Here is a 121,551-nt window from a genome sequence, read left to right as displayed (position 1 = left end):
CCATACTTTGGCTATTGTGAATTATGCTGCTATGAACATGGATATGCATATATTACTGTAATACTCTAGCTGGATTAGATGGTAAATCCATTTCCAATTTTCTTTTTTTTTTTTTTTCAGAACTGGGAGTTGAATCCAGGGGCATTCTACCTACAAGCTACACTCCCAGCCCTATTTTTTTATTCTTTATTTTGAAGCAGGGTCTCACTAAATTGCAGAGGGCCTCACTAAATAGCTGAGATTGACCACAAACCTGTGATCCTCCTGTCTCAACCCCACAAGTACTGGGATGACAAGCATGTGCCACCACACCCGGATCCATTCCCAATTTTCGGAGGAATCTATCTCCACACTGATATTTACAGCAACTGGATCAATTTGCAATCTCCCAACAATGTAAACAAGTTCCAATTTCCCACACCCTCACAAGTACTGGGAGTACAGCCCAGAGGTAGAAGGGTTTCCAGTAACCCCAGTACAACTAAAAAAAAAAAATTCTCCTTTCTCAAACTCCCAAGTAGTAGGGTTAAAAGCACGCACCTCCATGCCCAGTTTCGTGTGTTGTTTAGTAAGGTCAATATTTGTTCTCATTAGAATCATTAGGACTCCAGTTTTTTTTTTTTTTAATTTGTCCTTTTCCTTGGAAGGGGTGCATTTCAATTGTGCAGGAAGGTGTTGTGATGAGGTGTATTCATACACACATACAGACACAATTCAGTCTGTTTCACCCCCCCCCAATACTTCCCTACCTCTCTGCTTCCCCAGCTCTAAGGGAAACTCTTCCCCTTTCATGACACCCCACTTTTCTCCTAATTCCCTCCTCGCCTTTACATATGTGGGAAAACACTTGCTAGTATTCTCTGACTCTGGGTTATTTCACTAAATATTAAGGAACCCAGATCCATCAATTTCCTGCAAATAGCAATTTTATTCTACTTCGTGGTGTTATAAAGCTTCACTGCATATACACACCATGTTTTCTTTATCCATCTATCTTTTGCTGGACACCAAGGCTGACACGAGAATTCTTTCTCTATTCTGAGTACAAATCCTTTGAAGGAAAAAAAAAAGATTTGCATTATTTTCTTCCCAAACCACAGGTTATTTCTTCTTTCAATGGCATCTATGGCTGAACAAAGGTCTGGCTGGGATCACGCAGCGTGTCCTCACACTTCGAAACCTCTGCAACATCCCCGTCCCACCAAACACCACGGGATCTGCTTAGAGGAGACATCTCAAGAGGGCTGATGACCAATTAGGAGCTAAGAATCTCTGCTTGCCAAGGGCATGAGGGCTACTGTATATCATGCAGGAAGAGACATCTTTGGGCCTTGCTGGCTGACCCACCAGGACCCCCATGACACATTCTGATCTGGACTGGAGAGGGAGACAGAGTGCTGAGAGCAGAGCCAGGCAGGGGCCTCAGGTCTTGGAAATCCAGGGGAAATCCAGCCTGCAGAGGGTGTGTCCCTGGCCCAGGCAGCCCATCCTGCCCTGTTTCCTCTGGACCAGATGACTCACCTGGCTTTGTCCTCCCTTTCTTGTTACGCTTTTAGGATTTTACCTCTTTTGTTTAAGATATTTTCGGAATGGAAGATCTCAACTTTATATTTTTATATGTCCATATTCAGATTTTCTGACATTTGTTGAACAGATTGACTATTCTCCATCCAAAAATCTTGGCACAGTTATTAAATGTCATTTAACCATATTGGAGATTATTTTTTCTTGACTTCTTTTTCTATTCCATCGGTCAATGTGTCCAATTCTAACAGCACTGAGCCAGGTGTGAGGATCCAGAAGAGAAGGGTGGAGACCTCCACACTGGCGACATTCAGGGAAGAAAATGGAGCTGTGTTCTGTGTGGCTTATCCTGACACCAACTTCAGTGTCCAATTTCAACAGGAGGGTCAAAGCTCAGCGTGTGGTTGACACCTAGAGAGGAGAGCACACACTCCTGCTTCATTCTGGCCTGAGTGCACTTTTGGTATCCACGAGGAGGTGGCTCCAAGAGGAAACAGCCAGGAAGTGTCTGCGCACCTGAGTGTCCATCCTCGAGAAGCATCGTGGGTCAGCAGTGTCCACCCAGGGACAGAAGCTAGGGTGTCCTTAGTGGACCTCACAATGACTGAGACTCCAGGAGGCGGAGCCCACTGCTTGGCAAAGTCACCCACGTGACCTTGGCAACTGGGCTCAGAACAGGGGGTGGAGCCTAGTGAACTGTCCAATTAGAAGCCGCCGCCACTGTGAAGCCCCTCCCCCAGACATTGTGCGCTCAAAGCAGCTTTGCACGTGATCTTCAGCCCAGAAGTGGGTGGGACGGTAGCCATGTAACCTGCAGAGGCTCCCGGTGACCAGAAGTGGTGAGGAGGGCGCTGGAAGCGGAAATGGTGAGTATGGGGACCGCAGCTGGGGAACAGGTGGTAAGCAAAGGTCTGGGGTCAAAAGCTGGGCGTGGTGGCACACACTTGTAATCCCAGTCCTTGGGAGGCTGAGTCAGGAGGATCACACAGGTTCAAATCCAGCTTCAGCTATTTGGTGAGGCTCTCAGCAACTTAGACCCTGTTTCCAAATCAAGTATAAGTCTGGGAGTATAGCCTGGAGGTAGAAAGCCCCTGGGTTCCAACCCCAGTACCACCAAAAAAAAAAAAGAAAAAAAATCTGGGCTTCTGGATTCCCGGCCTGCAGCCTAGGCTGCACCGCCTCTCCACTTCAGTTCCAGGGATCTGGGAAGGAACAGGACCCCAGTGTCCTGCCCCATCCTGTCCCTGCCTGTGACCCAAGCACCCTGAAGTCATCTCCCGGCATTTCAGCCTCAACCCTTAGGTCCCTGACTGTGTGGAGGCGGTGCAGGGTGGTAGAAACCCCAACTTAGAGGTGGGGTTCCCACTCCTCAGACTCCACAGTGTGAGGAGGTCAGTTTCTGGTCCGGCTGTTTCCCTTGATTTTTCAGCTGTGTAAGAACAGCTGGGACCCTGATCCCAGAGCCACCCTGTTCCCGTGGCAGGAAATAAGTTCATGAACTTGTGGAACCCGGCCCTGCCCAGGCCCCCCTCAAAGGCTCTCCTCCCTGCTCCTCTTCCACCCACCAGCATCTGCTATTTGTCCTTCATTCTACATTTAAAACTCTCAGCACACTCATAATTGCAAATATTTTTTTCTCTAGAGGAGTGGATGGCATTTTTTATTTTTGTTTTCAGGGTGTGCGTGTGCATCCGCGCGCACACTACTAAAAATGAAACAAATGGGCAGTCTTCCTCATATGCAGCACTTTCTAGTTTTTATTTTGAGACAGAATTTCAAGAGGCCGAGAGAGGAGTATCACAGGTTCTGGGCCAGCCTCAGCTACTTAGTGAGACCCTCCACCACTAAGCGAGACTCTGTTTCAACATGAAAAGTAAAATAGGGATAAGGTCAGTGCTCAGAAGAAGAATGCCCCTGAATTCAATCCCAGGCACCATCACACACACACACACACACACACACACACACACACACACACACCCCTCAAAAAACAAAACAAGAGCTGGATGTGGTGGCACATACTTGTAATCCCAGCACTTGGGAGGCTGAGATAGGAGGATCGCGTGGGTTCGAAGCCAGCCTCAGCTACTTAGTGAGGCTCTCAGCAACTTAGTGAGACCCTGTTTCCAAATAAAGTATAAAAAATAGGTCTGGGATTATAGCCTGGAGGTAGAAAAGCCCCTGGGTTCCACACCTAGTACCACAAAAAAAAAAAAGAACACACTCTTGCTAAATTGCTGAGGGACTCAAAAAATCATGTACTATTACAGGATTGAAACAGTGTGTGTGTGTGTGTGTGTGTGTGTGTGTGTGTGTGTGTTTTAAAAGGAACCATCCCAAATGAAGATATGACCATCATATATATTTACGCCCATATGTAAATTATTATTAGTGCAACTTACATAAAAGAAACACTAATTGCATGGCTTCAGGGCCTTGCATGTTAACAACTAAACTCAAGTCTATGAGTTTGCAAGCCATCTCTTCAAAGATAGGGGTAGAGGCTACAGTCAAATACAGTGGAAACAAATGTGCATTAGCACACAGTCGGTAAGGACGCTTAGGTGGGGACCTAGAGTCAGTAGCTCACCCCAACCCAGTGAGATCTTCAGCCATCACAACAGAATCATCAGCAGGGATGTCCTTGGGGAGAAATAACTCATCCAACCATGCCACAGTCTCAGAACACTTTAAATTATCATGTCAGGCCGAGCATCGTGGCACACGCTTGTAATCCCAGCCTTCGGGAGGCTGAGACAGGAGGATCGCAGTTCGCGGCCAGCCTCAGCTACTTAGTGAGGCCCTTTGCAACTCAGTGAGACCCTGTTTCAAAATAAAGAATAAATTATCACGTGTCAGGCTGGAGGCCGATGGAAACAAATAAAGTTGTGCGTGTATGTTCGCACGAGCCTCAATATGCTGTATAATTGTGAAGCATGGATATAATAATTCTTCAAAAGAGGAGTTTTCTGCTAATAAGTAAGGCATTTATTTTCTTTATATAATATCCAAATAATTTGAAATTGGATTGTTATTTTCCCAAACATTAAAAACAAGAGGGAGCCAGGCGTGGTGGCGCATGCTTGTAATCCCAGAATTTGGGAGGCTGAGACTGGAGGATCATGGTCGCAGACAGCCTCAGCTACTTAGGCTCTCAGCAACTTTTAGTGAGACCCTATTTCAAAATTAAGAATAAAAAACAGGGCAGGGGGTGTAGCTCAAAGATAGACTGCCCTTGGGTTCCATTCCCAGTACCACAAAAAACTTTAAAAAAAAATGAGAGAGAGATTAGGTAAACCCTCAGAATGCCTATTCCTCTAGGAACTTATTTTATTCTTCAAACCTGTAAAATAATTTTTATCAGGTCTTATGAGAATGATGTAGCACTTGGGGGCAAAGATGCAGCCCAGGAGCCCTGCACTGGAGGCCAAGATGGAGAAGACCTCCACGGCCACCATGGCCTTCCCCATGCTGCTGTGGTAGACAGGGAGGAAGGTGACCCAGGCACTGTAGAACAACAGGGTGCTGAAGGTCAGGAACTTAGCTTCGTTGAAGGTGTCAGGCAGGTTCCTGGCCAGGAAAGCCACCGTGAAGCTCCCCAGGGCCAGGGAGCCCAGGTATCCCAGGACACAGTAGAAGGCGGTGACTGAGCCCTTGTTGCACACGATGAAGATGTGGCCATGTGGAAGATGGCGACCGAGAAAAGCGCTAACAACAAATCTCCATTACCACAAAATCAGCACCTTTCATAGCCAGAAAACACCATCACCAGTGAAACAAATAATCACCAGGCTCCAGAGAGAAAGCGGACTGAGAACAGAGCCACAGAGGAGATACACCGGCCTCACGCCCGAGGACGCGGCAGACGCGGCAGCAGCACCATACTGCCGGCGGCACCGGCAAATGCACGGGACGGCTACAGTAAGCTGAGGTGAGCCGCTGCGGAACAGCCAGGCGGGATTTCTCTGTGCAGAGAGCATCTAAAGCTCCCAGTGGCCGAGCTCAGCACACGCTGCAGGGATTCAGAGTGGAAATCAAAACCAAGAAGAAAAACTTCAGCCCCACAGCCGAGGGCGTAGCAGCGGCGCCATATTGCCACCGGCGGCAACAGCACCGAATTCACCGAATTCAGTACAGCTACATCTGCATACTCAAGAACAGTGAGTCAAATTGCGGGCCACAGCGGAGAAATCCCAGTACTGTACTCCCTGGGACTTGACCCAGTGGGGGAGGGGCGGTGGCAAAGATACCACACCATAGGAGAACGTGCAACCTGGCACCCCCCACAGTCTAAAGCAGCCTCTATCAACTCTCTGGGTCGGAGACTCTGTGATAAAACCCAGTAAAGGAGTAGTGGGGTCTGAGATACTACTGACTCGAGATCCAGAACACCTTAAGTGAAGTCATAGTGACCCAAGGGAAGAACCCAGAGAAGGCACAAACTTCCGAAATCATGGGAAAGAGGAATAATACTGGAGCAATGAATGCCTACAACCCCACAACATCAGAACCCGATAAAACAGAAAATCAGAGATTTCTAGATCAAATCAGGAAAATAACTGTAGAAATAATAGAGGTGCTTCGAAAAAGAACTCAGAGAGAGCCAAAAAGAGATAAAGGATGCAATTAATGAAGTAAAGGCCTCAATTCAAAGCACAAACAACCGATTAGAACACATGGAGAACAGAATCTCGCTCTTAGAAGATGAGCAATCCAAAAATGAACGCATAGTTTCTAATCTAGAAAAAAATATCCGACAGCAGGAATCTGATATTGAAGAAATATGGGCCCATTTTAAGAGAGCTAACCTAAGAATAATTGGAATAGAGGAGGGAAAAGAAAGTGAAACCAAAGGGATCAACAATCTCTTCAAGGAAGTAATAGCAGAAAATTTTCCAGACATAGAGCAAGAGGTCGATACGCAGGTCCAGGAAACTTATAGAACTCCCTTTAGACAGGATCAGAGAAGAGGATCCCCACGCCACATAATTGTCAAAATGACCAATGTGGAAGCCAAGCAGAGAATCTTAAAGGCAACAAAAGCAAAGGGCCAAGTGACATTCAGCGGCAAACCAATTAGAATCACTCCAGACTCCCCAAACCAAGTTATGAGAGCCAGAAGGGCTTGGAGTAACATATTCCAAACTCTGAAAGAAAACAAATTTTAGACAAAAATTTCCTACCCAGCAAAACTTTCTATCAAATTAGATGGAGAAATAAGAAGCTTCCATGACAAAAAGAAATTGAAGGAATTTATGTCTTCAAAACCAGCACTAGAGAAAATGCTCAAAGAGATTAACTACAAAGAAGAAATAGGTAACACACTCCAGAACTAGAGAAACAAGATTTTCCATCCAACAGACAACTAAGATTGGTTATCTGTGGATATTCATTATTTATGTTAGTCTGTTACCTATCTCTAAAGGGTATTGTTTGCCTTTATTGTTGTTAATTTTTAGGATTTCTAGTTGGAATATCCATATACCTTCAGATATAGCATTTGGAAATATTTTATCCCATTCTATTAGTAACTATTAACTCTGTTTACATTGTCTTTGGATATACAATATGTTTTTTATTTTTTAGGGAGTTTGTATACTCTTCTGTTGCCTGTGCCATTGAAATCATATCCAAGAAATCACTGCCAATTTCAATGTTGTGAGGTTTAATGACCCAGATTTTCTCCTAAAAGTTTATAGTCTTAAGATTTATATTTAGGTCTTTTATCTATTTTGAGTTAATATTTGTATATGGAATTAGGTAAGGGTCCAATTTTATTCTTTTCCATGTAATTATTATTTTTTAACAATATTTAGTTAAAAGATTATTATTTCCACCACCAAATGTTCGTGGAAACCTTGTCAAAAATAACTTGACAATATAGGGAAGAATTTAGCTCTAGGCTTTTATTTAACTCCAATGGTTTATATATCTGCCTTTAGAATAGTACTACACTGTTTCAATTATTGTAGCTTTATATGGTTTGAAATCAGAAAATATATATCTTCTAGCTTTGTTCTTTTTCAAGATCGTTTTGGGTACCTAGAGTCCATATTCCATATTAGGATAGATTTTTTTCTGAAAAATAAATATATAAATATATGATAGTTTCACCTAAAAATAGAAAAAAAATATTCTCTGGTAAGAAAGAAGGCAAAAAAAATATTGAAATGTTATCTTTAAGTCATCAAAAGCTTGGTATCAGACAAATGAAACTGTTATGTGAGATTATCATTTTTAATTTTAGATAAATTGCCATAATACTAGATGTCAACTACTAAGCCAAGCATGGGAGGGAGGGATAGGGAGAGAATGGGGTGGGGATTGGGTGGGGGCTGACTGGGAAAAGTGTGCATGTATGTCTACAGAAGTATGTATCCTACTATGATGTATGAATACAGTGCACCAATAAAAAAAAATTTTTAAAAAAGATTTAAGAATATCTTATTAGAAACCCCAGACCTCTGATTGCCAGTGATGTTGAGCATTTTTTCATGTATTTGTTGGCCATTTGAATTTCTTCTTTCATGAAGTGTCTATTTAGTTCGCTTGCCCATTTTGATACTGGAGGCTTTGTTTTCCTAGTGTTGAGTTTCTTGGGTTCTCTGTATATTCTAGATAATAGTCCTCTATTGGAGAGGTAGGTGGCAAAAATCTTCTCCCATCTTGCCAGGCATGGTGGCACACACTTTTAATCCCCGTGCTTGGGAGGCGGAGACAGGAGGATCACACAGGTTCAAAGCCAGCCATGCGGGCTGACTTAAGAGACCCTGTTTCCAAATAAAAATATAAAAAATAGGTCTGGGAGTATAGCCCGGAGGTAGAAGGGCTTCCAGGAACCCCAGTACCAACAAAAAAAAAAATCTTCTCCCATTCTGTTGGCTCTCGATTGAGGTTCTTGACAGTTTCCTTTGCTGAATAGAAGCTCTTCAGTTTTGTGCAATCCCACGTATTGATTTCTCCTTTAATTTGTTGTGCCTTTGGGGTCTTGTTGAAAAATTGTTTATCTGTGCCTATGTGTTGCAGTGTTGGACCTATAAAACTAACCTGAGATTTCACCTAACTCCAACTAGAATTACAATCATTCAAAATACAAACAACAGATGCTGGTGAGGATGTTAAGAAGTGGGAACTCTAAAACATTGTTGGTGGGATTGCAAATTAGTGCAACCCCATTGAAAACTAAAACACACAATGTAGTTAAACATATCGAAGTCAACCTCTAAGCCAAGAAAGGGAAGGAGGGATGGAGAGGAAATGTGGTGGGAATTGGGTAGGGATTAAAACAGTGATGTGTACATGTATGTAAACACAAGTTTTTTACCCCAATATGATGTATGAATATAAAGCACCAATAAAAAATTTAAAAAAAGAAACCCCAGACCTTCAGAGTCTGTGAGGTAGTATGCCTCAACCCTCATCATGCATAAATCCTACTCCTCCAGAGTTGATACGGCCCGTCTCCTTGGTGTGCTTCCCAGTGTCCGTTGGTCCAGTGATACACTTCTGACACACCATGTGTCTCAGGGCAGAGTGGTTTGCATCTGTAAATTGTCTCATTCTTCTAGATTCTTCTCCTAGTTCCAGTGCTTATACAAGAATAACATTATTATTAGAAAAAAACGGCCAGAAGAGATGTATCTGATTCAGGGAAGTTATTCTGAAGTGGATCTTGGTGGATACCATCATAAATAAGCAGAATCCATTTGGTATATTCTGCATCTTCCCCAAAATGATCGATTCTTACTGTATCTCTACTACACATATTTCACATTGATAAAACTTAGACAAAATCAAGATCTTTAATTGCCTCCCCAAGCACCATCCCTTTTGATTCAGTCACAGTACTCTTGGTAAGTTTTTTCCAGTATTGCATCACTACAGAGGTCTGGATCACTTGCTGCAATTTGTGCTGTGAGGCATCTCATCTAGAGCACAAGCTGGATTCCAGACTCCTCCTTCAATGACACAGAACACACTGGAAAAGAGGCAAGAGCTGTCTGATGGGACCATGGTTCTGGTAAGCAGAGGCAACATTTCCCTGACATAACTTGGAGCACCATGTCTTGTAAATGCAGGTGAAGTTTTGGTCTGGTTTTTTCAGACCAAAAGTTTTGGTTTTGGTTTTTTCAAACATCAGCATGTCACCTTGTTAAAAATAAAGCAAATCTAGAATTGATTGTAGAGGCAAGTCCCCAGAAGAGTATACCCATTGCTGAGATACAGGCATTCGGGCAGGAATTCAACCAGGATTCGCTGACTGCTAGGAGAGATCCCAGTGATGGCGGCAATTTGGCCCTGGAGTTTCCACAACCAGGTCCAGCTGGGCACACCCTGTGACACATGGGTGCCATCTTGGGCCGTGAGTGGAGTCGCCGCGTCATGTCCATGTGGTAGCCGCCAGCCAGACACCTGCGAGGCCAGCTTTGGTCCCAGCAGCAAGTTGGGAGATGCTGCAGGGCAGCCAGCTGTGGAGTGGACTCCAAAATGGCCCTTATTTTTATTTATTTTTATTTTGCTAATTTGCTAAGGGCTTCACTAAGCTGCTGACGCTGGCCTCATATCTGTGATCCTCCTGTCTCAGCTTCCCATGTACCAGTATGACAGGCACATACCACAACACTGGGAAGAATTTGGATATTTAAAAATTAATGAGCTAAATGTTCAACAGCCTAACCCCTCGGCAGGCTCCGATCCCAGCCTTGGAGGCCTCAGTAGCAGCCTTGCCTCACAGAAGGCTCTGAATTCGGCCGCTGGCCCCAGCACCGGCCTAACCCCTTGGCAAGCTCCCATCCCAGCCTCGGAGGCCCCAGCACCAGCCTTTCCTCATGGTAAGCTCCGATCCTGGCCTTGCTAGCCTCGGCACCGGCCTAACCCCTCAGCAGGCTCCTATCCCAGCCTCAAAGGCCCCAGCACCAGCCTTGCCTCACGGCAGGCTCTGATCCCAGCCTCACTGGCCCCAGCATCGGCTTAACCCCTCAGCAGGCTCCGATCCCAGACTTGGAGGCCCTCACAGCAGGCTCCAATGTCAGCCATTGGCCCCAGCACCAGTGTAACCCCTTGGCAGGCTCTGGTCCCGGCCTCAGAGGCCCCAGTAGTGGCCTTGCCTCATGGCAGGCTCCGATCCTGGCCTCACTGGCCCCAGCACCGGCCTAACCCCTTGGCAGGCTCCAATCCCAGCCTCGGAGGCTCCAGCACCGGCCTTGCCTCATGGCAGGCTCCAATCCCAGCTTTTCTGTGTCCGTCGCCAGCCTCACCCCTCGGCAGGCTTCAATCCGAGCACCCTCTTTGCCCAACCATTTGCCCCACATTCTCAAGGGTGCGTGGTGGTAGCATTCTGCCTCTGGGGTTATTACTTCAAAGGTTCCAGGTGTAATGCATCAGATCTCTGCCTCCCCTGAGTACTGGCCACTGCATTGCCACTGCCTCCACCATTTCAAATCTTTCCCAAGCTCTTTTTCCACTCTGAATGTTGTCCAGTGTTCCTAAGCATGTGTGACAGTAGCATTCAACATTTGGTATAATTTCTCCAAAAAAAATAAGGTTGGTAGGATCTGATTTTTGCCTCTCCTGTATACAAGTCTCCACCGCCATCATGGAGACCACTTTCAACACCGCCTTTCTCCTTGGTCTCCGCTAAACTCTCTCCTTACAGGTGATGTCCAAGATTCTTAACAATGTAGAGAAGAAGCAGTCCTCCTTCACGGGGAATTATTCCAAAAGTTCCAGTTCATTTGGATAAGTTTTGTCTGCATCTTCAGTATCCTTCTTGACCCCTCTCCGATATTTTTCTTTTTCTTTTCCTTTTTTTTAATTTTAATAAGAGAAGACAGTATGTGTGGTTTGAGGAGGTAGTGGTATCAGGCACTCAGTAGCACTGTGACCCGGCCCGGTTTCCCCATGTGTCCAGCGTGCTCCACACTACTCCACCTGGGGCCCCAGAGTCCTGCGACCTGGGCCCTGGCTCTTCTTGGGTCCGGTGTGCCCCGCCTGACTCCCGCCCGGGACCTAGGGTCTTACGACCAGGCCCAGTTTCTCCAGGGATCTGGCATGCTCTGCGCAGTCCAGCCCAGGGCCCAGAGTCCTGAGACCCGGGCCCTGGCTGTTCCGAGGTCTGCCGTGCCCTGCCCGACCCCTGCCCGGGATCCAGGGGTCTGGCATGCTGCACGTGGTCCGGCCCGGGGCCCAGAGTCCTTAGTTGTTCTGCTTTTAATTAGGGGAACCCTGACAGTATCCACAGATCCTCAACTCCAACCCAAAAGAAATGCGTGTACAATTTGAAAACAAAATGCTACATTCCAGAGATGAATAGAATGTAGTTATTTCCCTCATTACTGACCCATTTCCTCCCTTTCCACCTGATACCCAGTGTGTTGGCCCCTGAACTCCTTTCTCTAATAAGCCTGGCACCAAGATTGCATCAATATGTGGTCCTTACTATGCATGTTAACTGGAGTCCTACTTGTCCCCACCTCTTTCTGTCTTGTGCTCTCAGGAAGCTGCCTGCAGTCCTGGGGGGCAGGGGATGCTAATCTGCCTATGAAAGTCTCACCCTGGCCACTAACAATGGAACTTGCCACTTCCTGCCTTTTCCAACCATGTCTAAAAGAAACACCCACAAAGGGCATTGCAAAATGGATGGAAATTATGGTTCTTTCACATTTTTATTTAACCCAAGAATTATGGTTGCTATTAATCCAGACAATGTATATGACAATATGAAATAACATAATTATGTCCTTTACCCTGTTCTGAATTTGATACACAACCTGAGCTCCAGGTTTACAGTCCTTTCCTTGATTCCCCACATCCAACTTGTCCAAATAGACATCAAAAGCATTTCAAGAATTTCATCAAGTCTACAATTTCAATAATTAAAATTACAGCAAATAAAACAGAATCAAATATAACAACTCAACCAGGCATGGTAGTAAACACCTGTAATCCCAACACTTGGGAGGCTGAGACAGGAGGATTGCAGATCCAAGACCAGACTCAGCAACTTGCCAATACTAGAAATAAATTTCCATGGCTTCATAAGAAAAGACACGTCTATGAAAATGGCTCAGTAAGGCAATTTTACTTTTTTCTAAAAAGGATCCTGGCACTAATAAGTTAGGTGGGCAAAGACAACATGGCAGAAAACTTCTGAGTATTTTATTTCAGGGCAGGACTCCGGTGTTGAACACTGATTGGTGGGAGCCTTAGTTGCACAATCTTTATGCCATTGGCTCAGGGGGATTCTAGGGAAGGGGTTGGCACGTTCAACTTCCAGGAACCACTATCTTTACATAAACACACACACAGAGAGAGAGCACACAAAAGGCTGAAATTGGTGTATTTACAAATGGAGCTCATGTCAAAATATACTTTTGGGCCGGGCGCCAAGGGACCTGGGTGGGCCCGGCTGAGCCAGCCGGGAGCGGGGACCGCGCAGCCCGGTGGCTCCGCGACGCCCACCGCCGAGAACACTCCAGAACCCAAGCTGCTTTCAGGAACATCTCTGTGGATTCCCAGGATTTATTCCACTAGAAGCAAGATGGCTGAACTCAATACTCCTGTGAATGTCAAAGAAAAGATCTATGCAGTTAGATCAGTCGTTCCCAACAAAAGCAATAATGAAATAGTCCTGGTGCTACAACAGTTTGGTTTTAATGTGGATAAAGCTGTGCAAGCCTTTGTGGATGGCAGTGCAATTCAAGTACTAAAAGAATGGAATATGACAGGAAAAAGGAAGAAAAACAAAAGAAAAAGAAGCAAATCTAAGCAGCAGCAAGGCAACAAAGATGCTAAAGACAAGACGGAGAGGCCTGAAGCAGGGGCCCTGCAGCCACAGGCACCACCCATGCAAAACGACCATGTCAATGGCGGTGAGAAGGACAGCTTGCCCACAGATTCTGCCAGCAAAAAGCCAGCCCTCACCCCTCGAGAGAAAAAAATCTCAACACTGGAGGAACCTTCAAAGGCTTTTGGCAGAATAACAGAAGGCAACAGACTACTGCAACAGAAACTGGCATTAGATGGGAACCCCAAAGCTATACATGGAACAACAGAGAGGTCAGATGGCCTACAGTGGTCAGCTGAGCAGCCTTGTAACCCAAGCAAGCCTAAGACAAAAATATCTCCTGTTAAGTCCAATTTCCCTGCAGCTCATCTTGAAATAAAGCCAGATGAGTTGGCAAAGAAAAGAGGCCCAAATATTGAGAATGCAGTGAAGGATTTGCAACGGTTGCACTGTTTCTCTAACTAGATATCGTGTCATGATCAAGGAAGAAGTGGATAGTTCTGTTAAGAAGATCAAAGCGGCCTTTGCTGAATTACACAACTGCATCATTGACAGAGAAGTTTCATTAATGGCAGAAATGGATAAAGTTAAAGAAGCAGCCATGGAAATCCTGACTGCTCGTCAGAAGAACTAAAGAGACTTACTGATCTAGCTAGTCAGATGGCAGAGATGCAGCTGACCGAACTCAGGGCGGAAATCAAGCACTTTGTTCGTGAGCATAAATATGATGAAGAGCTCAGGAAGGCTGCCAGATTCTCCTGTGACATCGAGCAGCTGAAGGCCCAAGTCATGCTTTGCGGAGAAATCACACATCCAAAGAACAATTATTCCTCAAGAACTCCCTGCAGCTCCCTGCTGCCTCTACTGAATGCTCACACAGCATCCTCTGGGAAACATAGTAATTTCACCCGGAAATCATCCAATCACAACAAGCCCTCTGAGGGCAAAGCAACAAACCCAAAAATGGTGAGCAGTCTTCCCAGCACCACAGACCCCTCTAACCAGGCCATGCCAACTAACAAGCAGAATGGGCCTTCTAGCCAAAGATGAAGATTTAATCCACAGTATCATAAGAGGTTAAATGGGCCTGCCAAGTCCCAGGGCAGTGGGAATGAAGCTGATCTGATGGCAAAAGGGACCAACTGACATGAACATAGAAGACAGCCACACAATGGCTTCCATCTCAAAAACAAAGGTGGCACCAAAAATCAAGAGGCTCCCTTGGGGACAAACACCCCAGAGGCCCCAGCCCATTCTGAAAAACCCCAGCAAAGGCAGCACACTTCAGACAACTCAGAGGCCAGGCCTTTCCGGGGTAATGTCGGTAGGGTTTCACAGTGCAATCTCTGTCCCACGAGAGTAGAAGTTTCCACAGATGCTTCGGTCCTCTCCGTCCCGGCTGTAACACTGGTGGCCTGAGCCAGGAGAAAAAGAGCAGTTTTCACTCAGTTTCGGTTCCCTGCCTGAGGTGCTGACCCAGTTCTCTGCCAAAAGAGAGTGAATCAGAATATACAAACCCTGTATAGTGATGTGATCCTCTCATAATTGTTTTTACTAATTCTAATGCTCAGCTCTATCTTGCTTCATAAGGTTCATGGCTTTGCTTGATCTGTTGACGCTTTTTCTCATCAAGACTTTGCAGCATTTTAGCCAGGCAGTATTAACTCATTTGTTAGGAGAATCAAGATGTGGCTGGAGATCAGAGGCTCAGTTAGCAACCTGTGTTGTAGCAGTGATGTCAATCCATTGATTGTCTTTAGAGAGTTAATGTTGAAAAAAATTCTTAATGATCAGACAAACATGATCTGCTGAAGACACATGCGCTTTTGTAGAATTTAACATCTGGTGTTTTTCTGATATATATATATATATATATAGCTTTATTTGAAACAAATTAAAATATGCTGCATTTGAAAATATATATATACTTTTGATTAAAAATGTCTGATTATATTCTCACAGTGAGTCTCTGTTTGAAAGTAATAATAATAATAATAATAATAATAATAATAATAATAATAATAAAGAAGGGCTGTGGTTCTACCTAAAAGGTAGAATTCCCCTGGATAAAGTCTCCAGTACGAAACTAACAAAAATGACTGCATCCTTTACAGTACCATCAAATTGTGGTGAAGTCACAGTCTACAATCTACACATCAGGATATTTCACACCCATCCATTTTGGGGGGATTGTGACTAGAGCTAAAATAAAGCAGACTCTCTAGTTTGGGTAAATAGAAGTCTAGCTTTTCTAGACCAAATCGTCAGAGCGTGAAGACTAGGTGCAGTGTGAAGACTGGGTGCAGTGTCGACTGCATGATACCTTATAACTAACAGACAGTAGGAGCACCGTTTTCTTTTCCATGGAAAGTATTGGGATTCCTAAGTGCTTTGAGTGTCAGCGGCCCTTAGAAGTAGGGTCAGGAATGCTCACTGTAGTCCTCCTAATGACCACTGTCCTGTTTCAGGGTCATTGTGATCAGATTCCCATCAGGGTTGTGATACTATCACAAACCCAGGATCAGAATCTTCTTCCACATGCCAGGCGTGGTGGTGCACGCTTGTATTCCCACACTTGGAAGGCTGATACAGGAGGATCGTGCAGGTTCGAAGCCAGCCACGCTGGCTTAAGAGACCCTGTTTCCAAATTTTTAAAAAATATAAAAAATAGGTCTGGGAGTGTAGCCCGGAGGAAAAAGGGCTTCCAGGAACCCCAGTACTACGAGAAAAAAAAAAAAAAAGAATCTCTTTCCACAGAAAAACGAATATCCCATATGTTATGATGGCTCTGTGGGCTCTTTTTCTGTATTCAAGTAGAATTTGTTGAATATGGATATTAAAACTAATAGGCAGCTCAGTTGTAGAAAACTCTTTTATTACAAAGTCATTAGGAAATAGAGAAGAGAAGAAAAGCAGCATACCTGACAGGCACACTGGACAGCCTAAAAGTGGGACTCTCCCTCCGCTCAGACCCCGGCCCTTAAGTTTTCCCATTGGTGTGTTCTTATCAGTGTTCCCAAGACAGCAGGGCTAGCAACTCACTTTAGGCAGGTGATATTATCCTGTTGCTGGTCAGTGTCTTGTTAAGTATAAATATATATTTTTCTGTCTCTGCTATATCCATTGCCCATTAAGTGGTGGCTCTCTGAATTAACATGTTGAGCTTACATCCTGGATATCAAGGCCAGGTCACAGAGAAAAAGAGAAAAGCAGAGGCACCGGTTATAACCTGCATCTTGCATGTCAAGGCTGGGTCATTGAGGAAAAAGAAGAAACAGACCCTAATCACAGCCAATGCAGCAGTGTTTAATCTCTCAGAGCAGAGCACAGGATCTTGCTTTCTCTACAGCTTTTAAGAGGTACCAGGCAGAACTTCTTGTTCTCTTAGGACTTTTAGTTTTACTGGGTATTGAACTCAGGGGCATCTACCTCCAGGCTACAACCCCAACCCTCCTTTGTTTTGTTTGGTTCCGTGTGTGTGTGTGTGTGTGTGTGTGTGTGTGTGTGTGTGTGTGTAGGTGTCTTTGAAACCAGTTCAGCTATGTTGCTGAAAGTCTTTCTGAGGTGGCAAGGCTGGTCCAGAACCTTTGACCCTCCTGACTCAGCCTCCCCAGTATTGGAATCTAGGAATGTACCATCATGCCAGACTGACCTTCATTTATTTTTTAGTACATCTGAATTATACAGTAGGGTTGGTTCCATTGTGACATATTCACACATATATAAAACCACAGTGAGTTAAGTTTCACTCTCCAATACCCTCTACCTCTTCCCCTCCCTTCTTCTATCAGAATGGTCATTCCTCCATTCTCATGACATCACCTTCACTTTTATTTCTGTAGTTTTTCCTGTAGTTTCCACATAAGAGGGGAAACCCATGACACTTCCCTCTCTGAGTTTGAGTTATTTTGCTTTAAATTATGGTCTCTTATTCTATTTTCCTGAAAATGACTGTTTCATTCTTCTTTAGGGCTGAAGAAAACTCTATTTTGTATCTCTACCATATTTCCTTTATAAAAAAAAGTTCTTTTATAAGTGCATTGCAATTATACATCATAGTGTGGTTCAATGTGGTTCAAGGTCCATGCCCAGAGCATGTGTGGGTCTTCCTCTGCATCTCTCCCACCCCCACACCCTCCCAACTCATATACTTAGATGAACTGGTAGCAGCACCTTCACATACAGCATAGTACTGAATGAGAAAAATGTGGTGTGTGCATGCATTCATGAGACAGAGAGAGAGCTGTAGAGGGGATGAAGAGTGTGGTGACAGAGTGAGGGAGGAAAAGTGGGATCACTGAAGAAGGAAAGAGTTCTAATGATACTATGGAGATAGGTGAAGGTGTTACTACCAACTTTACCAACTCACCTGGAGAGGGCAGAGGGGGTATGGGCAGTAGGCCTAGGGAAATAAACCCAGGGCTTTGTGCATATATGTTTGCAGGAGCCTCACTAAGGTGTATAATTGTAAAGCACTGATGAAATTATGTTCAAAACCAGAAGTTTCCTGCTAATAAATAAGGCAGTTGTTTTTCTTATATAATAACCAACTAATGAAATTGGAGTGTCATTTTTCCACCACTAAAAAAAAACAGGAAGATTTTTTAGGTAGCCCCTCAGGAATACCTAATTCTCTAGAAACTTCTTTTATTCTTCAGACCTTGCAGAGAGTTCTTATCAGGTCTTATGAGAATAACGTAGCACTTGGGGGCAAAGATGCAGCCCAGCAGCCCCGCACTTGAGGCCAAGATGGAGAAGACCTCCACGGCCACCATGGCCTTCCCCTTGGTACTGTGGTAGACAGGGAGGAAGGTGACCCAGACACTGCAGAAGAGCAGCGTGCTGAAGGTCAGGAACTTGGCTTCGTTGAAGGTGTCAGGCAGGTTCCTGGCCAGGAAAGCCATAGTGAAGCTCCCCAGGGCCAGGGAGCCCAGGTATCCCAGGACACAGTAGAAGGCGGTGACTGAGCCCTTGTTGCACAGGATGAAGATGTGGCCGTGTTCAGAGTATGCATCAGTGTCAATAAAGGGAGGAGAGGTTCCCAGCCAGATGGCACAGAGCATCACTTGGATCAGGGAGCAGATGGGGATGATGAAATTAGGTGTCCCTGACACCAGGAGCTGCCTCATCCTCCTCCCAGGACCAGTGGCCTTGAAGGCCAGAACCACAGTGACAGTTTTGGCCAAGACAGTGGAAACAGCCACAGTGAACCCGACTCCAAAGGTAATCTGCTGGAGGATGCAGGTGGCCATGTTGGGACGACCAATGAAGAGCAAGGAGCAGAGAAAGCAGAAGGTAAGGGAGACGAGCAGGATGTAGCTGAGAGTGCGGTTGTTGGCCTTAACGATGGCAGAGTCTCTGTGCTTCACAAAGACCCCAAGAACCCCAGCTGTGAGCACAGAGAAGCCCAGAGCAGCAGAGGCCAGAGCAGTCCCCAAGGGGTCCTCATAAGCCAGGAAGCCCACCACCTTGGGGAGGCAGTGACTCCTCTCAGTGTTTGGGAACTCATGCGGGGGGCACTGGGTGCACTGCTCTGCATCTGGAGGGGAAACATCAGCATTTTATATTTACTGACTAATTCTCTTTGCCACATCAAAGTCCACGGTCACCTCTGCAATGTCACTGTGAGGAATGACTGCCTGTGACATCCAAATGAAGCCCCTGGGCAGGTTGTGGCATTGCTGAGCTAGAGAATTCTGAACCCACCTCCCAGGGACACGGAAAATACTGTGGGTCTAGATGGCTTAATTTAAGTTGCTGAGGCCGGCTTCAAACTTACAATCCTCTTGTCTCAGCCTCCCAAGTACTAGAATGAGAGGCATGAGGCACCATGTCTAGCTCATGCCTTCATATGTTAACTTTTTTACTATCATATAATACTGAAAAAGTCAGTGTCCAGCAATAAGAATGTGTCCTCAGGCCTTCCGTGATGTTTTTGTTTTTGTTTTTGTTTTTGTTTTTGTTTTTGTTTGGTTTTTGTTGTTGTTGTTGTTGTTGTTGTTTGGTGGTACTGTGGTTACTGGAAGCCCTTCTACCTCCGGGCTATACTCCCAGACCTATTTTATATTTTGGGGTTTATTTGGGTTTTTTTTTGGGGGGGGGGTTGGGTTTTGGTTTTTTTTTTTTTTTTTGGTGGTGGTACTGGGGATGGAACCCAGAGGCTTTCTACCTCTGGGCTACACTCCCAGACCTTTTTTTATATTTTATTTGGAAACAGGGTCTCACTAAGTTGCTGAAAGCCTTACTAAGTAGCTGAGGCTGGCTTCGAACTCGTGTGATCCTCCTGCCTCAGCTTCCCAAGTGCGGGGATTACAAGCATTCACTGCCACACCCGGCACTATATTTTTGAAACAGGGTCTCTTACTCCAGGGCAGCTAGCTTCAAACCTGTGCGATCCTCCTATCTCCACTTCCCAAGCGCGGGGATTACAAGTGTGTGCCACCACGCCCAGCTTTCCATGGTGTTTAACATGGTTCATTGCACTAAAACCCTCCTATAACAATTCCTGTACACTTGCTCTGTGTGTATCTCCTGCTTATGAAGAGCCCCAGTCTTTCTATTGGTGTTGCACCTTCAGGGAACCCACAGGTACCTTGAGGATGGCTCATCTTGCATTTCATGGGTGGACTTTAGCCTGACCCACCATGAGGTCTCAGGAGACTGTCTGGGGCAGCAGTGGAGGCTAACAAAGGCAGACTGGACTGTCCACCACAGCTGACCTCATAGGCTGAGCTGTGCTGGGACACAGAGCACATAAGTGGCAGACAGTAACCTCAGCAGGCGTCTATAGACAGGATGATGGATGGTGAACAGTGGCCTCTGTGGCCCACAGCCAATATCCTTGGCTCCTATCGTGAGAAACTGTTACAGAGAAAATTATTGTAGGGTGGCTGTGAACTTTTACCTGTTTTATTGGAAAAGTGTCCCTCTGGACATGGAACACAAGTAAAGCAGCAGACTGGTCTTCCTTCCTGGGGGATTCTCCTGAATCCTGGGCCACAGCTCTGGCTACACACAGACTGAGGAGTCTGAGGGAAACGAGGTGATGGTTAGAATGTGCTGTGCTATTATCTACTTTAACAGTGAGTCAGAATCTTTTTCCTCATAAGAAAGAACTCTGGACTTGAGAAGAAGGTCATCGCTTCATAACACCAAAGGTCACCATGGGGATCATACATGGACACCAGTTTCTGGGCTCTAAGCTGAGCTGCCATCTCTCCATCTCAAGTGATCGCCAAATATCATGATAGCACAGGATCATGTTGGGTTCACACATCACCAGCCACTCACCCAGGCTTCTCTCTCTTCTTATGTAACCTCATCACCCAACTCCTTTCTGGATGAAATTCTGTGTGGTTCTGTCAACTGCTATGCCTGAGAATACTTTAGGGTTGCATCTTTGAGGGGGATTTTTTGTTTTGTTTTGTTTTGTTTTTCTATTTCTTTCTGGTGGTACTGGGGGTGGAACCCTTCTACCTCCAGGCTATACTCTCAGATATATTTTATATTTTATTTGGAAATGTGGTGTCTTAAGCCAGTGAGGCTGGCTTCAAACCTGCGTGATCCTCCTGTCTCCACCTCCCAAGAGCGGCGATTACAAGCGTGTAACACCATGACTGGTTTAAAGGGGATTTTTGGATTCCTCTATATCTATCTATCATTTATCTATCTCTACTTCATATCTACTTAGAAACTCAGAGAGTGTGTGAAACACCACATACTGTGGGCCGCTGAGGCCAAGTGAGGCCTCAAAATATAATTGAGAATATAATATTTGAGAATTGTGTGTAGAGTGAATAAAATTACTTGTGCGAAATTGATTGTTATATAAATAAACTGCAGACTTCAGGGAAGATGGAGACTGAGAAAAGCAGTGTTTACAAGTCCCACTAACACTCGATCTCTATTGCCACAAAATCAGTGCTTTTCATAGCCAGAAAACACTATCAGCAGAGAAATGAAAACTGTAAATACAAGGTACAGAGAAAAAGAAGACTAGAAGAACAACCAGAGGCCAGAAAAGAAAACAGCCTGCACTGTGGCAGTAGAAGCCATGCTGGCGCCATCTTCCCTCACAGCACCAGGCTCCAGAGAAGAAAGGTAAACAAGGAGCTGAAGTGAGCAGATGCAGATCATTCAGGTGTAATTCAACAGTTTTTTCAGGGCAAAGAACGTCTAAAACTCCCAGTGGCCAAGCTCATCACACCCTCCAGGGACTCAGAACAGAGATGAAAACCAGAAAAGAAATATGCCAGCCTCACAGCCGAGGGCGTGGCAGTGACACCATACTGCCAGTGGAGGCAGCGAGTTCACCACAATGCGACAGCACCATCTCAGTGCACACAACAACCGTAAGTGAAATTGCAGCCCCTAAAGGAGAAATCCCATGGAGAATAGAATCTAGCTCCTAGAAGATGATCACTCCAAAAACAAATGCATAGTTTATAACTTAGAAAAAAATCCGGACTTCCAGGAAGATGGCGACAGAGAAAAGTGGCGCTTACGAGTCCCGATAACAGTCGATCTCTACTACCACAAATTCAGTGCCTTTCATAGCCAGAAAAGACCATAAGCAGAGAAACAAAAACTGTAAATACAAGGGACAGAGAAAAAGAGAGCTGGAAAAAAGAGACACCAGAAAGAAACCAGTCCACAGTGTTGCGGCCGGAGCCATGGTGTGGAGCCGCATGGGCGCCATCTTCACTCACAACACCAGGCTCCAGAGAGGAGGTGGACTCAGAATGGAGGTCAGAACCAGAGAGGAAATACGCCGGCCTCACAGCCGAGGATGCGGCAGCAGCGCCTTACCACCGGCGGCAACAGCGAGTTCACCAGATGGCTCCAGGCCAATGCACTCAACAACCCACCAGGCTCCAGAGAGGAGGGGCGGACAGCGAGCTGAGGTGAGTGGCTGCAGAACAGCCGGGCAGAATTCGGCAGTTTTTTCAGCACAGGGAGCGTCTAAAGCTCCCAGGTTCTGGGCTCACCACACACTGCAGAGACTCAGAGCAGAGCCCAAAACTAGAGAAGATATAGGCCAGCCTCACAGACAACGGTGTGACAATGGGGCCATATTGCCAGCAGCGGCAGCAGCGAATTCACCGAGTCCACTACAGCTCCATCAGCACACTCAACAACCATGAGTCAAACTGAGGACCCTAGAGGAGAAATCCCAGTACTGCACTCCCAGGGACTTGTACACATAGTCTCCCTGGGTCAAAGATTTTTGCAGTCCAAACCAGTGGGGGAGTGGTGGTGACAGAGATATCACACCATAGTCACAACTCCCCATGGGAGAATGCCCAACCTGGCAAGCCTCATGGTCTAAAGCAGCCTTGATTGACTCCCTGGGTCTGAGACTTTGCGATACAACCCAGTAAAGGAGTAGTGGTGACTGAGATACCATAGACTCGAGATCCAGAGCACCCTAAATGAAGACATAGTGACCCAGGAAAGAACAGAGTGAAGGCACAAACTTCCGAAATCATGGGAAAGAGGAATAACAATGGAGCAATGAATGCCCACAACCCCACAACATCAGAACCTGATAACACAAAAATTCATAGATCTCTAGAAGATTAAATCAGGAAAATAACTTTAGAAATAATAGAGGACATTTGAAAAGAATTCAGAGAGCGTCAAAAGAGATAAAGGATGCAATCAGTGAAGTAAAGGCCTCAATTCAAAGTATAAACAACTGATTAGACCACATGGAGAATAGAATCTCGCTCCTAGAAGATGAGCACTCCAAAAATGAACACATAGTTTTTAATTTAGAAAAAAATATCTGACAGCAGGAATCGGACATTGAAGAAATATGGGCCCATTTTAAGAGAGCTAACCTAAGAATCATTGGCATAGAGGAGGGAAAACAAGGTGAAATGAAAGGGATCAACAATCTCTTCAAGGAAGTAATAGCAGAAAATTTTCCAAACATAGAACAGGAGGTAGATACACAGGTCCAGGAAACTTATGGAACTCCCTTTAAACAGGATCAGAGAAGAGGATCCCCATGCCACATAATTGTCAAAATGACCAATGTGGAAGCCAAGCAGAGAATCTTAAAGGCAACAAAAACAAAAGGCCAAGTGACATTCAGAGGCAAACCAATTAGAATCACTCCAGATTTCCCACACCAAGTCATGAGAGCCAGAAGGGCTTGGAGTAACATATTCCAAACTCTGAAAGAAAAACAACTTCCAGCCAAAAATTTCCTACACAGCAAAACTACCTATCAAATTAGATGGGGAAATAAGAAGCTTTCATGACAAACAGAAACTGAAGGAATTTATGTCTTCAAAACCAGCCCTAGAGAAAATACTCAAGGAGATTAACTGCAAAGAAGAAATAGGTAATACATACCAGAACCAAAGAAACAAGATTTCCCATTCAGCAGACAACTAAGCAAAGAAGAATAAACAGTATCTCAAACAGAAATAAAATCTTAACATATTAAGAATGAAAAATTATTGCTCTATAATAACACTGAATGTAAATGACCTCAACTCCGAAATAAAAAGACATAAACTGGAAAAATGGATTAAACAGAATCCATCCATCTGCTGCTTACAAGAAATACACCTTACAAGTAAAGATAGGAACAAACTCAAGGTAAAGGGCTAGAGCAAGGTAATCCATGCCAATGGAACTCGAAGACAAGAAGGAGTAGCAACTATGATATCAGACAAGTTAGACTTCAAACCCAAACTTATTAGAAGAGACAAAGAAGGTCACATTTTACTGATAGAAGGAATAGTCCAGCAAGAAGAAATAACAATAATCAACATCTATGCCCCAAACATAGAAGCAGCTGCTTTCATAAATCAAACTCTTTGTGACATGAAGTCACACATAAATCCCAACACAATAATACTGGGAGACTTCAACACACCTCTCACAATACTAGACCAATCTTCCAGACAAAGGGTCAGTAAAGATGTCTCAGAACTAAAGAACACCATTAACCAAATGGACCTGTTGAACATATATAGAATATTTCACCCAACTACAGTGGAGTTTACATTTTTCTCAGCTGCTCACAGAACCTTCTCTAAAATAGATCACATCCTGGGACACAAAATGAGCACTAGCAAATTTTAAAAATGTTACATACTTCCCTGTGTCATTTCAGACCATAATGAAATTAAACTAGAAATCAACTATAAGAAGACCCAGAGAAACAACATAAACATGTGGAGACTGAACACCACACTTCTGAATGAAGAATGGGTCATAGAAGATGTAAGAGGTGAAATCAAGAAGTTTCTAGAAACAAATGAAAATAAAGATACAACATATCAAAACCTCTGGGACACTTTGAAGGCAGTATTAAGAGGAAAATTTATAGCACTGAGTACTCACATAAGAAAAACAGAAAATCTTCAAATAAATAGCCTAATGACACACCTCAAAGCCCTTTCAAAGCAGGAACAATTGAACCCCAAAGCCAGCAGAAGACAGGAAATTATTAAAATTAGAGCAGAAATTTACAAAATAGAGAATAAAAAAAACAGTACAGATAATCAACAAAACCAAAAGCTGGTTTCTTGAAAAAATTAACAAGATTGATAAACCACTAGCCAACCTAACTAAAAAAGAGAGAGAATCAACCCAAATTATGAAGATAAGAGATGAAAAAGGAGACATTCCTACTGACAGTGTAGAAATCCAGAGGATTATCAGAAACTACTTTGAAAAACTATACTCCAACAAAATGGAAAATCTGGAGGAAATTGACAACTTCCTAGATAAATACAACCTTCCTAAACTGAGTCAAGAAGATATAGAACACTTAAACCAACTATAGCAATCAGAGATTGAAAGAGCAATAAAGAGCTTACCATCAAAGAAAAGCCCAGGACCAGATGGTTTCCCAAGTGAATTCTATAAAACCTTTATAGAAGAGCTAACTCCAATAATCCTCAAACTATTTCGGAAAATAGAAAAAAAGTGGGACTCTCTCAAATACATTCTATGGAGCAAACATCACACTAATACCCAAACTGAATAAAGACAGTTCAAGGAAGGAAAACTACAGGCCTATATCTCTGTTGAACATGGGCACAAAACTATTAAAAAAATTCCTAGCAACACGCATTCAAAATTACATAAAGAAAATCATACACCATGACCAGGTAGGGTTCAGCCCAGGGATGCAAGGCTGGTTCAACATATGAAAATCAATTCATGTAATTCATCATATAAACAGAATCAAAGACAAAAATCACATGATCATTTCAATAGACACTGAAAAATCATCTGATAAAATTCAACATCCATTTATGATAAAAGCACTGCAGAGAATTGGAATAGAAGGAACATATCTCAACATCATCATAAAGGCAATATACAATAAGCCCACCGCGAACATCATATTAAATGGGGAAAAACTTCAAGAATTCCCCCTAAAAACAGGAATGAGACAAGGACGTCCATTATCACCACTTCTCTTCAATATAGTACTAGAGACTCTAGCCAGAGCAATAAGGAAAGAAAAAATCAACAGAGTACAAGTAGGAAAAGAAGAACTCAAACTCTTACTATTTGCAGATGACATGATACTATATTTATTTATTTATTTATTTATTTATTTATTTATTTATCTATGGTGGTACTGAGGTTCCTGGAAGCCCTTCTACCTTCGGGCTATACTCCCAGACTTATTTTTACATTTTTATTTGGAAACAGGGTCTCCTAAGCCAGCGCGTGTGGCTGGCTTCGAACCTGCGTGATCCTCTTGTCTCTGCCTCCCAAGTGCAGGTATTACAAGCATGTGCCACCATGCCTGGCAACATGATACTATATTTAGAAAACCCAACAAATTCCCAGGGATGCAAGGCTGGTTCAATATACAAAAATCAATCCATGTTATTCACTATATAAACAGAATCAAAGACAAAAATCACATGATCATTTCAATAGACATTGAAAAAGCATTTGATAAAATTCAACATCCATTTATGATAAAAACACTGCAGAGAATTGGAATAGAGGTACATACCTCAACATTATTAAGGCAATCTACAATAAGCCTACTGCCAACATCATATTAAATGGGGAAAAACTTCAAGAATTCCCCTAAAAACCGGAACGAGACAAGGATGTCCATTATCACCACTTCTCTTCAATATAGTACTAGAGACTCTAGCCAGAGCAATAAGGCAAGAAAAGGAAATCAAAAGACTACAAATAGGAAAAGAAGAACTCAAACTTTCACTATTTGCAGATGACATTATACTATATATAGAAAACCCAACAAACTCAACCAAAAGGTTTATAGAACTGATCAACAAATTCAGCAGTGTCTGGATACAAAATCAATCTTAAAAAATTAGAAGCTTTCCTGTACACCGAACATAAATCAACTGAAAAAGAAATTCAGAAAACACTTCCACTCAGGATCTCCCTCAAAAACATAAAATACTTAGAAATAAACTTAACCAAGGAGGTAAAAGAGCTCTACAAAGAAAATTATAAAACATTGAAAAAAGAAATCGAAGAAGATCTTAGAAGATGAAAGGATCTTCCATGTTCATGGACTGGCAGAATAAATATCATTAAAATGGCCATCATCCCAAAAGTGATCTACAGATTCAACACAATGCCCATTAAACTACCAAGATCATTCCTCACACACACAGAAAAATCAGTCCTTAAATTTATTTGGAATAACTAAAAGCCCAGAATAGCCGAAATAGTTCTCAGCAACAAAAACCATGCAGGAGGAATCACAATACCTGATTTTAAACTATACTACAAAACCATTGTAATAAAAACAGCAAGGTACTAGCACAAAAACAGATATATAGACCAATGTAGCAGAATAGAAGACCCAGGAACAAGTCCACACACTTTCAGCCAATTGATTTTTGACAAAGGGGCCAAAAACATACACTGGAAATAAGACAGCCTCTTCAACAAATGGTGTTGGCAAAACTGGTTAACCATATTCAGAAAATTGGAAATTAATACCATTTTCTCACCCTGCATAAAAGTCAACTCAAGATGGATCAAAGACTTGGAAATCAAGCCAGAGACCTTGAAGCTCCTTGAAGAGGGCATAGGTCCAACACTACAACACATAGGCACAGATAAACACTTTCTCAGCAAGACCCCAAAGGCAAAACAAATTAAAAGGAGAATCAATACCTGGGATTGCATGAAACTGAAGAGCTTCTGTTCAGCAAAGGAAACTATCACGAACCTCAATCGAGAGCCAACAGAATGGGAGAAGATTTTTTCCACCTACCCCTCCGATAGAGGACTAATATCTAGAATATACAGAGAACTCAAGAAACTCAACACTAAGAAAACAAAGCATCCAATAACAAAATGGGCAAATGAACTAAATAGACACTTCACAAAAGAAGAAATTCAAATGGCCAATAAATTCATGAAAAATTGCTCAACATCATTGGCAATCAGAAAAGCAAATCAAAACTACCCTGAGATTTCACCTAACTCCAACTAGAATGGCAATCATTCAAAAGACAAACAACACAATTGCTGGTGAGGATGTGGAGAAGTGGTAACTCTAAAACATTGTTGGTGGGGTTGCAAAATTAGTGCAACCACTTTGGAAAACAGTATGGAGAATCCTCAGAAGAATGGGAACAAATCTACCATTTGATCCAGCAATACCACTTCTGGGTATCTACTCAAAAGCAAAGAAACCAAACTACCAAACTATGCATGTGTATCTATGTTCATAGCTGCACAATTCACCATAGCCAAACTATGGAACCAGCCAAGATGTCCATCAACAGATGAATGGATTACAAAACTGTGGGATATGTACACAATGGAATTTTACTCAGCCATTAAAAAATCTCAATTACATCACTCTCAGGGAAATGGATGGAACTGGAGGACATTATGCTAAGTGAGATTAGTCAGTCACAAAAAATAAGAAATCAAATGCTTTCCCTAAATGTAAGGGCTAGGGAGACATGGGTCATAGGAGGAACTCTAGATGAAAAAGGAAATCCTATAGAGGAGCAAACAAGACAATCTAAAGGAGGAGAAAGGAGGGGGGAGAGAGGAAAATCTCTAAAACACACAAAGTACTTAAAAATATCAAAGTCAACCACTAAGCCAAGCAAGGGAAAGAGGAACGGGGAGGAAACGGGGTTGGAATTGGGTAGAAGTTAAATATGTGATGTGTACATGTATGTACACACAAGTTTTTTACCCCAATTCAATGTATAAATATAATACACCAATAAAAAATTTTTAAAAAGAAAAAAATAGCCTGGGAGTGTCCAGTTGTGGAAGGAGGACATGAACTCATCTTAGTGAATAAAGGTGCTTAGTAGAGCTGGGTGGGGTGGCACATGCCTGTAATTCCAGTACTTGGGGGGCTGACATAGAAGAACTGCAGGTTCAAGGGTAGTCTCTGCAACTTCGCAAGATACTATTTTCTATATTTTAAAAAGGGGGCTCAAGGTTTATCTCAGTGATAGAATGACCCTGGTCCAATCCCCAGTACCACAATTTTTTTAAAAAAAAAAGTAGAAAACATGCATAAAGGAAAAACATTTGAGGAGTGAATGACATCAAAAGTACCAAGAACAATGTAAAGAATACCTCCCAGGCCGGGCGTGGTGGCGCACGCTTGTAATCCCCGTGCTTGGGAGGCGGAGACAGGAGAATCGCGCAGGTTTGAAGCCAGCCGCGCTGGCGTAAGAGACCCTGTTTCAAAAATATAAAATAGGTCTGGGAGTGTAGCCCGGAGGTAGAAGGGCTTCCAGGAACCCCAGTACCACCAAAAAAAAAAAAAAAAAGAATACCTCCCAGGAGGGGAACGGTGTCCTACTCCATGACCCACTTGTGATTGTACTATACAGCAACAAATACCAAGGATTCTCACCAAATAGGATAAAGATTCTCAGAACATATGGACAGATATATTTGGTATTTATGCATCTGTACTGTCATTTCTGCTATTTGTTAACTTTGTTTAATTTTATTACTCCAAACATGAATCTTTTTACCAAAACCTTCAAAAGCAACTTCTTCAAACTTGCTCTTTTTATGAATTTTACCTCAGAATTTGTCCAGGCAAAATCTCATCATACAAAATCAGGGCACAATTGGTGAACTTGGTGCTGAGATAAAGGGCTCACACTGAGCCTCATGGCCTCATCTCTGGGCTCTTTTTACTTAATTACATTTGCAGTCGTTGGGATTGAACCCAGGGTCTTGAGCATGTAGGCAAGGGATCTACCCGTGAAGTGCACCCCACACCCTTCAAGACCCTGTTAGTTTGTTTGTTTATTTATTCATTTATTTATCAATTCATTTATTTACTGTGGTGCTAGTGATTGAACCCAGGGGCATTCTATCTCTGAGCTATACCCCTAGCCCTATTTTATTTTTATGTTTATGTTCACTGTTATTTTTATTTCTGAAACAGAGTCTTTCTAAGTTAATGAGGGTCTTGCTACTTGTTCAGTCTGTCCTCTAACCTGCCATCCTACTGTCTCAGCCTCCCAAATTACTAGGATTACAGATGTGTTCTACCACATCCACCCAGGAATCTATTTATGTTTTATTTTTTCAATAAAGAAAGAGAATCATACCTGTGTGAAGCCAATAGGCCACTCTGTGATCTCTTCAATGATGACCAAGCCTTGATGGAGTGGACTTCCAGAGGCAAACTCCCCTACTTTAACCAGCAACCCAAGGCTACCAGGGAAATTCACAATGTTCTGGATATCATATGTGACCCCGTGGTTTCCTCTCTTGTCTAAGGATATGAGCTGCCCAGCACTGTTGGTAAACTGGAGTTTCTTCAGGAGTGGATGGAGCTGGAGGAGAGGCATTGATTTGGCAATGAGGCATGCATACAAATGGAAGGTGTAAATCCCTTAATTCCTAGGCAGTCCTTCTTTCTCTCCTCTCTATGCTCAGATTACTGCCTGGGGAGAGGCTCTGGTCTGTTTGTTTTGATGGTCACCTTCTCATGGGCTCAAGGGAGGGGAAGAGTTCTCCCATGGGCACACTGGTGAAGCCATGGAGTCCAGGGTTCTAGGATGTGCCAAGAGGGTGGCACTGGCAGGGGTGCTACCACACCCTGACCAGAAAAGTCTATTTGGAGCAGCGTGGAAGCCAATCCTTGTACTTAGTGAGGCCACACACAACAGCGATGGACTTTTCAGAGCCTGCATCCTGGGGAGGGCAGCCTGGTTTGTGAATGTCACACCTCATCAAAACAGAAAGATTAAATATGTGCAATTGATTGTGCTTATCAGATTTATCTCAAGGTTTAAAGGAGGCAGAACATGGGTTCCTTTTTCTCTGCTGCTGGACCTTCTTAGTGACCAGCCTATTTCTTATGACAGGAAAGGGAGCTATTGGTATCCCCCAACTAAAAAACACTCTCAATTCTAAGGAGGTTTTGAATGGAGTGTGCTAATCTGTGAGTGTCTGGTGTCCAGAGCACTGTGATGAGGGAAATTACTAACTTCTGATTGCTTACACAGTTTTGTTGTTTTCCAAAAAAAATTGGCCCTTCCATATTTAGAATCTACCTGGACACAGTGACCTACTTTTCTAAGTGGCAACTTCTAATAAGAACCAAAGGGCATATCGAACATTATTATAGTAAAAATAGAAATTAGATAGTAGATGAGACTTTCTGGCATTCTTTTTACATATTCGCCTTTGCCTTCATATTAAATTTATTTTACATATTCTTATTAGTGATGTTCACTATTGTACATGAGCTGATAAATGTATTTAATACATAGACTTTGGATTCAGATCAGCCAGGATTAATATCCAGAAAAATCCATCTAAAATCGTAGGGCAGTCTGAGATGATCGGCACCATCCAAGGTCTCCTATTTAAAAGTGAAGCCATGGGCTATTTTCTGGTGGTTTTGATAGATTTTAGAAAAATAATGATATCTAACTGGATGCAATGGCACACTCCTGTCACCAAGTACCTGGAGGCTGAGACAGGAGTATCACAGGTTCATGGCCAACCTCAGCCTGAGTGAGGCTCTCAGAAACTTTTTAAACCATGTTTCAAAATTAAAATAAAAATGTAAAGCCAGGAGTGGTGGCTCACACTTGTAATCCTAGCGCTTGGGAGGCTTAGACAGGAGGATCACACAGATTCAAAGCCAGCCTCAGCTATGTAGTGAGGCTCTCAGCAACTTAGTGAGACCCTGTTTCCAAATCAAGTATAAAATAGTCTGAGAGTATAGCCTGGAGGTGGAAAAGCCCCTGGGTTCTATCTCCAGTACCACACAAAAAATAAAATAAAATAAAAATTTAGAGATGTTTAAATTTTTTAAATGAGTAGGGATGTCCCTTCTTCCAAAATAATAAGGAAAAAGAAGAAGGAAGCATCAGAGTCTTAAAAACAATTCATTTCCCAGAGTCATGTCTTATATATAATAGAGCTATGGAGTAATAGAGCCTAAATGGGGAGAGTCCACTTTGTTGTACCCAGAATTGGACGTAGGCACTCCATCCATGCCTCCTGGCATTGGAATCGTTCTGAGGAAAGTGCAGATTGGAGCAATTTTTAATCTCTCTGTCACACACTAGCTGTGTTCACATATTTGATAGCATTTGATCCTGCAATAGTAAATGCTATTCAGGTTCAGTTTTCTAATTAAATAGTCTAGATAGAAGCTCCCAGAAGCAGAATTCTCCCCACATGGATAACAGTTCCAGCTACACCTAGAGCCAGTGTGAAGGTGCCTATGTTCCTCATTAACAGATCCTGCTGGTCTAGAGATGAGAACACAGTTGGGATGCACCTCATGATGGTACCCGCAGGTGCCAGCAGGTGCTCAGCCATTGCCTGCTCCTGGGGAAGCCTTACCTGCCATGGAGGGGGCCGGGGCTGCTCCGCATCCTCTGGAGATCCCTGTGCTATTCTCTCCACAAGCACCTCATGGAGGACGTGGGCCACGGCATACACAGCATTATAAAGGAAATAGCTGGAGTCAGATAACATCATGATGTTGATATCTGTGGTCAAAGTATCTAAGGAGGCATTTTGTTCACAGTCTCCAATTTTTCCACACGATGACCCAGCAGGTGAGCAGTTAAAATGTAGAATCCAAATTTTACTGAAGTAAAAATCTTCAGGATAGCGGGAAGGATCAACATTCTTGAGAAAGTGTTGGAAGCCAGGGATTTCCCGCTTGTGTTGTGAAAAGGAGAAGCTTCCGTGGAAGGAATGCAGCATGTGGTATATTTCGATCCCAGTGATATCCCACATGTCTGCTATGAGCCACACCTTCCCTGTGGTTAGGAAGTAATATGCCATGAGGTCCACTATGATGAGACTCCCTGCTTCGCCATAGAGTATGTGCACGTTTGCAGATGAAATGCTGATTCTGTTCAGGGCAGTGGTGATACCTGGCCGATACATTGTCTTATAGGCAGGGAGCCTTTCTGTTAAGGCCACACAGATATCTTTCTTCACCATTTCCACATTCAGAGCCTGAAGGAACCGTTCTCCTTTCAAATCATCAGATATTAAGATGGCCACCCACGTCCAGCCAAAATGCAGCAGTAATGAGACCATTGCATGGATCAGAGAGCTGTCCTCAGGGGCCATTTGATAGAGTGATGGGAACTGGTCTTTGTCAGTTAGCATGGGATCAAAAGGTCCATATGTGATCTGAGTAAGCAAACAAAATATGATTCTGAGTTTTTAGGAAGTCTGGGTTTTCTCTCTAGAGAAAGGAATAAGAATACTCTGTATAAGACTGGGCTATTCAGTCGAGTGTCATGACGCACATCTAGATCTCTGTGCTTGGGAGGCTCAGTAGGGATCACAGATTGGAAGCCAGCATGAGCAACTTATCAAGGCCATGTTTTTAAAAAAATGAGCTGGGTGTGGTGGTGGATGCTTATAATCCCAGTACTTGGGAGGCTAAGACAGGAGGATCCAGGTTTGCGGCCAGACTCAGCTACTTAGTGAGGCCCTTTGCAACTCAGTGAGAACCTGTTTCAGTTAAAGAATAAAAATAGGGCTGGGGATATAGCTTGGAGGTAGAATTCCCCTGAGTTCTATCCCCAGTGCTGCAAAAAAAATGTTAAAAATTTAAAAATAAAAAGGCTGGTTCTATAGCTTGTAATAAAAGGTTCCTGGATTCACATCAGACAATGAGAGAGAGAGACAGAGACAGAGACAGACAGAGACAGACAGAGAGAGACAGATAGACAGAGAGCACACAACTGAATAAAATTGTTTTCAGCAGACAGTAAGAACAGGTTACCCTGTTCTCTCTTTGTGATCACACAGAACACTATTTTTCTGAGTGTCCTTAAAGTAAAAAGGATCCAGGCATGCTGACACACATCTGTAACCCCAGTACTTTGTTGACTGAGAAAGGAGGATCACAGGTTCCAGGCCATCCTCAGCAACTTAGTAAGGACTGTTTCAAAATAAAAATAAAATAGTTCTGAGTGCAACTTAGAAGGAGAATGCCCCTGGTTTTGATGCTCAGTACCAAAATAAAAAAGGCAATAAAATGGAAAGGTGAGATTGACAACTGCTTCCACCTCCTTCCTGGGAATAAGGAGGTTGATGTGGTGCAGTGTGGAGATAGCAGGTTGTATTTCATTCCTGTGAGGCAGAGCCAGCACCAGTGATCCATGCTGCCTGCGCACACTGATGATGAAGTGTCTTCTTACTACACTGACCTCCTGGTAGTCTGGACTTAATTTATGAACACAAGGACTGTGGTCATCTTAAGAATTACTTCCATTTACAATCTTTCATTCTCTAAAACATATTTGTCCCTGAACACAATGCTGCTAAGCCACTGCCTGTGTTTGGCAGTGATTCCATCCTGATTGTTACAAGAGTTTCCAGAGCTTCCTGCAAAGAACCAGTGACTTGGGGAGGTCTGATTCCTCAACTCTTTCATTGCTCTGACCAAAGTACCTGATGAGCACAGCTGAGATGAGGAAAGGTTTATTGGCCTCACAGATTTAGAAGTTCTGGAGTTTCAGTTCTCCTATTCATAGTCAGATGTCTCCAAAGCAGAGACTTTGGTGACAAGACATGGCAGAGGGACAGAGATCACAGTTCATGGCAAGGAGAAGCAGCAATTAGGACAGGGAGGACCAGGGACAGATACAGTTCCCAAGACCACACCCCAGGATCCCCTCATCCAGCCATATCCCACTTCTCCTGCTTCTATAACAATGAATTTCAAATCATTTAGGGGGAATGTCACTGGATGGGCTCTCAGAGATATGCTTGATGGACATGAGCAAGGCAGGCTGGGCAGAGGCTGAGGGTAAGCCCCAGGATGGTGTCTCTGAGCCTCAGCTCTCCTGGGATCCCTGGAGCCACAATGGACCTCATCATTGCCCCAGATGCCAGCAAGATGCCCAGGGGCTGCTCTCCCTACACCTGACAGTCATTGGAGACTGGAGACCTCTGAGGTGGTCAAGTCCTGTGGGCAGTCACTCTGCTGTGGACATGTCCTAGGAGGCTGACAGCTGTGAGCTATTGGAAGTCAATATTCCCAGTGAGTGGGAGATGAATATATTGTCAAGACAATTTTTTATTTGTTTGCCTTAGGGATTGAGCTCAGGGGCATTCAACCTCTGAACTATGGTCCCAACAATGACGTATTTTTCATTTGCAAACAGGTCTCACTGAGTTGCCTAGGGCCTCATTATGTTTCTGACCGTGGTCTGCAACCTCTGATCCTCCTGCCTCAACCTCTAAAGTACTGGGATCACAGGTGAGCTCCATGTCCTGCTTAGTTAGATGCTTACTCTCCAGAGCTCCTTCTCCTTCATCTTTTTCCTCATGCTGCTGATATTCTGAGTCTGGAAATTCACTGAGACCTGATCACCTGAGTCCTCATGATTGATAGACACTCAAATTCCACTTTGTCTTGATCACACATTAGGGTCCAGCATTAGGGGAAATCTGCACATTTCTCTACAGAATTATTGGTCATCTTACCTGAGGGGTTTTGTAGAGCTCCAACAGGGCTCCGATCTCAGCCAAAAATGCTGGCGAGGTCCCTGCAATGGTGGCAACAGGACTGTGCTTGTTCTTGCACTGGTAGTTAGGGAGAACCTCGTTGCCACCCGACAGCCACATCAGAGTGTTCTCAAGGGTTCTGCGTTCACCAGGGAAGATATTGTAGAGCTGGAACCCCACGGTCAGGTTGGGGAGCAGGTGGGGGTCCCTGTTGATCTCCTCGATGGTGAAGTAAAAGGCCAGCACGTGTTGGTAGTTCTTCCAAAACCACCTGGACAAAGGAGCAGCATCAGGGAAAAGGTGAGGTCAGGAGGCTCAGGGGTGAGTCCTGAGCAGTATCAGCACCAGACAGGCTAGATCCAGGATGCTCTTCACAGGTGCCTTGGACTGTGGATACTGTGTTAGTAAGGTTTCCAAGGCTCTGGTGACCTTGAACATACTCTTGGCCTCTTGGGAAGCAAACTTGTCCCAAACACTGAAAGATTTTTGGGGCATTTGGAGTGGGCTGAGGTGGAGATGTGCTAGATGCTATCACTGTTAACTGGACCAATTTTCTCAAGTTTCTAAAATTTGAGGTGCATTGATAGTTACAACAGGATTGGGAAGTTCTTAGGGAAATGAGTGAATGTGGCTCACACCCTTCTTCATAAACCCTCTTGTTTTATGATGCTGAGGATTGAACCCAGGGGCAGAACCCAGGCTTTCTACTGCTGAGCCAAATCCTCTCCACTTGTTTTTTTTTTTTTTAATGGGTCTCTCTAGGGTACCGAGAATTTCACCAAGTTGCTGAGACCTGCCTTGAACCTTCAATCTTCTTGTCTCTGTCTCCAAAATGCTGAAATTACAGCCATGAGCCAAGAGGCCAGCTCAGACAAACCTTGTCCTCCTTTTCCTCTTAGAACAGAACCAAGACACAGCATTGATGGTTCTCCCTGTGTTCAGGAATCCTTAGCCAGCCTCTGCCCTGCCTGCTGACCAAAGCTTTGGGAGCAGTTTCCCCTTTCTCCAGGTTTCCCAGAGGGATTCCCAGAGAAGCTCATCCTGTATGGAGCCATTACTACTCTACTCCATGGATACTTATGAGAGCCGGCCAGGCATCACGTTTTCCTTCAAACATGAACACTTAATTCAGGACCCCTAATTTATTTTCATAGGTTTCAACGTGTTCACTTTGTGTTCCTGGACTTTCTTTCTCTGTAGAGAATGCCCCTTGATCCTTCTTCCTCTCTTCTCTGCCCCTTCTCAGCTATTTTTGTAACTAAATTTACCAAAGTGAAGTCCTTGAATTTTAGAGCTAGTTGTCAAAGGCTTATGTTTCTGAAAGAATACATAAAATGATTGTTTTCACGGGTATTTGGGTATGTGTGTATTTTAATTGAACCCAAGGCCACTCTACCTCTAAGCTACACCCTCAACATTTTTTCTTTATTTTTCCAGGGGCTCTGGAGAACTAGCCTAGGGTCATTCTGCCTGTGAGCAACACCTCAGCCCTTTTCTTTTCATTTTATTTTTCATAAGGGCCTTCTCCAAGTTTCTGAGGCTTTTCTTTTTTGGCATGATGGTACACACTTGTAATCCCAGCTTTTGGGAGGCTGAGTTCACGGATAGCCTCAGCTACTTAGTGAGGCCCTTTGCAACTCACTGAGACCCTGTTCCAAAATAGAGAATAAAAGCTGGGCATGGTGGCACATGCTTGTAATCCCTGTGCTTGGGAGGCAGACAGGAGGATCATGAGGTTCAAAGCCAGTATTGCTGGCTTAAGAGACCCTGTTTCCAAATAAAAATATATATATAAAAAATAGGTCTGAGAAGTAGCCTGGAGGTAGAAGGGTTCCCAGGAACCCCAGTACTCCAAAAATAAAAGAGAGAATAAAAATAGGGCTGAGGGTTTAGCTGGGAAGTAGAATTCCCCTGAGTTACAACCTGGTACTACAATACATATATACATACATACATACATACATACATACATACATACATACTAAAGGGGCCTCAATGGAGTTGTGCTCCCTGGCTCAACCCCATACTGACAATCTGTGTTGGTCAGTGTGGTAAATCAGGCATTAGAGACCCATGCAGACCCCTTGCATAGATGCCAGATCCAATACACTTTCTGTAGAATGTGAAGGGCACTGTGGCTTGTTAAGGCTGTACATGATCTGTGAAAATGCTGTGCCAGACTGACTTGCCAGGTCATGGCAGTGGCCGTGGAAAACCAAGGGGCCTTCCTAAGGGCTTCGTGGGTCTGACACCATGAGCAGGGTCACAGAGGCTCAGACAACTGAGTGTCTCTGTAAGGGGCTTCTGCCACCAGGTGAGGCAGGTTTCACCAGACACATTCATTCCAAAACCCACACTGCTGGATCATGTAGATCAGGCTGGTGGAGCAGAAAAATTTGTTCCCTACTCTCCTCAGTACCTATGGAGCTGAGCTTAATCCACATGATTGTAGATTCACAAGGATGAGAGAGAACCTCTAAATATATTGCTTTGCATTTCTCTCATTGCTGTGCAGGCTCAAAGAGGATTAGACACTTGACAGGTAGAGACAGGAGGATCGCAGGTTGAAGGTAGACACAGGGGTAGATAGACCTTTGCTTTCATCCCCCATACCACAAGATAGATAAATAAAACCACATAAAATAAGAAAGGCTGAGGATGTATCTATGAGGTAGAATGTTCCTGGGGCCATCCACAGTGCAAAAAAAAAAAAACAGATTAAACACACAGAAAATCACACAGTCACAGCCACACATAACACTTGGACACAGAGAAACTTACATAAAAGGTTTGCTGTCCTCTGAGTTCATTAAAAAAGCTTGCCGGATCATGGGTGACTCCATAAGTGTATAGTAAAGAAGGAAAAAGGCTCCCAGCACCACGTCTCCTTCTTTCTGGATATTCGGCTTCAGGTAACTGACACAGACAAAGTTATCATCTTCCCAGGATGTGTGCAAGGGCTGCAGGAGCAGGAAGAAGAGAAACAGAGAGAAGAACATCTCAGGCTCTGCCCGACACAGAGACAGTCTGGCATTCAGGCTGAGCTGTGCAGGTGAGGAGCAGGATGCAGGTGTTATCTGTGCAGGCACAATGGCATCCCCCTGTTGCCAGGTGTCCTGGACTTGTGCAAAGTGTGCAGATGGACTTCCCAGGAACAAAAACAGGGAGAAGGAAAGGGGGCTCCAAGGGTCACGGAGCTGAGACCTGAGCCATCTGGCTATGGTTACAGCAGCTGGGGCGCCCGGTCATTTCATGGCTCTGCTGCCATCCATCCAGGAGCTCAGGGACACACTGCCCGGGGCTCTGCACCTGTCACCTCCATCCTGATGAAAACACTTTGCAAAAACATGTTTGTGCCTTGGCTTCTCAATGCCCATGGTCCAGCAGGGCTCTTGGGACCACAGAAGCCCTGAGTTGCTGAGAGCCCAGAAGTTTAGACTTGGCATCAGTCCACTGCCCTGAGGGAGAGGACAGAGTGAGCAGAAGTTGGTGTTGAAAAGAACTGAAGTTAGAATCTTGCAGTGAGTTATGCACACCCATGATTATCCAGTGATATATGCATACAGTGGAATTTTACCCAGCCATAAAGAATAGTTAGCTTATTTGCAAATAAATGGATGGAACTAGAGTACATTTGCTAAGTGAGATTGACCCATCTAATAAAGACAATGGACATTGGTTTCCTATCTTATATGAGAGAAAGAGAGAAAAGGGACTTCAGCTGAATGAGGAGAGAGATCAGGAGAGTAGTGGAAGGGATTGGGGAAGGAGAAGGGAAGAGGAGTATGGAAGAAGAAGAAAACAGACCACTTAATTCTCTGTCCATTGAAGAAGGATCCACCACCAGCCTCTCTGACATCTATGGGAGCAGGAAGGGCACTGGGGCTGGGTGTGTAAGGAGGAAGTACACCCAGTGATTTGTGCAGGTATGTAGGGATCACTCTGAATCTCACTATGATGTATAATTACACACCAATAAAAGTAAGCCAAAAAAACAAGATATTTCAAAAATTAGGTGGTGTAGGAGTCAACAAAATGTCCAGTAGCAACATTCCATCACATGGTAGCTTGACCAAAAATGTACAGAGTGAGGTCAGCCGTCACTGAAATCCCCTGTGCTGTTCAGGGAAGGCGTTTGGACCCTGTGCCCAGCGTCGCTCCCAGGGCTGCAGGATCCTCCTGAATGAGGTGGGCTTTGTGGTTTGCTAAGAAGGAGGCTGTGAGCCGGGCATGGTGCTTGTAATCCCAGCATTTGGGAAGCTCCAGTCCTATCCAGCACCACGTCCAACTTAAAAGTGTATTTTTAAATAAGTTTACTTCAAATGCCTTAAGCAAACACTAGAAGGTAATTATTTCTAAAATAAAAACGTAATGCCAGGCGTGGTGGCACATGCTTGTAATCCCCACGCTTGGGAGGCAGAGACAGGAGGATTGCACAGGTTCAAAGCCAACCACGCGTGCTGGCTTAGGAGACCCTGTTTCCAAATAAAAATATAAAATAGGTCTAAGAGTGTAGCCTGGAGGTAGAAGGGCTTCCAGGAACCCCAGTACCACCAAAAAAAACAAAGAAAGAAAATAAAAGCAACCTAGCCAGGTATGGTGGCTCATGCTTGTAATCCCAGCATCTGGAGGCTTAAACAGAAGGATCATGGTTCACAGACAACCTCAGCTCCTTAGTGAGGCCCTTTGAAACTCAGTGAGACCCAGTTTAAAATTAAAGAATAAAAATTAGTATTGGGGATATCACTCAGAGGTAGATGCCTCTGGATTCCATCCCCAGTACCGCAAAAAAAAAAAAAAAGAAAGAAAAGAAACCTGATAGATAATCTCTCTGAATTACTTCAGAATCTTATACTGCTATATGAGTCTTACCAATAACAGTTAAATGAACACTTTGAGGTGAGAGTAGACAAATTACTGCCTATTTCTATGAAAAAATTTAATTGAAGCACAGACATGCCCAGTAATAGCCTACAGTTCATGACTGCATTCATGCTGTAAATGTAGACATTACCTGTGGTAGATCATACCTAACTCAAAATTCTTATGACCTGCCACTTCACAGAAAAGGACTTGCAAAACCATGCTTTCAGTTGTAAGTGGAACAGATACAGTCTACTTTTTTAATTTTTTCTTGAAATATTTCCTATTCAAAAAGTTTATATCTTTTTTTATTTTTTATTGGTGCAACTTGTATTCATACATCATAGTGGGATAAAAAAAAACTTTTGTAGACATACATGCACACATCGCCCAATTAGCCCCAACCCGATCCCCACCCCGTTCCCTCCCCATACCTCCTTCCCATGCTTAGCTTAGTGGTTGACATCTAGTATTATAACAATTTATTAAAATAAAATAAAAATCCAAAATTAAAAATGATAATCTCACATAAGAGTTTCATTTGTCTGATACCAGGCTTTGATGACTTAAAGATAACACCTCAATATTTCTTTTTGCTTTCTTTCTTAACAGAGAATATTTTTTCTTTTTTTAGGTGAAACTATCATATACTTATTTATTTATTTTTCAGAAAAAATCTATCCTAATATAGAATATGGACTCTAGATACCCAAAACGATCTCGAAAAAGAACAAAGCTAGGAGATGTATATTTTCTGATTTCAAACCATATAAAGCTACAATAATTGAAACAGTCATAAAGGCAGTACTGTCATAAAGGCAGATATATAAGCCATTGGAGTTAAATAAAAGCCTAGAGATGAATCCTTCCATATATTGTCAAGTTATTTTTGACAAGGTTTCCACGAACATTTGGTGGAGGAAATAATAATCTTTTAACTAAATATTGTTGTAAAATAATAATTACATGAAAAAGAATAAAACTGGACCCTTACCTAACACCATATACAAATATTAACTCGGACTTCCGGGAAGATGGTGACGGAGGAAAGCGGCACTTACAAGTCCCACTAACAATCTATCTCTATTACCACAAAACCAGCACTTTTCAGAGCCAGAAAACGCCACCAGCAAAGAAATAAAAACTGTAAATACAAGGGACAGAGAAAAAGAGGGCTAGAAAAAGGAAACACCAGAAAAACCAGCCCGAAGTGCGGCGGCCGTCGCAGTGCGGAGCAGCCAGTGCCACGGCACGAAGCGGCTGGAGCGACCAGAGCCGCTGCCCGGAGCAGCCGAAGTGGCCAGAGTGTCCAGAGCCACGACGCGGAGCAGCAGAGCCGTATCGCGAAATGGCCGGAGCGGCCAGAGCTGCGGTGCAGAGCAGCCAGAGCAGCCGGAGCAGCCTACATCTTCCCTAGCAGCACCAGGCTCCAGAGAGGAGGGAAACTCAGAATGGAGCTCAAATCCAGACAGGAGGTACACAGGCCTCGCGGCCTAGGATGTAGCAGCAGCGCCTTACTGCTGGTGGCAGTGGTGAGTTCAATGGATGGCTCTAGACCAACAAACTCAACCAGCCACCAGGCACCAAAGAGGAGGGGTGGACAGCGAACTGAGGTGAGCAGCTGCTGAACAGCCGGGCGGCAGTCAGCAGTTTTTTTGGCACAAGGAGCGTCTAAAACTCCCAAGGGCCGGGATCAGCACACCCTGCATGGACTCAGCAGAGCTCAAAACCAGAGAAGAACTACGCCAAACTCACAGCTGAAGATGTGACAGCAGTGCCTTACTGCCAGCAGCAGCGGCGAGATCACCAGACGGCTGAAGACCAACGCACTCAATCAGCCACCAGACTCCAGAGAGGAGGGGTGGACAGCGAGCCGAGGTGAACAGTTGCTGAACAGCCGGGCGGCAGTCAGCAGTTTTTTCTGCCCAGGGAACATCTAAAGCTCCCAAGGGCCAGGCACAGCACACGTGGCAGGGACTCAGAGCGGAGCTCAAAACCAGAGAAGAAATACGCCAGCATCACGGCCGAGGGCATGGGAGTGGTGTTATATTGCCAGTGGCAGCAGCAGCGAATCCACCGAGTTCACTATAGATCCATCAGCGCACTCAACAACCGTGAGTCAAATTGCAGCCCTAGGGGAGAAATCCCAGTACTGCACTCCCAGGGACTTGTGCAAATAGTCTCCCTGGGTCAGAGATTTAAGAAGTGCAACCCAGTGGGGGAGTGGCGGTGGCAGAGATATCACACCATAGTCACAACTCCCCACTGGGGAATGCCCAACGTGGCACCCCCCACAGTCTAAGCAGGCTCGATTGACTCCCTGGGTCTGAGACTTTGTGATACAACCCAGTAAAGGAGTAGTGGTAACTGAGATACCACAGACTCGAGATCCAGAGCACCCTAAATGAAGCCATAGTGACCCAGGGAAGAACCCAAAGAAGGCACAAACGTCCAAAATCATGGGAAAGAGAAATAACAATGGAGCAGTGAATGCCCACAACCCCACATCAGAATCTGATAACACAGAAATCCAGAGATCTCTAGAAGATCAAATCAGGAAAATAACTTTAGAAATAATAGAGGACTTTCGAAAAGAATTCAGAGAGAGTCAAAAAGAGATAAAGGATGCAATCATTGAAATAAAGGCCTCAATTCAAAGTATAAACAACAGATTAGACCACATGGAGAATAGAATCTCGCTTCTTGAAGATGATCATTCCAAAAATGAACGCATAGTTTCTAATTTAGAAAAAAAAAAAAAAACCCGACAGCAGGAATCTGACATTGAAGAAATATGGGCCCATTTTAAGAGAGCTAACCTAAGAATCATTGGAATAGAGGAGGGAAAAGAAGGTGAAACCAAAGGGATCAATAATCTCCTTAAGGAAGTAATAGCAGAAATTTTTCCAAACATAGAAAAAGAGGTCGATACACAGGTCCAGGAAACTTACAGAACTCCCTTTAAACAGGATCAGAGAAGAGGTTCCCCATGCCACATAATTGTCAAAATGACTAAAATGGAAGCCAAGGAGAGAATCTTAAAGGCAACAAAAACAAAAGACCAAGTGACATTCAGAGGCAAACCAATTAGAATCACTCCAGACTTCCCAAACCAAGTCATGAGGGCCAGAAGGGCTTGGAGTAACATATTCCAAACTCTGAAAGAAAAACAACTTCCAGCCAAAAATTTCCTACCCAGCAAAACTATCCATCAAATTAGATGGGGAAATAAGAAGTTTCCATGACAAACAGAAACTGAAGGAATTTATGTCTTCAAAACCAGCGCTAGAGAAAATACTCAAGGAGATTAACTACAAAGAGGAAATGGGTAATACACACCAGAACCAAAGAAACAAGATTTCTCATCCAGCAGACAAGTAAGCAAAGAAGAATAAACAGTATCTCAAACAGAAACAAGATCTTAACATGTTGGGAATTTAAAATTATCTCTCTATAATCACACTGAATGTAAACGGCCTCAACTCCCCAATAAAAAGACATAAAGTGGCAAAATGGATTAAAAGCCAGAATCCATCCATCTGCTGCTTACAAGAAACACACCTTACAAGTAAAGATAGGAACAAACTAAAGGTAAAGGGCTGGAGCAAGGTAATCCATGCTAATGGTACTCGAAGACAAGCAGGAGTAGCAACTATGATATCAGACAAGTTAGACTTCAAACCCAAACTTATTAGAAGAGACAAAGAAGGTCACATTTTACTGATAGAAGGAATAGTCCAGCAAGAAGAAATAACAATAATCAACATCTATTCCCCAAACATAGGGGCAGCTACCTTCATAAATCAAACTCTTTGTGACATGAAGTCACACATAAATCCCAACACAATAATACTGGGAGACTGCAACACACATCTCACAATACTAGACCGATCTTCCAGACAAAGGGTCAGTTAAGATGTCTCAGAACTAAAGAACACCATTAACCAAATGGACACATGCAGAATATTTCACCCAACTACAGTGGTGTTTACATTTTTCTTAGCTGCTCACGGAAACTTCTCCAAATAGATCACATCCTGGGACACAAAGGAGCACTAGCAAATTCAAAAAATGTTACATACTTCCCTGTGTCATTTCAGACAATAATGGAATGAAACTAGAAATCAACTATAAGAAGACCCAGAGAAACAACATAAACATGTGGAGACTGAACACCACACTTCTGAATGAAGAATGGGTCATAGAAGATGTAAGAGGTGAAATCAAGAAGTTTCTAGAAACAAATGAAAATAAAGATACAACATATCAAAATCTCTGGGACACTTTGAAGGCAGTATTAAGAGGAAAATTTATAGCACTGAGTACTCACATAAGAAAAACAGAAAATCTTCAAATAAATAGCCTAACGACACACCTCAAAGTCCTTTCAAAGCAGGAACAATCAAACCCCAAAGCCAGCAGAAGACAGGAAATTATTAAAATTAGAGCAGAAATTTACAAAATAGAGAATAAAAAAACAGTACAGATAATCAACAAAACCAAAAGCTGGTTTCTTGAAAAAATTAACAAGATTGATAAACCACTAGCCAACCTAACTAAAAAAAAGAGAGAATCAACCCAAATTATGAAGATAAGAGATGAAAAAGGAGACATTACTACTGACAGTGTAGAAATCCAGAGGATTATCAGAAACTACTTTGAAAAACTATACTCCGAAAATAGACTTCCGGGAAGATGGCGACCGAGAAAAGCGGGGCTTAAGAGCCCCGCTAACAACAAACCTCCATTACCACAAAATCAGCGCCTTTCATAGCCAGAAAACACCATCACCAGTGAAACAAAAAATCACCAGGCTCCAGAGAGAAAGCGGACTGAGAACAGAGCCACAGAGGAGATACACCGGCCTCGCGCCCGAGGACGCGGCAGACGCGGCAGCAGCGCCATACTGCTGGAGGAACCGGCGAATTCACAGGACGGCTACAGCAAGCCGAGGTGAGCCACTGCGGAACAGCTAGGCGGGATTTCTCCGCGCAGAGAGCATCTAAAGCTCCCAGTGGCCGAGCTCAGCACACGCTGCAGGGATTCAGAGTAGAAATCAAAATCAAGAAGAAAAACGCCAGCCCCATAGCCGAGGGCGTAGCAGCGGCGCCATATTGCTACCGGCGGCAGCAGAGGCGAATTCAGCGAGGCCAGTACAGCTACATCTGCGTACTCAAGAACAGTGAGTCAAATTGCGGGCCCCAGACGAGAAGTCCCAGTACTGTACTCCCTGGGACTTGACCCAGTGGGGGAGGGGCGGTGGCAGAGATATCACACCATAGGAGAACGTGCAACCTGGCACCCCCCACAGTCTAAAGCAGCCTCTATCGACTCTCTGGGTCGAAGACTCTGTGATAAAACCCAGTAAAGGAGTAGTGGGGTCCGAGATACTACTGACTCGAGATCCAGAACACCTTAAGGGAAGTCATAGTGACCCAAGGGAAGAACCCAGAGAAGGCACAAACTTCCAAAATCATGGGAAAGAGGAATAATACTGGAGCAATGAATGCCCACAACCCCACAACATCAGAACCCGATAAAACAGAAAATCAGAGATTTCTAGAAGATCAAATCAGGAAAATAACTGTAGAAATAATAGAGGTGCTTCGAAAAGAACTCAGAGAGAGCCAAAAAGAGATAAAGGATGCAATTAATGAAGTAAAGGCCTCAATTCAAAGCACAAACAACCGATTAGAACACATGGAGAACAGAATCTCACTCTTAGAAGATGAGCAATCCAAAAATGAACTCATAGTTTCTAATCTAGAAAAAAATATCCAACAGCAGGAATCTGATATTGAAGAAATATGGGCCCATTTTAAGAGAGCTAACCTAAGAATAATTGGAATAGAGGAGGGAAAAGAAAGTGAAACCAAAGGGATCAACAATCTCTTCAAAGAAGTAATAGCAGAAAATTTTCCAGACATAGAGCAAGAGGTTGATACAAAGGTCCAGGAAACTTATAGAACTCCCTTTAGACAGGATCGGAGAAGAGGATCTCCACGCCACATAATTGTCAAAATGACCAATGTGGAAGCCAAGCAGAGAATCTTAAAGGCAACAAAAACAAAGGGCCAAGTGACATTCAGAGGCAAACCAATTAGAATCAGTCCAGACTTCCCAAACCAAGTCATGAGAGCCAGAAGGGCTTGGAGTAACATATTCCCAATTTTGAAAGAAAACAACTTCCAGCCAAAAATTTCCTACCCAGCTAAACTTTCTATCAAATTAGATGGAAAAATAAGAAGCTTCCATGACAAACAGAAACTGAAGGAATTTATGTCTTCAAAACCAGCGCTACAGAAAATACTCAAAGAGATTAACTACAAAGAAGAAATAGGTAACACACACCAGAACCAGAGAAACAAGAGTTTCCATCCAACAGACAATTAAGATTGGTTATCTGTGGAGATTCATTATTTATGTTAGTCTGTTACCTATCTCTAAATGGTATTGTTTGCCTTTATTGTTGTTAATTTTTAGGATTTCTAGTTGGAATATTAATATACCTTCAGATATAGCAATTGGAAATATTTTATCCCATTCTATTAGTAACTGTTAACTCTGTTTACATTGTCTTTGGATATACAATTTTTTTTATTTTTTTATTTTTTAGGGAGTCTGTATACTCCTCTGTTGCCTGTGTCATTGAAATCATAACCAAGAAATCACTGTCAATTTCAATGTCGTGAGGTTTTATGACCCAGATTTTCTCCTAAAAGTTTATAGTCTTAAGATTTGTATTTAGGTCTATTATCTATTTTGAGTTAATATTTGTATATGGGATTAGGTAAGGGTCCAATTTTATTCTTTTCCATGTAATTATTATTTTAACAATATTTAGTTAAAAGATTATCATTTCCACCACCAAATGTTCGTGGAAACCTTGTCAAAAATAACTTGACAATATAGGGAAGAATTTAGCTCTAGGCTTTTATTTAACTCCAAGGGTTTATATATCTGCCTTTAGAATAGTACTACACTGTTTCAATTATTGTAGCTTTATATGGTTTGAAATCAGAAAATATATATCTTCTAGCTTTGTTCTTTTTCAAGATCATTTTGGGTACCTAGAGTCTATATTCCATATTAGGATAGATTTTTTTCTGAAAAATAAATATATAAATATATGATATTTTCACCTAAAAAATAGAAAAAAATATTCTCTGGTAAGAAAGAAAGCAAAAAGAAATATTGAAATGTTACATTGTCTTTGGATATACAATATTTTTTATTTTTTTAGGGAGTTTGTATACTCTTCTGTTGCCTGTGCCATTGAAATCATATCCAAGAAATCACTGCCAATTTCAATGTTGTGAGGTTTTATGACCCAGATTTTCTTCTAAAAGTGTATAGTCTTAACATTTATATTTAGGTCTTTTATCTATTTTGAGTTAATATTTGTATATGGGATTAGGTAAGGGTCCAATTTTATTCTTTTCCATGTAATTATTATTTTTCAACAATATTTAGTTAAAAGATTATTATTTCCACCACCAAATGTTCATGGAAACCTTGTCAAAAATAACTTGACAATATAGGGAAGAATTTAGCTCTAGGCTTTTATTTAACTCCAATGGTTTATATATCTGCCTTTAGAACAGTACTACACTGTTTCAATTATTGTAGCTTTATATGGTTTGAAATCAGAAAATATATATCTTCTAGCTTTGTTCTTTTTCAAGATCGTTTTGGGTATCTAGAGTCCATATTCCATATTAGGATAGATTTTTTTCTGAAAATTAAATATATAAATATAGGATAGTTTCACCTAAAAAAAATAGAAAAGAAATATTCTCTGGTAAGAAAGAAAGCAAAAAGAAATATTGAAATGTTATCTTTAAGTCATCAAAAGCTTGGTATCAGACAAATGAAACTGTTATGTGAAATTATCATTTTTAATTTTGGATAAATTGCTATAATACTAGATGTCAACCACTAAGCCAAGCATGGGAAGGAGGGATGGGGAGGGAACGGGGTGGGGATCAGGTGGGGGCTGACTGGGCGATGTGTGCATGTATGTCTACAAAAATTTGTATCCCACTGTGATATATGAATACAGTGCACCAATAAAAATAAATAAATAAATTAAAAAAAAAAAAAAAAAAAAAAAAAAAAATAAATAAATAAATAAATAAATAAATAAATAAATAAATAAATAAAGTGTTAGAAAAGGAAAATTCTCTAGGACATTCTCTGCAAGTTAAAAAAAAAAAAAAAAAAAAAAAAAAAAAAAAAAAAAAAAAAAAGAAAAACTATACTCCAACAAAATGGAAAATCTGGAGGAAATCGACAACTTCCTAGATAAATACAACCTTCCTAAACTGAGTCAAGGAGATATAGAACCCTTAAACCAACCAATAACAATCAAAGGGATTGAAACAGAAATAAAGAGCTTACCATCAACGAAAAGCCCAGGACCAGATGGTTTCCCAAGTGAATTCTATAAAACCTTTATAGAAGAGCTAACTCCAATACTACTCAAACTATTTCAGGAAACAGAAAAAACCGGGACTCTCCCAAATACATTCTATGAAGCCAACATCACACTAATACCAAAACCAAATAAAGACAGTTCAAGGAAGGAAAACTACAGGCCTATATCTCTGATGAACTTGGATGCAAAACTATTAAACAAAATACTAGCAACACGCATTCAAAACCACATCAAAAAATCATACACCATGACCAGATAGGGTTCATCCCAGGGATGCAAGGCTGGTTCAATATACAAAAATCAATCCATGTAATTCGCTATATAAACAGAATCAAAGACAAAAATCACATGATCATCTCAATAGACACTGAAAAAGCATTTGATAAAATTCAACATCCATTTATGATAAAAAAAAAAAACACTGCAGAGAATTGGAATAGAAGGAACATATCTCAACATTATTAAGGCAATCTACAATAAGCCCACTGCCAGCATCATATTAAATGGGGAAAAACTTCAAGAATTCCCCCTAAAAACTGGAACGAGACAAGGATGTCCACTATCACCACTTCTCTTCAATATAGTACTAGAGACTCTAGCCAGAGCAATAAGGCAAGAAAAGGAAATCAAAAGACTACAAATAGGAAAAGAAGAACTCAAGCTTTCACTATTGCAGATGACATGATACTATATTTAGAAAACCCAACAAACTCAACCAAAAGGCTTATAGAACTAATCAACAAATTCAGCAAAGTATCTGGATACAAAACCCAATTGATTTTTCACAAGGGGGCCAAAAACATACCCTGGAAAAAAGATAGCCTCTTCAACAAATGGTGTTGGCAAAACTGGTTAACCATATGCAGAAAATTGATATTAATCCCACTTTTTCACCCTGTACAAAAGTCAACTCACGATGGATCAAAGACTTGGAAATTAAACCAGAGACCTTGAAGCTCCTTGAAGAGGGCATAGGTCCAACACTACAACACATAGGCACAGATAAACATTTCCTCAACAAGACCCCAAAGGCACAGCAAATTAAAAGGAGAATCAATAGCTGGGATTGCATGAAACTGAAGAGCTTCTGTTCAGCAAAGGAAACTATCACGAACCTCAATCGAGAGCCAACAGAATGGGAGAAGATTTTTGCCACCTACCCCTCCGATAGAGGACTAATATCTAGAATATACAGAGAACTCAAGAAACTCAACACTAAGAAAACAAAGCATCCAATAACAAAATGGGCAAATGAACTAAATAGACACTTCACAAAAGAAGAAATTCAAATGGCCAATAAATGCATGAAAAAATGCTCAACATCACTGGCAATCAGAGAGATGCAAATCAAAACTACCCTGAGATTTCACCTAACTCCAACTAGAATGGCAATCATTCAAAACACAAACAACAAAACACAAAGATGCTGGCAAGGATGTGGAGAAGTGGGAACTCTAAGACATTGTTGGTGGGATTGCAAATTAGTGCAACCACTTTGGAAAACAGTATGGAGAATCCTCAGAAGAATGGAAACAAATCTAACATTTGATCCAGCAATACCACTCCTGGGTATCTACCCAAAAGAAAAGAAACCAAACTACCAAACTAATGCATGTGTATCTATGTTCATAGCTGCACAATTCAACATAGCCAAACTATAAAACCAGGCAAGATGTCCATCAACAGATGAATAGATTACAAAACTGTGGGATATGTACACAATGGAATTTTACTCAGCCATCAAAAAACTCAATTACATTATTTTCAGGGAAATGGATGGAACTGGAGGACATTATGCTAAGTGAGATTAGTCAGTCACAAAAAATAAGAAATCAGATGATTTCCCTAATATGTGAGAGTTACAGAGAAATGGGTCATAGGAGGAACTCATTAAAGAGGAAATCCTATAGAGGAGCAAACAAGACAACCTAAAGGAGGAGAAAGGAGGGGGGAGAGGAAAATCTCTAAGACACTTAAACATATCAAAGTCAATCACTAAGCCAAGCAAGGGAGGGAGGGAATGCGGTGGGAATTGGGTAGGGGTTAAATCAGCGATGAGTACATGTTTGTACACACAAGTTTTTTACCCCAATATGTTGTATGAATACAATGCACCAATAAAAAAATTTAAAAGAAAAAAAAAACATAGCAGGTGCTGTAAGATATAGGTAATTTATTTTCTGGATTTGAATGGGCTTAAGGAACGCTGATTACCATAGTCAGCATTATAAGCATGGCCATAGAGAGCAGCTTATTAGGAGAAAGAATCAAGGGGTGATATAGAAGGGATGTGATGACCTCACTGAGCCACAGAGGGACCATCAAGATGCACCACACACTGAAGGCCTCATGACAGGTGTGTCTTCTGTGTAGCTGGAAGCATTCTCCAGTTCAAACATGACCCTGTTGGCTCTGTGTTTCTCTGGGACATCACAGGCAGTCTGTCCTCACAACGACATTGCAGAGGTGCCCACAGCCTTTAACCTAGCAGAAGAAGACCAATCATTAACTATAAACTGCCCCTCAGATAGAGCAGTGTACCCAGTGCCCCCTATATGAGTACCCAAACATTGTGCAGAGCCACTGCTTCCCAAGGTGATGGTCTTCTTGACTTATGTGGACCCATGGGGATGGCTCTGGCCTATACTGCTCTGGCTTCTCTGTGCTCAGAGCTGGGGTTCTTGGGGTCTTTGTGAAGCACAGACACTCTGCCATCGTCAAGGTCAACAACCGTGCTCTCAGCTATGTCCTGCTCGTCTCCCTCACCTTCTGCTTCCTCTGCTCCTTGCTCTTCATTGGCCACCCCAACATGGCCACCTGCATCCTCCAGCAGATTACCTTTGGAGTCGGGTTCACTGTGGCTGTTTCCACTGTCTTGGCCAAAACTGTCACGGTGGTTCTGGCCTTCAAGGCCACTGGTCCTGGGAGGAGGATGAGGCAGCTCCTGGTGTCAGGGGCACCTAATTTCATCATCCCCATCTGCTCCCTGATCCAAGTGATGCTCTGTGCCATCTGGCTGGGAACCTCTCCTCCCTTCATTGACACTGATGCATACTCTGAACATGGCCACATCTTCATCGTGTGCAACAAGGGCTCAGTCACCGCCTTCTACTGTGTCCTGGGATATCTGTGCTCCCTGGCCCTGGGGAGCTTCACGGTGGCTTTCCTGGCCAGGAACCTGCCTGACACCTTCAACCAAGCCAAGTTTCTGACCTTCAGCTCACTGCTGTTCTGCAGTGTCTGGGTCACCTTCCTCCCTGTCTACCACAGAAGCAAGGGGAAGGCCATGGTGGCCGTGGAGGTCTTCTCCATCTTGGCCTCCAGTGCGGGGCTGCTGGGCTGCATCTTTGCCCCCAAGTGCTACATCATTCTCATAAGACATGATAAAAATCCTCTGAAAGGTCTGAAGGACAAAAGTTCTTGGAGAAATAGACATTCTGAAGTCTTCTCTCATAAATCTCCCTCTCATTTTTAAAGGTTGAGATCAATAGCTATCCTGATTTTGAGTTTAATTATTGTTTGTCTTCCAAGTGCTACATAATTCTCCTAAGACCTGATGAGAACTCTCTGAAAGGGCTGAAAGACAGGAGTAGTTCTAAAAGAAATAGGCATTCTGAGGATTTATTTATTAAATCTACCTCCCATTTTTAAAGATAGAGACAAAAGTCCTCTCCAGTTATGAATTTCTATATTATGATCTCCTACTACTACTACTACTACTACTACTACTACTACTACTTGTCAGCTTCTTCCTCCTCCTTCTCCACTTCCTTTCTTCTACTTTGTTACTAGGCATTGAATCCAGGGGCATTCTACCTCTGAGCCACACCACCAAATTTGTTTCTTTTTTTTTTTTTTTGAGGGTCTTTTTTATTTTTATTGGTGCATTGTAGTCATACATTTTAATGGAGCACAAGATGGTAGAAGCATACATGCACACATCATCCATTTAACCCTTAACAAATTCCCACCACATTCCCTCTCACCTGCCTCCTTCTCATGTTTGGCTTAGTGATTGACTTTGATATGTCTGTGAATGTACATCATGTACATTAGGGAATTTTCCTTCCGCCCCATTCCCCTCAGTTGGATCAAGTTATTTGATCATCTATGGTTTCTCCTTCTTCGCCTAGAATTCCCATCATGACCCTTTTTCTCCCTAGCTTACACATAATAGAGAGAGCATCCAATTTCTTATTTTTTGTGACTGACTAATCTCACTTAGCATCATGTTCTCCAGTTCCATCCATCGAGTTCCATCCATTTTCCTGCAAATGACATAATTTTGTTCCTTATGGTACATTAAAATTCCATTGTGTATATATTCCATAGTTTTGTCATCCATTCAGCTGTTGATAGACATCTTGGCTTGTTCCATAGTTTGGTTCCAACGTTCCATAATTCACAATTGTGAATTGTACAGCCTTTAAGTCAGAGTTTCCCATTGGTGTGTTCTTATCAGTGTTACCAAGACAGCAGGGCTAGCAACTCACTTTAGGCAGGTGGTATTATCTTGTTGCTAGTCAGTGTCCTTGTTAAGTGGAAATATATTTTTTCTACCTCTGCTGTATCCATTGCCCATTAAGTGGTGGCACTTTGAAGTAACATGTTGAGCTTACATCCTGGATATCAAGGCCAGGTCACAGAGAAAAAGAGAAAAGCAGAGGCACCGGTTATAACTTGCATCTTGCATGTCAAGGATGGATCATGGAGGGAAAAGAAGAAACAGACCCTAATCACAGCCAATGTAACAGTATTTAATCTCTCAGAGGAGAGCACAAGGATCCTGCTATCTCTACAGCTTTTAAGACGTGCCAGGCAGAACTTCTTGTTCTCTTAGGGCTTTTAGTTTTACTGGGTATTGAACTCAGGGGCATTCTACCTCCAGGCTACAACCCCAACCCTCCTTTGTTTTGTTTGTGTGTGTGTGTGTGTGTGTGTGTGTGTGTGTGTGTGTGTGTAGGTGTCTTTGAAACCAGTTCAGCTATGTTGCTGAAGGTCTTTCTGAGGTGGCAAGGCTGGCCCAGAACCTGTGACCATTCTATCTCAGCCTCCCCAGTACTACAATTCTAGGAATGTACCATCATGCCAGGCTGACCTTCATTTATTTCTTAGTACATCGGAATTATACAGTAGGGTGGGTTCCATTGTGACATATTCACACATATATAAAACCACAGTGAGTTAAGTTTCACTCTCCAATACCCTCTACCTCTTCCCCTCCCTTCTTCTATCAGAATGGTCATTCTTCCAGTCTCATGACATCACCTCCACTTTTATTTCTGTAGTTTTTCCTGTAGTTTCCACATAAGAGGGGAAACCTATGACACTTGCCTCTCTGAGTTTGAGTTATTTTGCTTTAAATTATGGTCTCTTATTCTATTTTCCTAAAAATGACAATTCTGTTCTTCTTTAGGGCTGAAGAAAACTCTATTTTGTATCTCTACAATATTTAATGGGTTTTGGGGGGGGTGGGTGGTACTGGGTTCCTGGAAGCCCTTCTCCCTCTGAGCTACACTCCAAGACCTATTTTTATATTTTTTTTATTTGGAAACAGGGTTTCTTAAACCAGTGAGGCTGGTTTCGAACCTGTCTCTGCCTCCCAAGCACAGGGATTACAAGGGCTGCCACCACGCCCGGCAATATTTCCTGTTTTTAAAACAAGATCTTGCTGGGCGTGGTGACACAAGCTTGTAATCCACATGCTTGGGAGGCAGAGACAAGAGATTCATGCAGGTTCAAAGCCAGCCTCGCTGGCTTAAGAGACCCTGTTTCCAAATTTTAAAAAAATATAAAATAAGTCTAGGTGTATAGCCTGAGAAGGGTTCCATCACCAGTACCACCAAAAAAAAAAAAAAGATCTTTTATAAGTGCAGTGCATTTATACATCATAGTGAGGTTCAATGAGGTTCAAACATCCATGCCCAGAGCATGGGGTGGGTTTCCCTCAGCACGTCCCACAATCCCCACACCTCCCAACTCATATAGTGAGATAAATTGGTAGCAGCACCTTCACATATAGCATAGTATTGAATAAGAAAACTGTAGTGAGGGCACACATTTATAAAGCTGATAGAGAAACAGCTGTAGAGGTGTGGAAAGGTGCAAGGACAGAGTGAGGGAGGGAAAGTGGGATCATTGAAGAAGGAAAGAGTTCTAATGAAACTGTAGTGATAGGTGAAGGTGTTACTACCAACATTACCAACTCACCTGGGGAGGGCAGAGGTGGTATGGACTGGAAGCCTAGGGAAACAAACCCAGGGCTTTGTGCAGGTATATTTGCATGGGACTCAAGATGCTGTCTAATTGTAAAGCACTGATAAAATAATTTTTCAAAACAGAAGATTCCTGCCAATAAATAAGAAAGTTGTTTTTCTTATATAATAACCAAAAAATTGTAATTGGAGTGTCATTTTTCCATCACTAAAAATAATAAAGAGATTTAAGAGGTAAACCCTCAGAATACCTATATCTCTAGGAACTTCTTTTATTCTTCAGACCTTGCAGAGAGTTCTTATCAGGTCTTATGAGAATAACGTAGCACTTGGGGGCAAAGATGCAGCCCAGCAGCCCCGCACTGGAGGCCAAGATGGAGAAGACCTCCACGGCCACCATGGCCTTCCCCTTGCTGCTGTGGTAGACAGGGAGGAAGGTGACCCAGACACTGCAGAACAGCAGTGAGCTGAAGGTCAGGAACTTGGCTTCGTTGAAGGTGTCAGGCAGGTTCCTGGCCAGGAAAGCCATAGTGAAGCTCCCCAGGGCCAGGGAGCCCAGGTATCCCAGGACACAGTAGAAGGCGGTGACTGAGCCCTTGTTGCACACGATGAAGATATGGCCGTGTTCAGAGTGTGCATCAGTGTCAATAAAGGGAGGAGAGGTTCCCAGCCAGGTTGCACAGAGCACCACTTGGATCAGGGAGCAGATGGGGATGATGAAATTAGGTGCCCCTGACACCAGGAGCTGCCTCATCCTCCTCCCAGGACCCGTGGCCTTGAAGGCCAGAACCACCGTGACAGTTTTGGCCAAGACAGTGGAAACAGCCACAGTGAACCCGACTCCAAAGGTAATCTGCTGGAGGATGCAGGTGGCCATGTTGGGGTGGCCAATGAAGAGCAAGGAGCAGAGGAAACAGAAGGCGAGGGAGACGAGTAGGATATAGCTGAGAGCACGGTTGTTGGCCTTGACGATGGCAGAGTCTCTGTGCTTCACAAAGACCCCAAGAACCCCAGCTGTGAGCGCAGAGAAGCCCAGAGCAGCACAGGCCAGAGCCGTCCCCAAGGGCTCCTCATAAGCCAGGAAGGCCACCACCTTGGGGAGGCAGCGGCTCCTCTCAGTGTTTGGGTACTCATGCAGGGGGCACTGGGTGCACTGCTCTGCATCTGGAGGGGAAACATCAGCATTTCATATTTACTGATTAATCCACTTTACCACATAAAGTCCACTGTCACATCTGATATGTCACTGTGAGGAAAGACTGCCTGTGACATGCAAATGAAGCCCCTGGGCAGGCTGTGCCATCTCTGAGCTGGAGAATACTGAACCCATCTGCCAGGGACACTGAGTGCACTGTGGGTCTAGTTGGCTTAAGTTAAGTTGCTGAGGCTGGCCTCAAAATGCAGTCCTCCTGTCTCAGCCTCCCAAGTTCTAGGATGACAGGCATGAGGCACCGTGTTCAGCTCATGCCTTACATGGTAACTGGATCTTTTTCCCTACCATATAATAATATTACAAAAGTCAGGGTCTGGTGTAAAGAATGTGTCCTCAGGACTTGCATGGTGTTTAACATGGTTCACTGTACTAAAACCCTCCCATGACAATTTGTGCTCACTTGCTCTGTGTGTATCTCCTGCTTATGAAGAGCCCCAGTCTTTCTATTGGTGTTGCACCTTCAAGGGACCCACAGGTACCTTGAGGATGGCTCATCTTGCATTCCATGGGTGATTTTAGCCTGGACCACCATGAGGTCCCAGGAGACTTTGGGGCAGCACTGGAGGATAACAAAGCATACTGGACTGTCCACCACAGCTGACCTCATAGGCTGAGCTGTGCTGGGCCACAGAGGACATAAGTGGGCAGACAGTGACCAAAGCAGGCTTCTGTACACAGGATGCTGGATGGTGAACAGTGGCCTCTGTGGCCCACTGCCAATGTTTTTGGTTCCTATCCCTGAGAAACTATGACATACAAAATTACTGTAGGGTGGCTGTGAACTGTTACCTGTTTTATTGGAAATGTGTCCCTCTGGGCATGGAACACAAGTAAAACAGCAGACTGGTCTTCCTTCCTGGGGGATTCTCCTGAATCCTGGGCCACAGCTCTGGCTGCACACAGACTGAGGAGTCTGAGGGAAACAAGGTAATGGTTAGAGTGTGCTGCGTTATTATCTACTTTAACAGTAAGTCAGAATCTCTCTCCAAATGAGAAAGAACTTTGGCCTGGAAGAGAAGGTCATCTCTCATAACACCAAAGGTCACCATGGGATCCTTCGTGGACACCTGATTCTGGGCTCCTAAGCTGAGCTGCCGTCTCTCCATCTCAAGTGATCACCACATATCACCATGGTGCAGGATCACTTTGGGTTCAGACATCACCAGCCACTCACCCAGGCTTCTCTCTCTTCTTATGTAACCTCATCACCCAACTCCTTTCTGGATGAAATTCTGTGTGGTTCTGTCAACTGGTACACCTGAGAATACTTTAGGGTTGCATCTTTGAAGGGGATTTTTGGACTCCTCTCTATCTATCTATCTATCTATCTATCATTTATCTATCTCCACTTCATACCTACTTTGAAACTCAGAGAGTGTGTGACACACCACATATTGTGGGCCTCTGAGGCAAAGTGAGGCCTCAGATACAAATGAGAATATAATTCTCGAGAATTATGTATATAGTGAGAATATAATTATGTGTAGAAAATGTATTGTTATACAAATAAACTGCAGTAGAATAGCAGAAGCGGACTGGGGAGAGAATATAGGGAGGAGAAAGAAGAGGATAGAAGAGAGAAACAGTTCAAATAATACTATGGGGATAAATGAAGGGATTACTACCAATTTCAGGAGCTTGTAAGTAGAGGAGGAGAGAGGGTGCTAGGATGCTGAAGCGTATACACCTGGGCTGTGTGCATGTACACTTGTATCACACTGAATCTCACTGTGATGCATAATTGAAATTCACTGATAAAAGTATTAAAATAGCCTGGGAATGTCCCGTTGTGGAAGGAGGCCATGAACTCATCTTAGTGAATTAAGGTGCTTTGTAGAGCTAGGTGGGGTGGCACATGCCTGTAATTTCAGTACTTGGGGGGCTGACACAGGAGGACGGCAAGTTCAAGGGTAGTCTCTGCAACTTAGCAAGATACTGTTTTCAAAATTTTTCTAAAAGGGGCTCAAGATTTATCTCAGTGATAGAATGCCCCTGGTCCAATCCCCAGTACCACAATAAAATAAGAAGTAGAAAACATGCGGAAAGGAAAAACGTTTGAGGAGTGAATGGCATTGAAAGTACCAAAAACAATGTAAAGAATACCTCCCAGTAGGGGAACAGTGTCCTAATCCATGACCCACTTGTGATTGTACTATACAGCAACAAATATCAAGGATTCTCACCAGATAGGATAAAGATTCTCAGATCATATGGACAGATATATTTGGTATTTATGCATCTGTACTGTCATTTCTACTATTTGTTAACTTTCTTTAATTTTATTACTCCAAGCACGAAACTTTGTACCAAAACCTTCAAAAACAACTTCTTCAAACTTGCTCTTTTTATGGATTTTAGCTCAGATTTTGCCCAGGCAAAAATCTCATCATACAAAATCAGGGCACAATTGGTGAACTTGGTGCTGAGCTAGAGGGCTCACATTCAGCCTCATGGCCTCATCTAAGGACTCTTTTTACTTAGTTACATTTGCAGTCGTTGGGATTGAACCCAGGGTCTTGAGTATGAAGGCAAGGGATCCACCCATGAGCTGCACCCCTCACCCTTCAAGAACCAGTTGGTTTGTTCATTAATTCATTTATTTTTCAATTCATTTATTTACTGTGGTGCTAGTAATTGAACCCAGGGGCATTCTACCTCTGAGCTATACCCCTAGCCCTATTTTATTTTTATGTTTATGTTCACTGTTATTTTTATTCCTGAAACAGAGTCTTTCTAGGTAGATGAGGGTCTCACTACTTGTTCAGGATGTCCTCGAACCTGCAATCCTCCTGTCTCAGCAACCCAAGTTACTAGGATTACAGACGTGTTCCACCACACCCACCCAGCACTCTATTTATGTTCCTCTCTGTTTTTTCTAATGAGGAAACAGCATCATACCTGTGTGAAGCCAATAGGCCACTCTGTGATCTCTTCATTGATGACCAAACCTTGATGGAGTGGACTTCCAGAGGAAAACTCCCCTACTTTAACCAGCAACCCAAGGCCACCTGGGAAATTCACAGTGTTCTGGATATCATATGTGATCCCATGGTTTCCTCTCTTGTCTAAGGATATGAGCTGCCCAGCACTGTTGGTAAACTGGAGTTTCTTCAGGAGTGGATGGAGCTGGAAGAGAGGCATTGATTTGGCAATGAGGCATGCATACAGATGGAAGGTGGAAATCCTTTAATTCCTAGGCAGTCCTTCTTCCCACCTCCCTAGGCTCAGATTACCTCCTGGGGCAAGGGCTCAGATCAGTTTGTTTTGAAGGTCACCTTCTCGTGGGCTCAAGGGAGGGGAAGAGTTCTCCCATGGGCACAGTGGTGGAGCCATGGAGTCCAGGGATTCTAGGATGGGCCAAGAGGGTGGCGTTGGCGGAGGCTCTGGCACAACCCTGACCAGCAAAGTCTATTTGGAGCAGCTTGGAAGCCAATCCTTGTACTTAGTAAGGCCACACACAACAGTGGTAGGGCTTTTCAGAGCCTGCATCCTGGGGAGGGCAGCCTGGTGTGTGCACATCAGACCTCATCAAAACAGAAGATTAAATATGTGCAATTTATTGTGCTTATCAGTTTTATCTCAATGAAGGTTTAAGGGAGGCAGAACATGGGCTCCTTTGTCTCTGCTGCTGTACCTTCTTAATGAGCAGGCTATTGTCTTGTGACAGGGAAGGGAGCTATTGGTGTCCCCAACTAAAAAATAACTCTCAATTTTAAGGAGGTTTTGAATGGAGTGTGCTAATCTGTGAGTCTCTGGATGCAATGGCAAACTCCTGTCACCAAGTACTTGGAGATTCAAACAGGAAGATCACAGGTTCAAGGCCCATGTCAGCCTCTGAATGAGGATCTCAGAAACTTTTGAAACCATGTTTCAAAATTAAAGTAAAAATGTAAAGACATTTAAATGTTTTAAAAGAATAGGGGTATCCCCATTTCCAAAATTATAAGGAAGAATAAAGAGAAGGAGGGAGCAATGGAGGCTTAAAAACAATTCATTTCCCAGAGTCATATCTTATATATAATAGAGATATAGAGTAAGAGTAATAGAGCCTCAATGGGTTGAGTCCACTTTATCATACCCAGATTCAGACATGGGCATGCCATCCATGCTTTCTGGCATTGGAATCAATCTGAGAAAAGTGCAGATTGGAGCAATTTTTAATCTCTCTGTCATATACGAGTTTTGTTCGCATATATGATAGCATTTCATCCTGCAATAGAAAATGCTTTTCTGGGTCTGTTTTCTAATTAAATAGTCTGAGATGGAAGCTCCCAGAAGAAGAATTTTCCCCACATGGATAACAGTTCCAGCTACACCTAGAGCCAGTGTGAAGGTGCCCATGTTCCTTCTTGCCAGATCCTGATGATCTAGAGATGAGAACACAGTCCAGATGCACCTCATGATGGTACCCGCAAGTGCCAGCAGGTGCTTAGCCCTGGCCTGCTCCTGGAGAAGACTTACCTGCCATGGAGGGGGCCTGGGCTGCTCTGCATCCTCTGGAGATCCCTGTGCTATTCTCTCCACAAGCACCTCATGGAGAACGTGGGCCACGGCATACACAGCATTATAGAGGAAATAGCTGGAGTCAGATAACATCATCAGGTCCACAGATCGTGGCCTAGACTCTAAGGAGGCATTAGGTTCACACTCTCCGATTTTCCCACACCATGACCCAGCAGGTGAGCAGTTAAAATGTAGAATCCAATATTTACTGAAGTAAAAATCCTCTGGGTACTGGGAAGGGTCGACATTCTTGAGAAAGTGTTGGAAGCCAGGGATTTCCCGCTTGTGTTGTACTAACAAGAAGCTTCCATGGAAGGAATGCAACATTTGCATCATCTCCAATGCAGCGATATCCCACTTGTCTCCCATGATCCACACCTTCCCCGTGGTTAGGAAGTAATCTACCATATGGTCGACTATGAAGAGACTCCCTACTTCACCATAGAGTATATGCACATTTGCAGATGAAAGGCTGATCCTGTTCAGGGCAGTGAGGACACTTGGTAGATTCATTGTCTTATAGGCAGGGAGCCTTTCTGTTAAGGCCACACAGATCTCTTTCTTCACCATTTCCACATTCAGATCCCGAAGGAACCGTTCTCCTTTCAGATCATCAGATATTAAGATGGCCACCCACGTCCAGCCAAAATGCAGCAGCAATGAGACCATTGCATGGACCAGAGAGTTGTCCTCAGGGGCCATCTGGTAGAGTGAGGGGAACTGGTCTTTGTCACTTAGCATGGGATCAAAAGGTCCATATGTGACCTGAATAAGCAAACAAAAATAAGATTCTGAGTTTTTAGGGAGTCTGGGTTTTCTCTCTAGAGAAAGGAATGCAAATACTCTGTACAAGAATGCACAATTCAGCCGGGTGCAGTGGCACACATCCGTGATCTCTGTGCTGGGAGGCTCAGGAGGGAGGATCACAGGTTAGAAGCCAGCATGAGCAACTTAGCAAGGCCATGTTTTAAAAAATGAACTCAGGGTGGTGGATGCTTATAATCCCAGTACTTGGGAGGCTAAGACAGGAGGATCCAGGTTTGTGGCAAGCATCAGCTATTTAGTGAGGCCCTTTGCAACTCAGTGAGACCCTGTTTCAGTTAAAGAATAAAAATAGGGCTGGGGATATATCTTGGAGGTATACTGCCCCTGAGTTCCATCCCCAGTACCACAAAAAAAGGCAGGTTCTATAGCTTGTAAGAATAGGTTCCTGGGTTCATATCAGAGAGAGAGAGATAGTGACAGAGAGGGGGAGAGACAGAGAGAGAATGCAACAAATAAAAACCTTTTTGGTGGAGGGTAAGACCTATAGAGATCACCCTGTTCTCCCTTTATGGGCACACATAACACTGTTTTTCTGAGTGTCCTTACCTTTAGAAAGTAAAGGGGATCCAGGCATGCTGGCACACATCTGTAACCCCAGGAGTTTGTTGACTGAGAAAGGAGGATCGCAGGTTCCAGGCCATCCGTGGCAACTTAGTGAGGCCCGGTTTCAAAATATAAATAAAATAGGTCTGGGGTGTAACTTAGAGGGAGAGTGCCCCTGGTTTTGATGCCCAGTATCAAAATTAAAAAGGCAAGAATATGGAAAGGTGAGATTGACAACTGCTTCCACCTCCTGCCTGGGAATAAGGAGGTCTGACGCGGTGCAGCATGGAGGTAGCAGGTTGTATTCACCCCTGTGGAGCAGAGCCAGCACCAACGACCCATGCTGCCTGTGCACACTGGTGGTGAAGTGTCCTCTACTACACTGACCTCCTGGTAGTCTGGACTTCGTTTATGAACACAAGGACTTAGTTCATTTTAAGCATTACTTCCATTTACCCTCTCTGATTCTCTAAAACCTATTTCTTCCCTGAACACAATGCTGCTAAGCTACTGCCTGTGTTTGGCAGTGACACCATCCTGACTGTTAGAAGTGTTTGCAGAGCTTCCTGCAAAGAAGCAATGGTGTGGGAAGGTCTGATTTCTCACCTCTTTCATTGCTCTGACCAAAGTACCAGACGAGCTCAGCTGAGATGAGGAAAAGTTTATTTGGCTCACAGACTTAAAAGTTCAGGAGTTTCCGTTCTTCTATCCATGGTCAGATGTCTCCAAGGCAGAGACGTTGGTGGCAAGACATGGCAGAGGGACAGAGCTCACAGCTCATGGCAGGGGAAAGCAGTGAGTTGGACAGGGATGAACAGGGACAGATACAGTTCCCTAGACAACACCCCAGGACCCCCTCATGCAGCCATATCCCACTTCTCCAGCTGGCTGGGTGCTCTAACAGTGAATTCCCAATCATATGCTTTAGGGGGAATGTCACTGGGTGGGCTCTCAAAGATCTGTTTGGATGGACATGAGTGAGGCCAGCCGGGCAGAGGCTGTGGGTAAGCCTCTAGGATGGGTGTCTCTGAGCCTCAGCTCTCCTTGGGATCCCTGAGGCCATACTGGACCTCATCATTGGCCAGATGCTAGCCAGATGCCCAGGGGCTGCTCTTCCTACACCTGACAGTCACTGGTTCCTGGAGGCCTCTGAAGTGGTCATGTCCTGTGGGCAGTCTCTATGCTGTGGACATCTCCTAGGAGGCCCACAGCTGTAAGCTGTCAGGAGTCAATGTTCCCAGTGAGTGGGAGATGAATATGTTGTTGAAACTTTTTTTTTTGTATAGGGAATTTAGCTCAGGGGCATTCTACCTCTGTACTATGGTCCCAACAATGCTGTGTTTTTCATTTGGTAAAAGGGTCTCACTGAGTTGCCTAGGGTCTCATATTTCTGATTCTGGTTTCTAACCTGTAGTCCACCTCTCTCCCAAATGCTAGGATTACAAGTGAGCTCCCTGAGCTGCTCAGTTAGATGCTTAATATCCAAACTCCTTCATCTTTCTCCTCACACTGCTGATATTCTCAAACGTTTGGAAGTTCACTGAGACCTGATCACCTGAACCCTCATGACTGATAGACACTCAAATTCCACTTTGTCTTGATCACACATTAGGGACAAGCACTAGGGGAAATCTGCACATTTTCCACAGAATTCTTGGCCCACTTACCTGAGGGGTTTTGTAGAGCTCCAACAGGGTTTCAATCTCAGCAGAAAATGCTGGCGAGGTCCCTGTGATGGCAGCAATAGGACTGTGCTTGGTCTTGCACTGGTAGTTAGGGAGAACCTTGTTGCCTCCCAACAGCCACATCAGAGTGTTCTCCAGGGTTCTGCGTTCACCAGGGAAGGTGTTGTAGAGCTGGAATCCCACGGTCAGGTTGGGGAGCAGGTGGGGGTCCCTGTTGATCTCCTCGATGGTGAAGTAGAAGGCCAGCACATGTTGGTAGTTCTTCCAAAACCACCTGGACAGAGGAGTCACTTCAGGGAGAAGATGAGGTCAGGAGGCTCAGGGGTGAGTCCTGAGCAGCATCTGCACCATCAGGATAGACCCAGGATACTCTCCAGAGGTGCCCAAGCCTGTCACCATGGCTCTGGTGACCTTGGAGCCACACCCTCTCCACATATGTTTCTTAAATGGGTTTCTCAGGGTACTGAGAGTTTTACTAAGTTGCTGAGACTGACCTTGAACCCACTACTCTCCTTTCTTATCTTCCAAGTGCTGAGATTACAGCCATGAGCCAAGAGGCCAGCTCAGACAAACCTGCCAAGACATAGCAGTACTGGTTCTCCCTGTGTTCAGGAATCCTTAGTCAGCCTCTGCCCTGCCTGCTGACCAAAGCCTACGGAGGGAGCAGTTTCCCCTTTCTCCAGGGCTCCCAGAGGGATTCTGAGCAGCTTGTGCTTGTAGGGGGCACTTACTACTATAGTCCACTGACAGTTATGAGAGACGGCCAGCCTTCACATTTTCCTTCCAACGTGAACTTTTTATTCAGTACCCCTAATTTATTTTCATAGGTTTCAATATGTTCACTTTGTGTTCCTCCACTTTCTTTTTCTGTAGAGAATGCCCCTTGATCCTTCCTCCTCTCTCCGCTGCCCCTTCTCAGATATTTTTGTAACTAAATGTACCAAAAGTGAAGTTTTTTAATTTTAGAGCTAGCTGTCAAAGTCTTATGTTTCTGAAAGAATACATTAAAAGATTTTTTTCATGGTTGTGTGTGTGTGTTTTAAATGAACCCAAGGCCACGCTACCTCTGAGCTACACCCCCAACTTTTTTATTTATTTTATTTTTCCTGGGGCACTGGAGATCAATCCCAGGGACATTCTACCTGTGAGCAACACCTCAGCCCTTTTTATTTCATTCTGTTTTTCAAAACAGCTTCTCTAAGTTTCTGAGGCTTTATTTTTGGTGTGTCGGAACACACTTGTAATGCCAGCATTCAGTGGCTGAGACAGGAGGATCACAGTTCATGGATAGCCTCAGCTACTTAGTGAGGCCCTTTGCAGCTCAGTGAGACCCTGTTTCAAGATAGAGAATAAAAATAGAGCTGGGGATTTAGCTGGGAGGTAGAATGCCCTGGGTTCCAACCTGGTACTACAATACATACATACATACATACATACATACATACATACAAAAAGTGCCTGGGATGTAGCTCAATAGAGTTGTGCTCCCTGTTTCAGCCCCATACTGACAATCTGTGTGTGTCGGTATGGTAAATCAATCATTAAAGACTCAGGCAGACCTCTTGCATAGAGTCCAGATCTGATGCACTTTCTGCAGAAATATGCAGGGCACTGTGGCCCATTAAGGCTGGACACGATCTGTGGAAACGCTGTGCCAGACCAACTTGCCAGACCATGGCAATGCCGAGGAAAACCAAGGGGCTTCCTAAGGGCTTTGTGGGTCTGACACCAAGAGCAGGGTCACAGAGGCTCAGACACCTGTGCGTCCCCATAAGGAGCTTCTGCCACCAGGCAAGGCAGGTCCCACCAGACATGTGCATTCAAAACCCACACTGCTGGATCATGTAGATCAGGTTGAAGGAGCAGGAAAATGTGTTACCTACTCTCCTGCCTGCTGAGAGCAAACCACATGGTTGTAGATTATGAGGATGGAAGAGAACCTCTAAATGTATTGCTCTGCATTTCTATCATTGCTATGCAGGCTCAAAGAGGAATAGACACTTGACAGGTAGAGACAGGGATAGATAGACCTTGGCTTTCATCCCCAATACCACAAGATATATAAATAAAACCACATAAAATAAAAAAAGTCTGAGGATGTATCTCAGAAGCAGAATGCCCCCGGGGCCATCCCCAGTGCTTAAAAAGCAGAGATTAAACACACAGAATATCTCACAGCCATGGCCATGTATAACACTTGGGTACAGAGGGAAACTTACATAAGAGATTTTGTGCCCTCTGATTTCACTAAAAAAGATTGCAGGACCATGGGCAACTCCATATTGGTGTAGTAAAGGAAGAAGAAGGCTCCCAGCACTACGTCTCCTTCTTTCTGGATATTTGGCTTCATGTCAGTGGCACAGAAAATGTAATCATCATCCCAGGATGTGTACAAGCGCTGCAGGAGCAGAAAAAAGAGAAAGAGAGAGAAGAACATCTCAGGCTCCACCCAACACAGAGACAGTCTAGCATTCAGGCTGAGCTTCTCAGATAAGGAACAGGACCCAGGTGTTGTCTGTGCAGGCACAATGGCGGCACCCTGTTGCCGGATGTCCTAAACTTGTGCAAAGTGTGCAGACGGGCTTCCCAGCAGAGACACAGGGAGAAAAAAAGGGGGCATCAAGAAAGTCATGGAGCTGAGACCTGAGCCGTCTGGCTGTGGTCACAGCAGCTCCGGCGCCCTGTCATTTCATGGCTCTGCTGCTGTCCCATCCAGGAGCTCGGGGACCCATTGCCCAGGGCTCTGCACCTGTCACCTCCATCCTGATGAAAACACTTTGGAAAACATGTTTGTGTCTTGGCTTCTCAATGCCCACCATGATTTCATCATGGTCCAGCAGGGCTCTTGGAATCACAGTAGCCCTGAGTTGCTGAGAGCCCAGAAGTTTAGACTTGTTGTCAGTCCACTGCCCTGAGGGACAGGACAGGGTGAGCAGGAGAACTGAAATTAGAATCCTACAGAGAATTATGTACACCCATGTTTATCCAGTGGTATACGCAAACAGTGGAATGTTACTCAGCCATAAAGAAGAATGCTTAGTTTGTTTGCAGACAAATAGATGGAACTAGAGTACATTTGCTAAGTGAGACTGGCCCATCTAATAAAGACAAAGGACATAGGCTTCCTATGTTATATGAGAGATAGAGAGAAAAGGGACTTCAGCTGATTGAGGAGAGAGATCAGGAGAGTAGGGGAAGGGATTGGGGAAGGCGAGGGGAAGGGCAAGAGGAGGACAGAAGGAAACAGACCACTTGATGCTCTGTCCATTGAAGGATTCACCACCAACCTCTCTGACATGTATAGGAGGAGGAAGGGCACTGGGGCTGGGTGTGTAAGGAGGAAGCACACCCAGTGATTTTTGCAAGTATGTAGGGATCACTTTGAATCTCACTATGATGTATAATTACACACCAATAAAAGTAAACCAAGAAAACAAGATATTTCAAAAATTAGGTGGTGTAGGAGTCAACAAAATGCCCAGAAGCAAAATTCCATCACGTGGTAGCTTGACCAAAAACGTGCAGAGGTCAGCAGCTGAAGTTTCCTGTGCTACTCAGGGAAGGTGCTTGGACCCTGTGCCCAGCGTTGCTCCCAGGGCTGCAGGATCCTCCTGGAAGAGGTGGGCTTTGTGGTTTGCTAAGAAGGAGGCTTGAGCGGGGCATGGTGCTTGTAATCCCAGCATTTGGGAAGCTTCAGTCCTATCCAGCACCACGTCCAACTTAAAAGTGTTTTTTTAAATGTTTACTTCAAATGCTTTAAGTAAACCCTAGAAAGGTCATTATTTCTAAAATAAAAAAGTAAGCTGGGCATGGTGGCGAACACTTATAATCCCAGCAATTGGGAGGCTGAGACAGAATGATCACAGTTCAAAGACAGCCTCAGCTACTTAGTGAGGCCCTTTGCAACTCAGTAAGGCTTTGTTTTAAAATAAAGAATAAAAAAATAGGGCTGGGGGTGAAGCTCAGAGGTAGAATGCCCCTGGGTTCCATACCTAAGACCGTGAAAAAATAAAATGAAAAAATAATTTATTGTCAAACACAAAACGATGGAATATTAATTAAAACCAATGTCATTTTTTTCTTTGCAGATATGAGGATGGAACACATTAAACCTCTGAACTACACACCCTGCCCTTTTTTTTTATTCTTTATTTTGTGACAGGGTCTTAGTAAGTTGCAGAGGGCGCTCTCTAAGTAGTTGAGGCTGTCCACAAACCACGATCCTCCAGTCTCAGCCTCCCAAATGCTGGAATTACTAGCATGCACCAACACACCCAGCTACCAGTGCCATTTTTTGAATCATAGAGAACAAATATTTGGCTTAAATTCCCATGATCAAAGCAGTAGTAATTATTTTATTTCAATCACTTGCAGAAGAGTTAACTTCAGGTTACATACCAGTTAACAAAATGATAACTTCCCAATTTGTGCTAGATTTGAAACACTAAAGAAGCACGTGAAAAAAGTGAAATAAACACAGGGCTTGGGACCCATTAGACATATGCACAAACTTGTGAGTGCCATGCATGTTTGTAAAACACAAGCTGAAAGTGCCTGTTTATTTTATGAACCGAATATCAAGAAAGAAAACCTAGCCAGGTGTGGTGGCTCATGCTTGTATTTAGGAGGCTGGAACAGAAGGATCATGGTTCACAGACAGCCTCAGCTACTTAGTGAGGCCCTTTGCAACTCAGTGAGACCCTGTTTCAAAATAAAGAATAAAAATTAGGGCCTAGGGTGTCACTTGGAGGTAGAATGCCTCTGGATTCCATCCTGAGTACCACAAAAAAGAAAAAAAACCTGATAGAGAATCTCTCTGAATTACTTCAGAATCTTATATTGTTGTATGAGTCTTACCGTAACAGTTAAATGAACAATTTGAGGTGGGAGTAGGCAAATTACTGCCTATTTCTACAACAAAATTTATTCTTTTAATTTTCTTTTTTATGGGTGCACTGTATTTATACATCATAATGGGATTAAAAATAAACTTGTGTAGACATACATGAACATGTCACCCCTCAGCCCCCATCCAATCCCCATCCCATTCCCTCCCCAACCTTCCCTCCCATGCTTGGCTTAGTGGTTGATATCGATATGTTTAAGTACATCATGTGCTTTAGAAAGTTTTTCCCCCTCCTTCAACTAAAAATAGTTGAAATTAGAGTATGTTAAAACATAGCAGGTGCTATAAGATATAGGTAATTTATTTTCTGGGTTTGAACAGGCTTAAGGAACGCTTATTACCTTAAGTCAGTATTATCAGCATGGCCATAGGGAGCACCTTATCACAAGAAACAATCAGGTGTTGGTAGAAAAGGAACCTGAGGACATCACTGAGCCACAGAGGAGCCTACAAGACCCACCACGTGCTGAAGGTCTCATGGAAGGTGGATCTTCTGTGCAGCTGGAAGCATTCTTCAGTCAAACATGACCCAGCTGGCTGTGTGCTTCTTCTGGGACATCACAGGCAGTCTATCCTCACAGTGACATGGCAGAGATGACCACTGCCTTTGACTTCGCATAAAATGACAAATCATTAACTATGAACTGCTGACGTTTCCCCTCCAGATGCAGAGCAGTGCACCCAGTGCCACCCACACAAGTACCCAAACACTGAGAGGAGCTGCTGCCTCCCCAAGGTGATGGCCTTGCTGGCTTATGAGGAACCCTTGGGGACGGCTCTGGGCTGTGCTGCTCTGGCTTCTCTGTGCTCACAGCTGGGGTTCTTGAGGTCTATTTTCTTTTTTTGGTGGTACTGGGGATCCTGGAAGCCCTGCTACCTCCGGGCTGCACATCCAGACCTATGTTATACTTTTTATTGGAAACTGGGTCTTTTAAGCCAGTACAGCTGGCTTTGAACCTGCGTGATCATCCTGTCTCCAACTCCCAAGCACGTGGATTACAAGAGTGAGCCACCAGCCCCGGCTCTTGAGGTCTTTGTGAAGCACAGAGACTCTGCCATCGTCAAGGCCAACAACCGCACTCTCAGCTACGTCCTGCTCATCTCCCTCGTCTTCTGTTTCCTCTGCTCCTTGCTCTTCATTGGCCGTCCCAACATGGCCACCTGCATCCTCCAGCAGATTACCTTTGGAGTCGGGTTCACTGGGGCTGTTTCCACTGTCTTGGCCAAAACTGTCACCGTGGTTCTGGCCTTCAAGGCCACTGGTCCTGGGAGGAGGATGAGACAGCTCCTGGTGTCAGGGGCTCCTAATTTCATCATCCCCATCTGCTCCCTGATCCAGGTGATGCTCTGTGTAATCTGGCTAGAAACCTCTCCTCCCTTTATTGACACTGATGCACACTCTGAACACGGCCACATCTTCATCGTGTGCAACAAGGGCTCAGTCACCGCCTTCTACTGTGTCCTGGGATACCTGGGCTCCCTGGCTCTGGGGAGCTTCACGGTGGCTTTCCTGGCCAGGAACCTGCCTGACACCTTCAACGAAGCCAAGTTCCTGACCTTCAGCACGCTGCTGTTCTGCAGTGTCTGGGTCACCTTCCTCCCTGTCTACCACAGCAGCAAGGGGAAGGCCATGGTGGCCGTGGAGGTCTTCTCCATCTTGGCCTCCAGTGCGGGGCTGCTGGGCTGCATCTTTTTTTTTTTTTTTTTTTTTTGCGGGTCTGGAAATGGAACCCATGGGCATTCAACCTCTGACCTACACATCCTGCCTTATGTTTTATTCTTTATTTTGAAACAGGGTTTCATTAAGTTGAGGAGGGCGTCACTAAGTAGCTGAGGCTGTCCACGAACCACAATCCTCCATTCTCAGCCTCCCGAATGCTGGGATTACAAGCATGCACCACCACACCTGGCTCCTGGGCTGCATCTTTGCCCCCAAGTGCTATGTCTTTCTCATAAGACCTGATAAGAACTCTTTGAAAGATTGGAAGGACAGGCATAGGTCTAAGAGAAATAGGCATTCTGAGGATATATCTAATAAATCTACCTCTCATTTTTAAAGATAGAGACAAAAATTCATCCCAATTTTGAATTTGTATATTATGTTCTCCTCCTACTACTCCTTCTCTTCCTCCTTCTCTTCTTCCTCCTTCTCTTCTATTCTTCTATTTTGTTATTGGAAATTGAATCCAAGGGCACTCTACCTCTGAGCTATACTGCTGTACCACAAGCTCTGTCTCATTTTTACTTTTTTTTTTTTTTTTGGTGGGTTGGAGATGAAACCCAGGTGCATTCAACCTCTGAGCTAAACTCCCTGCCCTATTTTGTATTCTTTATTTTAAAACAGGGTCTCACTAAATTGAGGAGGGCCTCACTAAGTAGCTGAGGCTGTCCACGAACCTCAATCCTCTGGTCTCCACCTCCCAAATGCTGGGATTACAAGCATGCACCACCACACATGGCTACTTTTACTTTTTTATTTTAGTTTTGTAAAAACATTATTGTAGCCAGGCATGGTGGCACACCATTGTGATCCTATCATTTGAAAAGCTTAAACAGAACATTGAGGCTCATGGACAGCCTCAGCTACTTAGTGAGACCCTTTGCAACTCAGTGAGACACTGTTTCAAAAAATAAAGAATAAAAAATAGGGCTGGGGGTGTAGCTCAGAGGTAGAATGCCCCTGGGTTCCATCCCCAGTACTGAAAAAAGGTCATTGTTCTATCTCTTCTCATTTATTAAATTAACCCACTGTAGATAATATATACTCTATTTTATAGTGATAGAAATTATGCTGGAAAATATGCCATAACATCCCTAACACATTATGAATTACTTAATAGATATTGGTTGCATGAAAAAAATCCTAGATTAAATTTCCAGTAAGAAAATATCAAATTTAGCTCTTGAAGTGGCAAAGAAAGGAAGACAAGTTTTATGAATAATAATGCCAAAGCTCAATTTCATGGATGCTACCCAATGGTATAGTGTTAACTTAAAGTTTTAAATTTAATATTTCCTGGAAAAAATAAAGGATACAAAAACCATTGAGACCAGATGATACATATGAAGAGATTTTATACCTTATTCACTCATTTATACTATGATTGCCAAACATTAAGTATCATAAGTGCACAAGCATTTTTTCTTTGATGGTACTGGGAGCAGAACGCAGGGGCTTTCTACCTCCAGGCTATCCTCCCAGATCTATTTTATACTTTATTTGGAAACAGGGTCTCACTAAGTTGCTAAGAGCCTCACTCAGTAGCTGAGGCTGGCTTCAAACCTGTGCGATCCTCCTGTCTCAGCCTCCCAAGCGCGGGCATTACAAGCGTGCGCCATCATGCCCGGCTTTACAAACATTATTTTTAAAGCTCAGTAAAAAATAAATTAAACACTTTTAACTTATACAGACCATAACTTAAGATGTCTAAAATAGCTATACATACAAAAGTACTCAAAAATGTCATCTGATGATTTGAAACATACATTGTGAATTGTTCCTTAAAGAAAGTTTTCAAGCACCAGGCTCCAGAGAGAAAGGGAACTCATAAGGGGGCTCAGAAACCAGAGAGAAGATACACCGGCCTCATGCCCGAGAACGCGGCAGCAGCGCCTTACTGCTGGAGGTAGCGGCGAGTTCACCGGACGGCACCAGACCAACTCACTCAACAGCCCACCAAGCTCCAGAAAGGAGCGGCGGACAGTGAGCCGAGGTAAGCCGCTGCGAAACAGCCGGGCGGGATTCGGCAGATTTCTCGGTGCAGGGAGCATCTAAAGCTCCCAGGGTCTGGGCTCAGCGCACCCTGCAAGGATTCAGAGTGGAGTTCAAAAACAGAAAAGAAATACACCAGCCTCATGGCCGAGGGTGCAGCAGCGGCGCCATATTGCTACCGGCAGCGGCAGCAGCAGCAGAGAATTCACCGAGTCCACGACAGCTCCATCTGCACACTCAACAGTGAGTCAAATTGAGGCCCCTAGAGGAGAAATCCCAGTAGTACTGTACTCCCAGGGACTTGACCCAGTGGGGAAGTGGTGGTGGCAGAGATATTACACCATAGGAGAACGCCCAACCTGACCCCCCCCATGGTCTAAAGCAGCCTCGATTGACTCCCAGTAAAGGAGTAGTGGGAACTGAGATACCATAGACTCGAGATCCACAGCACCTTAAGTGAAGTCGTAGTGACCCAGGGAAGAACCCAGAGACAGCACAAACTTCCGAAATCATGGGAAAGAGGAATAACAATGGAGCAATGGATGCCCACAACCCCACAACATCAGAACATGATAAAACAGAAATTCAGAGATTTATAGAAGATCAAATCAGGAAAATAACTGTAGAAATAATAGAGGTGTTTCAAAAAGAATTCAGAGAGAGCCAAAGAGAGATAAAGGATGCAATTAATGAAGTAAAGGCCTCAATTCAAAGTACAAACAACCGATTAGACCACATGGAGAATAGAATCTCGCTCCTAGAAGATGATCATTCAAAAAATGAATGCATAGTTTCTAATCTAGAAAAAAAAATCCGACAGCAGGAATCTGACATTGAAGAAATATGGGCCCATTTTAAGAGAGCTAACCTAAGAATAACTGGAATAGAGGAGAGAAAAGAAGGTGAAACCAAAGGGATTAACAATCTTTTCAAGTGCATTGCAATTATACATCATAGTGAGGTTCAATGAGGTTCACACATCCATGCCCAGAGCACGTGTGTTTTCCCTCTGCATCTCCCCCACCCCCACACCCTCCCAACTCATATAGTGAGATGAATTGGTAGCAGCACCTTCACATACAGTATAGTATTGAATAAGAAAAATGTGGTGAGGCCACACATTATAAGGCAGATAGAGAGACAGCTGTAGAGGGGCTGAAGGGTGTGGGGAAAGAGTGAGGGAGGGAAAGTGGGATCATTGAAAAAGGAAAGAATTCCAATGATACTATGGTGATAGGTGAAGGTGTTACTACCAACTTCACCAACTCACCTGGGGAGGGCAGAGTGGGTATGGGATGGAAGTCTAGAAAAAATATCCCAGGACTTTGTGCATGTATATTTGCATGGGCCTCAAGATGGTGTCTAATTGTAAAGCACTGATAAAATAATTTTTCAAAACAGAAGTTTCCTGCTAATAAGTAAGTCAATTATTTTTCTTATATAATAAACAAATAATTTGAAATTGGAGTGTTATTTTCCCAACATTAAAAACAAGAGGGAGATTTTTTGTGGTACTAGGGGTGGAACCCTAGGGCCATCTATCTTTGGGCTATACTCCCAGACCTAGTTTATATTATATTTGGAATTAGGGCCTTACCAAGTTGCTGAGAGCTTCACTCAGTATATAAGGCTGGCTTTGAACCTGTGTTATCCTCCTGTCTCAGCTTCTCAAGCTCTGGGTTTACAAGCATGCAAAACCACACCCAGCTAGGAGGTAAATTTATTAGGTAAACTCTCAGAATGCCAATTTCTCTAGGAATTTCTTTTATTCTTCAAACCTTTCAGAGAGTTCTTATCAGGTCTTATGAGAATGATGTAGCACTTGGGTGCAAAGATGCAGCCCAAGAGCCCTGCACTGGAGGCCAAGATGGAGAAGACCTCCACGGCCACCATGGCCTTCCCCTTGCTGCTGTGGTAGACAGGGAGGAAGGTGACCCAGACACTGCAGAACAGCAGCGTGCTGAAGGTCAGGAACTTGGCTTCATTGAAGGTGTCGGGCAGGTTCCTGGCCAGGAAAGCCATAGTGAAGCTCCCCAGGGCCAGGGTGCCCAGGTATCCCAGGACACAGTAGAAGGCAGTGACTGAGCCCTTGTTGCACACGACGAAGATGTGGCCATGTTCAGAGTGTACATCAGTGTCAATAAAGGGAGGAGAGGTTCCCAGCCAGATGGCACAGAGCATCACTTGGATCAGGGAGCAGATAGGGATGATGAAATTAGGTGCCCCTAACACCAGGAGCTGCCGCATCCTCCTCCCAGGACCAGTGGCCTTGAAGGCCAGAACCACGGTGACAGTTTTGGCCAAGACAGTGGAAACAGCCACAGTGAACCCGACTCCAAAGGTAATCTGCTGGAGGATGCAGGTGGCCGAGTTGGGACGACCAATGAAGAGCAAGGAGCAGAGGAAACAGAAGGCGAGGGAGATGAGCAGGACGTAGCTGAGAGCGCGGTTGTTGGCCTTGACGATGGCAGAGTCTCTGTGCTTCACAAAGACCCCAAGAACCCCAGCTGTGAGCACAGAGAAGCCCAGAGCAGCACAGGCCAGAGCCGTTCCCAAGGGCTCCTCATAAGCCAGGAAGGCCACCACCTTGGGGAGGCAGCGGCTCCTCTCAGTGTTTGGGTACTCGTGTGGGGGACACCGGGCACACTGCTCTGCATCTGGAGGGGAAATATCAGCATTTCATATTTATTGATTAATTCTCTTTGCCACATCAAAGTCCACGGTCACCTCTGCAATGTCACTGTGAGGACAGACTTCCTGTAATGTCCAAAAGAAGTCCCTGAGCAGGCTGTCCCATGGCTGAGCTGGATAATGCTGAGCCCACCCTCCCAGGGGCACTGCATGCACTGTGTGTCTAGGTGGCTCTTGTTAAGTTGCTGAGGCTGGCCTCAAACATGCAATTCTCTAGTCTCAGCCTCCCAAGTACTAGGATAACAAGCATGAGGCACCATGTTCACCTTCATATTTAACTGGATCTTTTTCCGTATCATATAATAATATGGCAAAGGTCAGGGTCTGATATAAGGAATGTGTCCTCAGGCCTTGCATGCTGCTTAACATGGTCCATTGCCCTATAACCCTCCCATGACAATTTATGCACACTTGCACTCTATGTTTCTCCAGGCTATGAAGAGCCCGTCTTTCTATTGGAGTCACACATTCAAGGCACCCACAGGTACCTTGAGGATGGCTCATCTTGCAATCCATGGGTGGACTTTAGCCTGGCCCACCCTGAGGTGTCAGGAGACTGTCTGGGGCAGCACTGGAGGCTAACAAAGGCAGACTGGACTGTACACCACAGCTGACCTCATAGGCTGACCTATGCTGGGTTACAGAGGACAGATAAGTGGGCAGATAATGACCTCAGCAGGCATCTATAGACAGGATGGTGGACAGCAAACAGGGGCCTCTGTGGCCCATGGCCAATGTCCTTGGCTTCTATCCCTGAGAAGCTATGACAGAGAAGATTACTGTAGGGTGGCTGTGAACTTTTACCTGTGTTATTGGAAATGTGTCCCTCTGGGCATGGAACACAAGTAAAACAGCAGCCAGGTCTTCCTTCCTGGGGGATTCTCCTGAATCCTGGGCCACAGCTCTGGCTGCACACAGACTGAGGAGTCTGAGGGAAACCAGGTGATGGTTAGAATGTGCTGTGTTATTATCTAATTTAACAGTAAGTCAGAATCTTTCTACAAAAAGAAAGAACTTTGACCTGGAAGAGAAGGTCATCTCTCATAACACCAAAGGTCATCATGGGGATCATACGTGGACACCTGATTTTGGGTTCCTGAGCTGAGCTACCATCTCTCCATCTCAAATGATCCCAAATATCACCATGGCACAGGATCACTTTCGGTTCAGACATCACCAGCCACACACACAGGCTTCTCTCTCTTATTATGTAACCTCATAACCCAACTCCTTTCTGGAGAAATTCTGTGTGGTTCTGTCAACTGGTATGCCTGAGAATACTATAGGGTGCATCTTTAAAGGGGAATTTTGGACTCCTCTCTCTCTCTCTCTCTATCTATCTATCTATCTACCTATCTCTACTTCATACTACTGAGAAACCTAGAGAGAGTGTGACACACCACATATTTGGGCCTCTGAGGCCAAGCGAGGCCTCAGAATATAATTGAGTATATAATTCTTTAGAATTGTGTGTATAATGAGAATATAATTACACGTGCAAAATTGATTGTTATTCAAATAAAGTGCAATGGAATAGCAGAAAGGGATTGGGGAAATAATATAGGGAGGAGAAAGAGGAGGGTAGAAGAAAGAAGCAATTCAAATAATACTATGAGGATAAGTGAAGGGATTACTATCAATTTCAGTAACTTGTAAGTAGAGGAGGAGAGAGGGTGCTGGGATGCTGAAGCAAATACACCTGGCTCTGTGCATGTACACTTGTATCACACTGAACCTCACTGTGATGCATAATTGAAATGCACTAATAAAAGTATTAAAATAGCCTGGGAGTGTCCAGTTGTGGAAGGAGGCCATGAACTCATATTAGTGAATTAAGATGCTGAGTAGAGCTGGGAATGGTAGCACATGCCTGTAATTCCAGTACTTAGGAAGCTAACACAGAAAGATTGCAAGTTCAAGGCTAGTCTCTGCAACTTAGTGAGATATTGTTTATCTCAGTGATAGAATATCCCTGGGCTCAATTCCCAGTACCACAATGAAAAAGAAGAAGTAGAAAACATGCTGAAAAGAACATTTGAGGAGTGAATGGCATCAAAAGTACCAAGAACAATGTAAAGAATACCTCCCAGCAGCCGGTGGTGGTGGCACATGCTTGTATTCCCAGTTCTTGGGAGATTAAGACAGGAGGATCACAGAGGTTCAAAGCCAGCCTCAGCTACTAATGGAGGCTCTCAGCAACTTAGTGAGACCCTGTTTCCAAGTAACGTATAACATAGGTCTGGGAGTATAGCCCAGAAGTGGAAAAGCCCCTGCCTTCCAACTCCAGTACCACAAAAAAAAAATACCTCCCAGGAGTGGAACTGTGTCCTAATCCATAATCCACTTGTGGTTGTACTATACAGCAACAAATATCAAGGATTCTCACCAGATAGGATAAAGGTTCTCAGAACATGTGGATAGATCTATTTGGTATTTATGCATCTGTACTGTCATTTCTGTTGTTTTCTGTTAACTTTATGTAGTTTTATTACTGCAGCATGAATCTTTGTACCAAACCTTCAAAAGCAGCTTCTTCAAACTTGATCTTTTGGCTCCCGCTCTCCACAGTGTGACTGTGGGCCTCCGCTTTTGGTGGGGAGGTAAAATCCATTGCTGCTAAAGAATCTGGCTCCCAGCTTCTGCAAATGACATGTGCTATTTTCTCCTACTTAAAAATAAATATGGAAGGAAAAATGGGAACCTCTGTAGATTTCCTGCCCTCAGTAACAGGGATGGAGCCTACCGTGTGGCGAACTGGGTCTGGATCCAGTGAGGCCCGGAGCCTGCCGCTCAGTGAGGCCAGGACTGGGGCCAGCAAGGCTAGGCCCAGAGCCTGTCATGCACCAGGCCTGGGACTGAGGCCTGCTCCACAGCAAAGGACCAGTGGGTCCCTGCAACCATGTGGCCAGGAAGCACTAGAAGCTGCTGCTGCCTTACCTCATCTCTCAGCAGATTTCCAGATCCAACTGACCTCTATTAAAAAAAAATTGGTTGTGAGTGGATCATTTTGTCAAATATACTCACCTTCTGGCTTTCAGGATTTCAGTAAGTGTGAATAAGTGTGGAAATTACAAGAAGGACTTACAAGGAAAAAAGAAACTGTAATTGATCAGATGTGGAGAAATAGAAGCTCTAATACATTGTTGGTGGGATTGCAAGTTGGTGCAACCACTTTGGAAACAGTATGGAAGATCCTCAGAAGAAGAAAAACAAACTTACCATATGATCCAGCAATACCACTTCTGGGTATCTACCAAAAATAATGAAAATCAAAATACCAAACTAATGTATGAGCAACCATGTTCATAGCTGCACAGTTCACTATTGCCAAACTGTGGAGTGAACCAAGATGTCCTTCAACAGATGAGTGGATTTCAAAACTATGGAATGTGTACAAATGGAATTTTTCCCAGCCATAAGGGAGAACAAATTTGTGGCATTTACAGTGAAATGTCACAAAAATAAGAAATCAGATGCTTTTCCTACTGTGCGGAAACTAGAAAGAAATGGGTAACAGGAGGAACTCTAGATGAAGAAGGGATCCTATAGAGGAGTAATTAAAGTGACCTATGTGAGGGGATGGGAGGGGGAAGGCAGAAACCCTTTAAACCACATTATGTACTTAAACATACCAAAATCAATCAGGAAGCCAAGCATGGGAAGGACGTGGGGAGGCAAGGGGTTAGAGATTGGATAAGGGCTGATTGGGTGATGTGTGCATGTATATCTCCACAAGTTTTTTATTCCATTAAGATAGATGACAACAACATACCACTAAAAATTCATTATAAAAAACTTGCTCTTTTTATGGATTTTAACTCAGAATTTGTCCAGGAAAAATCTCATCATACAAAATCAGGGCACAACTGGTGAACTTGGTGCTGAGCTAAAGGGCTCACACTTAGCCTCATGGCCTCATATCAGGACTCTCTTAATTACATTTGCAGTCATTGGAATTGAACCCAGGGTCTTGAGTATGCAGGCAATGGATCTACCCATGAGCTGCACCCCGCACCCTTCAAGACCCTGTTGGTTTATTTATTCATTTATTTATCAATTCATTTATTTATTGTGGTACTAGTGATTGAACCCAGGAGCACTCTACCTCTGAGCTACACCCCTGGCCCTATTTTATTTTTATGTTTATATTTACTGTTATTTTTATTTCTGAAACAGTTTTTCTAGGTTGATGAGGGTCTCACTACTTGTTCAGGATGTCCTTGAACCGGCCATCCTCCTGTCTCAGCATATCAAGTTACTAGGATTACAGATGTATACCACCATACTCAGCCAGGACTTTATTTATATTTTGTTTTTTTAATAAGGAAACAGAATAATACCTGTGTGAAGCCAATAGGCCACTCTATGATCTCTTCATTGATGACCAAGCCTTGATAAAGTGGACTTCCAGAGGAAAACTCCCCTACTTTAACCAGCAACCCAAGGCCACCTGGGAAATTCACAGCATTCTGGATATCATAGGTGACCCCGTGGTTTCCATTCTTATCTAAGGATATGAGCTGCCCAGCACTGTTGGTAAACTGGAGTTTCTTCAGGAGTGGATGGAGCTGGAGGAGAGGCATTGATTTGGCAGTGAGGCATGCATACAGATGGAAGGTGGAAAGCCCTTAATTCCTAGGAATTCCTTCTTCCCACTTCCCTAGGCTCAAGTTTCTTCCTGGGGAGAGGCTCTGAACTGTTTGTTTTGTAGGTCACCTTCTCGTGGGCTCAAGGGAGGGAAGAGTTCTCCCACAGGCACAGTGATGGAGCCATGGAGTCCAGGGATTCTAGGGTGGGCCAAGAGGTTGGTGCTGGCAGAGGCTCTGCCACAACCCTGACCAGCAAAGTCTATTTGGAGCAGCTTGGAAGCCAATCCTTGTACTTAGTAAGGCCACAACAGGGTGGGGCTTTTCAGAGCCTGCATCCTGGTGAGGGCAGCCTGGTGTGTGCATGTCACATCTCATCAAAACAGAAAGACTAAATATGTGCAGTTGATTGCATTTATCAGTTATATCTCAATGAAGGTTTAAAGGAGGCAGAACACGGGCTCTTTTCTCTCTGCTCCTGGACCTTCTTAGTGACCAGGCTATTGACTTGTGACTTGTGACTTGTGACATGAATGTCTGCAACTTCTTTTCTTAGTCTGCAACTAAGAAAACAACTCTCAATTCTAAGGAGGTTTTGAATGGAGTGTGCTAATATGTGAGTCTCTGGTGTCCAGAGAACTGTGTTGAGGGAAATTACTAACCTCTGGTTGCTTACACAGTTTTGTTGTTTTTCTAAATAATTGACCCTTCCATCTTTGGAATCCACCTGGACACAGTGACCTGTTTTGCTAAGTGGTAACTTCCAGTAAGAACCAAATGTCACATCAAACATGATTATGCAATAGAAAATGATTTTCTGATTCAATTTTCTAATTAAATAGTCTAGATGGAAACTCCCAGAAGCAGAATTCTCCTTACATGGAAAACAGTTCCAGCTACATGTAGAGCCAGTGTGAAGGTGCCCATGTCCCTTGTTGCCTGGTCCTGCTGATCTAGAGATGGAAACAGTCACGATGCCCCTCACTATGGTGTCCACAGGTGCCAGCAGGTACTCAGCCCTGGCCTGCTCCTGGGGAAGCCTTACCTGCCATGGAGGGGGCCTGGGCTGCTCTGCATCCTTTGGAGATCCCTGTACCATTCTCTCCACAAGCACCTCATGGAGGACATGGGCCATGGCATATACAGCATTATAGATGAAATAGCTGGAGTCAGATAAGGTCATCAAGTCGCTATCTCCTAGGCTAAACTCTAAGGAAGTATTTGGTTCACAGTCTCCAATTTTCCCACACCATGACCCAGCAGGTGAACAGTTAAAATGTATAATCCAATATTTACTGAAGTAAAAATCTCCTGGGTAGTGAGAAGGGTTGACATTCTTGAGAAAGTATTGGAAGCCAGGGATTTCCCGCTTGTGTTGTACTAACGAGAAGCTTCCATGGAAGGAATGCAGCATGTGGTCCATTTCGAATGAAGTGATATCTCTTTTGTCTGCCATGAGCCACACCTTTCCCCTGGTGAGAAAGTAATTTGCCGCAAGTTCCACTATGATGAGACTCCCTGCTTCACCATAGAGTATATGCACATTTGCAGAAGAAATGCTGATTCTGTTCAGGGCAGTGGTGATACCTGGCCGATACATTGTCTTATAAGCAGGGAGCCTTTCAGTTAAGGCCACACAGATATCTTTCTTCACAATTTCCACATTCAGATGCTGAAGGAACTGTTCTCCTTTCAAATCATCAGATATAAAGATCACCACCCAAGTCCAGCCAAAATGCAGCAGCAATGAGACCATTGCATGGACCAGAGAGCTGTCCTCAGGGGCCATCTGGTAGAGTGATGGGAACTGGTCTTTGTTACTTAGCATGGGATCAAAAGGTCCATATGTGAACTGAATAAGCAAACAAAAATAAGATTCTGAGGTTTTAGGGAGTCAGGGTTTTCTCTGTAAAGAAAGGAATGAGAATACTCTGTACAAGAAAGAGCTATTCAGTTGAGTGCCGTGGCGCACATCTGTGATCTCTGTGCCTGGGAGGCTCAGAAGGGAGGATTGCAGGATGGAAGTCAGAATGAGCAATTTAGTAAGGCCATGTTTAAAAAAATATTGAGCTGTGTGTGGTGGTGGATGCTTATAAGCTCAATACTTGGGAGGCTAAGACAGAAGGATCCAGGTTTGCGGCCAGTATCAGCTGCTTAGTGAGACCCTTTGCAACTCAGTGAAACCCTGTTTCAATTAAAAAATAAAAATGAAGCTGGGGATATAGCTTGGAGGTAGAATGCCCCTGAGTTCCATTCCCAGTACTGCAAAAAAATTTTTTAATTGAAAAATAAAAAGCAGGCTCTATAGCTTGTACTAAAAGTTTCCTGGGTTCAAATCAGAGACAGACAGACAGGCAGGCAGGCAGGCAGGCAGGCAGGCAGACAGACAGACAGAGAGCACAACTGAATAAAATCCTTTTTGGTGGAGGGTAAGACTTATAGAGATTACCCTGTTCTCTCTTTTAGGGCACACAGAACAATGTTTTTCTAAGTGTCCTTACCTTTAGAAAGTAAAGGGTACCAGGCATGCTGGCACACATCTGTAATCCAGTAGTTTGTTGACTGAGAAAGGAGGATCATAGGTTCGAGGCCATTCATGGCAACTTAGTGAAGCCCTGTTTCAAAATAAAAATAAAATAGGTCTGGGGTATAACTTAGAGGGAGAATGCCCCTGGTATTGATGCCCAGTACCAAAATAAAAAAGGAAAGAATATGGAAAGGTGAGCTTGACAACTGATTTCACCTCCTGCCTGGGAATAAGGAGGTCTGACGTGGTGCAGTATGGAAGTAGCAGGTTGTATTTCACTCCTGTGGAGCAGAGCCAGCACCAGCGACCCATGCTGCCTGTGCACACTGATGATGAAGTGTCCTCTTACTACACTGACCTCCTGGTAGTCTGGACTTCAGTTATGAACACAAGGACTGAGGTTGTCTTGAGGATTACTTCCATTTACCCTCTCTGATTCTCTAAAACTTATTTCTTCCTAAACACAATGCTGCTAAGCTACTGCCTGTGTTTGGCAGTGACACCATCCTGATTGCTAAAAGTGTTTCCAGACCTTCCTGCAAAAAAGCAGTGGCATGGGGAGGTCTGATTACTCAGCTATTTCATCACTCTGAAAAAAGTACCTGATGAGCACAGCAGAGATGAGGAAAGGTTTATTGGGCTCACAGATTTAGAAGTTCTGGAGTTTCAGTTCTCCTATCCATCATCAGATGTCTCCAAGGCAGAGACTTTTGTGGCAAGACATGGCAGAGGGACATAGCTCACAGCTCATGGCAGGGGAAAGCAGCAAGTGGGACAGGGAGAGCCAGGGACAGATATAGTTCCCAAGATAGCACCCCAGGATCCCCTCATGCAGCCATATCCCACTTCTCCAGCTGGCTAGGTTCCATAACAGTGAATTCCAAATCATATGCTTTAGGGGGAATGTCACTGGGTGGGCTCTCATGAGATCTGCTTGGATGGATGTAAGTGAGGCAGGCTGGGCAGAGGCTGTGGGTAAGCCCCTAGGATGGGTGTCTGAGCCTCAGCTCTCCTTATGATACCTGGGGCCACAATGGACCTCACTGTTGCCCCAGATGCCAGCCAGATGTCCAGGGGCTTCTCTCCCTACACCTGACAGTCACTGGTCTCTGGAGGCCTCTGAGGTGGTCATTTCCTGGTGCAAAGTCTATGCTGTGGACATCTCCTAGGAGGCCCACAGCTGTAAGCTGTCAGGAGTCAATGTTTCCAGTGAGTGGGAGATGAATATATGTCAAGACCATTTCTTTGCCTGGGGGATTGAGCTCAGGGGCATTCTACCTCTGAGCTATGGTCCCAGCAATGCTGTATTTTTCATTTGGAAACAGGTCTCACTGACTTGCCTTGCCTCGGGTCTAATTAAGTTTCAGACCCTGGTCTCCAACCTATGGTCCTGCTCCCTCAGCCTCCCAAGTACTGGGATTACAGGTGAGCTCCGTGTCCAGCTTTGTTAGATGCTTAATTCCAGAGCTCCTTCTTCATTTTTCTCCTTACACTGCTTATATTCTCAAGAGTTTGGGAATTCACTGGGACCCAATCACCTGAACCCTCATGATTGATAAACACTCAAATTCCACTTTGTCTTGACCATACTTTAGGAACCAGCACTAGGGGAAATCTGTACATTTCTCTGCAGAATTCTTGGCCATCTTACCTGAGGGGTTTTGTAGAGCTGCAACAGGGCTCCGATCTCAACCAAAAATGTTGGTGAGGTTCCTGCAATGGCGGCAACAGGTCTGTACTTGGTCTTGCACTGGTAGTTAGGGAGAACCTCGTTGCCTCCTGTCAGCCACATCAGAGTGTCCTCAAGGGTTCTGCGTTCACCAGGGAAGGTGTTGTAGAGCTGGAACCCCATGGTCAGGTTAGGGAGCAGGTGAGGGTCCCTGTTGATCTCCTCAACAGTGAAGTAAAAGGCCAGCACGTGTTGGTAGTTCTTCCAAAACCACCTGGACAATGGATCAGCATCAGAGAGAAGATGAGGTCATGAAGCTCAGGGGTGAGTTCTTAGCCAGCATCAGCACCAGACAGGCTAGACCCAGGACGCTCTCCAGAGATGGTCCTGGCCTGTGGACCCTGTGTAAGTAATGTTCCCAGGGTTCTAGGTGATCTGAAATGGCTCTTTGCCCCTTGGGAAGCAAAGTGTGTCCTTAACACTGAGAGGATGGTAGGACATTTGGAGTGGGCTGAGGTAGAGTTGTGCTGGATGCTATTGCTGTCTCCTGGACCAATTTGTTCAAGTTTCTATAAATTCAAGGTGCATTAGTGGGTACAACAGGAGCAGTAAGTTCTTAGGGAAATGAGTGAATGTGGCTCACACCCTTTTTCATAATCTCTCTTGTTTTATGAAGCAGAGGATTGAAACCAGAAGCAGAACCCAGGCTTTCTACCACTGAGCCTCATCCTCTCCACATATTTTTTTTTGGTGGTACTTGGAACCCTTCTACCTCCAGTCTACACTCCCAGACACCAATTTTTTATATTTTTATTTGGAAACAGTGTCTCTTAAGCCAGCACAGCTGGCTTAGAACCTGCACAATCCTCCTGTCTCCGCCTCCCAAGCACGGGGATTACAAGCATGCGCCACCACATCTGGCTCCACATATTTTTTTAAATAGGTCTTTTAAGGTACCTAGAGTTTCACTAAGTTGCTGAGACCTGCCTTGAACCTACAATCCTCCTGTCTCTGTCTCCTAAGTACTGAGATTACAGCCATGAGCCAAGAGGCGAGCTCAGACAAACCTGCCCTCCTTTTCCTCTTAGAGCAGAACCAAGACACAAGCATTGCTGGTTCTCCCTGTGTTCAAGAATCCTTAGGCAGCCTCTGCCCTGCCTACTGACCAACGCCTAGGGAGCAGTTTCCCCTTTCTCCCGGTTTTCTAGAGGGATTCTGAGCAGCTCGTGCTGTACAGAGCAGTAACTACTATAGTCCACTGACAGTTAAGAGAGCTAGCCGGTCCTCACGTTTTCCTTCCAACGTGAACACTTTATTCAGGACCCCTAACTTATTTTCATAGGTTTCAACATGTTCACTTTGTGTTCCTGGACTTTCTTTCTCTGTAGAGAATGCCCCTTGATCCTTCCTCCTCTCTCCTCTGCCCCTTTCTCAGATATGTTTGTAACTAAATTTACCAAAAGTTAAGTTCTTGAATTTTAGAGCTAGCTGTCAAAGGCTTATGTTTCTGAAAGAATAAATAAGAAGATTTTTTCATGGGTGTGTGTGTGTGTTTGTGTGTTTAATTGAACCCAGGGCCACACTACCTCTGAGCTACACCCCCAACATTTTTTCTTTATTTTTCCTGGGTCACTGGAGATCGAGCCCAGGAGCATTGTACCTGTGAGCAACACCTCAGCCCTTTTCATTTTATTTTTCAAAAAGAGATTCCCTAAGTTTCTGAGGCTGATTTTTTGTTTGTTTGTGGGTTTTGTTTTTGGTTTTCTTTGGCATGGTAGATCATACTTGTAATCTCAGCATTTGGGTGGCTGAGACAGGAGGATCGCAGTTCACAGACAGCCTCAGCTACTTACTGAAGCCCTTTGCAACTCAGTGAGACCCTGTTTCAAAATAGAGAATAAAAATAGGGCTGGAGGATTAGCTGGGAGATAGAATGCCCCTGGGTACTACAATACATACATACATATTTACATACATACATACATACATACATACATACATACCAAAAGGGCCTGGGTTGTTATTAAATGGAGTTGTGCTCCCTGGTTCAGCCCTATACTGACAATCTGTGTGTGTCAGTATGGTAAATCAGTCATTAGAGACCCATGCAGACACCTTGCACAGAGTCCATCCAATGCCCTTCCTATAGAATGTTCAGGGCACCGTGGCCCATTAAGGCTGGACGCAATTTGTGGAAATGCTGTGCCAGACCGACTTGCCAGACCATGGCAATGCTGAGGAAAACCAAGGGGCTTCCTAAGGGCTTCATGGGTCTGACACCATGAGCAGGGTCACAGAGTCTCAGACACCTGTGTGTCCCCAAGAAGGGCTTCTGCCACCAGGTGAGGCAGGTCCCACCAGACACATGCATTCCCAAACCCACACTGCTGGATCATGTACATCAGGCTGGTGGAGTAGGAAAATGTATTACCTACTCTCCTTCATACCTGTGGAGCTGAGAGCAAACTGCATGATTGTAGATTCACAAGAATATGAGAGAACCTTGAAATATATTGCTCTGCATTTCTCTCATTGCTGTGCAGACTCAAAGAGGATTAGACACTTGAGAGATAGAGATAGAGGTAGATAGACCTTGGTTTTCATCCCCCATACCATAAGATATATAAATAAAACCACATAAAATATAAAAAGGCTGAGGATATATCTCAGAGGCAGAATTCCCCTGGGGCCATCCCCAGTGCCAAAAATATAGAGAGATTAAACACACATAAAATCACACAGCCATGGCCATGTATAACACTTGGGTACAAGGGGAAACTTACACTAAAGGATATCTGTGCTCTGATTTCATTAAAAAAGCTTGCCGGATCATAGGTGACTCCATATGTGTGTAGTAAAGGAGGAAAAAGGCTCCCAGCATCACGTCTCCTTCTTTCTGGATATTTGGCTTCAGGTCAGTGATACAGAAACTGAAATCATCTTCCCACAATGTGTGCAAGGGCTGCAGGAGCAGGAAGAAGAAAAGCAGAGAGAAGAACATCTCAGGCTCCACCTGATACAGAGATAGTCTGGTTTTCAAGCTGAGCTGTGCAGGTGAGGAGCAGGATCCAGGTGTCATATGTGAAGACAAAATAGCATCACCCTGTTGCCAGATGTTCCAGACTTGTGAAAAGTGTGCAGACAGGCTTCCCAGCAGAGACACAGGGAGAAGGAAAGGGGGTACCAAGGGAGTCACAGAGCTGAGACCTGAGCCAGGCTGGCTGTGGTAAAAGCAGCTCTGGTGCCCTGTCATTTCATGGCTCTGCTGCCATCCCATCCAGGAGCTTGGGGACCCACTGCCTGGGGCTCTACACCTGTCACTTCCATCCTGATGAAAACACTTTGCAAAAACATGTTTGTGTCTTGGCTTCTCAATGCCCACCATGATTTCATCATGGTCCATCTAGGCTCTGAGGACCACAGCAGCCCTGAGTTGCTGAGAGCCCAGAAGTTTAGACTTGTTGTCAGTCCACTGCCCTGAGGGACAGGACAGGGTGAGCAGGAGTTGGTGTTGAAAACAACTGAAGTTAGAATCCTGCAGTGAGTTATGCACATCCATAATTATCCAGTGATATGCATACAGTGGAATTTTATTCAGCCATAAAGAATAGTTAGCTCATTTGCAGACAAATGGATGGAACTAGAGTACATTTTGTAAGTGAGATTGGCCCATCTAATAAAGACAAAGGACATAGGTTCCTATCATATATGAGAGCTAGAGGGAAAAGGGACTTCAGCTGAATGAGGAGAGAGGTCAGGAGAGTAGTGGAAGGGATTAGGGGAAGGAGAGGAGAAGGGGAAGAGGAGGACAGAAGAAGGAAACAAACCATTTGATGCTCTGTCCATTGAAGAAGGATTCGCCACCAGCCTCTCTGACATGTATGGGAGGAGGAAGGGTGCTGGGGCTGGGTGTGTAAGGAGGGAGCATACCCAGCAATTTGTGCAGGTATGTAGGGATCACTTTGACCTCTTACTATGATGTATAATTACACACCAATAAAAGTATACCAAAAAATACAAGATATTTCAAAATATAGGTGGTGTAGGAGTCAACAAAATGCCCAATAGCAAAATGGCATCACGTGGTAGCTTGAGCAAGAACGTGGCGAGTGAGATCAGCCGCCAAAGTCTCCTGTGCTGCTTGGGGAAGGCATTTGGACCCTTTGCCCAGTGTCACTCCCAGGGCTGCAGGATCCTCCTAGAAGAGGTGGGCTTTGTGGTTTGCTAAGAAGGAAGCTGTGAGCCAGGCTTGGGGCTTATAATCCCAACATTTGGGAAGTTTCAGTCCTATCCAGCACCACATCTGACTTAAAAGTGTATTATTATTTTTCATAGGCATTCAAACATGAAATATTAATTTTATTTTCTGTGATGGATTTTAGACAATTTAAGAGATGAATGGAAATATATATAAGAAATACCCATATTCCCATTCTACTTCCAAAATGAAAAACCATTAACATTCAACATATATACTTTCAGTATATATTTAAAGATTATAAAACATGAGCTAAAATTTTCATTAAACATCACCTGCCCATACCATTTTTTTCCATACCTCTCCTGAGATATTTCCATGAATTTGTATAACTTTGCAATAATTTTTAAATTTTTAACTATATATATATATATATATATATATATGTAAATTAATGTTTTAATTTTTTGGCAGGTCTGGGGATGGAACCCAGGAGCATTCAACCTCCGAGCTACACCCCCTTCCCTATTTTGTATTCTTTATTTTGAAAGAGGGTCTCATTAAGTTGCAGAGGCCCTCACTAAGTAGTAGCTGAGGCTGTCTGCAAACTGCGATCCTCTGGTCTCAGCCTCCCGAATGTAGGGATTACAAGCATGCGCCACCACGCCCGACATTTTAATGTTATTTTTAAAGTAGCAATAGTTTGTGTTTCAAAGTCATCTAAAATTGATTAAATAAATACAGCACATTGTATTTAATCATCCTATTCATAGACATCTAAGTTGTTTCTTTTTTTCTGTTTTTAATTGGTGTATTGTATTCATACATCATAATGAAATTTAAAAAAAAAAGTGTGTAGACATACATGAACACATCGCCCAGTCTGCCCCTGCCCAATCCCCAACCCATTCCTTCCCCAACCCTCCTTCCCATGCTTGGCTTAGTGGTTGATAGTTGATATCTATATGTTTGTTTAAGTACATCATGTGCTTTAGAGAGTTTCCCTTTATCCCCCACCCATCTCCTCAGTTAGGTTGCCTTATTTGCTCCTCTATAGGATTTCCTTTTCCCCTGGAGTTCCTCCTATGACCCATTTCTCCTTAGCTTTCACATATTAGGGAAAGCATTCAATTTCTTACTTTTTGCAACTGACTAATCTCACTTAGCATAATGTCCTCCAAGTTCCGACCATTTCCCTGAAAATGATGTAATTGTATTTTTTTATGGCTGACAAGAATTTCATTGTGTACATATCCCACAGTTTTTTGTAATACATTCATCCATTGATGAATATCTTGGCTGGTTCCATAGTTTGGCAATGGTGAATTGTGCAGCCATGAACAATAGATACACATACATTAGTTTGGTAGTTTGGTTTGCTTTTTTTTTTTTTGATAGATAACCAGAAGTGGTATTGCTGGATCAAATGGTAGATTTGTTCTAATTCTTCTGAGGATCCTCTATACTGTTTTCCAAAGTAGTTGCACTAATTTGCAATTCAACCAACAATGTTTTAGGATTCCCACTTCTCCACATCCTCGCCAACATCTGTTGTTGTTTGTATTTTGAATGATTGCCATTCTAGTTGGAGTTAGGTGAAATCTCAGGGTGGTTTTGGTTTGCATCTCTCTGGATGCCAATGATGTTGAACATTTTTTCATGCATTTATTGGCCATTTGAATTTCTTCTTTCATGAAGTGTCTATTAAGCTCACTTGCCCATTTTTTGATTGGATTATTTTTGGTGTTGAGTTTCTTGAGCTCTCTGTATAGTCTAGATATTAGTCCTCTATCTGAGGAGTAGGTGGCAAAAATCCTCTCCCATTCTATTGGCTCTCAGTTGATATTCTTGGCAGTTTCCTTTGCTGAACAGAGCTCTTCAGTTTCATGCAGTCCCATGTATTGATTCACATTTTAGTTTTTTGTGCCTTTGGGATCCTGTTGAGAAAGTTTTTATCTGTTCCTTTTGTGTTGCAGTGTTGGACCGCTGCCCTCTTGAAGGAGCCTTAAGGTCTTTGGTCTAATTTCCAAGTCTTTGATCCATCTTGAAATAACTCGTGCAGAGTGAGAAAGTGGGGTGAATTTCCAATTCTCTGCATATGGATAACCAGTTTTACCAATGCCATTTGTTAAACAGACTATCTTTCTTCCAATGTATGATTTTGGCCCCTTTGTCAAATATCAATTGGCTGAAAGTGTGTGAACTTATTTCTGAGTCTTCTATTCTGCTCCAATGGTCTATGTATCTGTTTTTCTGCCAGTACCATGCTGTTTTTACTACAATGGCTTTGTGGTATAGTTTAAAGTCAGGTATTGTGATTCCTCTTGCATGATTTTTGTTGCTGAGAACTACTTTGGCTATTCTGGGCTTTTTGTTGTTCCAAATAAATTTAAGGAGTAATTTTTATATGTCTGGAAGAATGATCTTGGTAATTTAATGGGTATTGCATTGAATCTGTAGATCAATTTTGGAAGTATGGACATTTTGATGATGTTTATTCTGACTATCCATGAATATGGAAGATCTTTCCATCTTCTGAGATCTTCTTCAATTTCTTTTTTCAGTGTTTTATAGTTTTCTTTGTAGAGGTATTTTACCTCCTTGGTTAAGTTTATTCCTAAGTATTTTATTTTTTGTGGGAGATCCTGAGTGGAAGTGTTTTCTGAATTTCTTTTTCAGTGGATTTAGGTTGGTGTACAGAAAGCTTCTGATTTTTTAAGATTGATTTTGTATCTAGACACTTTGCTGAATTTGTTGATCAGTTCTATATGTCTTTTAGTTAAGTTTCTTGGGTTTTCTAAATATAGTATCATGTCATCTGCAATATGTGAAAGCTAGGGTGAAAGGGGTCATAGGAAAAACTCCAGGTGTAAAAGGAAATCCTATAGAGGAGCAAATAAGGCAACCTAACTGTGGGGATGGGAGGGGGGAGAGTGAAACTCTTTAAAGTGCATGATATACTTATTCATATTGAAGTCAAACACTAAATCAAGCATGGGAGGGAGAATTGGGGAGGGAGTGAGATGGGGACTGGGTGGGTGATGGCTGAGTGATTATATATATATATATATATATATATATATATATATATATATGTCTACACAAGTTTTTTACCCATTATGATGTATAAATACAATGCATAAATAAATAAATAAATAAATAAATAAATAAATACAAAATAAAAGTACATTGCAATTATACATCATAGTGAGGTTCTATGTGGTTCAAACATCCATGCCCAGAGCATGTGTGGGTCTTCCTCTGCATCTCTCCCAACCCCACACCCTCCCAACTCATATAGTTAGATGGATTGGTAGCAGCACCTTCACATACAGCATAGTACTGAATGAGAAAAATGTGGTGTGTGCATGCATTCATGAGACAGAGAGAGAGCTGTAGAGGGGATGAAGGATGTGGTGACAGAATGAGGAAGGAAAAGTGGGATCACTGAAGAAGGAAAGAGTTCTAATGATACTATGGGGATAGGTGAAGGTGTTACTACCAACTTTACCAACTCACCTGGGGAGGGCAGAGGGGGTATGAACTGGAGGCCTAGGGAAACAAACCCAGGGCTTTATGCATTTATATTTACATGAGCCTCACTATGGTGTATAATTGTAAAGCATTGATAAAATAATTTTTCAAAACAGAAATTTCCTGCTAATAAATAAGGCAGTTGTTTTTCTAATATAATAACCAACTAATCTGAAATTGGAGTGTCATTTTTCCACCATTAAAAACAAGAGGGAGATTTATTAGGTAAACCCTCAGAATGCCTATTTCTCTAGGAATTTCTTATTATTCCAACTTTGCAGAGAGTTCTTATCAGGTCTTATGAGAATGATGTAGCACTTGGGGGCAAAGATGCAGCCCAGGAGCCCCGCACTGGAGGCCAAGATGGAGAAGACCTCCACGGCCACCATGGCCTTCCCCTTGCTGCTGTGGTAGACAGGGAGGAAGGTGACCCAGACACTGCAGAACAGCAGCGTGCTGAAGGTCAGGAACTTGGCTTCATTGAAGGTGTCAGGCAGGCTCCTGGCCAGGAAAGCCACAGTGAAGCTCCCCAGGGCCAGGGAGCCCAGGTATCCCAGGACACAGTAGAAGGCAGTGACTGAGCCCTTGTTGCACACAATGAAGATGTGGCCATGTTCAGAGTGTGCATCAGTGTCAATGAAGGGAGGAGAGGTTCCCAGCCAGATGGCACAGAGCATCACTTGGATCAGGGAGCAGATGGGGATGATGAAATTAGGAGCCCCTGACACCAGGAGCTGCCTCATCCTCCTCCCAGGACCAGTGGCCTTGAAGGCCAGAACCACAGTGACAGTTTTGGCCAAGACAGTGGAAACAGCCACAGTGAACCCGACTCCAAAAGTAATCTGCTGGAGGATGCAGGTGGCCGAGTTGGGACGGCCAATGAAGAGCAAGGAGCAGAGGAAGCAGAAGGCGAGGGAGATGAGCAGGACGTAGCTGAGAGCGCGGTTGTTGGCCTTGACGATGGCAGAGTCTCTGTGCTTCACAAAGACCCCAAGAACCCCAGCTGTGAGCGCAGAGAAGCCCAGAGCAGCACAGGCCAGAGCCTTTCCCAGGGGGTCCTCATAATCCAGGAAGGCCACCACCTTGGGGAGGCAGCGGCTCCTCTCAGTGTTTGGGAACTCGTGCAGGGGGCACTGGGTACACTGCTTTGCATCTGGAGGGGAAACATCAGCATCCATATTTACTGATTAGTCCACTTTACCATATCAAAGTCCAGAGTCACCTCTGCAATGTCACTGTGAAGAAAGACTGCCTGTGACATCCAAAAGAAGCCCCTGGCTAGGCTGTGCCATCTCTGAGCTGGAGAATACTGAACCCATCTGCCAGGGACACTGAGTGCACTGTTGGTCTAGGTGGCTTAAGTTAATTTGCTGAGGCTGGCCTCAAACATGCAATCCTCTTGTCTCGGCCTCCCAAGTACTAGGATGACAGCCATCAGGAACCATTTTCAGCTCATACATTCATATGTTTACTGAATCTTTTTCCCTATCATATGATAATATTGCAAAAGTCAGGGTCCAGCATAAAGATTGTGTCCTCAGGTCGTGCATGATGCTTAACATGGTTCATTGCCCTATAACCCTCCCATGACAACTTGTGCTCACTTGTTCTGTGTGTATCCCCTACTTATGAATACCCCGGTCTTTCTATTGGTGTTGCACTTTCAAGGCACCCACAGGTAGCCTTGAGGATGACTCATCTTGCATTCCATGGGTGGACTTTAGCCTGGCCCACCGTGAGGTCTCAGGAGACTTTGGGGCAGCACTGGAGGCTAACAAAGGGCAACTGGACTGTACAACACTGCTGACCTCATAGGCCGAGCTGTGCTGGGCCACAGCCACATAAGTGGGCAGACAGTGATCTCAGCAGTCGTCTATAGACAGAATGGATGACCTACAAAGGCTTCTGTGACCCACTACCATGGTCCTTGGCTCCATCACTGAGAAATTATGACAGAGAATATTACTGTAGAGTGGCTGTGAACTTTTACCTGTTTTATTGGAAATGTGTCCCTCTGGACATAGAACACAAGTAAAGCAACAGACAGGTCTTCCTTCCTGGGTGATTCTCCTGAATCCTGGGCCACAGCTCTGGCTGCACACAGACTGAGGAGTCTGAGGGGAATGAGGTGATGGTTAGAATGTGCTGTGTTATTATCTACTTGAACAGTAAGTCAGAATCTCTCTCCAAGTAATAAAGAACTTTGGCCTGGAAAAGAAGCTAATCGCTCCATAACACCAAAGGTCACCATGGGATCCTACATGGACACCTGATTCTGGACTCCAAAACTGAGTTGCCATCTCTCCTCCTCAAGTGATCCCCAAATATCACCATGGCACAGGATCGCATTGGGTTCAACATCACCAGCCACTCACCCAGGCTTCTCTCTCTTCTTATGTAACCTTATCACCCAACTCCTTTCTGGATGAAATCCTGTGTGGTTCTGTCAACTGGTACACCTGAGAATACTTTAGGGTTGCATCTTTGAAGGGAATTTTTGGACTCCTCTCTATCTATCTCCACTTCATACCTACCTAGAAACTCAGAGAGTATGTGACACACCACATATTTGGGCCTCTGAGGCCAAGTGAGGCCTCAGAATATACTTGAGAAAATAATTTTGAGAATTATGTGTATAATGAGAATATAATTACATGTGCAAAATTGATTGTTATACAAATAAACTGCAGTAGAACAGCAGAAGGGGATTGGGAAAATAATATAGGGAGGAGGAAAAGAAGGATATTAAAAGAGGAAACAGTTCAAATAATGCTATAGGGATAAGTGAAGGGATTGCTACCAATTTCAGTAACTTGTATGTGGAAGAAGAGGAGAGAGGGTGGTGGGATCATGAAGCAAATACACCTGGGCTGTGTGCATGTACACTTGTATCATACTGAATCTCACTGTGATGCATAACTGAAATGCACTAATAAAAGTATTAAAAATAGGCTGGGAATGTCCAGTTGTGGAAGGAGGATATGAACTCATCTTAGTGAATTAAGGTGCTTAGTAGAGCTGAGCAGGTTGGAACATGCCTGTAATTCCAGTACTTGGGGAGCTGACACAGAAGAACTCCAAGTTCAATGGTAGTCTCTGCAACTTAGCAAGATACTATTTCCAAATTTATTTTTTTTAAAAAAGTGGGGCTCAAGGTTTATCCCAGTGATAGAATGCCCCTGGTCCAATCCCCAGTAACACCAAAAAGAAGTAGAAAACATGCCTCCTGGGAGGTATTCTAATCCATGACCCACTTGTGATTGTACTATACAGCAACAAATACCAAGGATTCTCACCACATAGGATAAGGATTCTCAGAACATATGGACAGATAAATTTGGTATTTATGCATCTGTACTGTCATTTCTGCTATTTGTTAACTTTGTTTAATTTTATTACTCCAACCATGAATCCTTGTACCAAAACCTTCAAAAGAAATTTCTTCAAACTTGATCTTTTTATGGATTTTAGCTCAGAATTTGTTCAGGCAAAATCTCATCATACAAAATCAGGGCACAATTGGTGAACTTGGTGCTGAGCTAAAGGGCTCACACTTAGCCTCATGGCCTCATCTCAGGGCTTTTTTTACTTAATGGCATTTGCAGTCATCAGGATTGAACCCAAGGTCTTGAGCATGCAGGCAAGGGATCTACCCATGAGCTGCACCCCATGCCCTTCAAGGCCCTATTTCTTTGTTTATTTATTTATCAATTCATTTATTTATTGTGGTAATAGTGATTGAACCCAGGAACATTCTACCTCTGAGCTATACAGCTAGCCCTATTTATGTTTATGTTTACTGTTATTTTTATTTCTGAAACAGAGTCTTTCTAGGTTGATGAGGGTCTCACTACTTGTTCAGGATGTCCTTGAACCTGCCATCTTAATGTCTCAGCATCCCAAGTTACTAGGAGGATTACAGATGTGTTCTACTACACCCAGCCAGGACTCTATTTATGTTCCTGTCTGCTTTACCACTAAGGAAACAGAATCATACCTGTGTGGAGCCAATAGGCCACTCTATGATCTCTTCATTGATGACCAAGCCTTGATGGAGTGGACTTCCAGAGGCAAATTCCCCTACTTTAACCAGCAACCCAAGGCCAGCAGGGAAATTCACAATGTTCTGGATATCATACAGTACCGCACGGTTTCCTCTCTTGTCTAAGGATATGAGCTGCCCCGCAGTGCTGGTAAACTGGAGTTTCTTGAGGATTGGATGGAGCTGGAGGAGAGGCATTGATGTGGCAATGAGGTGTACATACAAATGGAAGGTGGAAAGCCCTTAATTCCTAGGCAGTCCTTCTTCCTCACCTCCCTAGGCTCAGATATCCTCCTGAGGAGAGGCTCAGGTTGGTTTGTTTTGTAGGTCACCTTCTCTTGGGCTCAAGTGAGGGGAGGTATTCTCCCACAGACACGGTGGTGAAGCCATGGAGTCCAGAGATTCTAGAATGGGCCAAGAGGTTGGCATTGGCAGAGGCTCTGCCACAACCCTGACCAGCACAGTCTATTTGGAGCAGCTTGGAAGCCAATCTTTGTACTTAGTAAGGCCACACACAACAATTGTGCACTTTTCAGAGCCTGCATCCTGGGGAGGGCAGCCTGGTGTGTACATGTCACACCTCATCAAAACAGAAAAATGAGGCCGGGCATGGTGGCGCATGCTTGTAATCCCCACGCTTGGGAGGCAGAGACAGGAGGATTGCGCTGGTTCGGAGCCAGTCTCACTGGAGACCCTGTTTCCAAATAATAAAAAAATGTAAAATAGGTCTGGAGTGTAGCCCGGAGGTAGTAGGGCTTCCAGGAACCCTAGTACCACCAAAAAAAAAAAAACAGAAAGATGAAATATGTGTAATTGATTATTAATCAGTTTTATATCAGTGATGTTTAAAGGAGGCAGAACATGGGCTCCTTTGTCTCTGCTGCTGTACCTTCTTTGTGACCAGGCTATTATTGACACTGCAGGGAGCTATTGATGTCCCCAACTAAGAAAATAACTCTCAATTCTAAAGAGGTTTTGGTGGTACTGGGGTTCTTGAAAACCCTTCTACTCCCAGGTCTATTTTTTTTAATATTTTTATTTGGAAATAGGGTCTCTTAAGCCAGCGAGGCTGGCTTCAAACCTGCATGATCCTCCTGTCTCTGCCTCCCAAGTGTGGGGATTACAAGCGTGTGCCACTCCCAGACCTATTTTTTTATATTTCTATTTGGAAATAGTGTCTCTTAAGCCAGAGAGGCTGGCTTCAAACCATCATGATCCTCCTATCTCCACCTCCCAAGTGCAGGGATTACAAGTGTGTGCCACCACACCTGGTTTCTAAGAAGGTTTTGAATGGAGTATGCCAATCTGTGCATCTCTGGTGCCCAGGGAACTGTGTTGTGGGCAATTACTAACCTCTGATTGCTTACATAATTTTATTGTTTTTTTTTTTAATAATTGACCCTTCCATCTTTGGAATCCACCTGGACACAGTGACCTACTTTTCTAAGTGGCAACTTCCAATAAGAGCCAAATGGCACATCGAGCATTATTATAGTAAAAATAGAAATTAGATAGTAGGTGAGACTTTTTGCCATTGCTTTTTATATATTTGCCTTTGCCTTCATATTAACTTTATTTTACATATTCTAGAAATCTATTAGTGATGTTGACTATTGTACATGAGCTGATAAATGTATTTAATACATAGACTTTGGATTCAGATCAGCCAGGATTAATATCCAGAAAAATCCATCTAAAATCAAAGGGCAGTCTAAGATGATAGGCACCATCTGAGTCTCCTATTTAAAAGTGAAGACACGGGCTATTTTCTGGTAGTTTTGAGAGATTTTAGAAAAACAATGATGTCTACCTGGATGCAATGGCACACTCCTGTCACCAAGTACCTGGAGGCTGAGATAGGAGGATCACAGGTTCAAGGACCACCTCAGCCTGAGTGAGGCTCTCAGAATTTTTGAAACCATGCTTCAAAATTAAAATAAAAATGTAAAGACATTGAAATTTTTAAAGGGGTGTCCCCATTTCCAAAATAATTAGGAAGAAGAAGGAGAAGGAGGAAGCAGCAGAGGCTTAAAAACAATTCATTTCCCAGAGTCATATTTTATATATAATTGAGATAGAGTAATAGAGCCTCAATGGGTAGAGTCCACTTTATTGTCCCAGATTCAGACATGGGCACGCCATCCATGCCTCTTGACATTGGAATAGTTCTGAGAAAAGTGCAGATTGGAGCAAATTTTAAATTTTCTGTCATACACTAGCTGTGTTCACATATTTGGTAGCATTTCATCCTGCAATAGAAAATGCTTTTCTGGCCGGACGTGGTGGCGCACGCCTGTAATCCCCGTGCTTGGGAGGCAGAGACAGGAGGATCGCGCAGGTTCGAAGCCAGCCGCGTGCGCTGGCTTAGGAGACCCTGTTTCCAAATAAAAATGTAAAAATAGGTCTGGGAGTGTAGCCCGGAGGTAGAAGGGCTTCCAGGAACCCCAGTACCACCAAAAAAAGAAAGAAAATGCTTTTCTGGTCTGTTTTCTAATTAAATGGAAACTCACAGAAGCAGAATTCTCCCCACATGGATAACAGTTCCAGCTATATCTAGAGCCAGTGTGAAGGTGCCCATGTTCCTTCTTTACAGATCCTGCTGGTCTAGAGATGAGAACACAGGACACCCCTCACTATGGTGCCTGCGGGTGCCAGCAGGTGCTCAGCCCTGGCCTGCTCCTGGAGAAGCCTTACCTGCCATTGAGGGAGTCTTGGCTGCTCTGCATCCTCTGGAGATCCCCGTGCTATTCTCTCCACAAGCACCTCATGGAGGACGTGGGCCACGGCATACATGGCATTATAGAGGAAATAGCTGGAGTCAGATAAGGTCATGATGTCAATATCTGTTGTCAAAGACTCTAAGGAGGCATTTGGCTCACATTCTCCAATTTTCCCACACCATGACCCAGCAGGTGAGCAGTTAAAATGTAGAATCCAATATTTACTGAAGTAAAAATCCTCTGGGTACTGGGAAGGGTCGACAGTCTTTAAAAAGTGCTGGAAGCCAGGGATTTCCTGCTGGTGTTGTGAAAAGGAGAAGCTTCCATGGAAGGAATGCAGCATGGGGTATAGTTCAATTGCAGTGATATCCCACGTGTCTGCCATGAGCCACACCTTCCCTGTGGTTAGGAAGAAATCTGTCATGAGGTCCACTATGATGAGACTCCCTGCTTCACCATAGAGTATGTGCACATTTGCAGATGAAAGGCTGATCCTGTTCAGGGCAGTGAGGACACTTGGTGGATACATTGTCTTATAGGCAGGGAGCCTTTCTGTTAAGGCCACACAGATCTCTTTCTTTACCATTTCTACATTCAGATCCTGAAGGAACCGTTCTCCTTTCAAATCATCAGATATAAAGATCACCACCCATGTCCAACCAAAATGCAGCAGTAATGAGACCATTGCATGGACCAGAGAGCTGTCCTCGGGGGCCATCTGGTAGAGTGATGGGAACTGGTCTTTGTCACTTAGCATGGGATGAAAAGGTCCATACGTGACCTGAGTAAGCAAACAAAATATAATTCTGAGATTTTAGGGAGTCAGGGTTTTTTCTCTAGAGAAAGGAATGGGAATGTTCTGTACAACTCACGGCAATTCATCTGGGTGCATAGCGCACATCTGTGATCTCTGTGCTTGGGAGGTGCAGAAGGGAGGATCGCAGGATGGAAGCCAGCATGAGCAACTTAGCAAGGCCATGTTTAAAAAAAATTGAGCTGGGTGTGGTGGTGGATGCTTATACTCCCAGTACTTGGGAGGCTAAGAAAAGAGGATCCGGATTTGCGGCCAGCATCAGCTACTTAATGAGGCCCTTTGCAACTCAGTGAGACCCTGTTTCAATTAAAGAATAAAAATGGGGCTGGGGATATAGCTTGGAGGTAGAATGCCCCTGAGTTCCATCCCTAGTACTGCAAAAAAATATGCTAAAAATTAAAAAATAAAAAGGCAGGTTCTATATCTTGTAATAAAAGGTTCTTAGGTTCACATCAGAGCCACTGCCTCGTCTTCCTCGGCATCTGTGCGCATTACCCTGCGCGCATGACATGGCAATGCTTAAAGAAAGCAAGCCCCGAGGGGAGGGTCATTGTCTCTGGCCAGAGTACTCCTTGCTCTTAGATATTCTTTTATAAGCTATTATTCTTTTGGTAATGATTCTATACTAATGACTCTAGTGATGTAAAACAGGATCCCAAAAAATTAGGACTGTGGGAGAAATTAAGTCCATGGAAGACAAATATTCTAGTAATATGTCTGGGCCTTTAGACGCCCCTTTGCCTTGCTCCAAGCTCTAATAAAATCTAGTTAAAGTTTGAGTGCTGTGAAGGCCTTCAGCTGCAGCATTTACAATGCAGAATTCCTCCCTATCATTGACCTTCATTCTAATCATTAACCTATAGTAAAAGCCTTAGAGTCAACTGAAGCCATTAGTCCTAAAAACTGCAAGGGAGGCAACTAGTGCCTCTGTTTACCTCCTCTCCTCTGGGACCCGGCTCGGGCATAAGAAAGGTAAACTTTGTGTGCAGCTTTAAAGCAGCCTAGTTGATGAGCAACTAATACTGCCCAATACAATAGAGCCAAAGGCTAGGAAGATTCTTGACCTTTGCACCTAGTACGTGCACTGCCCGGTGACAGGGAGGCACCACCTGGTTAAGAAGTGGTTATGTCAGAACAAAAGACAGATATAATAAATGTGCAGGTATGGAGTTTTGATGGGGATAAAGAAAGGAAATCTTATGAGAATAAGAAAGCATTTTATATGAAGTAAAGTTTATCCTAAGATTGTCCCAAATTGGAAAGAGAGGAATAGGATAAAAAAATCAGAAGATTAAAAGCAGGTTGCAGAGAGGTTTGTGGTATATGATGAAAATGGATTATTAAAAGAAGAATAGGTTTCTAATAAGCCTACTACTTGTGTGCTCAGCAGCAGATAGCAGGTAGAGGAGTACATCTGACAATTAAATCTAAAGACTCCAAAGTCTGCAATGATATTTATCAAAGAATAGTTATAGGAATCAGCTCGCCTGTTCCTTTTGGTCATGTCTGCTAAAAATATTTTAAGTATTGTCTCATAGGATTGAAGTTTTCGGGCATCAGATGGTGTTACAGACTGACATCTATCAAAGTCCTTTGGACGGCCACAGAGACATACTCGCTCATCTGACTCCCTCACCATCCACCTGCATGCCTGTACCCTAAAGCCGGGGCCCATGATTTCGTCCTCAGCTAATGGAAGGTTCCAAAAGGGTTAAAAAGGACTCTAAGAACTGAATTCCTCAAAAGATTCTGGGTGTGGAATTTGCCCTCTGAAGCGCCCATCTGCAAGGCTAGGGGGCTGGACTTGATCACAGGATCTGGGGCTAATCTTGAATGCTTGACCATTGTCTTTTACCTTGTTTGCATGTCCTTCATTATTGTCCTTTGGTGTTTACACTCTTCTACTATTAACTTCACTGGGGAAAAAATATAAATAATCTTGGTTTTAGGAAATAAATTGTCAATTGCATGAGAGGCAGTTGTCCGTGTCCAGTCATTTCAGATTTTTCCTGGAGAAGAATCTCCACTTTTAGCGTCATAAACAGAAACTTGAAGGAGTTTATTTCATAAAAAGGGGAAAATCGCTACAGAGAAGCCTCTGCAGAACTAAGGCCGAAGCCTTTGCCCCACATTCCAGGATCTAAGTCCTGAATGGGTTTCAGTGCTCCGACCAAGCCAGTCCATCGCACAGGAGTTTGTTGACTGAGAAAGGAGGATCACAGGTTCCAGACTATCCTTGGCACTTAGTGAGGCCCTGTTTCAAAATAAAAATAAAATAGGTCTGGGTGTAACTTAAATGGAGAATGCCCCTGGTTTTGATGCCCAGTACCAAAAAAAAAAAAGGCAAGAATATGGAAAGGTGAGATTGACAACTGCTTTCACCTCCTGCCTGGGAATAAGGAGGTCTGACACAGTGCAGCATGGAGGTACCAGGTTGTATTCACCCCTGTGGAGCAGACCCAGCACCAGCAATCCATGTTGCCTGTGCACAATGATTATGAAGTGTCCTCTACTACACTGATCTCCTGGTAGTCTGAACTTTGTTTATGAACACAAGGACTGAGGTCATCTTAAGAATTACTTCCACTTAAACTCTTTCATTCTCTAAAACGTATTTCTTTCTAAACACAATGCTGCTAAGCTACTGCCTGTGTTTGGCAGTGATTCCATCCTGATTGTTAGAAGTATTTCTAGAGCTTCCTGCAAAGAACCAGTGACATGGAGAGGTCTGATTCCTCAGCTCTTTCATCACTCTGAACAAAGTACCTGATGAGCACAGCTGAGATGAGGAAAGGTTTATTGGGGTCACAGATTTAGAAGTTCTGGAGTTTCCATTCCTCTATCCATTGTCAGATGTCTCCAAGGCAGAGACGTTGGTGGCAAGATATGGCAGAGGGAAAGAGTTCACAGCTCATGGCAGGGGAAAGCAGCAAGTGAGACAGGGAAGGACAGGGACAGATACAGTTCCCAAGACCACACCCCAAGAGCCCCTCATCCAGCCATATCCCACTTCTCCAGCTGGCTGGGTGCTCTAACAATGAATTCCAAATCATAAGCTTTAGGGGGAATGTCACTGGATGGGCTCTCAAAGATCTTCTTGGATGGATGTGAGCAAGGCAGGCTGGGCATAGGCTGTGGGTAAGCCCCAGGATGTGTGTGTCTGAGCCTCAGCTCTCCTTGGTATCCCTGGAGCCACAATGACCTCATCATTGCCCCAGATGCCAGCCAGATGTTCAGGGGCTGCTCTCCCTACACCTGACAGTCACTGGAGCCTGGAGGCCTCTGAGGTGGTCATGTCCTGATGGACAGTCTCTCTGCTGTGGACATCTCCTAGGAGGCCCACAGCTGTGAGCTACTGGGAGTCAATATTCCCAGTGAGTCAGAAATGAGTATGTTGTCAAGACCATTTTTTACTTTTTTGCCTTGGGGATTGAGCTCAGGGGCATTCTACCTCAGAGCTATGGTCCCAGCAATGCTGTATTTTTTATTTGGAAACAGGTCTCACTGAGTTTCTTAGGGTCTCAATATGTTTCTGACCCTGGTCTCCAACCTATGATGCTGTTCCCTCAAACTCCAAAGTACTGGGATCACAGGTGAGCTCCATGTCCTGCTTAGTTAGATGCTTAATCTCCAGAGCTCCTTCTCCTTCATCTTTCTCCTCACACTGCTGATATTCTCAAGAGTTTAGGAATTCATTGAGACCTAATCACCTGAACCCTAATGATTGATAAACACTCAAATTCCACTTTGTCTTGATCACACATTAGGTACAACCACTAGGTGAAATCTGCACATTTTCTACAGAATTATTGGCCCACTTACCTGAGGGGTTTTGTAGAGCTCCAACAGGGCTCCAATCTCAGCCGAAAATGCTGGCGAGGTCCCTGCGATGGCGGCAACAGGACTGTGCTTGGTCTTGCACTGGTAGTTAGGGAGAACCTTGTCACCTCCCGACAGCCACATCAGAGTGTTCTCCAGGGTCCTGCGTTCACCAGGGAAGGTGTTGTAGAGCTGGAATCCCACGGTCAGGTTGGGGAGCAGGTGGGGGTCCCTGTTGATCTCCTCGATGGTGAAGTAAAAGGCCAGCACATGTTGGTAGTTCTTCCAAAAATACCTGGACAGAGGAGCAGCATCAGGGAGAAGGTGAGGTCAGAAGGCTCAGGGGTGAGTCCTGAGCAGCATCAGCACCAGACAGGCAAGACCCAGGATGCTCTTCAGAGGTGCCCTGGACTGTGGATCCTGGTGAGTAAGGTTCCCAAGGCTCTAATGATCTTTGAATGGCTCTTGGCCTCTTGGGAAGAAAACTGTCCCAAACACTGAGAGATTTGTTGGACATTTGGAGTGGACTGAGGTAGAGATGTGCTGGATGCTATCACTGTCAACTGGACCACTTTGCTAAAGTTTCTATAAATTCGAGGTGCATAATGGTTACAAGAGAAGCAGGATGTTCTTAGGAATATGAGTGAAGGTGTCACATCCTTCTTCATAAACCCTCTTATATTATGACACTGAGGATTTAACCAACAGGTAGAACCCAGCTTTCTACTGCTGAGCCACACCCTCTCCACATGTTGGTTTTAAATGGGTCTCTCTAGGGTACTGAGAATTTCAGTAAGTTGCTGAGACTGACCTTGAACCTGAAATCCTCCTATCTCTGTCTTCCAAGTGCTGAGATTACAGCCATGAGCCAAGAGGCCAGCTCAGACAAACCTGTCCTCCTTTTCCTCTTAGAGCAGAACCAATCACAAGCATTGCTGGTTCTCCCTGTGTTCAGGAATCCTTAGCCAGCCTCTGCCCTGCCTGCTGACCAAAGCTGTGGGAGCAGTTTCCCCTTTCTCCAGGGCTCCCAGAGGGATTCTGAGCAGCTCATACTGTACAGAGCAGTTACTAGGCTACCCACACTTAAGAGAGCCGGCCGGTCATCAGGTCTTCCTTCCAACATGAACACTTTATTCAGGATCCCTAATTCATTTTCATAGTTTTCAATGTGTTTTCTTTGTTTCCTGGGCATTCTTTCTCTTTAAATAATGCCCCTTAATCCTTCCTCCTCTCTCCCCTGGCCCTTTTTCAGATAATTTGGTAACTAAATTTACCAGAAGTGAAGTTCTTGAATTTTACAGCTATCTGTCAAAGTCTTATGTTTCTGAAAGAATACATGAAAAGATTTTTTTTGTGTTTTTGTATGTATGTGTGTGTGTGTGTGTGATTTAATTGAACCCAGGGGCACTCTATCTCTGAGCTACATGCCCAGCTTTTTTTCTTTATTTTATTTTTCCAGGGGCATTGGAGATCTCGAGCCCAGTGGCATTGTACTCTGAGCAACACCTCAGCCCTTTTCATTTCATTTTATTTTTCAGAAAGAGCTTCTCTAAGTTTCTGAAGATTTTTTGGTGTGTTGGTACACACTTGTAATCCCAGATTTTGGGAGGCTGAGACAGGAGGATCGCAGTTCACAGACAGCCTCAGCTACTTAGAAAGGCCCTTTGCAACTCAGAGAGACCCTGTTTCAAAATAGAGAATAAAACTAGGGCTGGGGGTATAGCTGGGAGGTAGAATGTCCATGGGTTCCAACCTGGTACTATAATACATACATACATGCATGCATGCATATATACATACATACATACATACATACATACATACATACATACTAAAAGGGCTTGGGTTGTTACTCAGTGGAAGAGCACTCTCTGGTTTAGCCCCATACTGACCATCTGTGTGTGTCAATGTGGTAAATCAGTCATTAGAGACCCATGCAGACCCCTTGCATGGAGTCCAGATCCAATGCACTTACTACAGAATGTGCAGGGCACCGTGGCCTATTAAGGCTGGATGTGATCTGTGGAAATGCTGTGCCAGGCTGACTTGCCAGACCATGTCAGTGGCTGAGGAAAACCAAGGGGCTTCCTAAGGGCTTCGTGGGTCTGACACTGTGAGAGTCACAGAGGCTCAGACACCTGTGTGCCTCTGTAAGGAGATTCTGATACCAGATGAGATGGGTCCCACCCAACACATTCATTCCAAAACCCACACTACTGAATCATGTAGAATAGACTGGTGGAGTAGGAAAATGTGTTACCTACTCTCCTCCATACCTGTAGAGCTGAGAGCAAACTGCATGGTTGTAGATTCCTGAGTATGAGAGAGAACCTTGAAATGTATTGCTCTGCATTTCTCTCATTGCTGTGCAGGCTCAAAGAGGATTAGACACTTGAGAGGTAGAGACAAGGATAGATAGTCCTTGGCTTTCATCCCCCATACCACAAAATATATAAATAAAACAAAATAACATTTAAAAGGCTGAGGATGTATCTCAGAGGCAGAATGCCCCTGGGGCCATCCCCAGTGCCAAAAATTCAGAGATTAAACACACAGAAAATCATACAAGCACAGACACACATAACATTTGGTTACAGAGTGAAACTTACGCTAAAGGTTCCCTGCCTTCTGATTTCACTATAAAAGATTGCCGGACAACAGGTGGCTCCATATTTGTGTAGTAAAGGAGAAAAAAGGCTCCCAGCACCACATCACCTTCTTTCTGGATATTTGCCTTCATGTCATTGACACAGACAAAGTAATCATCTTCCCACGATGTGTGCAAGGCCTGCAGGAGCAGGAAAAAGAGAAATAGAGAGGAGAACATCTCAGGCTCCACCCAACACAGAGACAGTGCTACTTTCAGGCTAAGCTGTGTAGTGAGGAGCAGGATCCAGGTGTCCTCTGTGCAGGCACAATGGCAGCCCCCTATCACCAGATGTCCTGGACTTGTGCAAAGTGTGCAGATGGACTTCCCAGGCACAAACACAGTGAGAAGGAAAGGGGGCACCAACAGAGTCACGGAGCTGAGACCTGAGTGGTGTTGTCTGTGGTCAAAGCAGCTCCGGCGCCCTGTCATTTCATGTCTCTGCTGCCGTCCCATCCAGGAGCTTGGAGACCCACTGCCCGGGGCTCTGCACCTGTCACCTCCATCCTGATGAAAACACTTTGCAAAAACATGTTTGTGCTTGGGCTTCTCCACACCCACCATGATTTCATCATGGTCCAGCAGGGCTCTGAGGACCACAGCAGCCCTGAGTTGCTGAGAACCCAGAAGTTTAGACTTGTCAGTCCACTGTGCTGAGGGACAGGACAGGGTAAGGAGTTGGTGTTGAAAAGAAATGAAGTTAGAATCCTTCAGTGAGTTGTGCATACTCATGATTTTCTGTGGGAAGCCATTAAGGTTTTCCCCTAAAATAATATTTCTGACTCAGCTGACTGTCCTTCGCCGAGAGTCAACAAGGTTTGGGGTTATGGAAAGTTCAAAGTAAAAGGTTTGAGAGAAGATCAGGTGGTGATGTACAAAGTAAAAGGTCTGAGAGAAGATAAGGTGGTGATGGCACAAGGGTACTGATTAACCTACCTGTAATGTATGTGCTTTGGATTGGTCTCTATTGTATTCTGATGGTGATAGCACGAGGATATTGAATGACCCGTAACTGTATAAATACCTCTAGAAAAATAAACCCATTGTCAGCCCAATAGAGAACACTGACCCAGGAGTAGGAGTCAGCCCAATAGAGAATACTGACCCAGGAGTAGATGTCAACCAGTAGAAATATTGGCCCAGGCACAGGGGTTGGCCAGTAGAGATAGTAGGCTGGTGCCCCCCCCAGTTAGAATTTAAAAAATATTCTTTGAATCAAATTCATAAGAGTTGAATTCTTCATCTCATGCCTCTCTTCAGAACTCATACTTTTGCTGACTGGCTCCGGCAATTATCCATTGGTATATGCAAATAGTGGAATTTTCCTCAGCCATAAAGAAGAATAGTCAGTTTGTTTGCAGATAAATAGATTGAACTAGAGCACATGTGCTAAGTGAGAATGACCCATCTAAGAAAGACAAAGGACATAGGTGTCCTATCTTATATGGGAGCTAGAAAGAAAAGGGTTTGAGCTGAATGAGGAGAGAGGCCAGGAGAGCAGTGGAAGGAGACTGGGGGAAGGAGAGAGGAAGAGGAGTATGGAAGAAGGAAACAGACCACTTCTGCTCTGTCCATTGAAAAAGGATTCGCCAACAACCTCTCTGACAACTATTGGAACAGGAAGGAGCTGAGTCAGGGAGTATAAGGAGGGAGCACACCCAGCGATTTGTGCAGGTATATAGGGATTACTTTGAATCTCACTATGATGTATAATTACACACCAATAAAAGTATACAAAAAAACAAGATATTTCAAAAAATAGGTGACATAGGCGTCAACAAAATGCCCAGTAGCAAAATTCCATCACGTGGTAGCTTGACCAAAAACGTGCAGAGTGAGGTCAGCAGCTGAAGTTTCCTGTGCTGCTCAGGGAAGGTGCTTGGACCCTGTGCCCAGTGTTGCTCCCAGGGCTGCAGTATCCTCCTGGAAAAGGTGGGCTTTGTGGTTTGCTAAGAAGGAGGCTGTGAGGCAGGGATGGTGCTTGTAATCCCAGCATTTGGGAAGCTTCAGTCCTATCCAGCACCATGTCCAACTTAAAAGTGTTTTTTTTTTAAATAAGTTTACTTCAAATGCTTTAAGTAAACCCTAGAAAGGTCATTATTTCTAAAATAAAAAAGTAAGCCTGGCATGGTGGTGAACACTTGTAATCCCAGCAATTGGGAGGCTGAGACAGGATGATCACAGTTCAAGGACAGCCTCAGCTACTTAGTGAGGCCCTTTGAAACTCAGTTAGGCTTTGTTTTAAAATAAAGAATAAAAAATAGGGCTGTGGGTGAAGCTCAGAGGTAGAATGCCCCTGGGTTCCATACCTAGGACCACAAAAATATAAAATAAAAAAATTTATTGTCAAACACAAAATGATGGAGCATTAATTAAAACCAATGCCAAGCCAGGCATGGTGGCACACACTTGTAATCCCTGGGCTTGGAAGGCAGAGACAGGAGGCTTGTGCAGGTTTGAAGCCAGTCTCGCTGGCTTAAGAGACCCTGTTACCAAAATATATATATATGTATGTATGTATATTGGGTCTGGGAGTGTAACCCGGAGGTAGAAGGGTTTCCAGGAACCCCAGTACCACAAAACAAACATGCCATTTTTTTTTATGGGTATGGGAATGGAACACATTAGACCTCTGAACTACACACTCTGCCCTTTTTTTTATTCTTTATTTTGTGACAGGGTCTCAGTAAGTTGCAGAGGGCACTCTCTAAGTAGTTGAGGCTGTCCACAAACCATGATCCTCCAGTCTCAGCCTCCCAAATGCTGGAATTACTAGCATGCACCAACACACCCAGCTACCAGTGCCATTTTTTGAATCATAGAGAACAAATATTTGGCTTAAATTCCCATGATCAAAGCAGTAGTAATTATTTTATTTCAATCACTTGCAGAAGAGTTAACTTCAGGTTACATACCAGTTAACAAAATGATAACTTCCCAATTTGTGCTAAATTTGAAACACTAAAGCATGTGAAAAAAGTGAAATAAACACAGGGCTTGGGACCCATTAGACATATGCACAAACTTGTGAGTGCCATTTATGTTTGTAAAACACAAGCTGAAAGTGCCTGTTTATTTTATGAAGAGAACTGAATATCAAGAAAGAAAACCTAGCCAGGTGTGGTGGCTCACGCTTGTAATCTCAGTATTTAGGAGGCTGGAACAAAAGGATCATGGTTCACAGACAGCCTCAGCTACTTAGTGAGGCCCTTTGCAACTCAGTGAGACCCTGTTTCAAAATAAAGAATAAAAATTAGGGCCTGGGGTGTCACTTGGAGGTAGAATGCCTCTGGGTTCCATTCCCAATACCACAAAAAAGAAAAGAAACCTGATAGAGAATATCTCTGAATTACTTCCGAATCTTATACTGTTATATGAGTCTTACCTGTTACAGTTAAATGAATAATTTGAGGTGGGAGTAGGCAAATTACTGCCTATTTCTACAACAAAATTTATTTTTTTAATTTTCTTTTTTATTGGTGCATTGTATTAATACATCATGATGGAATAAAAAAAAAACTTGTGTAGATACACATGCACACATCACCCCTCAGCCCCCATCCAATCCTCACCCCATTCCCTCCCCAACCCTCCTTCCCATGCTTGGCTTAGTGGTTAATATCGATATATTTAAGTACATCATGTGCTTTAGAGTTTTTCCCCCCTCCCATCCCCTCAGTTAGGTTGCGTTATTTGCTCTTCTATAGGATCTCCTTTTTCACCTGGAGTTCTTCCTATGACACCTTTCACCTTAACTTTCACATATTAGGGAAAGCATCCAATTTCTTACTTTTTGCGTCTGACTAATTAATCTTGCTTAGCATATTGTCCAGTTCCATCCATTTTCTTGAAAATGATGTAATTGTATTTTTTTAATGGCTGAGTAAAATTCCATTGTGTACATATCCCACAGTTTTGTAATCCATTCATCTGTTGATGGACATCTTGACTGGTTCCATACTTTGGCTATGGTGAATTGTGCAGCTATGAACATAGATATACATGCATAGTTTGGTAGTTTGGTTTTCTTTCTTTTGGGTAGGTACCCAGAAGTGGTATTGCTGGATCAAATGGTAGATTTGTTCCCATTCTTCTGAGGATTCTCCATACTGTTTTCCAAAGTGGTTGCACTAATTTGCAATCCCACCAACAATGTTTTAGAGTTACCACTTCCCCAAATCCTCGCCAGCATTTGTTTTTTGTGTTTTGGATGATTGCCATTCTAGTTGGAGTTAGGTGAAATCTCAGGGTAGTTTTGATTTGCATCTCTCTGATTGCCAATGATATTGAGCATTTCTTCATGCATTTATTGGCCATTTGAATTTCTTCTTTCGTAAAGTGTCTATTTAGTTTGCTCACCCATTTTGTTATTGGGTGATTTGTATTTTTAGTGTTGAGTTTCTTGAGTTCTCTGTATATTCTAGATATTAGTCCTCTATCGGAGGGGTAGGTGGCAAAAATCTTTTCCCATTCTGTTGGTTGAGGTTCTTGACAGTTTCCTTTGCTGAACAGAAGCTCTTCAGTTTCATGCAATCCCACATGTTGATTCGCCTTTTAATTTGTTGTGCCTTTGGGATCTTCTTGAGAAAATGTTTATCTGTGCCTATGTGTTGCAGTGATGGACCGATGCCCTCTTAAAGCAGCTTCAAGGTCTCTGGTTTGATTTCCAAGTCTTTGATGCAACTTGAATTGACTCTTGTGCAGGGTGAAAAAGTAGGATTGATTTCCAATTTTCTGCATATGGTTAACCAGTGTTGCCAACACCATTTGTTGAAGAGGCTATCTTTTTTCCAGTGTATGTTTTTAGCCCCTTTGCAAAAATCAATTGGCTGAAAGTGTGTGGACTTGTTTCTGGGTCGTCTATTCTGCTCCATTGGTCTATGTATCTGTTTTAGTGCCAGTACCATGCTGTTTTAATTACAATAGCTTTGTAGTATAGCTTAAAGTCAAGTATTGTGATTCCTCAAGCATGGTTTTTGTTGCTGAGAACTACTTTGGCTATTCTTGGCTTTTTGTTATTCTGAATAAATTTAAGGACTGATTTTTCTATGTCTGTGAGTAATAATCTTGGTAGTTTAATGAGCATTACGTTGAATCTGTAGATCACTTTTGGAAGGATGGCCATTTTAATGATATTTATTCTGCCAATCCATGAACATGGAAGATCTTTCCATATTCTAAGATCTTCTCTGATTTCTTTTTTCAATGTTTTTTAATTTTCTTTGTAGAGATATTTTACCTGCTTGGTTAAATTTATTCTTACGTATTATATTTTTTGTGGGCAATCCTCAGTGGAAGTGTTTTCTGAATTTTTTTTCAGTGGATTTATGGTTGGTGTACAGGAAAGCTTCTGATTTTTAAAGATTGATTTTGGTTTTTTGTTTGTTTGTTTGTTTGGTGGTACTGGGGTTCCTGGAAGCCCTTCTACCTCTGGGCTATACCCCAAACCTACTTTTTTTATATTTTCATTTGGAAACAGGGTTTCTTAAGCCAGTGCAGCTGGCTTCGAACCTGCGTGATCCTCCTGTCTCCGTCTCCCAAGCGTGGGGATTACAAGCATGCACTACCATGCCCAGCTAAGATTGATTTTGTATCCAGACACTTTGCTGAATTTGTTGATCAGTTTTATAAGCCTTTTGGTTGAGTTTGTTGGGTTTTCTAAGTATAGTATCATGTTGCCGGGCATGGTGGCGCACGCTTGTAATCCCCGCGCTTGGGAGGCAGAGACAGGAGGATCGCACAAGTTCGAAGCCAGCCACGCGCGCTGGCTTAGGAGACCCTGTTTCCAAATAAAAATGTAAAAACATGTCTGGGAGTGTAGCCTGGAGGTAGAAGGGCTTCCAGTAACCCCAGTACCACCAAAAATAAATAAATAAATAAATAAATAAATAAATAAATAAATAAATAAATATAGTATCATGTCATCTGCAAATAGTAAAAGTTTGAGTTCTTCTTTTCCTACTTGTACTCCATTGATTTCCTTTTCTTTCCTTATTGCTCTGGCTAGAGTCTCTAGTACTATAAGTGAAGAGAAGTGGTGATAATGGACATCCTTGTCTCATTCCTGTTTTTAGGGGGAATTCTTGAAGTTTTTCCCCATTTAATATGATGTTGGCGGTGAGCTTATTGTATATTGCCTTTATAATTTTGAGATATGTTCCTTCTATTCCAATTCTCTGTAGTGCTTTTATCATAAATGGATGTTGAATTTTATCAGATGATTTTTCAGTGTCTATTGAAATGATCATATGATTTTTGTCTTTGATTCTGTTTATATGATGAATTACATGAATTGATTTTCATATGTTGAACCAGCCTTGCATCCCTGAGATGAACCCTACCTGGTCATGGTGTATGATTTTCTTTATGTGATTTTAAATGTGTGTTGCTAGTATTTTGTTTAATAGTTTTGCGCCCACGTTCAACAGAGATATAGGCCTGTAGTTTTCCTTCCTTGAACTATCTTTATTCGGTTTGGGTATTAGTGTGATGTTGGCTCCATAAAATGTATTTGGGAGAGTCCCACTTTTTTCTATTTCACGAAATATTTTGAGGATTATTGGAGTTAGCTCTTCTATAAAGGTTTTATAGCATTCACTTGGGAAACCATCTGGTCCAGGGCTTTTCTTTGATGGTAAGCTCTTTATTGCTGTTTCAATCTCTTTGACTGTTATTGGTTGGTTTAAGTCTTCTATATCTTCTTGACTCAGTTTAGGAAGGTTATATTTATCTAGGAAGTTGTCAATTTCCTCCAGATTTTCTATTTTGTTGGAGTATAGTTTTTTCAAAGTAGTTTCTGATAATCTTCTGGATTTCTACACTGTCCGTAGTAATGTCTCCTTTTTCATCTCTTATCTTCATAATTTGGGTTGATTCTCTCTTTATTTTAGTTAGGTTGGCTAGTGGTTTATCAATCTTGTTAATTTTTTTCAAGAAACCAGCTTTTGGTTTTGTTTATTTTCTGTATTGTTTTTGTTCTCTATTTTGTTATTTTCTGCTCTAATTTTAATAATTTCCTGTCTTCTACTGGCTTTGGGGTTTGATTGTTCCCGCTTTTCAAGGGCTTTGAGGTGTGTCATTAGGTTATTTATTTGAAGATTTTCTGTTTTTCTTATGTGAGCACTCAGTGCTATTAATTTTCTTCAATACTGCCTTTAAAGTGTCCCAGAGGTTTTGATATGTTGTATCTTTATTTTCATTTGTTTCTAGAAACTTCTTGATTTTACATCTTCTATGACCCATTCTTCATTCAGAAGTGTGGTGTTCAGTCTCCACATGTTTATGTTGTTTCTCTGGGTCTTCTTATAGTTGATTTCTAGTTTCATTCCATTATGGTCTGAAATGACACAGGGAAGTATGTAACATTTTTTAAATTTGCTAGTGCTCATTTTGTGTCCCAGGATGTGATCTATTTTGGAGAAGGTTCCGTGAGCAGCTGAGAAAAATGTAAACTCCACTGTAGTTGGGTGAAATATTCTATATGTGTCCAACAGGTCCATTTGGTTAATGGTGTTCTTTAGTTCTGAGGCATCTTTACTGACCCTTTGTCTGGAAGATCGGTCTAATATTGTGAGAGGTGTGTTGAAGTCTCCCAGTATTATTGTATTGGGATTTATGTATGACTTCATGTCACAAAGAGTTTGATTTACAAAAATAGCTGCACCTATGTTTGGGCATATATGTTGATTATTTCCTCTTGCTGGATTATTCCTTTTACCAGTAAAATATGACCTTCTTTGTCTCTTCTAGTAAGTTTGGGTTTGAAGTCTAACTTGTCTAATATCATAGTTGCTACTCCTATTTGCCTTCAAGTTCTGTTAGCATGGATTACCTTGCTCCAGCCCTTTACCTTGAGTTTGCTCCTATCTTTACTTGTAAGGTGTGTTTCTTGTAAGCAGCAGATGGATGGATTCTGGTTTTTAATCCATTTTGCCACTTTATATCTTTTTATTGGGTACTTGAGGCCATTTACATTCAGTGTGATTATTGAGAGATAATTTTTAATTCCTACAATGTTAAGATCTTATTTCTGTTTGAGATACTATTTATTCTTCTTTGTTTAGTTGTCTGCTGAATCTTGTTTCTTTGGTTCTGGTGTGTATTACCTATTTCTTCTTTGTAGTTAATCTCCTTGAGTATTTTCTCTACCACTGGTTTTGAAGACATAAATTCCTTCAGTTTCTGTTTGTCATGGAAGCTTCTTATTTTCCCATCTAAATTGATAGTTTTGCTGGGTAGGAAATTTTTGGCTGGAAGTTGTTTTCTTTCAGAGTTTGGAATATGTTACTCCAAGCCCTTCTGGCTCTCATGACTTGGTTTGGGAAGTCTGGAGTGATTCTAATTGTTTTGCCTCTGAATGTCACTTGGCCTTTTGTTTTTGTTGCCTTTAAGATTCTCTGATTAGCCGGGTGTGGTGGTGCACACTTGTAATCCCCACACTTGGGAGGCAGAGACAGGAGGATCAGGCAGGTTTGAAGCCAGCCACCTTGGCTTAAGAGACCTGTTTCCAAAAATAAAAAGTATAAAATAGGTCTGGGAGTGTAGCCTGGAGGTAGAAGGGCTTCCAGGAACCCCAGTATCACCAAAAAAAAAATAGATTCTCTGCTTGGAAGGAGAAGCTACATATGTTTCCTCTAATATGCCCAAACTAGGGAACATAAAGGATACCAGAGGAACTCCAGATAATGGAGGGGAAATATCAGCAAATTTGAAAGGAAAGATAGGAGAGAAGGAAGGCTGAGCTTGATTTATGAGGGTCTACATCTGAATATCTGTAAAAGTATGAATATGGCATGGTTACCCTGGACAATCATTGGTGGGAAGAAATGGGGGCAGGGGGGAGAGGGCACCAAGTATAGTTTAAATGTATACCATTTATGTTCAAGAAAAAATATATATAAAAAAAAGATTCTCTGCTTGGCTTCTACATAGGTCATTTTGACAGTTATGTGGTGTGGGGATCCTCTTCTCTGATCCTGTGTAAAGGGAGTTCTATAAGTTTCCTGGACCTGTGTATCAACCTCTTGCTCTATGTTTGGAAAAATTTCTGCTTTTACTTCCTTGAAGAGATTACTGATCCCTTTGGTTTCACCTTCTTTTCCCTCCTCTATTCCGATTATTCTTAGGTTAGCTCTCTTAAAATGGGCCCATCTTTCTTCAATGTTAAATTCCTGCTGTTGGATTTTTTTTCTAAATTATAAATTATGCGTTCATTTTTTGAGCAAGATTCTATTCTCCATGTGGTCTAATTGATTGTTTATACTTTGAATTGAGGCCTTTACTTCAATGATTGCATCATTTATTTCTTTTGAACTCTCTCTAAATTCTTTTTGAAGGTCCTGTATTATTTCTACAGTTATATTCCTGATTTGATCTTCTAGCAATCTCTGAATTTCTGTGTTATCAGGTTCTGATATTGTGGGGTTGTGGGCATTCATTGCTCCATTGTTATTCCTCTTTCCCATAATTTCAGAAGTTTGTTCCTTCTCTGGGTTCTTCCCTGGGTCACTACGACTTCACTTAGGATGCTCTGGATCTCGAGTCTGTGGTAATCTCAATCACCACTACTCCTTTACTGGTTTGGACTGCAAAAATCTCAGACCCAGGGAGATTATCAAAGCTGCGCAAGTCCCTGGGGGTGCAGTATTGGAATTTCTCCTTTAGAGGCCACAATTTCACTTACAGTTATTAAGTGCACTGATCTGGAGCTGTCATGGGCGTGGTGAACTCACTGCCACCACTGGCAATATGCTGCTGCTGCCACACCCTCAGCAGGTGTGAGGCTGGCAAATTTCTTTTCTGGTTTTGAGCTCTGTTCTGAGTCCCTGGAGGGTGTGATGAACTTGGCCACTGGGAGTTTTAGACATTCTTTGCACTGAAAAACTGCTGAATTCCCTGGAGCCTGGTGGGTTGCTGAGTGTGCTGATCTGGAACTGTCACAGGTGCAGTGAACTCGCTAAGCTGCTGGCAATATGGCGCTGCTGCCGCACCCTCAGCCATGAGATTGGAATATTTCTTTTCTAGTTTTGAGCTCCGTTCTGAGTCCCTTTCTTCTCTGGATCCTGGTGCTGCGAGGGAAGATGGCACTGGAGTGGCTCCGCCGCTGCAATGCGAGCTGGTTTCTTTTCTGGTCTCTGGTTGTTCTTCTAGTCTTCTTTTTCTCTGTCCCTTGTATTTGCAGTTTTTATTTCTCTGCTGATGTTGTTTTCTGGCTATGAAAAGCACTGATTTTGTGGCGATAGAGATCGATTGTTAGCGGGACTCATAAACACTGCTTTTCTCAGTTGCCATCTTCCTGGAAGTCCTTATTCATTTCTAAATTGTACTGTTTGCTTTTATTGTTGCTAATTTTTAGGATTTCTATTTGGAATATTAATATACCTTCAGATATAGCATTTGGAAATATTTTTATCTCATTCTGTCAGTAACTTTTAATTCTGTTTACATTGTCTTTGGATGTACAATATTTTTTTTTTACTTTTTAGGAAGTTTGTTTATTTATTCTTTTGTGGCTTGTGCCTTTGGAATCATATCCAAGAAATCACTGCCAATTTCAATGTTGTGAAGTTTTATGACCCAGGTTTTTTTCTAAAAGTTTATAGTCTTATAGTCTTAAGATTTATATTTAGGTCTTTCATCTATTTTGAGTTAATATTTGTATATGGTGTTAGGTAAGGGTCCAATTTTATTCTTTTTCATATAATTATCATTTTTCAACAATATTTAGTGAAAAGATTATTATTTCCTTCACCAAATGTTCTTAGAAACCTTGTCAAAGTAACTTGACCATATATAGAAAAAAATACACTCAATGTCATACACAAGTCATAGTTGCTGAAAAGAAGCCCTTTTAACTACCAGTTTAGATGAGCTGAGCTCTTACCCTTGTCCTCTGCTGTGAATAGTCAAGAATCTTCTAAACTTCCCACTATTCCCAGGGAAGTGTGGTCTGGATCCAATTCTTTGTATTATACTCAGTCTGATGTGAATAAATAAGGACTCTGATGTAAAAAAAAAATGCTGGTGAGGAGGCAGAGAAGGGGGAACTTTAGTACATTGTTGGAAGGATTGCAAATTAATGCAACCACTTCTTTGAAAAACAGTATGGAAGATCTTCAGAAGAATGAGAATGAACTTACCATATGATCCAGAGATACCACTTCTCGATATCTACCCAAAAATGGAAAGCAAACTAACTAATGCATGTGTATCTATATTCATAGCTGCACTATTCACCATTACCAAACTGTGGAACCAGCCATGATGTCCATCAACAGATGAATGGATTACAAAACTATGGGATATGTACACAATGGAATTTTACTCAGCCATAAAGAACAACAAAATTGTGTCATTTACAGGGAAATGGATGGAACTGGAGAACATTATGGTCATTGAGATTAGTCAGCCACAAACAGTAAAAAGTCAGATACTCTCCCTAATATGCAGAAGCTAGGGAGGAAATGGGTCATAGGAGGAACTCTAGACGAAAGAGGAGAAACCATAGATGAGCAAATAAGGAGGCCTAACTGAGGGCAATGGGAGGTGTGAAGAGAGAAGTTCTCTAATGTACAGGATGTACATTCACAAACATCAAAGTCAATCACTAAACTAAACATGAAAAGGGGGAGGGAGTGGGGTGGAACTGGGGAAGGGCTAAATGAGTGGTGTATGCATATATGCCTCTGCCATCCTGTACCTCATTAAGATGTATGACTGCTATGCACCAATAGGTAAAAATATAGAAAAAATTCATAAGCTGGTTTACCTGTTTGTCATCATGATCCATCCCCATTTATAAAATGATTTGCAAGTCTATATACTATGTGTGTGTGTGTGTGTGTGTGTGTGTGTGTGTGTGTGTGTGTGTGTTACTAAGGATAGAACCCAGGGGCATTCTTTCACTGAGGTACACCACCAGCCCTATGTTAGCCCTATGTTAGTCTTTTATTTTAGAACAGGGTCTCACTAAGTTTCAGAAGACCTCACTGTATCAGCCTCCCAGGTACTGAGATTACAAACATGTGCCACCACAGCCAGCTCTTTACCATCTTACATGAACACCCTGGAGGAAGGTGCTTTACTACACTGATAAAGTAAATGTAACTCTAGGATTCTTTGATGATTATTCTACACAATTTTTTTGTCTCTTACCACCTGGAATGCACTAATTCACTGGTCATTCATGAAAGACTAGAATCTTTATACTTTAATAACAATGCAGAGCCTGCTTTTCTGTCCTTATTTGACATTTCTGCTGACCACATGACCCCAGAGGGCTGCCCTGACTTTCCCAGCCTTCCATCTCCTGGCACATTATCTTACTACCATGCTTTAAGAATAGGCCACTGCCCAGCTCCTGATTTGGGGGTATGGCTGTTAGTCCCATAACACTGAGAGCTAGCTTGGTTTTCTTATTTTCCTAGAAAGTTGTTCTTCCCTAAATTCTATGTTGTTCTGCTTTTAATTAGGGGAACCCTGACAGTATCCACAGATCCTCAACTCCAACCCAAAAAAACTGGGTGTACAATTTTTTTTTTTTGGTGGTACTGGGGTTCCTGGAAGCCCTTCTTCCTCCGGGCTATACTCCCAGACCTATTTTTACATTTTTATTTGGAAACAGGGTCTCCCAAAACAGTGCCCACGGCTGGCTTCAAACCTACATGATCCTCCTGTCTCTGCCTCCCAAGCGCGGGGATTACAAGCATGCGCCACCACGCCCAGCTAAATTTTTTTGTGTGTGTGTGGTGGGTCTGGGTATGAAACCCAGGGGCATTTGACCTCCGAGCTACACCTCCTGCCCTATTTTATATTCTTTATTTTGAAACCCGGTCTCACTGAGTTGCAGAGAGACTCACTAAGTAGTTGAGGCTGTCCGCGAACCGCAATCTTCCGGTCTCCGTCTCAGCATCCCGAATAGGATTACAAGCATGCGCCACCATGCCCGGCTTTGGGTGTACAATTTTAAAACAAAAGCCTACATTCCAGAGATAAATAGAATGTAGTTATTTCCATCCTGTACTGACCCATTTCCTCCCTTTCCACCTGATATTCAGTGCTTGGCCCCCTGAACTCCTTTCTCTAATAAGACTGGCACCAAGATTGCATCAATATGTGGTCCTTAATGTGAACATTACCTGAAGCCCTACTTGGCCCCGCCTCTTTCTATCTTGTGCTCTCAGGAAGCTGCCTGCAGTCCTGGGGAGCAGGGTATACTAATCTGCCTATGAAAGTCCTACCCTGACCACTAACAATGGAACTTGCCACTTCCTGCCTATTCCAACCATGTCAAAAAGAAACACCTGCAAAGGGCATTGCAAAATGGATGGAAATTATGGTTCTTTCACAATTTTATTTAACCCAAGAATTATGGTTGCTATTGGTCCGAACAATGCATATGATGATGTGAAATAACATAATTAATATCCTTTACCCTGTTCTGAATTTGATGTACAGCATGAGCTCCAGGTTTACAGTCCCTTCCTCGATTCCCCACATCCAACTTGTCCAAATATACATCAAAAGCATTTCAAGAATTTCATCAAGTCTACAATTTGCATATTTAAAATTACAGCAAAAAAACAGTTATCAAATATAACAACTCAACCAGGCATGGTAGTACACACCTGTAATCCAAGCACTTGGGAGGCTGAGACAGGAGGATTGTAGATCCAAGACCAGCCTCAGCAACTTCCCAATACTAGAAATAAATTTCCATGTCTTCATAAGAAAAGACACGTCTATGAAAATGGCTCAGTAAGGCAATTTTACTTTTTTCTAAAAAGGATCCTGGCACTAATAAGTTAGGTGAGCAAAGACAATATGACAGAAAACTGCTGGGTCTTTTATTTCAGGGCAGGACTGCTGTACTGAACTCCTACTGGTGGGAGCCTTAGCTACACAATCTTTATACCATTGGCTCAGGGGGATTCTAGGTAACGGGGTTTGCATTTTCAACTTCCAGGAACCGCTATCTTTACACAAACACACACACACATACACACACACACACACACACACACACACACACAGAGCACACAAAAGGCTAAAAATAGTGGGTTTACAAATGGAGCTCATGTCAAGATATCCTTTTGTGTGTGTGTGTGGTACTGGGGTTCCCAGAAGCCCTTCTACCTCCGGGCCACATTCCCAGACCTATTTTATTTTTGGAAACAGGATCTCTTATGCCAGCACAGCTGGCTTCAAACCTGCGCGATCCTCCTGTCTCCGCCTCCCAAGCATGGGGATTACAAGTGTGTGCCACCATGCCCGACGCCAAGATATCCTTTTGATAGAAAAGATCAAATTATATTCTCACAGTGAGTCTCTTTTTGAAAATTAAAATTAAAAATAATAATAATAAATAAGAGCTGGGGTTCTACCTATAAGGTAGAATTCTCCTGGATAAAGTCTCCAGTCTAAATTTAACAAAAAAGACTCCACCCTGTACAGTACCATCCCACTGTAGTGGTGAAGTCACAGTCTACACTCTACACATCCATCCATTTTGGGGGGATTGTGAGTAGAGCTTAAATAAAACAGACTCTTTCTAGTTTGGATAAATGGAAGTCTAGCTTTTCTAGACCAAATCTCCAGAGCATGAAGACTGGGTGCAATGCCAAGTGCATGATACATTATAACTAACAGACAGTAGAAGCACCATTTTCTTTTCCATAGAAAATAATGGAATTCCTAACTGCTTTGAGTTTCAGCGGCTCTTGGAAGTAGGGTCAGGAATGCTCATCCTAACCCTTCTAATGACCATTGTCATGTTTCAGGATCATTGTGATCAGATTCCCATCAGGGTTGTGATATTGTCACAGAACTCAGGCTCAGAATCTTCTTCCAAAGAAAAATGAACATCCCATATGTTATGGTTTATAATGGTGCTGTGGGTTCTTTTCCTCTATTCCATTAGAATTTGTTGAATAGGGAAATTAAAACTAATAGGTGGCTCAGTTGTAGCAAACTTTTTTATTACAAGTCAGTAGGAAATACAAAAAGAAGAGAAGAAAAGCAGCATACCTGGCAGGCACACTGGACAGCCTGAAAGTGGGACTCTCCCTCCCATCAGACTCTGGCCCTTAAATCAAGTTTTCTCATTGGTGTGTTCTTATCAGTGTTCCCAAGACAGCAGGGCTAGCAACTCACTTTAGGCAGGTGGTATTATCTTGTTGCTGGTCAGTGTCCTCGGTAAGTGGAAATATATCTTTTTCGGCCGTATCCATTGCCCATTAAGTGGTGACACTCTGAAGTAACATGTTGAGCTTACATCCTGGATATCAAGGCCAGGTCACAGAGAAAAAGAGAAAAACAGAGGCACCAATTATAACTTGCATCTTGCATACCAAGGCTGGGTCATTGAGGAAAATGGGGGAAACAAAGGCCCTAATCACAGCCAATAGAGCAGTGTTTAATCTCTCAGAGCAGAGCCCAAGATCTTGCTATCTCTACAGCTTTTAAGACGTGCCAGGCAGAACTTCTTGTTCTCTTAGGGCTTTTACTTGTACTTGTATTGGAGGGGCATTCTACCTCCAGGCTACAACACCAACCCTCCTTTGTTGTGTGTGTGTGTGTGTGTGTGTGTGTGTGTGTGTGTGTGTGTATGTGTGTGTGTGTGTGTGTCTTTGAAACCAGTTAAGCTATGTTGCTGAAGTTCTTTCTGAGGTGGCAAGGCTGGCCCAGAACCTGTGACCCTTCTATCTCAGCCTCCCCAGTACTAGAATTCTAGGAATGTACCATCATACCAGGCTGACCTTCATTTATTTCTTAGTACATCTGAATTATACAGTAGGGTGGGTTGAATTGTGACATATTCAAAAATATATAAAACCACAGTGAGTTAAATTTCACTCTCCAATACCCTCTACACTTTCCCTCCCTTTTTCTATCAAAATGGTTATTATTCCATTTTCATGACAAACCTCCACTTTTATTCCTGTAGTTTTTCCTGTAGTTTCCACATAAGAGGAAAATACTTTTCTCTGAGTTTTTTTTTTATTTTGCTTGAAAATAGGGTCTCTTATTTTATTTTCCTGAAAATGACAGTTTTGTTCTTCTTTAGGGCTGAAGGAAACTCTATTTTGTTACTCTACAATATTTCCTTTTTAAAAACAAGA

The 121,551-nt window shown here is 43.3% G+C and overlaps 6 protein-coding genes and 2 pseudogenes across 8 annotated transcripts; 3 read left to right on the top strand and 5 right to left on the bottom strand.

Annotated features, from left to right (window-relative positions):
- Positions 1–8,934: 8,934 nt before the first annotated feature.
- LOC308276715 (ubiquitin thioesterase OTU1-like) lies at positions 8,935–12,124 on the bottom strand (annotated as a pseudogene). Its single transcript has 2 exons — positions 12,077–12,124; positions 8,935–10,017 (listed from the first exon to the last, which is right to left on the bottom strand). The product of its transcript is annotated as a ubiquitin thioesterase OTU1-like (transcript).
- An 879-nt stretch (positions 12,125–13,003) lies between these two features.
- LOC308276798 (SPATS2-like protein) lies at positions 13,004–14,728 on the top strand (annotated as a pseudogene). The gene has a single exon. The product of its transcript is annotated as an SPATS2-like protein (transcript).
- A 3,215-nt stretch (positions 14,729–17,943) lies between these two features.
- LOC308276714 (vomeronasal type-2 receptor 116-like) lies at positions 17,944–51,043 on the bottom strand (the record flags this gene model as incomplete). The annotated part of the gene is made up of 9 exons (XM_080715540.1): positions 17,944–18,848; positions 20,214–20,337; positions 29,890–30,117; positions 32,147–32,953; positions 35,264–35,555; positions 38,066–38,428; positions 41,340–41,514; positions 41,903–41,961; positions 51,036–51,043. The coding sequence occupies 9 exons, from the start codon at positions 51,041–51,043 to the stop codon at positions 17,944–17,946; spliced, it is 2,961 nt and encodes a 986-aa protein (XP_080571666.1).
- A 155-nt stretch (positions 51,044–51,198) lies between these two features.
- On the top strand, positions 51,199–52,059 carry LOC308276713 (vomeronasal type-2 receptor 116-like; the record flags this gene model as incomplete). The annotated part of the gene is made up of 1 exon (XM_080715539.1): positions 51,199–52,059. The coding sequence occupies one exon, from the start codon at positions 51,199–51,201 to the stop codon at positions 52,057–52,059; it is 861 nt and encodes a 286-aa protein (XP_080571665.1).
- Positions 52,060–55,058: 2,999 nt separating this feature from the next.
- LOC308276712 (vomeronasal type-2 receptor 116-like) lies at positions 55,059–63,967 on the bottom strand (the record flags this gene model as incomplete). Its single annotated transcript, XM_080715538.1, has 6 exons — positions 55,059–55,963; positions 56,802–56,925; positions 58,911–59,138; positions 60,474–61,280; positions 63,551–63,842; positions 63,939–63,967. The coding sequence occupies 6 exons, from the start codon at positions 63,965–63,967 to the stop codon at positions 55,059–55,061; spliced, it is 2,385 nt and encodes a 794-aa protein (XP_080571664.1).
- On the top strand, positions 63,966–70,164 carry LOC308276711 (vomeronasal type-2 receptor 116-like; the record flags this gene model as incomplete). Its single annotated transcript, XM_080715537.1, has 4 exons — positions 63,966–64,028; positions 66,139–66,424; positions 69,140–69,210; positions 69,463–70,164. Coding segments are annotated over 4 exons (1,122 nt in total), but the record flags the coding sequence as incomplete, so codon positions are not given.
- Positions 70,165–73,938: 3,774 nt separating this feature from the next.
- LOC308276710 (vomeronasal type-2 receptor 116-like) lies at positions 73,939–86,131 on the bottom strand (the record flags this gene model as incomplete). The annotated part of the gene is made up of 6 exons (XM_080715536.1): positions 73,939–74,843; positions 75,682–75,805; positions 79,218–79,445; positions 80,509–81,315; positions 83,642–83,933; positions 86,091–86,131. 6 exons carry the CDS (start codon positions 86,129–86,131, stop codon positions 73,939–73,941), a joined length of 2,397 nt encoding a protein of 798 aa, XP_080571662.1.
- Positions 86,132–91,633: 5,502 nt separating this feature from the next.
- On the bottom strand, positions 91,634–120,660 carry LOC308276709 (vomeronasal type-2 receptor 116-like; the record flags this gene model as incomplete). Its single annotated transcript, XM_080715535.1, has 9 exons — positions 91,634–92,544; positions 93,382–93,505; positions 95,389–95,616; positions 98,128–98,934; positions 102,790–103,081; positions 105,396–106,048; positions 116,572–116,602; positions 118,866–118,979; positions 120,584–120,660. 9 exons carry the CDS (start codon positions 120,658–120,660, stop codon positions 91,634–91,636), a joined length of 3,237 nt encoding a protein of 1,078 aa, XP_080571661.1.
- Between the last annotated feature and the right edge of the window lie 891 nt (positions 120,661–121,551).

The sequence above is a fragment of the Muscardinus avellanarius genome (genome assembly GCF_963383645.1).
Source record: "Muscardinus avellanarius genome assembly, chromosome: 18".
Classification (NCBI taxonomy): domain Eukaryota; kingdom Metazoa; phylum Chordata; class Mammalia; order Rodentia; family Gliridae; genus Muscardinus; species Muscardinus avellanarius.
The sequence above is the reverse complement of the archived record's forward strand: the minus strand, read 5'-3'. Positions and strand labels throughout refer to the sequence as shown.